Genomic DNA, 137188 nt, shown 5'->3' on the forward strand with positions numbered 1-137188 from the left:
CCTTACTACTGTTCAAGAAGGGAGACATCCATGACATTGGCAACTATCATCCGATCTGCCTATTGTCTGTCATCTACAAGTTGTTCACTCGAGTCATCCTAAATAGGATTGGCAGAACACTAGATGAAGGACAACCATGCGAGCAAGCCGGGTTTCGCAAAGGATTCAGCACCATCGACCATATCCACACAATAACCAAACTCATTGAGGTTTCTCGGGAGTTCAAGATGCCGCTCTGTTTAACGTTCATTGATTTAAAGAAGGCCTTTGATTCTGTTGAGACGGAAGTGGTCATTGAAGCCCTAGCCAATCAGGGCATTCAAGCCCAATACATCAAGATCCTTCGTGAGCTGTATTGCAGATTCGCTACCAGGATCTCACCATTCTACAAAGAAGTGATCGTTGATGTCAAGAGAGGGGTTCGGCAGGGTGATACCATTTCACCGAAACTCTTCAGTGCCACCCTCGAGAACATCATGCGACGACTGGAATGGGTAGGAATGGTAGTGAAGATAGATGGTCGGCAATTACACCACCTCCGCTTTGCTGATGACATTGTTTTAATAACACCAAACATCAGCCAAGCGGCACAAATGCTGGCCGACTTTGACCATGAGTGTGGAAAGGTAGGACTACAGCTGAATCTTACGAAGACAATGTTTATGAGAAACAGCCTCGTTCCTGATGCCCCATTCGCTCTCAATGGAACGACCATCTCCGAATGCAACAGCTATGTGTACCTAGGTCGAGAGGTCAACATGACAAATGACCTGGCACCCGAGCTGTGCAGGAGGAAGAGAGCAGCTTGGAGCGCCTTCAAGAACGTCAAAGAAATAGCTAAGAGGACGAAGAACCTCCGGCTCCGGGCACATCTCTTTAATTCCACTGTTCTTCCTGCATTAACATATACCTCAGAGACCTGGGCCCTATGCAAACAGGATGAGAATGCTATTCATGTCTCCCAAAGAAGAATAGAAAGAGCTATGCTTGGAATATCACGTTTCACTCAAATGAGAGAAAAAATCCGGAGTTCCGACATCCATTGATGATCAAGAATCAGGGATGTTGTCTCATTTGCCAAGGTGTCAAAAATCAGATGGGCTGGTCACATAATGAGATTTAAAGACGACCGTTGGACTAGAGCTGTTACTGACTGGATTCCACGGGATGTCAAAAGACCACGTGGCCACCCACCTACCAGATGGTCAGACTTCTTCGTGAAGATCATGAACGATCGGTTTGAGGATCTTCATGATCCCAGAGCAAACAGATGCCAATGGGCTACACTAGCACGCAACAGGGACAAATGGAGAAGTTACTGGCGCCCGCTCGAGCAAATTGCCGACTAACAGGAAGTTAAGTGATTAAGTGATTATTTTAGGGGGTTTGGACCCACACCTGGCAGTTCTCAGGAGCTATATCTGGCACTATACTCAGGGGTCATGCTTCATGGTGCTTTGAGGATTATATATGGCACCAAAATTTGAACCAGGATTGTGGTCATAGCCACATGCTTGATAAACACCTTAATATTTATGCTATCACTCCAATCTTTTATTTATGAATTTTAAATACTAATTTCAGATCAAAATCCCCATATTCACTATTCTTTAATTTTTGCAGAGTTAGCTACCTTACCTCACCTGGCTGTGGAAATAATTGGCTAAGCTGCCTAACCATAGAAATGAAGTTCAGTATCTTGGGTGTTCAAATAATAACAAAATTCTAGCATACAAGAAGACTAACTGGAATATTCATGGTTTGATCCCTACCTCTGTCTTCATTCTGGAGCCCAGGGAATGCCAGGGCTGAAAAGAAAGTCAATGGCAAATGTATTACCCCTGGCTTCTCTTTAGTAGATAAGACTGATGGCGTATGATTGTAGAATGATGACAAAGACAATGACCTGAATGAAGTTAAAACAATAGTAGAAAGAAGTGTTGGGTCCTCACATATTACCCACATTTCATATGACATATGACTTTTGGGAAGCTAGATTAGTTACATCAGATAAAAAAAATCATTCCTTCCTTTCCTCACTTCCCACCTCTGTACATTCTGAGCTGAAAAGAACAATGAAGAGACTTAGATGTTAATCATTTCCTGTGAAACTTTTTCTCAAAGTATATCAGAGCACAGTCTCAAAACTAAATTAGGGCTGGGGAGATAACTCAAATGAATAAGGTATATTATTTGCATGTTTGATGCTAGGAGTTTGATCCCAGTATTATAAGGCCTCTAAAACTATCCCCCCAAAACCACTGAATGTTGTTTTGGAGGCCTCAAGATTCCACACCAACAGTCCTGGCGGTGGATTCCAGGGAGCTTGAAAATGGTTAACAAACACCTTGCCCACTTATCCTAGTTATATATCGATTACTCTGATGTTACTATGCCATCAGAGAATAAATTAATCTGAATAAATAGTGATATATTTTTTAAAACCTATATAAAGAATAATTCTGATTTGTTACACAATTAAATTCAGATCTTTATATGATTATTCTTGTTTTTAAAGGGATGTCTATATATATAAAAAACAATTCCTGGAGTTCCAGATTTTCTATCTCTCTTCTGGTTTCTCCAGAAATACTGTATTTTGCCCACTACTACTTCATATATTCAAGTACACTGCTAGTAGTACTTCAGATCAGTTTACATACTTCACAGTATGGTTCCTAGTCCTTCAAAATGGTGTATATTATAATCTAATTTGGGATACTTGGAGAACAAGTGTGACATTGCTAATAATTTCACTGGAAGAATAAATAGAAATCTGGAATTTTGGGGGGTAAATCCAGATTTGCTCGAGCGGGCCCAGTAACGTCTCCATTGGAGACTTTGTTGTTACTGTGTCTGGCATATCCAATACTCTCGGTAGCTTGCCGGGCTCTCCGAGAGGGGCGGAGGAATCGAACTCGGGTCGGCCATGTTGGCCGCGTGTAAGGCAAACACCCTACCCGCTGTGCTATCGCTCCAGCCCAAGACATGAATTCTTCTGACCATTCTTACCAATTTTATCTTCAGTCACCACTTTCTTTCTCTAGATAGCAATTTAGTGCCTACTAGGAGATTTGATGTCCCTTCTTTGAAACTTGTACTAGATTATCATCCATGTACCTAAGACAGCTTTCATCCTTCTAAGTTTTCTTGGGAGTTGATATCTTTCAAACCTCAAAGATTTTAATGATTTCTTAAGTTTCTCACCAGAAAAAAAACATGTGTTCTGCTTACATGTACAGCTAGTAATCTCATTTTTAAAAAGATGATATTTTTATTCCCATTGCTTCTGAAAATTTACTGGATCTTCAACTGCTGGTTTTCTGGACTGATGTATGCTCAGCACCTGATTACATAATAAATATAATTAACTCTGGTTAGTGTCCAGAGTTATTAGAGAAGACTCGTTTGCTAGAAAACTAATTGTTAACACTGGTTTTAGTTTGAGGATTCCTTGAAATGACTGATTGCCCACTTCTCAGTCAATGAACTTTTTGATGATTTGCAAAAATCCACTGTAACTTTCTTCTTGGTAGTGTAGTGTGGAAAAATAAGTTGCACGATTTCAAATTTTATAACTTTTCTGTAATAATTATCATGTTTAAAAGTGATAGAGGATCTTTGTTTCCGGGTCCCATTGCATCTGGAGTCCAAGGTCACAAAGTTCTGTTTTGCCTGGTTCTGTGGGGCTTCACTCATATGTGAGGCTAGGCCCGAGCGGTCCGGAAAGCAGCCTGGACTGTGGTGACTGCTCTGCCTGCTTTTACCAATCTCCAGCAACCCAGAGATCACACCCAGAAGACTCACCCTGCCGAGTCCAATAAATGCCTCATCGACCAAACTCCACTACCTCCACTACCCAGCCACCGCCATGCTCCAGGCCACTTTCTGGACCGCACAGTCGCTTTGTGGCCACGTGACACATCATAAGACACTTAATACCCAATTTTCATTGTTACTGCACCATACTTGATGGGGTTCAAAAATGGTTTAAACCATGGGAACACCTGCAAGGTCGATTTGAGGCTGCCCAAAAGGCCTCTATCTCTCTCGGAGAGCCCAGCAACCTACCAAGAGTATCCCGGCTGCACAGCAGATCCTGGCAAGCTATCTGTGGTGTGTTTGATATGCCAAAAATAGTAAATACAATGGGTCTCATTTCACTGACTCTGAAAGAGTCCCCAATACAGCAGTGTTAAGAAGGATGAGCAAGGAGAGGCTGATAAAATCACAGGGCCTAACTAGGCTGCCAAAACAAAGAAGGACTAAAATGACTGTACTTTCAACACAATATGTGGGCATTGGAAGGATCCATCGAGGACCTGATGGTGCAAGCCAGAAGATCAACTACGACATCATTGGTCAGATTGAGATGAGAAGGCATCAACATCACTCCACTTTTGACACTGGAAAGAACTGCTTCTCAGAACATAAGACAAAAGAGATGTTGGTGGTCTTGTTGTCCTTGTAAACACTAACTTGGCCATTGATTTATTCGAATGCCTAACAACCCGAATTGGATAACTACACTTGAATAGATGTGGCTCACTACTGGCAGTTTCTGTCTTCATTGTCTACGCACCAACATCCAATTATAATGAAGAAGAAATTGAGAAGTTGTATAAGGAGCTAGAGAAGTTCTATAAAGAAGACCACACCTTCTACAAGATCATCGTCAGTTATTTTAATGCCAAGATAGGAATGAGACTATCAGCCAAAGAACTCCACGTCAGGATCCAGGGCCTAGAATGGAACAAACAAGGTGAGAGACTATCTGAGTTCATCATGTCGACCAAGACCATTCATGGTAACTCACAGTTTCAGAAGGTTGAATCTAAATGTTGGACATGGGAGTTTCCCGATGGACAGTTCCACAATGAAATTGACCATATCATATTCAATTGATGGTTTTGCTTGACCAATGTCGCTGTTATCCCAAAATTTCAAACAGGATTAGACCACCATTTCCGTTGTGCAAAATTCTTCATGAAGTAGGGAGAAAGGGCTGAAAAGTTTAAGAAGAGAACTCCCAGAACAACCATCAACAGGTAGCTCTTTGGCACTATTGTGGCAACATGGGAAGATGTCATTGTTGACAACACTGACAAAGAATATGGTTGACTGGTTCAGCACTCCATGATTGTGCAAGGAACAACAAAAGAGGGACAGCCACAAAAAGATGCCTGTCTTCAAAAACTCTCAAGCTCATTCACCAATACGGTTGGGTGCAAACCTCGGGCAACTGGAAGCGAACATCCAAGCTCGCAAAGCAGTGCAGAGAAGCAATAAAGGAAGACCTTAAAGAGAGAAGAGCAGCAGTGCTGGCAGATGCAGCAAAAGCCAGGAAAAGCATTTGCAATGCCCGCCTGTCCTTCACCAACTACAAGACCAAGATGACTGCCTTCCAACATCTTGATGGATCTATCGCATCATCCAGAAGGGCAATGGAGAAGATTATCCATGACTTCTACTTGGATCTTTTTGATAGCCACATCATTGACCACATCATTGACCACCACATACACCTACCTACATACCAAATTCCGCATGATGGATATGTTGTACCTAACGTTCTTCATTCCGAAATCTGACACACCATTTCATTGGTAAAGAAGCAAACAGCACCCAGCCCAGACAAGATCAAACCTGAACACCTGAAGAATCTGCCCCCAGTACTCATCAGTATACTGCCTCAGCTCTTCACACACTACCTGTCTGAATGCAAGATTCCATCTCAATGGAAAATCTCCAGGACCATTCCACTGTACAAGAAGGGAGACATTCATGACATTGGCAACTATCGCCCTATCTGCCTACTGTCTGTTATCTACAAGCTGTTCACTCAAGTCATCCTGAATAGGATTGGCAGAACACTAGATAAAGGACGTCCATGTGAGCAAGCCAGGTTCTGAAAAGGATTCAGCACGATGGACCATATCCATATGATTACCAAGCTCATTGGGGTGTCTCGGGAGTTCAAGATGCTGCTCTGTCTAACATTCATTGATTTAAAGAAGGCCTTTGACTCTGCTGAGACTGAAGTGGTCATCAAAGCCCTAGCCAAACAGGGCATTCAAATTCAATACATCAGGGTCCTCCATGAGCTATATTACAGATTCACAACCAGGATCTCACCAGTCTATGAGAAAGTGATCATCGATGTCAAGAGAGGGGTTCGGCAGGGTGATACCATTTCACCAAAACTCTTCAGTGCCATCCTTGAGAATGTCATGTGACGACTGGAATGGGAAGGAATGGGAGTGAAGATAGATAGTTGACAACTACACCACCTCTGCTTTACTGATGACATTGTTCTAATAACACCAAACAATAGCCAAGTCACACAAATGCTGGCCAACTTCGACCATGAGTGTGGAAAGGTCGAACTGCAACTGAATCTCAACGAAGACAATATTCATGAGAAACGCACTTGTTCCTGATGTTCCATTCACTCTCGATGAAATGACCATATCCAAATGCAACAGTTATGTGTACCTAGATCAAGGACTCAAAATGACAAATGACCTGGCACCTGATTGCACAGGAGGAAGAGAGCTGCATGGAACACTTTTAAGAGTGTCAAAGAAATATCTAAGAGGACAAAGAACCTCCTGCTCTGGGCATATCTCTTTGACTCATGGTTCTTCCTGCATTAACATATGCCTCAGAGACCTCGGCCCTATGAAAACAGGATGAAAATGCTATTTGGGTCTCCCAAAGAGGAATCGAAAGAGCTATGCTTGGAGTATTATGCTTCACTTAAATGAGAGAAGGAATCCAGAGTTCCAACCTCCATTGATGATCCGGAATCAGGGGCACTGTCTCATTTGCCAAGGCATCTAAAGTCAGTTGGGCTAGACACGTAATGCAATTTGGAGATGACATCTAGACTAGAGCCATTATCGACTGGATTCCACTGGACATCAAAAGATCACATGGCCGCCCACCTATGAGTTGATCAGACTTCTTTGTCAAGAACCTGAACGATCAGTTTGAGGTTCTTTGTGTTCCTGGAGCGAGCAGATGCCATTAGGCTACACTAGCACACGACAGGGACAAATGGAAACATTACTGGCACCCACTTGAGCAAATCAATGAGTAATGGGATGTCAAGTGATCAAGTGATCAAAAGTCATAAACTGGAAACATCCTGACAGGAATATAATGAACATTTTTGTTAATATCCTTTAGATTTGTTCCCTGTCTTACTATTATTTGACTGACACTAAGTCATAATCTTTGTGGATATGGAACAAAGGAATGAAAATGGCTCCAAGAATCTAGAGCGCTATGAGAGAAGCAATGTGGCTGACAAACTGGAGGTTACAGGACAGCAGTAGAAAAGTAAAAGCAATATGGGGACTGGAGAGATAGCACAGCGGGTAAGGCATTTGCCTTGCATGTAGCCGACCTGGGTTCAATTCTCAGCATCCCCTATGGTCCCTTGAGCACCGCCAGGAGCAATTCCTGAGTGTAGAGCCAGGAGTAACCCCTGTACATTGCCGGGTATGAACCAAAAAGCAAAAAAAAAAGCTAAATAATGTTAATTATATAAATTTATATCAACTTTTCAAAAATGTATATTTGCTACTTTTTGCTTACCTGAAAACTTTGAAGAATTTTAGAATTTGGAATGTTAATAGGGAGGCTATGGAGTAGAGAGCAGAAAGATTCTCATTCCTGAACTACTAGGACAAGGCATCTCAAGTGGGGAGGCATTTGGGCATTAACCTCCCATGCCCTTTTAACCACTCCCTTCCTGAGAAAAGGCCAACAACTTTGGGTAGTGTCTTGCTTTCCAAAGACCTTTATTTTTTAATGTTTATTTGCTTCCAGTGACATCATTTTCTCCATCATTTGCCTGCCCAATAAAGGATGGACAAGAGATGGCAAAAGAGTTGAAAGCCAGTCAAATCATTCTGGAGAAATTGTTAACAGACCTGGATTAAGATTAGCCAAGAAGCATTTAGCTAAAATGAGGTTTAGGGGGAACTTTGTGGGTTTCATTTAGATTGTGTTTACATGACAACAAAGCATCTGGTCAATTTAGTGGAAAGTAGGCAAATTGTCTATGCAGTTGTGTAGACAAAACAGCAAGTTGATCCAATAACTGTATTTTCAAATTTATGGATTCTGGCTTTCATATATACTGCCCTTCCCATATCATAATCATGAATATTTAATAGTTTTATAAGATAAATACAATTTTTTATATTAAAGTAATTAATGCCTGAATTTTCAAATGTTTTTCCTCACTTTTTAGGTTGTAATTTTTCACTATATATATAATATCTAAATATGTTTGGAAATGTTAGAAGAGAGAGTGAATGTTTACTTTTACTGAGATTCTTGAATCATATTCATGTATATGTTTGGGGGTCATAGCCAGCAGTGCACTCCTGGCAGTGTTCAGGGAACCACATTGGTGCCAGAGATCAAACCTGGGTCTGCTATAAGTTAGGCAAATACCCTACCTGCTATGATCTCTAGTTCTGCAATAATATATTTTTTTGTTTTTTGCTTTGGGAGGCCCACCCCCATTGGTGCTTAGCACTTACTCCTGGATCTGCACTCAGAGATCACTCCTGGAGATACACAGGGGACCATATCGGGTATCAGGGATTCAACCCAGGTTAGTCACGTGTGAGGCAAGTGCTCAGTTTACTGCATTATCTCTCTGGTATCCATGGATGATATTTAAAAAGTGTTTATAATTACATAATAAAGCCGGATTTCGAAAAGGATTCAGTACCATCGACCATATCCACACGATTACTAAGCTCATTGAGGTTTCTCAGGAGTTCAAGATGCCGCTCTGTCTAGCGTTCATTGATTTAAAGAAGGCCTTTGATTCTGTTGAGACGGAAGCGGTCATTGAAGCCCTAGCCAATCAAGGCATTCAAGCCCAATACATCAGGATCCTCCGTGAGCTGTATTGCGGATTCACTACCAGGATCTCACCATTCTACAAAGAAGTAATCATTAATGTCAAGAGAGGGGTTCAGCAGGGTGATACCATTTCACCAAAACTCTTCAGTGCCACCATCGAGAACATCATGCGACGACTGGAATGGGAAAACATGGGAGTGAAGATAGATGGTCGGCAACTACACCACCTCTGCTTTGCTGATGACATCGTTCTAATAACACCAAATATCAGCCAAGCGGCACAAATGCTGAACGACTTTGACCGTGAATGTGGAAAGATCGGACTACAGCTGAATCTTACAAAGACAATGTTCATGAGAAACAGCCTTGTTCCTGATGCTCCATTCGCTCTCAACGGAACCACCATCTCCAAATGCAACAGTTATATATACTTAGGTCGAGAAATCAACATGGTGAATGACCTGGCACCTGAGTTGCGCAGGAGGAAGAGAGCGGCTTGGAATGCCTTCAAGAGCGTTGAAGAAATAACTAAAAGGACAAAGAACCTCCAGCTACGAGCACATCTCTTTGATTCCACTGTTCTTCCTGCATTAACATATGCCTAAGAGACCTGGACCCTACGAAAACAGAATGAGAACGCTATTCGGGTCTCTCAAAGAGGAATCGAAAGAGCTATGCTTGGAATATCACGATTCACTCAAATGAGAGATAGAATCCGGAGTTCTGATCTTCATCAACGCTCAAAAATCAGGGACGCTGTCTCATTTGCCAAGACATCAAAAATCAGACGGGCTGGACATGTAATGAGGTTTACAGACAACCGCTGGACTAGGGCCATTACTGATTGGATTCCACGGGACATCAAAAGATCACGTGGACGCCCACCTACAAGATGGTCAGACTTCTTCGTCAAGACCCTGAATGATCGGTTTGAGGCTCTGCATGTTCCTAGAACGAACAGATACCATTGGGCTATGCTAGCACACAACCGGGATGAATGGAGACGTTACTGGCACCCGCTCGAGTAAATCGATGAATAACGGGGATTAAGTGATTAAGTGATTAAGTGAAGTTTATAATTGCTTTTTGAGGTCTTTTTTTAAAATCGCTGCTTCTAATGAGGATGTTTATAAGACTACATATACTAAATTGTTATTCATTCTCAAAAATTAGCACGTTAATTTATTAAAATAAAGTTGGTCACACCCACCAACTGGCCCTCTGGCGCCTTGTAATCCCATCAACGGTCAAGACTCAGAGACTCTAAAACCCAGCTCCCGGAAGGAACAGTGCAGTCTCCTGCCCCCGCGCCTGGCTGTCCTCACCGTGGCCCCTTGGAGGGGAGCGGGTTGAGCTTTCCTCCCCGCACCGACTAGGGCTCCGGCAGCCGAAGACCTCCAGGACTAGCCACCGCCATGCTGAGACCACTCTCCACACACCTGAAGGTACCGGCAGAGGAACAAAGGCAAGCGGGTCCCGGGGCTGAGATCTCCAAGCCTACTCGGATCGGGGCTGAGCATCCTCCACCCAGATCCTCCGAATTTCAGTAGGCAGGGGTCACACCCACTAACTGTCCCCTTGGCGCTGTGTAATCCCATCAACGGCCAAGACTCAGAGACTCTAAAACCCCGGAACCACGCGGCCGCATTTGCGGCCGTGCGACATCTTATTATGACATCTTATTATCTCATTCCTACTCTGGACAAACTGGCAGACTACCGAATGTAACCTGCTCACATGGCAGAGTCTGGCAAACTCCCCGTGGTGTACCCAATATGCCAAATACCAGTAACAATGATGGGTCTCATTCTCCTAAAAAGCCTTGAATATGGCACTTTCTTAAAAATCTCATGGCTAGGATGAAGGAGACATTACTGGGGCCTGCTCGAGGCAATCGACAAATAACAGGATGGTCATGATTCATGATTCGTGAATTTATTAAAATTTAATGTATAAAAACACTCAGAATAGCTGTGTGTGACCCCAAAAGATTAAAAAGTTATTATTTTATCTATAGGAGCTAGAGAGATTACTCAATGGATTGATGTTCCAGCTTTGCATAAGGAGGCCTGAATTTGATCTCCAGCAACTCATAGTATCCTGAGCATTATCAAGAATTACTGCCTCACCCCATGCCAATTAGAGTCAGAAGTAGTTCCTGGGTACTGTCAGGTATGGAAGAAAAAATGTGGGGTAGAGGTACTCAGAATATCAAGCAGTAGAGACTCAGCTACTCTTCCTTGTAATTTTCAGTCAACAAGACCAGCAATTAAATACAAGGGGCCAGGGTATCCTGCTTTCGGTATCTGCAGGGATGCGGATACCTGCAGTCTTCAGGGCTTCTAGGGTTTCAGTCCTCCATGTCTGGAAAAAAAACGTGAAATGCCAAGGACCAGAGCTAGATTGGGTATATGCAAGACATGTCCCCCACCTCTGTGCTATTTCTCCATACACACCCAACACATAAGTACTTGAACTAGATAGCATTGAGTATTAATTAATAATTAGATACCATGAATATACAACCAGTAAATTTTGGAATTAAAAATATTCTTAACTGGGGGGCTGGAGCAATAGCACACAGCGGGTAGGGCATTTGCCTTGCACAAGATGGACCCGGGTTCGATTCCCAGCATCCCATAAGGTCCCCTGAGCACCGCTAGGAGTAATTCCTGAGTGCGGAGCCAGGACTAACCCCTATGCATCGCTGGGTGTGACCCAAAATAATATAAATATTCTTGACTAGGACAAAGCTATTGTCTACTCTTAGTCATGAAATTTCAAAACCACATGCAAGATTCCTTTATATCAAAACCCAATAACATGTTATCAACAGTAAAAGGAAATTAAAAATCAAAACTGTATTCTTGACTTTGGCCTTTTATTGGCAATGCTGCTTATTCATATGGTAAAGAAATTTGTGCTTCTGGATCAAAAAGATGGCAAAATTTTTTACAAAAGTAGTCCTTACTGATGCCATTTGGCCATTGAAGATACCGCATTTTGTCTACAGGACATATTTCACTATGTCTAACAAACATAGCTCATTTTTTGGTGAATTCCCAAGATGTCAGTCATTATACTACATGCTATATATTTTTGTAATAAATTGCACATTTATCATTTCTTACAGTCAAAAGCACATTATACATTATAGCATCCTATTGATTAGTGATATTAGCATTACACTAGAGGAATGAATAATAATACTAAGGAATATTTTCTCAAAATGATGTGTTCAAGGTACTGGGTCATGAATTCAAGACTTTGGAAAAAAAGTCCAGGGAATCATAAATAAGAAAAAGAAACAAAAGTGAAGGATCATTGAAATATTTTTCTTCCCAAAAATGTGACATATTACATTTATTATTATAATTCATGTACCTCCCATACCAGTAAAAGGTGCTATAACATTTTTTTTCATTAGAAGGCTACATGAAAAGACTATGCAATTTAGCTCAGAAAAACTATGTAGAAAGTTTGGTCTTAAGTTATTAGATAAAGTTCTTTTTTTTTTGCTTTGACTAACAATTTAATAATAATACACACAGAAGCATTATTTTTTTAAAAAATTGCAAATAAAACTCTATGAGTTCGGGACAGATAGATTGCTCCATAGCTGGAATCCTGCCTCATGAGCAAAGGGGAGAAGGCAGCTGGAATAGAGAAGGGATCGCTAAGAAAAAGATGGCTGGAGGAATCGGTCGGGATGGGAGATGTGTGCAGAAAGTGAATAAAGGATCAAACATAGTAACCTCTCAGGTTCTGTATTGCAAACCATAATGCCCAAAAGTAGAGAGAGATTATGGGGAATCATGTCTGCCATGGAGGCAGGGGGAGAGTGGGAAAAGGGGGGTATACCTGGGATATTGGTGGTGGGGAATGTGCACTGGTGGAGGGATGGGTGTTTGATCATTGTGTGATTGTAACCCAAACATGAAAGCTTGTAACTATCTCACGGTGATTCAATAAATTCTTTAAGAAGTCAGAAAAAAATTTTAAAGTCAAATTAACTGTGAGTTAATGAGCTACTGTTCTCAAAAGTTTTTTTGATACCTATTTGTTCTAAATATCTAAGTCTGTGCTATCTAAAAATGTTACCAACTGATCACATATGACTACTTAAATAAATATTAAATAAAAGTCTTTCAATGCTTGGTACATTTCAAATGTAGCTGCTAAGTTGGAAACACAGATGTATCAAAATATTTAAATCATCACAATTAGCAATTGTCTAATTCATTTGTAAAAACAAATGCTTGTTTTAAAGGAACACATGTACAAAATGTTTGATAGCCGATGACAGTATCAATATCAAGACTGCTGTTAAGACTAATGTGAAAAATAAAGGGCAATGTTGCAGAAAATACATCTGTTCATAACTGATAAGAGAAATGTGCACATTAGGTTGTTATTTTATAGATTAGTTAAGAATAAAAGAACATGTTGAACAAAGTTCTATTTTTAAATCATGGATCATATGATCTGTATAATTTGTTAAACTGAAAGTATTAAAATTTAAACATAAAGAAATAATTTCTCACCAGAGAGACAGTACAAAGTTTAAAGCACTTGCCTTATAAGCCACTCACTCTGGTTTGGTGCTTGAAATCAAAGCATATATTCAAGAAAAGTGTTCTGCTGTCAAGAAACACATGGTTTCTTGAGCATCATGAGGAGTCACTCCTGAGCACAAAGCAGCACACAAAAAACTGCTGAGTGTGGCACAAAATCCCCAACAATAGGAATAATTGCTCTTGAAAAATAGTATTAGTTAACAACAAGAAGAGGAGATTAAGTTGACCTTTGTTTCCTCACATATAATGCCAGATGTTAAACAAAATATAGGAGAAAATGTAATACTCACCTCCCCCCCGCAAGTATACTCATCTTAGCTATCATTTAAATACAAAAGTTGATAACAGACCAAGTTGTAACACCACAGACTCAGAGAAAATAGCTGTTTTTAAAAAACACAATTGGAGCTGGAGCAATAGCACAGCAGGTAAGGCATTGGCCTTGCACACGGCCCACTGGGTTCGATTTCCAGCATCCCATATAGTTCCTCGAGCACCACCAGTAGTGATTCCTGAGTGCAAAGCCAGGAGTAACCCCTGAGCCTCGCCGGGTGTGACCCAAAAAACAAACAAACAAAAAAACCCCCACAATTTATCAAGAATGGAATTTGTCAGAGAAACAAGAAGAAACAAAGTTAGCAATCAGAGGATGGAGAGATAGAAAGATTACCTACTAAACCCATTTCAAGTAAATACTTTTGGGAAAATTATTGTAGAATAGAATGCTATAAAAATGTGATACAAGAGTCACTGATGTAATTTAATATAACCCAGAAGCAGAACATCTGTCTTGTATATATGCTTTGATGATGCTGATTTGATTGCAGGCTCCAATAATAATAATTATTATGAGCTGAAATGATGATATAACAGGATCACTGTCACTGTCACTGTCCTCCCATTGTTCGCCAGTTTGCTCCAGCGGGCCCAGTAACATTGTGATACTTGTTACTGTGTTTGGCATATCAAATACACCACGGGTAGCTTACCAGGCTTTGATGTGCGGGCGAGATACTCTCGGTAGCTTGCCAGTCTCTCCAAGAGGGGCAGAGGAATTGAACCCAGGTCAGCCGCATGCAAGGCAAATGCCTAACCCACTGTGCTATTGCTCCAGCCCATAGATTATTAATAAAAATACAATGTAATAATATTCCTTAAATAAAAATACAATTGTCTTTCTCTGTGTAAGACTTTGTAATTTTAATTTTTCTGTGTTGAATAGCTTGAAATTCTTTACAATATTTTATTTTCATTTTTAAAATTTTATTTTAATAATGTTGTTCACAATAATTTATTACATTCAATATTCTAACTCCAATTCCACCACCATAACAAAATTCTAGCACTACTATTACAAATTTTTCCCATCACCACCCAAGCCTGCAGTGAAAGCAGATCCTAAATAACTTATTTTGTATGGCTTGTTATGAATAATGAATTAAAAATAATCCAAAAGTTTTCCTCAGAAGAAAATGTGTGAAGATTGTTGTATCTCACCTTAGAGTCATTAAACCTTTATATAAGAGATTACTGACATGATGTTACATGTTGAGCCTTGTATGCTAATATTTATTTATTTATTTATTTTTGAATCAAAATGCATTGCCTTCTACATAACCTATTGAATGTGGTATGCTACTCTTGGTATATCAGGGGAGTACTGTATGAAATCTCACACAGCCACTAATGAAGCCACATGTTTCAGCGATTTGAAAATTTTAAACAGTGTGATACAAATGGAAATGACTTTGGGATTCACTTCTGAGGCATCTTAGAAGGGGGGGGGGGGGTGGATGAGCCCAGAATTCGCCCCAATCGAGCCCTGACAGCTGAAAATCTCCAGAACCCAATCACTCCCATGCTCATACTAGATATTTACCATATTTAAAGCATTGTTTTTGAAGTTAAAAACTATTCAATACTAATACTAAGATAAATACCTCATTGGCAGACTTCCACTACCTCCACTACTCAGCTGCCACCACGCTCCAGGCCACTTTCCGGACATCATAAGACACTTAAATACCCAACTTCCAAGATTACCCTACCATATTTGATGGGGATCAAATATGATTTGAACCATGGGAACACCTGAAAGGGTGATTAGAAGCCGCCCTAAAAGCCTCTATTTCTCTCAGAGAGTCTAGCAAGCTACAGAGAGTATCCCGCCCGCACGGCAGAGCCTGGCAAGCTATCCATGGTGTTTTCGATATGCCAAAAACAGTAAATGAAATGGGTCTTATTACCCTGACCCTGAAAGAGCCACCAATACAACAGAGTTAAGAAGAATGAGGAAGGAGAGGCTGATAAAAATCTCAGGGCTGAACAGGGTGCCAAAATGAGAAGGGCAAAAATGACTGTCTGTACTTTCAATGCACTTACGCTGGCATCAGATGCATCCATCAAGGATCTGATGGTGCAAGCACAAAAGATCAAGTACAACATCATTGGTCTGACCAAGACGAGAAGGCATCAATCACATCACGCCATTTTCAACACTGGAGAAGAACTATTCCTCAGAACATGAGACAAAAGAGGCATTGGTGGTGTCATTGCCCTTGTCAACACGAACTTGGCCATGAGCATTGATTCAGTCGAATACCTAACAATCTGAATCGGATAACTACACTTGAATAGATGTGGCTCACTGCAGGCATTTTCCATCTTCATTGTCTACACACCAACATCCAATTATAATGAAGAAGAAATTGAGAAGTTGTACATGGAGCTGAAGAAGTTCTATAAAGAAGACCACACCTTCTACATGATCATTGTCAGTGATTTTAATGCCAAGATAGGACCGAGAAGATCAGCCAAAGAACTCCACATCGGGGCCATGGCCTAGAATGGAATGAACAGGGTGAGAGACTGAGTTCTTCATTTCGACCAAGACAATCCATGGTAATTCAGTTCCAGAAGGCCGAATTGAAACATTGCACATGGGAGTCTCCCAGTGGACAGTTTCACAATGAAATTGACCACATCATATTCAATTGACAGTTTTACTTGACCAATATTGCTGTTGTCCCAAAATTCCAAACGGTTTTGGACCACCATTTCCTTCCTGCAAAATTTTACTTCACAAAGTGGGGAGAAAGGGCTGCAAAGTTTAAAAAGAGAATTCCTAGAATAACCACCAACAGGAAGTTCTTTGGCACTATTGAGGCAACATGGGAAGATTCCTTCATTGGCAACATTGACAAAGAATACGATTGACTGGTTCAGCACCTCCACGATTGTGCAAGGAACACTGAGAGAGGGACAGCCACAAAAAGACGCCTGTCTTAAAAAAAATCTTGAACTCATTTGCCAACTTGACTTGGTACAAGCCTCAGGCAACCACAAGCAAACATCTGAACTCGCAAAGCAGTGCAGAGAAACAATAAAGGAAGACCTCAAAAAGAGAAGAGCAGCAGTGCTGGGAGATGCAGCAGAAGCCGGGGAAAGCATTTGCAATGCCCGGCTGTCCTTCGCCAACTACAAGACCAAGATGACTGCCCTCTGACATCCTGATGGATCTATCACATCTTCCAGAAGGGCAATGGAGAAGATTATCCATGACTTCTACTTGGATCTCTTTGATAGCCACGTCCATCTGCTCTTCACACACTACCTGTCTGAATGCAAGGTTCCATCCTAATGGAAAACCAACAGGACTGTACTATTATCCAAGAAGGGAGACATTGGCAACTATCACCCAAACTGCCTGCTGTCTGTCGTCTACAAGCTGTTCACTCAAGTCATCCTGAATAGGACTAGCAGAACACTAGATGAAGGACGTCCATGAGAGCAAGCCAGGTTCCGAAAAGGATTCAGCATGATGGATCATATCCACATGATAACCAAGCTAATTGAGATTTCTAGGGAGTTCAAGACGCCGCTCTGTCTAACGTTCATTGATTTAAAGAAGGCCTTTGATTCTGCTGAGACTGAAGTGGTCATCAAAGCTCTAGCTAAACAAGGCATTCAAACTCAATACATCAGGATCCTCCATGAGCTGTATTACAGATTCACTACTAGGATCTCACCATTCTACAAGGAAGTGATCATTGACGTTAAGAGAGGGGTTTGGCAGTGTGATACCATTTCGCCGAAACTCTTCAGTGCCACCCTCGAAAATGTCATGTGATGACTGGAATGGGAAGGAATGGGAGTAAAGATAGATGGTTGGCAACTACACCACCTCCTCTTCGCTGATGACATCGTTCTAATAACATCAAACATTAGCCAAGCCACACAAACGCTGGCCAACTTCGACCATGAGTGTGGAAAGGTTGGACTACAGCTGAATCTCATGAAGACAATGTTTGTGAGAAACTGTCTCATTACTGACATTCCATTCACTCTCAACAGGATGAACATCTCTGAATGCAACAGTTATGTGTACCTAGGTCGAGAAGTCGACATGATGAATGACCTGGCACCTGAGTTAATGTAGGATGAAGAGAGCGGCTTGGAATGCCCTCAAAAGCATCAAAGAAATAGCTAAGAACACAAGGAACCTCTGGCTCAGAGCACATCTCTTCGATTCAACTGTTCTTCCTGCATTAACATATGCCTCAGAGATCTGGGCCCTACAAAAACAGGATGAGAATGCTATTCAGGTCTCCCAAAGAGTAATCAAAAGAGCTATGCTTGGAGTATCACACTTCACTCAAGTGAGAGAAAGAATCCGGAGTTCTGACCTCCATAGACGATCAAGAAGACAGGATCGAATGGAGATGTTACTGGCACCCACTCGAGCAAATCGATGATGATTTCAAATGACCAAGTGATCAAGTTTTTTAAGTCAACAATATACAATGTAAATTGGAATTTGTTACATTTTCCTCCTTGGTGAGGATTGTGTTTGGCAGTGCTTTGAATATTGACTTATAACTGTCCTTACAGTCTCACATAGTTCACCATGCTGTGTCCTTGTTTCATAGCTAAGTTTCTGAGGCTACTCAGGTTGAGCAAAGTTTGATGTAGCTAGTCACTTGGGCATTCTGGATCCAGAAGCAGGGAGGCAGGTGAGGGTGGGATGACAATGAGTTGTCAGCAATTAATAAAACCAAGATGTGAACTAAAGACGCTACTCTGGCACTAGCCCAAAAGTAGCCGCCAAATCATAAAAGTTGGTACCCATTTGTAGGTGCAGGAGCTGAGGTAAGTAAGACTCTAACTGATGCTAACATCTGCCCAGAGAAGTCTGGATCCCTGCCAGAAATAAGAAACTCCAGAATGAACAAAAGGCTGTGCTAAGAACCTGAAGATGGACCACCAAGAGTTCAAAGCTTTTCTTCCATAGCAACACCCTAGCAACAAATATTATCTACATAGAAATCCACAAATGAGGGCAGTATTGGGGAAAAATCAATATAATTCACTTTGCAAAGGCAAGAGGTATAATTCCCCATTCTGCAGCACGTGCCCCCCACCACCCACCATTTCAACTTGGGATTTGTAATTCATTTCTTTTCTTTCATGTAATTCTCAGCTCTCTAACCCTGGAGAAGATCACCTTCTCTCTTAAATACATTACTCTTTCTTTTTCTTCTCACCATAATATCCAACTAAAAATTCATCTCTTCCTTTCTTCCTTAAATCCTTTTTAGGAAGGGCAGAATGCAGACCGGGGAACCTGATCATAGGTCAAGACTGACTTTCTTTTTCCCACAATGAGCAATTCCTTTCTCAACCTGAAGACCATGGCTCCCCCAACAACTCAGTTAATGGAGACTCCTTCCTCAGTCATGAAGATCAAATGATCTCAGGTATAGCTTGGTGGCGAGCCAGTGGACTAGTGGGATGCTATAATCTATGTCTTGTAGGTGTTGGTGTTTGGGACAGTCTTTATCAGTCCTAATACCCCTCCATGCTCTTCCCCAGGGTGACAGATGTAGGTTATGATGGTATCACTGATTCTTATGTTGTTCCTTTTGAAACATGATAACCTCTCAGTAGATGTATTGCAAATCATAAAGCCCAAATGGAGAGAGAGAGAGAGAGAGAGAGAGAGAGAGAGAGAGAGAGAATAAAAGAAAAGTGCCTGCCATAGAGACAGGCCAGGGGAGGAGAGATAGGGGAGGGAAACAGGGGTCATTGGAGTGGAATATATACACTGGTGGAGGAATGGGTGATGTAACATTGAATGACTGAAATCCAACCACAAATAGCTTTCAAATTGTATCTCTCATAGTGATTCAATAAAATTAAATAAAATAATTATTTAATTAAAAGATGGTATGTCTTCGTCTAGACACTATTACCACTATTACTTTCTGTGTTAACTTCTCCCACCTGCCACCATCACTTAATCACTTAACTTCCCGTTAATCGTTGATTTCCTCGAGCGGGCGCCAGTAACGTCTCCATTTGTCCCTGTCGCGTGCTAGTGTAGCCCAATGGCATCTGTTCTCTCCAGGAACATGAAGGGCCTCAAACCGATCGTTCATGATCTTGACGAAGAAGTCTGACCATCTGGTAGGTGGGCGGCCACGCGGTCTTTTGACATCCCGTGGAATCCAGTCAGTAACAGCTCTAGTCCAACGGTCGTCTTTAAATCTCATTACGTGACCAGCCCATCTGATTTTCGACACCTTGGCAAATGAGACAGCGTCCCTGATTCTTGATCATCAACGGATGTCAGAACTCCGGATTCTTTCTCTCATTTGAGTGAAACGTGATATTCCAAGCATAGCTCTTTCTATTCTTCTTTCGGAGACCTGAATAGCGTTCTCATCTTGTTTGCGTAGGGCCCAGGTCTCTGAGGCATATGTTAATGCAGGAAGAACAGTGGAATCAAAGAGATGTGCCCGGAGCCGGAGGTTCTTCGTCCTCTTAGCTATTTCTTCGACGTTCTTGAAGGCGCTCCAAGACGCTCTCTTCCTCCTGCGCAGTTTGGGTGCCAGGTCATTTGTCATGTTGACCTCTTGACCTAGGTACACATAGCTGTTGCATTCGGAGATGGTCGTTCCATTGAGAGCAAATGGTGCGTCAGGAACAAGGCTGTTTCTCAGAAACATTGTCTTCGTAAGATTCAGCTGTAGTCCTACCTTTCCACACTCACGGTCAAAGTCGGCCAGCATTTGTGCCACTTGGCTGATGTTTGGTGTTATTAAAACAATGTCATCAGCAAAGCGGAGGTGGTGTAGTCCCCGACCATCTATCTTCACTCCCATTCCTTCCCATTCCAGTCGTCACATGATGTTCTCGAGGGTGGCACTGAAGAGTTTCGGTGAAATGGTATCACCCTGCCGAACCCCTCTCTTGACATCAACGATCACTTCTTTGTAGAATGGTGAGATCCTGGTAGTGAATCTGCAATACAGCTCATGGAGGATCCTGATGTATTGGGCTTGAATGCCCTGATTGGCTAGGGCTTCAATGACCGCTTCCGTCTCAACAGAATCAAAGGCCTTCTTTAAATCAATGAACGTTAAACAGAGTGGCATCTTGAACTCCCGAGAAACCTCAATGAGCTTGGTTATTGTGTGGATATGGTCGATGGTGCTGAATCCTTTGCGGAACCCTGCTTGCTAGCATGGTTGTCCTTCATCTAGTGTTCTGCCAATACTATTTAGGATGACTTGAGTGAACAACTTGTAGATGACAGACAACAGGCAGATCTGGCGATAGTTGCCAATGTCATGGATGTCTCCCTTCTTGAACAGTAGTACAGTCCTGCTGGTTTTCCACTGGGACGGAACCTTGCATTCAGACAGGTAGCGAGTGAAGAGCCGAGCCAGTCTATTGATGAGTACTGACGACAGGTTCTTCAGGTGTTCAGGCCTGACCTTGTCTGGGCCGGGTGCTGTTTGTTTCTTTACCGAAAAAATGGCGTGTCGGATTTCAGAAGGGAGAACATTGGGAACAACATATCCATCCTGTGGAATTTGGTATGTTGGCAAGTGGACATGGCTATCGAAGAGATTTGAGTAGAAGTCATGGATAATCTTCTCCATTACCGTTCTGGAGGATGTGATGGATCCATCAGGATGTTGGAGCGCAGTCATCTTGGTCTTATAGTTGGCGAAGGACAGGCGGGCATTACGAATACTTTTCCCGGCTTCTGCCGCATCTACCAGTACTTCTGCTCTTCTCTCTTTGAGGTCTTCCTTGATCGCATCTCTGCACTGCTTTGCGAGCTCGGATGTTAGCTTGCGGCTGCCTGAGGCATGCACCAAACCACGCTGGTGAATTAGCTCAAGAGTTTTCGAAGATAGGCGATTTTTTGTGGCTATCTCTCTCTTGGCGTTCCTCGCACAATCATGGAGGTGCTGAACCAGTCGATCATATTCCTCGTCAATGTTGTCAACAATGGCATCTTCCCATGTTGCCGCAATAGTACCAAAGAGTTCCCAGTTGGTGGTCATTCTGGGAGTTCTCTTTTTGAACTTTGCAGCCCTTCCTCCCCGCTCTGTGAAGTAGAATTTTGCACGAAGGAGACGGCGGTCTGATCCCGTTCAAAATTTTGGGACAACAGTGACATCAGTCAGGCAAAACCGTGGAGTGAATATGATGTGGTCTATTTCGTTGTGGAATCGTCCACTGGGAGACTCCCATGTCCATCGTTTAGATTCTGCCTTCTGGAACTGTGAGTTACCATGAATGGTCTTGGTCGACATGATGAACTCTGACAGTCTCTCACCCTGTTCGTTCTATTCTAGGCCATGGGTCCCGATGTGAAGCTCTTCAGCTGATCTTCTCGGTCCTTTCTTGGCAATAAAATCACCCACAATGATCTTGTAGAAGGTGTGGTCTTCTTTATAGAACTTCTCTAGCTCCATGTAGAACTTCTCGATTTCTCGTTAATCATAATGAGATGTTGGTGCGTAGACAACGAAGATAGAAACTGCAGGCAGTGAGTCACATCTATTCAAATGTAAACGTCCGATTCGGGTTGTTAGGCATTCGAATGAATCAATGCTCTTGGCCAAGTTTGTGTTGACAAGGACACCGACGCCTCCAACACCTCTTTTATCGCATGTTCCGAGGAACAATTCTTCTCCAGTGTCGAAAACGGCATGGTGAGATTCGTGCCTTCTTGTCTCGGTCAGACCAATGATGTCATACTTGATCATTCGCGCTTGTACCATCAGGTCCTCGATGGATGCATCTGATGCTAGCATACGTGCATTGAAAGTACAGACGATCATTTTTGTCTTCCTTCGTTGTGGCAGCCTAGGTCGGCCTTGAGATTTTGTCGGCCTCTCCTTTCTCATCCTTCTCAGTGCTGCCATGTTGGTGAAGCCTTCAGGGTCAGGTGAATGAGACCAGTTGTAGTTACTGGTTTTGGCATATCGAATACACAGCAGATAGCTTGCCAGGCTCTTCCGTGCGGGCGGAATACTCTCGGTAGCTTGCCCGTTTTTCCGAGAGGGATAGAGGCTTTTGGGGCGACCTCTAATCATCCTTGTAGGTGTTACCATATTTGAACCCTATCAAATATGGTACGACAATTCCGGAAGATGGGTATTTAGTGTCTTATGATGTGTCGCCACCATCGTATTGTAGAACTTTTAAGATTATTGATAATTGTAATGGAGTTCTAATAAAAAATGTGAGACATTATCATAAATTATTCATATCAGAAACAAGATCTGACTATTTAAATGGACTGAAGAATTTGACTGTAATGGAAAACAAATCAGCTTTAAAGAAAGATGCTCAAACCAGAGGACACAGGTAGGAAACCAAGCCAAGTTCTTTCCTCAAGGAGGTTAAATCAAATGAAGAAGCAAAATATTATTTATTGTTCACTTGAATCTCAGCCTTTGTTCTGACCTCATTCAGGATATCACAATCCTTTTTTCATAAGATCTTGAGCACTTTTTTGTCAATTCTATGGTCATTATATAAAATGATATTCTGGGTAATATCAGTAGGAAAATAGAAACCATGATAAAAACATACTCATTCCCCCACAACTAATTATGGGCAAGCACATGAGGGAGGAAAGATGATACCTATTACTCAAGTAAGATTTGGATAAAGACAGGAAATTGCATCTTTTAAAATACATAAGATTTCCCATCATATAAACATAGAATAACCTTCTGTTATTTGAGTTACTGTTTATGTTACCTAAAGTAAACTCCATCCTGATGTTCTCTAATTGGCATTTGACAGTGTACATATTAAAACAAATACGAAATCATCTTCTATCTTTTTAAGAAACTTTCAGACTTTCCCAAACAGGGAAACTTTATTTTGTTGCTATGCAACTGACATGTAACATAGTACATCAGACAGTAAATAAATTATGAATTTTACAATGAAAAGTATTTTCTCCCTCCTTGAGGACAAGCCACAACTTCCTTTCATGCTATACTAATCCTCCACAGCCTTCTAAATCTGTTTCACAAACACCAATGTTTGTGAAAGATAAACAAATGAATGAATAGCATAGCAAGGACACAGAACAGCCTGCAAACTGCACGCTGAGAAGCATCAACACCATTTGATTCATTCTGAGAGGACTGTGCACTTGGGCTCCCCAAACCTAGGTGGGGAGAAAGATGTTTCCTTCACATACACGTTTTTCCAAGTATCAGAGTATAAGCAAACTTAAGAGATTCCGGCCATCTCTTTTGGCAAGTGTCCATCACTGCTATGTATCTCAGGCATGATTCTATGTCAAGGCTTAAAAATGATTTTTAGCCATGAGGGAGACATTTGTGAGGAGAGTATGCTACTGACTTTAAAATGTTTTGATTCATGGATCTCAGTCAAATTCAGCAGGTCCTGTTCAATGTTTGCAAGTTAAAAAATTGCAATGTTAAATATCCACCAACATTTAAAATCATTACATAGCAATATGATGCCTTACATTTTTGAAAATTCTGAAAATAAAATATCAGTTGGAATCTGCCTCCAGCAGAAAAGCTGGAAGCAATCTAAACACTTAATAATAGGAGAACAGGTACATAAAAAGTGGTATATTCCTTCCATGAGTCACTTTAGATCAACAGAATTCAACACTGATATACTCAACAACATGAATGAATTTCACATATGTTATGCAAAAGAAACAACATAGAATAGCCCAAACCATAGGGTTTCACTTATATGAAATTCAAGATGTGACCAAATTAATCAATTTGCTCGAGGCCCTCCCGTTGATCGTCGATTTGCTCGAGCGGGCCCAATAACGTCTCCACTGGAGACTTTGTTGTTACTGTGTTTGGCATATCGAATATGTCACGGGGAGCTTGCCAGGCTCTGCCATGCGGGCGAGATACTCTCAGTAGCTTGCCGGGCTCTCCGAGAGGGGCGGAGGAATCAAACTCGGGTCGGCCATGTTGGCTGCATGCAAAGCAAACACCCTACTGCTGTGCTATCGCTCCAGCCCTTGCTATCGCTCCAGCCCTCCAATCTTCCTATCATTGTGAAGCAGAAAACTAATCAATAGCAAAAGAAATATAGTGCAAATTTATTTCTGGTAGAGGGTCTATGGCAAATTTATTTTTGGTAGAGGGTCATTGTCACCCAATCTTAGTGGCATTGGTTAAACCAGATGTAAATACTTAGATCAACGTAAAATGTTTCTACCCATGTGATTATGTTTGAGTACTTTTAGATCTCACCAATAGTATAAAATACCTGAATAAGAACTACAACTCAACAAAAAGAATACACTGGCTAAAGAAAAGTTGACTATTGTAGATGGAACTGTAAACTGACTCTTTACCTATTATGCCAATCAAGTCTTATTTGATTCTCCTTGCTTAATAAACGAGTGGTTCTCAGAGTGTCATGCTCAGATAAGTGTGTTTGTCTCATCCAGAAGCATATAGAAATGCATCTTCCCAGGCCCCATCTCAGACCTTATCAAGCAGAATCTATGAAATTGGGGTCCAGGAATATGTGTTAATAAATTGTCCAGGTTATCTTCTACTGCAGTGCCAGCTACTGGTATGCAGGTACCAAAAGGTTGAACATCACTGTTTTATAATTTGAGAGATGCTACTCTAGGGAAGTTTCTTAAATGTTTTCTAGTCCCACGGCTTTTGCTCTTAAGAAATGAAACACGGTCAAGTGCTGTCAGAAACATCTCAGATTTATTATGTGGCCAGTTTTGAATATTTTGTCGATGCATGTTCAGGAATATTTTACTCTTGCCAATATTTTTCACAATCCTCACTTTTGGTTACATTACCCCATAAGAGATTAAGACTCACTGTTTAAGGAACTAGGATTTAGAGTACTATAAGCATTAAGTAATAGGCAAGAAAAGCAGCACTGACCTCTATTAAACTATCCAGTCCCTATTAGCTGATTTCCTAACATATTTGAAGAAACTCAGGAACAGGAAAGTCCGTTGACTTCCTCACAGAACTTCTATTATGTTCAAGAAACAAAATCCCTAGAAATAGATTCCCAAACCTCCTTCCCAGCTTGATAATCAAATAGCTTTGAGTTTAGTATTATTGTAACTGAACTTGAAACATCCTATAAAAATAGTAAAAAAAAGCTTTATAGCTTTTTGATTAAGGAAGAAATATAAATTTTTCAGGTCTACTACAATTGTGAAGGGAAAAGTTCAAGTCTATGTTCAAGGAGGAACATAAATTTGAGCATAAAAAAATATAGAGATTCACAAATTTAGGCCACTAATCCCCATTCTCATGTAATTTGAATGAAAATTACTTAAAGACCATCTTTGATCTTGTTTTGTGTTGTGTTGTTTTGGGCCAGACCTTGTGGGTTAAGGAGTAACACCTGGCTCTGTGCTCTGGGAACACTCCTGGTGGGCTCAGAATACTACATGGAGTTTCAGCAATCAAACACAGATTGTCCACTTCAAGGCAAGCACCCTACATGCTTTAATTACTGCTCAAGTCATAAACTCTAGTTTTGAATGTCCACTTGCAGGAAGAAGTTCAATTCTTTATCAAGTTCAGTACAAGCACGTACTATTATGAAGGCAATGGATAGTCTTTACCAACAGAACTGAATCCATTGGAGAATCTAAAAAGTGCTCATTATATTATCTATCAATTAATTTAATTAAAAACATTAACATCTATAAGCTAATATTATAATAGTTCTTTATATTTGGAAAAATAAGGAGTATAAAATTAAATTCGTTTGCATACTATTAGATGATTGTTTTCATCACACTTTTATAAAATTTCAGGAAGAATTATGTTTGTTTCCAATATAAAGGAAGAGAGAGAAGAAAGGGGAAGGGATGGGAAGGAATAACAGAGATAAAAGAATGGTATAGAGAGAAATATCTGAAAACAATAAAATATTGTTTCATTCCACTTACCGTAATTAAATCATCATGAATATGTTTGAAAATCGTCTTCAGTGTTATTTTGACTAACATATGCCAATCTGTCAAATGTCTTGCTTAGAAAGGCATGAGACCAGATATTTGTGGGCCTATAAGACATGCAATTGCAAGAGACTCTATACCCACAATGGAGTCTCACATTTGGATTTAACGCTGTTATTGCCTACTTGAAATTTTTGAAAATTGTATCTTTTAGTGTGTATTATGTTGGTAAAGGCTTATAAAACAATGGAACATGTGCTGGAGCTTAGAGCAGAAAATCATACAAACATCATTGTCCCTTCTCCTACCATGTCTAACCCTCCCAGAAAGAAGTCCTCTGCACCTGGCTCACCCACTGACCAGTGCTGATCCTACATCCCAGTTTCTGGGCCTTTGTATGTAAAAGTCAAGGGAAAGGGAGGGTAGTATTCCAAGCACAAGTGAGAGTGTCACTCTGTCCTGTGCATATCCCAATTTCAAGCATATTTACATTAAATGGAAACTAAAATATATAATGACTGTTTCAAAGAAAAACTGTAGAATAAGGACAAAGGACTTTTTGAATTTTTATTTTATTTATTTTTTAAATAAATCACCGTGAGATAAACAGTTACAAAGTTTTCCATGATTGGGTTTCAGTCATACAATGTTCCAACTGTCCCTTAACCAATGTACATTTCCCAGCCCCAGTGTGCGCAGTTTTTTTTTTTTAACAAAAGGGATTCATGTTTTCATTAAATGTAATGATCACATAACTTTGTGCTGGTTCTGTATACCACTGCAAGTGAGGATAGAGCAAATGAATAAAGAGGAATTTTAAAAGGGAAGAGAATAAATGAGATATATATATATATATATAAGATGAATAGAAAGCAGTGTTTAGAGATTTGTATGATTGCATTTCATATTTTTACAGATGGATCGGATGTCTAATTTTTTAATTATTTTTTCTTATTAAGTAGAAATACCAATGAAGTATTGATTGATTGATTGATTCAAACATAGAAATCATGTTAAAAATATTAAATAGAAGATACTAAAAACTATCCAGAATATTAAAAATGATAGCAAACTCATTCTAATTCTTTTAAGTGTTACTTTCTCATTGTATTGAATCCAAATTCCTCATATTTCCAGATAAGTTCAACTTTGAACTTAAGCTTGCAATTTAAGAAGATCATTCTAAGGCTTTCTAAACACAATGCAGGTTAATATTATAGTTAGATCATTATCTTTTTACCTCCCTATTAGCTACTTCCCATTTTACCAAAGAACATCTTTTGTTTTTTCATCCCTTTCCCCTGCCAGGGAGTGACGTTGTCTAAACACATTTTCAATGTTTTCTTTTTAACAGTTAATATATTTCCAGGATGCAAGTCCATTTCTTTCTAAAAAGGTTCCTAGGACACCCATTGAAAAGTCAAAAGCAATGGGCTAAAAGGGATTGCTATTTTGTTGGAGAAGAACGACACCCTTTGTATCAAAGTGGGGAATTACAGGCTGTGGTCACCCTCTGCACAGTGTCTCTTTGTCAAGTAATACATGCCGGGAAAAAAAAAATAATACAGATGGGAAAATATTGTGCACTGTTAGATCTTGGAAACAGCCAAAGGATTTTTCCTCACCAATGTCTTGTCGATGACTTTCACATTCTGGCACCCTGAAAAAATAATGCATACATTTAATATGAAATGAATGCAATAATAATCAGGCAGGTAATCGTTTTCCCAAGGAATGTAAAACTTGACAAATGTAAGGTTTATGATTCAAGGTAGGCTTGCCAAATCTTATGTGGCATGAGACCATTTTTATTACCTAAACAGTCCTTAACACAAAATGACTGGCACATATTTTTATTAACACAAAGAGTATATTCTTTCTGCCACGTTTAATAGTCAGTGGCTGAAAGCTCTCTTTTAGGATATGTCTGTAGCAAATTAAAATGCATAGTAAGGATTCGCAGAATTGCATTCTTCTCACTGACACCCTGTCCACATGGCTGAGCACAGCCCTGAGTGTTCTGGGGAATTCTCTCCATATGCCAATCTGGGTGACAGGAGAGGAATCTCACACTGCCTTCAAAAGTGGGAAGTCAACAATAAACTCAAGATAATTCTTTACATCTAAAAGTCTACTGTGAGTCAAATTTAGAGCAGATACAGCTTAATCACTGTATCACTGTCATCCCCATTATTCATTTATTTACTCAAGCAGGCACCAGTAACGTCTCCATTCGTCCCAGCCCTGAGATTTTAGCAGCCTCTCTTTATTCGTCTTTCCCAATGCTGCCATATTGGAGGCTCTTTCAGGGTCAGTGGAATGAGACCTATTATTGTTACTGTTTTTTTCATACCAAATACGCCTTGGGTTACTAATGACATTTATTTACTTATTACTTAGGGAAAAAATTCATTATTTACATAGCAGGCATGATTCTAGGCACTGGTATTACCAAAAAAGATTCCTGTCTTGTGCTTCTTACATTGTAGAAAAGAAATTTACATTACCTAATAAATGTGATTTTAAAATCATTCATGTAGTGAGCGATCTAGAAAATATGATAGGTCTTGTGGAAAAAAATTAATAGGAACATAAAACTGGAAGTTAAGTGGATGGGTAGAGAATAGAGTGCCATTTTAAGAGGATGGCTATGCTGGTAAATTTTGAGAAAGCACATATAAATGAAGACTTGAAGGACATTAAAAATTAGTCATGTAGATATCTAAGGAAAAAGTATCCATGTAGGAAAGATCATTAGTGCAAAAACCTTAAGGATAAACTATATATATATATATATATATATATATATATATATATATATATATAAAACACAGTCAAGTAACAGCAAGGGGGCTAATGTAGACCCGGAGAATAAGTGAAGGTGACCATTAGGACTTGGAGTTAATTTCCAGCCCCAGGAGTCAAACTCAGAAAGGTTATAGTGGACAAGGCACAGCATATTTTGAAGAGCATTGTAAACACTTTGGCATTTACTCAGCAAATCAAGGGTCATTGGAGGTTCTCTGATCAAAAGAATGGTATTATTCAAATGATCCTTTAAAAAGGATCATTCTAGCTGACTAGAGTTGATAAGAGGAGAAAGGAAAGGGTAGAAAGGTATGCTGCAGTAACCAAATAAAGCGAGTTAATGGAAAGGATCCGAAAGGAGATGATCACAATATCCAAGAAACAGAGAAGTGCTGATGGATCCTGCCAGTTGAGGTAATGTTTGAGGTCAAATTCTGATGAAATGTAGATAGAAATCAATAAACACATGGGTATGAGAGAAAATAGTCAAGAATGATTCAAGATTATTGTTCTAAATAGAAACAATTGTACTGACATGAACTGAAATTGGAGAATCTATAAATCTATAAACAGGCTAAATGGGAAAAAAAACAGTTAGGCATTCAAGTAGATTAATTAGCATGCAAAATTATATATTCATGTACTGTGAGGTAGGTGGATATTGCCAATTTCATCTTTAAGATACCCATTTCAAAATATCCCTAAAAGATTGTCAACTATAAATGCTGCAAGGTGCCTCAGTTTAAAGTACCCTTACACTATGAATTTAAATATTCTATTTCAAATTTTGTTATATCCCAAAATGATGCCATTTCTGCCCTCATCCAGTCCATTTCTCTCCAACAAGGAGCTCAGTTCAAAGACCACTGTACAAAAGAAAGTTGTAAAGGAGGATGACAAGTCTTACCACTCAGCGCCATGGCCAATCGGAACTCTTCTTTTAATATCTCAAGGACATCTTGCACCCCTTTCTCTCCCTAAATAGTAAAACAAAGAGATCTCTTACACACACCTGACATATGTCATATATTTATTTCACTGTCCAGTCATCCTATTTTACATGCTTATAGACAGTACAATTACCTGGGAAGCCAATCCCCAAATGACAGGTCTCCCCACAAAAACTGCCTTGGCTCCCAGGGCAAGAGCTTTTAGAACGTCAGTTCCTCTGCGCACACCTCCATCAAGGAAGACTTCTACCTTTCCTTCCACAGCCTCCACAATCTCTGGCAGAACATCAATCTGTGAAGAAAAGAGGTCAATCATGTGACTGGACATATAGTGATTTGTCACCCAGTTGGAAGTCCATCCAACACTGACCCTGGACTAAAGATGAGAGTGAAAGAAGATAAGTTGGTCTGGAATTAACAGTAACATTTTCCCTCCAAAAAAGAGTAAAGGTGAAATGCTAGTATCTGGGTAACTACATGAATCCAGATTGAGCGACAATTCTTTTATAGTGTAATGCATATTTTTGCTCCTAACATGAAAGTTTAAACAAAGATACTGATGAAAATAATTTTAAGAGCACTTACCTATCTTTATAGCAATTACCTGTACAATAAAGTATACAAAGTGTCCTCAAATAAATTAGTTAATTATCTAAAAATCATCATTAAAATACATATTCAGCCTGATAGTATGAAGCAGTAGTCTCCAAAAATTCTCACAGTTCATAATGAAAAGCTTATGAACAATTTTTTCTCTTTAAAGTATTTTATGTTCATTCATCTGGGGAACATAAAGTAACAAAATAGGAAACTAACACCCAAGTATGGCAGAGATTAGTACCAGGAATTTTACTCAATGACCTGGAGGACAACCACACATGTTAGGGGAAGAGGGAGCTCAGAAAGAGAAGGGAACACCAAATAAAGGGTGTTGGGAGGATCTGCCCACGATGGGAGAGCATGCTGAGGGTAGACTGTCGACCAGCATGATTGCCACTCAATGCCTCTTTTGCAGACCATGGCACTCAAAAGGAGAGAGAGGGAAATTCCCTGCCACAGAGGCAGGGTGGGATGGGGGCGGGGGGGAGGGGATGCTGGGATCCATGGTGGTGGGAAATGCGCATTGGTGGAGGGATGGATGTTTGATCATTGTACGATCAAAACCCAAGCACAAAAATGTGTAAGTCTACAACTGAACTTCATGGTGCCTCACTATTAAAAAATAAATAAATATAATTAAAAAATAAATAAATTTAAAAAAATAAAATAAAAAATAACCTGAAAATAAAATAAAATAAAATAAAAAATAAAGTATTTTATGTTAAGATGTGCATTCAAGTTTTCTCTCTTTTTTGCTTTTAAAGTAGTATAAACACATAATCTTGAAATTCTTATCTTCACTGGCAATTGATATTCGACTTTTCTTACAATACAATATTCTCACATGCAACTGTTAGGAAAGATGAAGTCATGAAATTTGCTGATAAGTGGATTGACATAGAGAGTATCATGCTAATGAAATGAGTCAGAAAGAGAGGGACAGACATAGAATGACTGCACTCATTTGTGGAATATAAAATATCATAACATGAGACTAACACCCAAGGACAGTAGAGAAAAGTGTCAGGAAGATTGCTCTATGATTGGAAACCTGCCTTATGAGCTGAGGGAGAAGGTAGTTGGGATATTAAGAAATAGCTGAGAGAGTAAGAGGGAAATTGTCTGCCATAGAGGCACAGGGAGGGGTGAGATGGGATTGGGGGGGGGGGGGCGGGGGGCAGGGGAGGGATACTGGGAACATTGGTAATGGAATGGGTGTTTGATCATTGTATGACTGAAACTCAAACATGAAAGCTTTGTAACTGTAGCTCAAGGTGATTCAATTAAAAAAAAATTAAAGAAAACAATATTCTCAATGAGGCCTATTTGTGGAGGCTGCTGGACTGCCTTACTGTTACTATCCTTCATGTCACACTGTCACCACTCATTTTGTAAGGAAGCAGCTTCCCACTGTTTGATGTTGAATGAAACAGTGTTCTTGCCCTTTTCTTGATATCAGCCAGGGCCTTGAAACCTACTTTGACTGAAAATGCATGAGCCAAGGACACATAGAGTCACAGGTGAAAGGTTTATAAACAATCTCACACATTTGTTTTCTTTTGTATATGCTTAATTTCTATGAGAAGACCATCACCCAGGCAATGCTTTTTTTTTCTCTACAGGACTCCAGAATAAACATGCAGGAAGTAGAGCTGACCTTGCCAAGCTTAGCTGGATCTGAAACTGGAACCGCATCACTCAACAAATTAACAAGTCTAGATCATTAGACCCTCAACTGACTCAAAGAATCACTGAATTGGATGATTGCTGACTCAAAATACGGAATTAATAAACTTTTGTTAGAATATATGGCAGTAGTTATTAATTTGCTAAATACTAACACAGGTAATGCCTAATCATGAATATTGGTGGTTAATTTTATTTAAATATTTGCACTTCAAAACGGAAAACAAAATTATTTCCTGGATGACTTCTAGGTAAGAGTCTGTAGAAATTACTCAATTTTATCCTTAAATACGAAATTTAATTCAATTCACATTTAAGATGCATGATTAAGAAGCTGTCATATATTTGAAAGCAGTTTTTCTAGAAATAATTGTGCTGTAATCACTCAAATCCTTTTCCACTTCTTCTTTAAAACATTAGAGGTTAAACTTTAAGAGAGTTTTATGTAAAAGACTGAAGCCCAAACATGGCTACAGATTTGCAGGAAGTGAAGGCAACATTTGGCATACAGCCGCTTAAATGTTTGGCAGGTAATGTGATTTTCCCCTTTTCCTTTTGACTTTTCTGCCTTGCCAAACATGCTTTGGATCCCTTTACATATGTCCCTTTACCTATACATAGTCCTTCTTTTACAGGCAGGCATGTTACATCAACATTTAAATGCTACAATTTCCAAGCGATGATGCAAGCTATAATTAAGCATATTTCTCCATTTGAAATCAGAACCAAAGAAAAATATCTGCTAACTTGGGTTCAATACACATTTTCAAAGTCACGAAAATCAAGTCTGTTTAGGTATTTCAATGCCCAGCTTGGTCTAAAAGTAAACTGGTAAAGATACTTAAGTTATGAATGCTAGGCTATAAAACAGACCAGAGTGCTGTTTCTTTTATCTGTAGACAAGGATGTTCTATCTATTGCTAAATATTTCTATCTATCCTTTCTTTTTTCTTTCTGTAACTGATGTTTTACTGGGCATAAATTACATAAAATAATTCTGATCAGGGCAGATTACTTAAATAAATAGTATAGACAAATCCACTATTTTATGACTGTTATGTTTCCTCATTTGCAGCTTGCTGCACAGTCTAAGAGACCATTCATTTCAACTTTACTTTTTTTAAGATAACTAATTGTGGGCTTAACTCAAATGGAGTTAATCTATAGGAAAACATGGTAGGATCGCAATATAAAATTTCTCACTCATTCATCCATTTACTAGTTTATCAAACACTTTATTCAGCCCCCAATATATTTAAGGCACTATGTCAAGCAGTTTAAGAGATCTGAAAAGAGTCCCACAGAAACGTGAGAAGGATCCCAAGGGATTGGAATTGCAAAAATATTACCCTTTCCCTGTTACACTCAATCCACACTTCTCCAGGATGCTTCCTGTGCTCCAAACTCACAAGGCGCTTTCACCTTTCTACCATCCATTATTATTCTCTTTATTCCTGAGATTGAAGCAGTAAAGCCTTTAAACAAATCATTTAAATGAAAGTCATTGATTTTCTAGTAAAATGAGGAGGACAGACAAAAAAAAAAAGCTTCCCGCCTCACATGCTGGGGGAAAAGGCAGCTAAGATAGAGAAGGGGCCACCAAATAAAGGTTTCTTGGAGAGCCCACTTAGGATGGGAGATGCATGCTGAAAGTAGACTATAGACCGAACATTAAGACCACTCAATATCTCTATTGCAAACCACAACACCCAAAAGGGGAATGAGAAAAAGGGAATGCCCTCCCACAAAGGTGGGATGGGGTGGGGTGGGGGAGGGGTGGGGGTGGTGGGAGGGATACTGGGATCACTGGGGGCGGATAATGGATACTGGTGGAGAAATAGGTACTCTATCATTCTATGACTAAAATGTAAGCACTGAAGTTTGTAAGTCCGTAACTGTACCTCATGTTGATTCAATAAAAAAAATGAAGGAGGAGAAGGAGAAGGAGAAGGAGAAGGAGAAGGAGAAGGAGAAGGAGGAGAAGGAGAAGGAGAAGGAGAAGGAGAAGGAGAAGGAGAAGGAGAAGGAGAAGGAGAAGGAGAAGGAGAAGAAGAAGAAGAAGAAGAAGAAGAAGAAGAAGAAGAAGAAGAAGAAGAAGAAGAAGAAGAAGAAGAAGAAGAAGAAGAAGAAGAAGAAGAAGAAACAGCAGCAGCAGCAGCAGCCCAGATTTTCCCACAGCTAGACACTCCCTCCCATCATATTTCACCAGGTTGGCCTGCAGGTGAGGCTGGGGTGGAGACATCACTAAGTAGAAGATCAATTTTTCGTAAAGAGTTTGTTGGGCTAGTTTCTTGCAATTGCAAAATAGCTGTAATTCTCCCTTTCATGTTTTTGTTCTGTTGTAACATTCAGTTCCTTCCATCATGAAAGAGAAACGAGGTCAGAAGAGCCTATTTGAATCTGAACTAGCCTTGAGATTGCTTTCACCAAGAGAGTAGGAGAGAGTGGCAGCAAGAATTTCTAAGTGTGTTTCTCAAGAGACCTGGCTGGCATATGGGCACTTACTCTCAAGGAAACCTACAACCACATGAAAACCTGCCCCGAGATGTTCTTGATAGGATAATGTAGAGAAACCCTGATGAGCCTGTCCTGATAGGCCCAGGTAACCCCAGAGGCACATAATGGGGTTCAGACAAGACATCAAAAACTCTCAGCAGTTCTTAATTCACATTGACATCTCAAAAATTTGAAATAAATAGATACTGAATTTTAGCCAGTACATTTCTAAGTGGTTGTTACACAGCAAAAGTTTACCAATTCATTTATCTGTATTGGTAGTATTGCTGAATCTCTTTTAGAGGAAATACAAAGATCCACAGAACACATCCAAAGACTCAATTTTGGAAACACTTAAAAACCCAAAGTTGTGGTTATGAAAACATTTTACATTGGAGGATTTTTTACCCAATCATTTCATATATTTAACTGAGGATAATGTGGGTCTAGTTAGCATTTAAAAAAGAAGTGGAGTTTTTTTAAGTGTTGCTAAGATTCAAAGACTTCAAAGAATATGACTTTTTTTAATATACAGTTTTCAGAGTTTACTTGCACATAGAACTGATCAATTCAACACATCAAATCCCAAAGGTTTGGCTGTGACATTGGTATTGGGCCAGGGAATTGCCTGGCAATCTCATGCCTACAACTTGCAATTGGATATTCAAGAAGCAGGAAGCAGCTTCCTGCTATCACTGGATTGACTTGGTTCTAATGACAGGTGGGTGTGGGTGGCTCAGCAAACGGGGACCTCTGGACTGCAACGCTCAGGCCACGCTAATGGATGTCTCACCTGGAAAAGAATATGACTTTTGAACCCAGTTTGAAATATTCTAGTTTTAAGGATTTGGGAAATTGATCTGATTTTGTCATCCTGTTCCAAAATTACTTCACAAATCCAATTCAATCTGAACCCTATTAGTATCTGGAAGGTAAAAAAATCTTTAACATGAATTCAATTTTAACTCCTTTTTGATAAAACAGAAGTCTATAAATTGACCTCAGTAGCAGGCTATTAGGATCAATTGAAATTAAACAATTGTTTTAGGATTATTGGTCATAAGTATTTCTCCATTCAAACTATGCAGTACAATTACGGATATAGAAATGATATAATCTAGCTTGGGCTGGAGCGATAGCACAGCGGGTAGGGCGTTCGCCTTACAAGCGGCCAACATGGCCGACCCGAGTTCGATTCCTCCGCCCCTCTTGGAGAGTCCGGCAAGCTACCGAGAGTATTCGATATGCCAGACACAGTAACAACAAAGTCTCCAATGGAGACGTTACTGGGCCTGCTCGAGCAAATCGACGATCAACGGGAGGGCCTTTACCTTTACCTTTACCTTAATCTAGCTTATTCTCATAATCACTACAGCACTTTGCAGAGATTCACACCTAAACTTTGGATAACTTGGTAGCCTGATGTTCAGTTCTTTGAACAAAACAAGGCCAGGACTTAAACCTAAGACTGGGCTCCAGTTTACTGTTTTTTCCATGTCATCATTCTGTCTCTTGCACTCTTATTGATGATGTCACAAAATCTGAAGTAGTACAAGCTATTCTGTGACTCTACTGAAAAGGTTTATTAATACCTTCTCCTTGTAGACCTTGGCTGCTCTCCTCAAAACCTCACACATGAGGGGAAGTCACCTTCACCCTAAACCTAATTCCTTCACTTATTTTCTCTCATCTTCATGAACTTTAAATTTGCTCTACAGTATGAAGCAAAACTCAGGCAAGCACCTTTTCTCATGCCCGCAACTTGCAATTGGATATTCATTATTTTTTTAAACCATCTTAGAGACCACAACTCAAAAAGCCCTTTTAGATAAATTTCCATATTCCCTCTGCTAGAGGGAAATAAACCACACCATTTAGATATTTTCCCCTTAAACTCTAGTTAGATTTGATTCTAGTAGATTTAGATTTTATTTTTGAAAACAAACTTAATTTGGTCTGCACACTAAGTCTATGTCTTCAGATACACAAGAGAGGCATAAATCTGCAAAAAAAAAAAAAAAATTGAGCTATTCTCAATTTCTCCTCCTCCTCCCACCCACAGAAAGTCTTCACTCCCCACCTATGTTTACCTATAGGCAATATTTATCACTAAAAATAATGCCTCTCTACAAGTAAGGATAATGGAAAAGGACTCCAGTTTTATAATCAAAATTTTCCCTTTTTTTTATTCCCTTCCTTCCTTCCCTCCTTCCTTTCTTCCTTCCTTCCCTTCTTCCTTTATCTCCTTTGTCTTCCTTCCTTCCTTCCTTCTTTCTTTCTTTCTTTCTTTCTTTCTTTCTTTCTTTCTTTCTTTCTTACCTCATTAGTTTGCAACATTATAGAATCTGAGTTTAAAAGCTCCACAAATTTACCCTTCATATCACCAGTTTCTATGCCATCCACTGTCACTCTTCCCCATTTTCCTCTAGTAATAACCATAGCACTCAATGAGAATAAAAATTAGATTTAAGTCATTCATTTACTTTAGTGATTTATATTCCATATATAAGTAAAACCATCTTTCCTTTCCTTACTTATTTCATTCACCTCAAGTTCCATTCAGTCTATTCTGATGACCAGGACTATGGCCAAAATGACAACTACAACTGTGCCATAAAAAGAGAGATCAGAGGACGCTGGGGAGGGAAGAGAAAAAATGACTACTGACCCACCCAGGGCCCCGTTCCTGTTTTGCCATTTCCCTGGCCCATCCTTTGCCCCTTGATCGGCCTGGGGAGGCGGCTCTCAGTCCCCCAAACACCATCGCTGTGTCCTGCCTGCTTGGGACCTTCACAACCTCGTCTTATCTTTTATGGAAACTTACACTTGCATGCTGTGATGAATCCTATTTGGTCATGGTGCATGATCTTTCTGAGGAGTTGTTGAATTCTATTTGCTAGTATTTTTTTAAGGGTCTTTGCATCTATGTTCACCAGGATATTGGTCTGTAATTCTTTTTTGTGCTCTCTCTCTCTCTCTCTCTCTCTCTCTCTCTCTCTCTCTCTGCTTTTGGTATCAGAATAATGTTTGCTTCATAGAAACTGCTTGGGAATATTTCTGTTTCTTCTATTTTCTAAAAAGGATTGGCAGTAGATCTTTTTTAAAGGTTTGGAAGAACTCACTAGTGAATCCGTCTGGGCCTGGTATTTTTTGGAGGGGAGGGGGGTTTTGTTTTTACCATTTCAATTTTCTCAATAGTATAGGCCTGTTCAGTTATTCCAGATCATCTTGGTTTAGTCTTGAGGGTTATAGGAGACCAGAAATTTATCAATTTATTTTAGGCTCTCTCATCTGGGACATAAAGACTTTTTTTTAAGTAAAATAAAAAGTCAACTCTTTTTTAAATCCAGAGTAGTGTTCAATGAATATAGATACCATCTTTATTCAACATTTCTATTCAGGCATGTGTTGATGAGCATTGAGGTTTGTTGTATGTTTTGACAATTGTGAATAATGATGCTATGAAAATAATCTTTTGAATCAATGTTTGTTTTCATTCTTGAGTATGTTGTCCCACAAAGACTTGATCCATCCCTACCATTACTATTTTAGTAAATACTATGGTACAAATATATAAATCCAACATTGCTCTGTAACCTTTTTTTACACTAATATTTGCAGAACTAGATGTGTGTTTAGTCCAATTAACCTGCTAGTTCAATGAAACAATAGTCAATATTATTTAAATAAATTATTTGTTCTACTATATTTCCAGTTGTTTAAATAAATTCAACTATACATCTCAATTAATCCCAGTTTTTTAAATAAATTCAACTAAATATCCCAGTTCTAATATCATTATTACTAGTTTTGATAAAAGGGGATAATGTATATGATGACCAATTTCAGAGTTGCATATCTAAAAACTTTCATTAGTTTGTATAAATATTTATACTTTAAATTTCTGTTATGTTATCTACCGTATGTTATCTACCTTTGCCTATAGCAATCAACGTATAGCATTTTTAAGTCAAGTCTATAAGCAAACCAATATATAAACTTCATAAATTGAGGGAAGTAAGCTCTGTAGAGGAAATCAATTCCTTACACTCATGATTGTTCAAACCCATTTCTTTGTCCTTAGTTATCATAATTAAGCCACCTAATTCCTGCCTCCTATCATGCTTAAATACAATTTATGTGGTATATTACTTTTAAATCAAAAGTTTTCTATTAAAAATCCAAAAAGTATAATGCTCAAAAATCTTCTCCTTTATCTGCCCAGTAGGTATATTTCCCAGTTTTCAACTCCATGAGATATTATAAACACATTTTCCCAAAACACATTTTCCTATTCTATATTTTGGATCATACTGTGAATAAAGTGTGTGTGTGAGGGAGTTCCTTAGTATGACATGTTCAGTCACTGAGAGCCACCTAGCTGGAGGAACAAAGAGACTAGGACCAAGATAACTGCTGGTCAATGCACAGTGGACAATGGAAGTTTAATTCAGAACAGAGTGTTATACTTACAGAACACCTGAGGGGGTTCACAGTATAGGATTGCACATAAATGTGATTGATCATTTACAGTGGTAAAGTGTTTCAATGGAGGCAATTCTTTAGTTTTGCATCAACTTAAGGAGATGCTCTGTCTGAGAAATTCGCTAAGGGGTAAAAAGCATCTATATTGCTTTTCTCCTTCCCTTGCTGCTAGTACATATTAAACAATTAAGTTCACTTTGTATTAATATTTGCAATTATTTGGAAAAACACAGTAAAAAATATAGTTTTCAAAACTTGGTTCTCTGGGCTCAGGGCTAAGCTGGGCTTTTAACATAAATCCCAGACTAAATCCTCAGGTTGGTTTAGCTTTTCCTACTTCGTGGAAGTCCTCTCTTTTAGGTGGCTATGGCTTGTATCAAGACTGTGCTTTATGATTTCTAGACTGTCCCATATTGAAGCTAAGGTAGCTTTGCTGCTTGCTCTGGGTCCATCCAGAGATCTCTCAGTGGGACCCAACTCTTTAGGGTGTTAGGAACTTGAGCGGGCCCAGTAACATCTCCATTTTGAAACTTGTTGTTACTGTGTTTGGCATATTCAATACATCACGAGTAGCTTTCCAGGCTTTGCCGTACGGGCGAGATACTCTTGGTAACTTTCCAGGCTCTCCAAGAGGGGCGGAGGAATCAAACCTGGCTCAGCCAGGCTGGCTGCGCACAAGGCAAACACCCTACCGCTGTGCTATCACTCCAGCCCAGCTCTGAAATCTGAGCCAAGTAACTATGATGGAACCCAGGAATAAATATATTTCAGATTCAATTAACTACCAAATATTAGGAGCATAGCATTATGTGTTTAAGATCTTTCTATGTTTAAGCAGAGAGCATTGTATAGTAAAATATAAAATGTTTGCAGGGAAAGAGAAAAGCAAGAAATTCACTACTAACACAAAGTCAACAGCCAATGAAAGGTTTGACTTTGTAAGTAACGAAGCCTGACTTGGGGAATTTAGTAACTAACAATAAGAGGTAAAGCACAGAGAAAAAGTTAAAGATAAACTTGGGGGACTGGGGATGCTTGTAAGAGAACTGTAAGCTTGTCTGGGAGGGGGAAAGGGGCAATAAACTGACAAAACCTAAAACATTTAAGGTTAATATCCATCATATACCTCTTAAAACCCTGTATCCCTTTTGTAGGGGTATAGGTACAGAACAGAAGTGGACAGCAATTGGTAACATCATTGTCTATCTCAAGAAAACTTGGCTGAATCCGCATAAGTGAACAGCATGCAAGAGAATTACTTTTAACATAATACAACTTGCCCACCTATAGCTCCTATAGCTTTTGCTCTTTTATGCTGTCTCCTCCACCTGAGTCCCAGACTGTAATCTTAAATTATGTGCAGTGTTTCATTTGGTCTCCTAGGCTATCAGATCATTGTTCTTAACCTTTCTAATTCAGTCCTACATTTTACTGACCAGTTCAGTTTACTTTCATTTCTATATCCTTTAGCTTATTTTTACTTCCATATTCTGGATTCTAGTTTGCCAATCACAGTGTGTAAAGAGTATATAAGCCATTCCAATCAACAGTGAATGAAGGGCCCTTTTTCACTGCTTTACAAATATCACTGGTTGTTTTCATATTTTGTTGATACAAACAATTCTCTGGTGTTAGGTGATAGCGCACTGTCATTTTGATTTGCACTTAGATGATAATTAGTGATGCCATATATTTATGTTAAGAAAAATAAGTCAGAGGAAGAACAGATTCAAGATTATCTCTGTCATATGTGGACATAAAGAAACAATGAGATGGACAATATCCAATGATAACAAATCTTTAGGTTTTGACTACAGAAATGATGTTACTTAGCAATGGTAGGAAAAAGGCTGGTGGGGAAGGAAGAAAGACATGAACTAAACGTGACAAAGAAAAAGACAAAGACACTTCTTTGGCCCTTTGATGGTGGTGGAAGTGCAGAAACTTTGCATACCATAAACATTAGCACTATTGTAAACATGTTACCTAAAACCACAAAGTAAATATTGAAATTAAAACTAAACATAGATACACATTGAAATATCCTCTAAAAGGTTTCTAAAATATTGGTACTTCCACACCCTTCCCCAAAACTTCCAAAGAATTGATCTAGGAAGCAAACTAGGCATAATGAATCTTCAAAGTTGTTGACATAATTCTAATGTACAGTCAATGAGATTTGTTTGAGACTCAACAGTCTCCTCATCAGAGTGTCCTCAACTGTCTCCTTTATATGCCAACCAGTCCTTCCTCTGAAGTTTTCAGCCTCAAACTACAGAAAATACTGGCTTATTACTATTCTAATGTTTCACAATTATGTCAATAATCAAACTTCATGTAAGCTGTGTGTAATTCTCATTCTATATTTATTCTTCTTTAGATACTCATGGCATAAACATTTTTATATCCCAATTTATATTATACCTATTGGGAATACTGTAAGTATAAGAATAATTCCTAAGTCAGAGAAATAATACAGCTGTTGAGGCACTTACTTTGCATTCAGCCAGCCTGGTTGAATCTCTGGTACTGCATGTGAACCCCCAACTACCATTAGTAGTGATCCCTGAGTACAGAGCTAGTAGTAAATGCTGAGAAGTTCCAGGTGTAGCCCATAAATAAGCAAAGAGATAAAAATAATATTCCCCACCATTAAATTATTTCTTTAACAGGGTCTTTTATAAGCTTACCAGTAAATTTATCGTGCTAATCAAAGTTTGAATTGATATAGTTGCATGCCATAAACTTAAAATCTAAAGTCTCATACATGTTCTTATTTTACCTAAGTGCTCCCTAAAATATCTAAATTCCCAAAAAGGAAAGACATAAAGAGAGTCAAAGGTGTAATGTAAATGAGAGTTACAACAAGAAATTTCAGCTTTTTTTTTTTTCGCAACTCACAGTGGCTGGCACCCCATCCAGTTGTCGAGCCCCATGATTTGACACTAAGATTCCATTCAAACCGTGTTTCACTGCCTCCCTGGCATCATCACCTAGAGAAAGCAAGACAGCCATTGTATGGAAATAACAATTTGGCAGAAGGTCTGACTTTAGAAGTAGCAGCATCAATCAATGGAACATGCATAGATACATTGCTTGGAATCATTTGGCATAATGACACATCCAAAGGTTAAATCTACAATAACAGGGACCAGAGAGATAATACAGTGGGTAGCGCATTTGCCTTGCACATGGCTGACCTGAATTTGATCCCCAGCATTCCATATAATCCCCTGAGCCCTACCAGGAGTAATTCCTGCACACAGAAACAGGAGTAACTCCTGAATATTTCTGGGTGAAGTCCAAAACTAAAAACAAAAACAAAAAAATCTATAGTAATAATGATAGTTTCATCAACCAAAAAGTAAAAGTGTTAGCACTTACAATAAATCATAAAATAAAATTATTAGTAGGAAAACTTACAAGCAATTTAAGTATTCTCATAAGGACATATTTTGCTGAGCATTTTTATCATTAATAAGATACATTTCATATCTAGCAGGATTGTTACTCTAAGATTTTAAGAATTTTAACAGGTTAAAAAAGCATTTTAGAGGCTGGACTAATAATATAACAGTGAGTAGGCCACTTACTTCCTGGTACCACATATGATCCTCCCAAATCCTACCAGTAATAATAACTGAGCATAGAGCCACAAGTAAAACTTGAGTACCACCAGATGTGATCCCCCCAAAAAAGAAAAAAAGACAAAAGCATTTCAAAAATTCTTTATAACAAAATTGTTATTGTAGATTTTTTCTTTGAAAATTATTTTGTCATATATTTACAAGTAAATGTATTTTTTCTCACTCAAGTATATAAAATGAAAATTAAGATGATTGCCACACTTCTAAACATGCTTCAAATACATTGATTTCTGAAAATTATTTTAAAATATTTTCTAATAAGTCAATTTCAAACTTTAGAAAATAACTTTATATTGTAGTTATTGTCTTACTAAAGATCCCACTAACAACCTATTTACAAATGAATAATGGAAACTACATTACTTCTCAAGTTTAACAGTCAAGAATAGTTGGGTTAGTCCTAGGTTACAATCAAAATTAGAATTTGGAAAGGTAATTAAAATAATATAGAACATTGAATATATCAATACATTCAATGTGGAGTAATAAATGATCCAAAATTAGTATTTATAAAAAAAATCTATATATTTTTAATATTGTGTTAAAGCACTTGCTGCTGTTGTTTCATAAAAACGGTCCTCCCATTGTTCATTGATTTGCTCGAGCGGGCCCAGTAACATCTCCATCATGAAACTTGTTGTTACTGTGTTTGGCATATCGAATACGTCACGGGTAGCTTGCCAGGATCTTCCGTGCGGGTGAGATACTCTCGGTAGCTTGCTGGTCTCTCCGAGAGGGGCGGAGGAATAGAACTTGGGTCGGCCATGTTGGCCACTTGTAAGGCAAACGCCCTACCGCTGTGCTATCACTCCAGCCCTTCATGAAAACACTAGTTTTAAATTATTGCCATTTAACTGTGGCCTCATGGGATGGGGGAAGGAACTGGCATGTCCTTCCCACCCCACCGAGGCCGAGAATTGCCCCCCGACAAGCAGCTCTCCAGCACAGCCATGGCCCCAGAGGCACACAAATGAATCTCGTAACTATACAGCTTTTGGCAGAAGTCCCTCCAGACTTAATTAGTAAAATATCAGAAATCCAAAATAGTGCAGCCACAATTGCCACAGCCGCGCAACATCAAATGGTCTTCATAACCAGCAATAGAAAACAAATCATTTCATAATGCCTTTTCAGCAGGTCTGATTGTTGGGGGGAAATTCCAAATAATAATGGTGCATCTTTTGTTGAAAAGATGAATGTAATCAAAGTAAAGAGAGAGTTAAGTGGAAATCATCTGCCTCACAGGCATCAGGAGGGGTGAGATGGGGGGTATATTGGGGTTCTCGGTGGTGGAAAATATGCAATGGTTGAAGGGATGGGTGTTTGATCATTGCACGCCCAAGACTTAAACCTGAAAGCTTTGTAACTTTTCTCATGGTGATTCAAGAAATAAATTAATTTAAAAAATAAATAAAATAAAAATAAATAAATAAAATATTACCATTTGAAATTATATTTATCAATACTTTACTGAAACTATTGCTCCTCCACCCCTCTCGGAGAGCCCAGCAAGCTACCAAGAGTATCTTGCCCGCACGGCAAAACCTGGCAAGCTCCCCGTGACGTATTCGATATGCCAAACACAGGAACAACAAGTCTCACAATGGAGATGTTACTGGGCCTGCTTGAGCAAATCGATGAACAATCGGAGGACAGTGCTACTGAAACTATTGGTAATGAAAATACTAGGAAATATGTAAGAAGTTCAGTGCTTGTGTCTCTCTAATGTTTATATTTTTTAAACTCTAGACCCCAATATGAGAGCCTTTGTAGATGAAGTCTTTAGAAGATAATTGGGTTAGATGACATCATGAGCATGGTGGTCTCAGGATGGATTAGTTCCTTTATCAGATCAAGAAATTGCAGCATATGCACACAATGGAATACTATGCAACTCTAAGAAATAATAAAAACATGCAATTTGCAGAAACAAGGATGGAATGAGAGGATTTTGTGCTGAATAAAGGCACTCAGAAGGAAAGAGATAGATAGGGATGATCTCTTATGTGGGACTACGTAGCAAGGTAGCAACAAAATTCCAAAGCCAACTAATCCACACAACTGATTTAGTGGGTATAGAGAGAGAGGAGTGTAGAGGTCCTTGGGAGAGAGGTAGGTGGGTACACTGTGTTGTAATTATGAGCATGAGAGACCAATATTAATAGATTTTAAACCACAGAATATCAATTAAAAATAAATTAATTAAAAAGTACAAAAATAAGATTAAAAAGGTATGTCTGTCTCTGTTTCTCTCTTTCTCTCCTCTCTCTCTCTTTTACACACACTCACACACACACAAACCATTTCTCCATAGTCATACAAAGAAGAGGTCATATATGAGCATGCTGGAAAAAAATACTCATCCATAATCTATGGTGAAATCCCTTGGAATGGAATTCTTATCTGAGGCTTCCAGATTATAGAGAAAATACTTGGCTGTTGCTTAAGTCTCCCAGTTTATGGTGTTATGTCAGAGTAGCACAAATTACATTCTTGTGTGTTGTTGTCACTGTTCCTGCTTTTGCTGCTTTAGATTCCAGACTCCATCTTTAAGAGATGGTATAACCAACTCAAGAATGAAATTGCATGAAAGGTCATTTGATTTTTATGTAGCCAGTGTTTACACCAGCTATTTGATATGCTCTCTATTCACTTTTAAGCCTACACCGTGCATGCATTTTTTTCTATATACTCAAGATATGATTGATATGCTATGCTTATTTTATGCTAAATAGATAATTTATGTTTCTATGAAACTGTTTTGGGCTATCTGGTTTAACCAACAAGTTTTACACATCCAGTGGGATTTCACCAGCAATTTTCGAGTCACTCATGAAGAAAGAATTCAAGGTTGAAACTAAAGTTTCCCCACCCCATTATTCATATATACTCATATATTACACTTTAATATTGCTTTATACTTGGACCACACATGATCTATAATATAGCTTTATTTTCTTAGAATTTCTGATTGTTTTTTTTCTTTTCTTTTGTCCCTACCTTTCATGAGATTATGTTCTTCACAACTTTCTGTTGATTGTTTGTTTGTTTATTAAACTTAAATCACATTATTTCTCCTCTAGAAACAAATGCCTGGAGACTGTTAATCATTCTAGCCCACTCTGATTACACTTCAGGACTACGATGGACCTGCAGTACATAGGATTGCTTCTGTTTTCAGAGGATTGACTACTGTTTTCTAGTTTGGCCTTCACTCAATTTACATTCTCTCTTTTTCATAGTACACTGTATGGTAACTTCTCACAAAAGGATCCAGAATTTAGTATTATTATATTTACTATTTCTAGTTTTAAAAATTATTTCTTAATAGCTAAAATGAAAATACAAATTCTTTTACTTGTTTTCTCTCTTTCTTTTGGAATTAACTTTTCCTAGATTTTTCTTCAACTTTTATGGTTCGGGTTTTTGGAGATAACTTGTGATGCAAAATTTTCTATTTATAGCACAGCGGGTAGGGCGTTCGCCTTACAAGCGGCCAACATGGCCGACCCGAGTTCGATTCCTCCGCCCCTCTCGGAGAGCCCGGCAAGCTACCGAGAGTATTCGATATGCCAGACACAGTAACAACAAAGTCTCCAATGGAGACGTTACTGGGCCCGCTCGAGCAAATTTATAGTTAAAGAAGAAAAATTGGAGAGCTGCTGTAGATGCCCTGATTGTTTTGTAAATGAACTTCATTTCTGATAGGTATTTGCCTTGAATAGAATTTTTATGGGCTGGAGTGATAGCTCGAGCGGGCCCAGTAACGTCTCCATTGGAGACTTTGTTGTTACTGTGTCTGGCATGTCGAATACGTCACGGGGAGCTTGCCAGGCTCTGCCGTGCGGGCGCGATACTCTCGGTAGCTTGCCGGGCTCTCCGAGAGGGGCGGAGGAATCGAACTCGGGTCGGCCATGTTGGCTGCGTGCAAGGCAAACGCCCTACCACTGTGCTATCGCTCCAGCCCTGAGGGTAAGGCATTTGCCTTGCATGCGTTTACCTTGCATGCGGCCTACCCAGCTGACCCAGGTTCGATTCCTCCACCCCTCTCAGAGATCCTGGCAAGCTACCGAGAGTATTTTGCCCACACAGCGAGATACCTAGCAATCTACCCATGATGTATTCGATATGCCAAACACAGTAACAAGAAGTCTCATATCGGAGACGTTACGGGGCCCACTCAAGCAAATTGAGGAACAACAGGAGGACAGGACAGGATAGGACAGGACAGAATTTTTATGTGTGTGAATAAATAAGGAATATAAACCAAATGACATTAGATTAAGTATCAGATTAAGACTAAGCATCATTTATGATTGCCCAGAGGTTGACACAATCATGGACTTATTTCTCTAGAAAAGATCAAGCTACTATGCCACACTTCCTGGCTGAATATTAAATAAGAGGTGAAGGAGAGGGCTAGGATTACATATTGGTCCTATAACCCATAATTAATACACAATTAGCTCCAAATGACCCTCTTGTTTTCAGTTTCCACTTCTTATCTCTCTTTTCCATCACACTGCAGGACTAGAATCATTCAGAAATTTCACTATATTATTTGGCTGTTTCCTCCATTCTTCCCTCCCAGACAATTCTGAGAAATTTTTACCATTCATCAGTTTATCTGCTTTCATTTTTCTTCTTTCATAACTTTTTTGAAGTTTCTTTATTATTTCTACCACTCAATTTTTTCCCTTCTCACTTTATTCTGCTCATTTTTGACATTGCTTGTCTTATACTTTTCAGTTACTTTAAATGTTTAGCTTTATAAGGTTTATGTGTATTCAATATACCATTTAAACCAAAAGTCCAATATACTGTCTTTAAAAATATGTTTTGGAATTGGTTCTTTAAACATGTGTGCTTAAAACTGTTGTCCAATAGAACATCTCTGCTGATGGAAATATTTTAGATCTGCAGTTCCATACTGTAAGTGCTAGCCACACACACACACACACACACACACACACACACACACACACACACACACAGCCAGTCCATGTAGAGAAGGAAATGTGATTGAGGAGCTGCAATTTGACTCTTATTCCATTTTGATTAGTTTAAAGAGGTACATTTGTCATTTAGTTGGCATATTATAGTTCTTTTTTTTTTTTTTTGCTTATCTGACCTAATCGAACTCGAGTAGGCCGTGTTGACTGCGTGCAAGGCAAACGCCCTACCACTACCGAGAGTATCGAGCCCGCACGGCAGAGCCTGGCAAGCTACCCATGACGTATTCAATATGCCAAACACAGTAACAACAAAGTCTCACAATGGAGACGTTACTGGGCCCGCTTGAGAAAATCAATAAACAACGGGAGGACAGACCTAATATTTTCTAGTAATGATATGCAGCATGCTATTTTTTTTAATTACAGATGCATTCCAATCAAATAATCTTAAGAAAAAAAGGTAAAAGGTAAAGGCCCTCCCGTTGATCGTCGATTTGCTCGAGCGGGCCCAGTAACGTCTCCATTGGAGACTTTGTTGTTACTGTGTTTGGCATATCAAATACTCTCGGTAGCTTGCCGGGCTATCCGAGAGGGGCGGAGGAATTGAACTCGGGTCGGCCATGTTGGCCGCTTGTAAGGCGAACGCCCTACCGCTGTGCTATGGTAATCTAGTTATGTGGTGGATACCAATTATCAAATCAAAAGTTTAAAGAAATAAAAATATACAGGACTAGAGACACAGTAGAGAAGTTCAGGCACTTGCCTTGTACATGGTAGATACTCCGGGTTGAGTCCCTGGCATCAAAGATTTTCCCCGAGCACTAATTCCCAGCACAGAGGTTAGGAATTAGTCCTGTGTGCTGCTGGACGTAGTCCAAAAAACAAACAAAAATTAAAATATACAATAGAAATGAGATCTCAGGATGCCAGGGGTGAGAACAAAGATCTTGGGATAATTGTAGAAGGATTCTGGTACTCTGTTGATGTGCATGGTGTAGCAGTACCACATATATAAAGCAATTGTATTAGTACCTTATTAAAAATGAACTAAAACCTACAGGCTGGACAAAGAGTACAGGAGGTAGGGTACTTGCCTTTCATATGGCCAACCCATGTTCAATCCCTGGCATTACATATGGTCTCCTATGATCTCTGAGGACTGCACCAGGAATAAGTCCTGAGATCCACTGAGTGGGGGGGGACAAAAAATAGATTAATTAAAAAATAAAAATATATGCACTATTATATTTTATAAACTTTCTGATTAAAGATGCATGCAGCTGACACGGCTGACCCGAGTTCGATTCCTCCACCCCTCTCAGAGAACCCGGCAAGCTACCGAGATTATCCTGCCCACACGGCAAAGTCTGGCAAGCTACCCGTGACGTATTCCATATGCCAAACACAGTAACAAGTCTCACAATGTTACTGGGCCCGCTAGAGCAAATTGATGAACAACGGGAGGAGAGGGCTACAATGCTACAGTCTATCACCATATAGTTAAACATGTATTTTTAGAAAGTGAATATTATCTATCAATAAATTTACCTTATACAGTGTGAAAGTGACTAATACATTAATACTTAAGCTCAGTAATTGGACTACTTGGATATGAATCCCACATCTGCTGTTTTCTTGCTATGTAAGTGGAAAATTACTTAACTTCTCTGCATATCAGTGATCTACAACATAAATTGGGGATAATAATTCACAGAAGATTGACATGTGAATTAAATGAGTTGAATGGGTATTTAGAAAGCATCCAACACAGGCTGAACACTCAGATAAATATGAACTAATATTATTTCTTTCATTTGATGATGCAGGAGGAGATGAATAGGTGGAAGATTTGTTTGTTGCTTGATTTTGGCAATTCTGCTTTAATTTTGTTTATAGCAAAGGATTTCATCCTAGTCAGGATCACAATTACAAAGAGCTTTTTATTTTAAATGAATGTTGCTTATGTAACAGTTTATCTTGCGTCACTTCAAGTGATCTTCGTTGTTTCTTTAGAGAGCTTAAACTATAGGAGAAATGACAAAATAGTGTGTTAAGAAATTAGTATGATAAGAATCTGGATAGACCAAAAAAAAACCTAAAAAAAAATTATGAACACCTTTCCCTAACTGCTCGTGAAAACTTTTTTACAGTTTACATTTTATTTTTAAAAAGAGAGAAAAATAATTTTGCTTAGTGACAGGGTCAAAACGTTCCCACTTAACCAAATAATCACAACCCTTTGGTATTTTCATTAGCTCTTGGAGAACCATGGTATAGAATTTCAGATTTGATACTTCCCTCGTTAAAACATTAATGGAAAAATGATAGTAGAGAATGGCACCATTTGATTTCTTACTAGTAAATTTTTCTCATAATTAATCAATTCCAAAGTAAAATGGAAATATTTAAGACTTACCCTTGGAGCTTTTGACCCAAGAGTCTGTACTATTTCCAGAAATTTATAAAAATAAATATCGAACTCGGGTCAGCCATGTTGGCTGCATGCAAGGCAAACGCCCTACCGCTGTGTGATATGCCAGACACAGTAACAACAAAGTCTCCAATGGAGACGTTACTGGGCCCGCTCGAGCAAATCGATGATCAACGGGAGGGCCTTTACTTACTTCTTTATAAAAATAAAAAAATAAAAATAATTTAAAAAAATTTTAAATAAAAAAATTTTAAATAACAAAAAATTTTTTAAAAATTTTTAAAGAAATTTATAGTAACTAAATCCTAGCTAGATAATAATAGTTTTGAACACAACCTAGAATGCATAGTGAATAATTTTTTGTATTTGAGGAGTGGGGGGGGATAGTATTTAACTGTCTTCCTATCTAGCTATATCTATAAATAACACACCTACACCCACAAATTTGAGAAGTTTCTGAAAAACAAAACCAAAAATTAAAAATGCTCTGTAGGTGAGACAAACTAGTTCTGTGGTAAAGGTTTTTTTTTTTTAATTTTTAAAAGAAAATCAAAAAACATTATGTCTTTGCTTATAAAGCCATTTGTTTGCTAGCGTGAGTTCTGGCAGAAACCAAATCCTGTCTCATGTATATGTTTGGAGTTTGTGTTGAAGTTTTCCAAGAAAAGAGTTTAACCACAACAAGAGATTACATCTTGCAGTCCAATTTGCATTCATTAAAATGTAATCCTTAAAGTGGTGGTAAAGTGGGGGATGTTTCAAGGAGATCTTTCCCATGAGTTTATGTTCCTGCAAACATAATCTGTACCTCTCTGGTAAAAAAAAAAAAAATGATTCTCAATCAATCCATGTGACTTCTGGATGAAGATCTGTGAAATAATAAGAACTGGGTTTCCCAGAACTGGCTTGAACCACCCCACCCCCATATCCAGATTGAGCATATGTCCTACTTGATGCTGTTGTCATAGTGATGATTCTTGTTTGTTAAATAAATGAAACAAATAGTTACAGGGAAACTAGACAATGTAAACTATACATGCATAAATAAGTTATTTCTGTTCAAAAGCCAAATACACCAACCTCTCTTTCTGTTGCTTTTGAGCTTTCTCTAATTATATAGACAGATATAGTTTTCAGGGAGGACTTTACTCAGTAAATATTTGGGCTATCTACTGTGTGAAAAAATATTATGAAAAAATATGTAGAAACGGGTCACGTAATATATATGGATAAAAGAAAAGAGAGATTATTGTCATCTTAGATGAGATGACTACATAAAGTTCTTGAGACATAGTATTTTTCAATAAAGTGGATGATTTAGTGAAGTCTAATTCAATAGATTTGTATTACCTAGACCAGAAGACAAAGTCCTGAAGAATAATATATACTGGGAATACGAAATTAAAATTTTGCTTTTCAAATTAAATAAACATGTTCTTATATTTGTTTCCTATTTGACTCAAACAAATATTGGACTACTATAGTGAAATTTGGTTTTCAAATCAGCTTCCCCAGCCCCCCTTGTTGTAAAAGTGAATTAAATGCTTGAACCTGCCTTTTAATTGTTTTGTATCTTACTAGTCCCCTCGTACAGACACATACATATTTTGTTAGGCCACAAGTTTCCTAAATATCATATCTAACTAAAATTTTGCCACTTCTATCTAAAATATCCTTTGTTTAAGATGTTTTTAATGCAAACTAATGAAGTTACTTCTTTGATCAGGATTCTAAAATGTAGGATTTACACACCTACTTTCTCTAACATGATTAGCATATTTTATAAATTGTTTCTCATACTGCTTGAGTTAATATAACAAACCCAGCAGCAATTTACATGTTGAAATGTCATCTTTGCTACCCTACTTGCTATTGTTCATATTTTATTTCAAGCCCAACTTGCGTAGTTCACAGATTCTACGTCAGCCCCTGGAACATTTTATTGTACCTAAGTTCTTATTTATTTGTCTGACAAGAAAGCATTTTCATATGGTTCCAAAGACCTCATGACACTAATTTTGGAACACGGTATACATAATAATTGTTCATAAAATGAATGACTGGGGAGTAAATAATGGATCAATAAATAAATGTTACAGAACCTTCAAATTAATATTCTTTAGCGTCTATATCTGAATCTAGATTCTAAAGGAAGGACAGTTGTAAACCTCAAGACAATATGAGGATAAATAGTTATTAAAACTATTCTTTAAGGATGTCTTCAAAAGGAGGCTATATTAGTTGAAGCATAATTCACAGAAATTTTGAACTAGTTTTCTTGGATCAATATTTAGTATATGTATTTAGTAAAATAATTGGGTTTAATTAAGAATATCTAAATCATAAGTTTTTTAAATTTCCTTATTTTTATACCTTATTAACCTAATACCCTTGATGTATCCCTTACAGAAAGATTCCTAATTGTGTCCACTTTTCTTGCTTAAAGTTCTATTTTATGGGTTGTATATGGAGCTCAGTAGACTGATACAAATGCATTGTGTGCGGGAGGTGAAGATTGATCCCTGGAACTACATGATTTCCTGAGCACTAAGCCAGGATTGACCCTTAAGTACTGGCCCTTAAGTATTATTTTATGTGGTCCAAATAATAAACAGTGCCCTAATTTATTTTGAGAATATATAATTTTTACCTTTCCTGTTGAGCCAGAGCAATAACAAAGCAGGTAGGGATTTGCCTTGCATGTGGTCGACCCAGGTTTGATTCCTCTGCCCCTCTCAAAGAGCCTGGCAAGCTACCGAGAGTATTCCACCCACATGGCAAAGCCTGGCAAGCTCCCCATGGCATATTCAATATGCCAAAAACAGTAACAACAAGTCTCACAATGGAGACATGACTGGTGCCAGCTCAAGCAAATCGATGAACAATGGGAGGACAGTCCTACAGTGCTGCAATAATCAACAAGTAAGTGTGTATAATATTTTGAGATGCATTAGAATAAATCTGAAATCAGGCATATGCTTACAAAAGCTTTTGCTGGACAAATTTTATTTTCATTGTTTTATATATTTACTTTTCACACTTATTGGCTTCACATTTGTGTCAGAGAATTAAATAAAGTCAGGAACTTTCCTAGAGTTCCCTATAGGCCATGTGAATCCCACATGCTCAGGTAAAGCCTATAAACTTTTAAGTCATTGTTAACAAGTTCAAATTTACAACATTTCTCATCCCAGAGCCACTTTTTTAAACATTTCCAGAAAACTAATGTGTTCTTGTTATTATCTACGTAACTGTACTTTAAAAAAAAATCTTCTAATCAGGACAAGTACTGAGTGTTGAAAGTGGGTAAAGGGATATACATGATGACCTTTCATATCTGTAATGTAAACCATAATGCCCAAAGGAAAGGAGAGAGAGAGAAAGAGAGAGAGAGAAAGAGAGGGAGGTGTCTGCCACAGAAGTGGGCGAGGAGAAATACACTGGCGAAGGGATAGGTGCTAGATTATTTTATGACTGAAACCCAATCCCGAACAACCGTGTAATTGTGTATCTCACTGTAATATTTTTAAAAAAATTAAACCTCTTCTAGAACATAAAAGTATTTTTGTGGATGGCAGTGCTCAGAGGACCATATGGGATGCTGGAAATCGAACCTGGGTTGGTCACATGCAAGGCAAATGCCCTACCCAGCCCCCACAACACTTTTCTTTACTGGAAGATGATGTGGGATTTCTCACATTCAAAAATCAATCAAGCTATTGGAACTTGGAGGAAACAAGTTGAAAAGGTTCATAGAACAGGTTGGTTGGCACAATATTATCCTTGGGGTTTCTTGCATGTATGAGAGCAATTGCTATAGGTTTCAGCAAAGAAATGAACTAAAACCTTCTACCTAGATCATGCCAAGCTCTGTGATTCAATGACAGATACTTATTATGAAAGGCAATGCCATCGCAGTATTTTGATAAAGTTAACTTCTTAAGTCAGGTGAGCTCTGTCCTTTTTAGAATATTGCATAACACCATGACTCTAACCATGCACCTCCAAAAGAAAATTGAAAGATGGAATTTGTCTTTTCCTCATGACTTTTTCTTTAAAATATCAATATCTTGTCTGGAAAATATCATAAAATTAGCTTGACGTGAAATGGAGAAATAAACTAACCTCTCAATATGCCTTTCGCAACAATCGGCAGAGAAGTCAGTCCTCTCAGCCATTTAATATCTTCCCAGCTGATAGATGGATCTATTGCTTTTGCTACATATGTGGCAAGTCCACTGTTGTCTCCAAAATTTTCCTTAGGAGAGAATGCCAAATCACTGGCTTCAAAATTTTTCATTCTGAAATAAAGAGATACATAACATGAGAAATGTCTCAAAGATAATCAGACTGTTACAACGGTTGGCTTAATTAAAAAAAATCCTTTCAAAATCATTTAGTTGTTAGCTTTTTCACCATAAACTATTGTGTATCTAATATCTGTGTTCTGTTAGAACATTTCCAGGTAAATGTGACAATCTAATTGACTCAACTGATGACTTAAATTTTATACTGTGCTTATATAATTAAATTCATTTCAAAGTAGAATATGTAGTCAAGTTCAAACATCCCTCTTTTATTTTATTTGAGTTAAGAGGTTGAACCGCACTCAATTATGTTTAGAGCTTACCCTTCATCCTGTGCTAAGAGACCTCTCCTGTGGTGCTGAAGAGAACATATGATACAGGGGATTCAACCAGGTTGGCTACATGCAAAGTAATCATCTTCACTACTGTGCTATCTCTCTGGCCTTGTATTTCTGACCTTCAAGTCCAAGTTTATGAATATAGACAATGGATTTTATAATTTCATTCAGCAATTCATATTATCATTAATGGTGAAAATTTGAATGTTGCATCACAATTAAAAATAGTCTTGCAGGGGCCGGAGCGATAGCCTAGAGGGTAGGGCATTTGCCTTGTACAAGGCCGACCTGGGTTTGATCCCTGGCATCCCATATGGTCCCCCAAGCACCGCCAGGAGTAATTCCTGAGGGCAGAGCCAGGAATAATCCCTGAGCATTGCTGGATGTGACCCAAAAAAAAGCCAAAAAAAATAGTCTTACCTACCAATATTTTAACAATCAAAAGAAAAAACCTTAAGGAAGTAAAATTTATGTCCTGTGATTTCTATTTTACATAGAAAACAATGTTTAGGATAAGTTGACTGCATGTATAAAAATAGTTAATGACACATTTTAACTCCAAACTAGGTCTCTTGGCTCCTAATTACATTTGTTTCTTCAGCCATCTTTTTCATCCTGGCAACATCATTTCATTTCAGGAAATCTTCAAATGGTCTAGTAGACAACTTTAGAGATGAGTGGCAATCATGTTTGGTCTATAGTCTACTTTCAACATGCTTCTCCCATCCTGGGAGGATCCTCCCAACACCCTTTATTTGGTGCTCCCTTCTCTATCTGAGCTTCCTTTTCCCCTAGCATGTGTAGCTGGCCTCCAAGCCATGGAGCAAACCTCCTGATATTAATCTCGGCCACTCTTGGGTTTTAGTCTGCTATTTTGTTACTCTATGTTCCCCAGATGAGGGATATTGGGACCTGTGGTGGTGGAAAATGGGCACTGGTGGAGGGATGGGTACTTGATCTGTATAACTGAAACCCAAGCACAAAAAACTGTGAGTCTACAACTGTACCTCATGGTGTTTCACTAATAAAAATTTTAAAAAAAGAAAAAGAAAACTTTAGAGATGAATGGAACTGCAATAGTAAAGCCCTCTGTTGTTATGGAGATATTTTTATGCCCTATTACTAAACTGGATATGGAAGGCAGAGGTAAAATTAAAGGTGTTCTGAGAATAACTGTCAAGTCTTACTTGTCTGTTTTCCATTCAGTTATTCTCTGTGAGGCTCTCTGCCTGTTTGTACTAACTTCCCAATATCCAGATGACCCTGATGATGGAATGAGCTTTCAAGCTACAAAGACAGTTTTTTTCTTTCTCTGTGGTGTGATGGGTTAATTTTGCATGCCAACTTGGCAAAGAGATGATTGGATATGGACCTCAGGTAAAAATTATTTCTGACTGGACAATTACCTGCAAAAAAAATTAAACTGTCTAATGCCAGGCACAAAAGTTAGATCAAAATAGATTAAAGACCTCAATATCAGGCCTGAATCCATAAGGTGCATGGAGGAAAATGTAAGCAGAACCCTCCATGACATTGAAGCTAAAGGCATCTTTAAGGGTGAAACACCACTGACCAAGCAAGTGGAAACAAACATAAACAAATGGAACTACATTAAACTAAGAAGTTTTTGCACCTCAAAAGATACAGTGACCAAAATACAGAGAGAACCTATGGAATGGGGAAAAAAATATTTACCTAACATTGAAGACAAAGTTGGCAAAACCCTCCATGACATTGAGGCTAATGGTACTTTCAAAGATGCCACGCCACTGGCCGAGCAAGTAAAAACAGAGATAGATAAATAGGACTATCTTAAACTAAGAAGCTTCTGCACCTCCAAAGAAACAGTGACCAAAATACAAAGACAGTCTACAGAATGGGAAAGGATATTCACTGAATACACATCTGACAAGGGGTTGATAACAAGGATATACAAAATACTGGTGGAACTCCACAAGAAGAAAACATCCAACCCCTTCAAAATATGGGGCAATGAAATGAACAGAAACTTTCTCAAGGAAGAAATCCGAATGGCAAAAAAGCACATGAGAAAATGCGCTACATCATTAATCATCAGGGAGATGCAGATCAAAACCACAATTAGATACCATCTCACACCTCAGAGACTGGCCCACATTCAAAAGAACAAAAGCAACCGATGCTGGCGTGGATGTGGCGAGAAAGGGACACTCCTTCACTGTTGGTGGGAATGTCGACTAGTTCAGGCCTTTTGGAAAACAGTATGGACGTTTCTCAAAAAATTAGAAATTGAACTCCCATTTGACCCAGCGATACCACTCCTGGGAATATACCCCAGAGAGGCAAAAATGTGTAGTCGAAGTGACATCTGCACTTGTTTGTTCATTGCAGCACTGTTTACAATAGCCAGAAACTGGAAGAAACCTGAGTGCCCAAGAACAGATGACTGGTTAAAGAAACTCTGGTACATCTACACAATGGAGTACTACGTAGCTCTTAGAAAAGATGAAGTCATGAAATTTACATACAAGTGGTACAATATGGAAAGTATCATGCTAAGCGAAATGAGTCAGAAAGAGAGGGATAGACATAGAAAAATTGCATTCATCTGGGGGATATAAAGCAACAAAATATGAGATCAATACCTAAGAATAGCTGAGATCAACACCAGGAGGATTACTCCATAACTTAGAGGCCAGCCGGATATTCTAGGGGAAAGGGCAGTTCAGATAGAGAAGGGAACACCAAATGAAAGGTGTTTGGAGGATCCTCCCAGGAGGGGAAATGCATGTTGAAAGTAGACTATGAACTGAACATGATTGCCACTCAATGCCTCTTTTGCAGACCACAACACCCAAAAGGAGAGAGAGAACAAAGGGGAATGTCCTGCCACAGAGGCAGGGTAGGAGGGGGGGTGGGGGGAAATGGGCACTGGTGGAGGGATGGGTATTTGATCATTGTATGACCGAAACTCAGGCACAAAGATTTGTAAATCTACAACTGTACCTCATGGTGCTTCACTAATAAAAAAAAAAAAAGATTCTTAATAAAAAAAAAATTTACCTAATAACCATCAAATAAGGGGTTAATATCCAGGATATACAAAACATTAGTAGAATTGTACAGAAAAAAACCTCCAACCCCATAAAAAAAATTGGGAGAAGAAATGAACCGAAACTTCATCAAAAAAAATTCAAATCATCAAAAGGCACATAAAAAATGCTATACACACTAATCATCAGGGAAGTGCAAATCAAGTAACAATAAGATATCAACTCACATCACAGAGACTGACACATATAAAAAAGAATAAAAACAACCAGTGCTGGTGGGAATGTGGAGAAAAACGGACTCCCTTTCATTGTTGGTGGGAATGCCCACTAGTCCAGCATTTCTGGAAAACAATATGGGCATTTCTTCAAAAACTAGAAATTGAGCTTTCATATGACTCAGCAATACCATTTCTTGGAATATATTCCGGGGGTGCAAAAAAGCATAGTAGAAAGAACATCTGCACCTGTATGTTCATTGCAGAACTATTCATAAAAGCCAGAATCTGGAAACAATCCGAGTGCCCAAGAACAGACAACTGGTTAAAGAAACTTTGGTACATCTATACAATGGAATAATATGCAGCTGTTAGGAAAGACGAAGTCATAAAATTTGCTTGTAAGTGGATGTAAATGAAGAGTATCATGCTAAGTGAAATGAGTCAGAAAGAAAGGGACAAACATAAAATGATTGCACTCATTTCTGAAATATAAAATACATAATATGAGACTAATACCCAAGGACAGTAGAGACAAGGGCCAGGAAGATTGCTCCATGGTTGAAAGTTGGCCTTATGAACTGGGGGAGAAGGCAGCTGGGATAGAGAAGGGATCAGTAAGTCAATGATGGTTGGAGGGATTGTTCGGGATGGAAGATGTGTCTGAAAGTAGATAAAGGACCAAATATGATGGCCTGTCAGTATCCGTATTGCAAATCATAATGCCCAAAAGTAGAGACGGCATAGAAGTAAAGTGTCTGCCTCCAACAGGCAGTTGGAGGGATGGGATGTGGGGGAGGGATTCTGAGGACATTGCTGGTGGAAAATGTACACTAGTGGAGGGACGGGTATTTAATCGTTGTGTGACTGAAACTCTAACATGAAGCTTTGTAAATGTATCTCATGGCGATTCAATAAAAAAAAAATGTTATTTCTAGGTGTGGCTATAATTTGCAGATGCACCTGATCACTTGATCACTTGACTTCCCGTTAATCATCGATTTGCTTGAGCAGGCGCCAGTAACGTCTCCATTCGTCCTGTCTCATGCTAGTGTAGCCCAGTGGCATCTGTTCATTCTAGGAACACGAAGAGCCTCAAACCGATCGTTCAGGGTCTTGACAAAGAAGTCTGACCATATTGTAAGTGGGCGGCCACACGGTCTTTTGATGTCCTGTGGAATCCAGTCGGTAATGGCTCTAGTCCAGCGGTCATCTCCAAATCTCATTATGTGTTCAGCCCATCTGGTTTTCGACGCCTTGGCAAACCTCCAACCCCATCAAAAAATTGGGAGAAGAAATGAACAGAAACTTGGCAAAGGAGGCAGTGTCCCTGATTCTTGACCGTCGACAAAGGTCAGAACTCTGAATTCTTTCTCTCATTTGAGTGAAACGTGATACTCCAAGCAAAACTCTTTTGATTCCTCTTTGGGAGACCTGAATAGCATTTGCATCCTATTCTCAGCACTGGACTAAAGCCATTACCAACTAGATTCCACCGAACGTCAAAAGATTGTGTGGCCGCCCACCTATGAGATGGTCAGACTTCTTCGTCAAGACCCTGAAAGAACGGTTTGAGGCGCTTCGTGTTCCTGGAGCGAGCAGATGCCATTGGGCTACACTAGCACATGACAGGGACAAATGGAGACATTACTGGTGCCCGCTCAAGCAAATCGATGAGTAACGGGATGTCAAATGATCAAGTAATCAAGTGATTCCTCTAGCTCTGTTCCTCTACCAGTTCCCTCATACGTGAGGCTTGTCTGAGTGTGTGGAGAGTGGCCTTCAGCATGACTGTGCCTGGGTTCTGCAGGTTTTAGGCTGCTGGGGTTCTGCTTGGAGCAGAGGGGGAGACTCAACCTGCCCCCCTCCAAGGGACCTCGATGAAGACAGTCTGATGCGGGGACAGGAAATCCTGTCAGAGAAAACCAGGTGTGCGGGACCCATGGCTGAGATCTCTAAGCCTGCTCAGATCAGGGCTTGGCCTCCTCCACCCAGACCCTCAGTTTTCCAGTTGTTTGGCAGCCAAACCCACAAACTGCCACCACCTCCCCTCTGCCCCCGTGCCATGTAATGTCATCAACAGACAAGATCCAGAGACTATAAAACAAAGCTCCAGGAAGAGAGTGACACAGTATTTCCTGAAGCACCCAAAAACCTCCGACCCTCTTGGAGAGCCCACAAGCTACCAAAGGTATCCTGCCTGCACAGCAGAGCCTGGCAAGCTACCCATGGCGTATTTGATGTGCCAAAAACAGTAACAATAACGGGCCTCATTCCCCTGACCCTGAAAGAGCCTCCAATACAGCAGCATTGGCAAAGACAAGTAAGAAGAGGCTGCTAAAATCTCAGGGCTGGGATGAGTGGAGATGTTACTGGCGCCTGCTTGAGCAAGTCGATGAACAATGGAATGACAGTGACAGTGACAGTGATTCCTCTAGCTAACCTGTAAGACTCTACTACTGGCTTACTCTAAAATATTTTCTCTTGGTTTAATGTTAAGATACCCTGACTAGAGTTTTGGCATTTCTGCAGACTCAGAACGAAGGTCTTTCTGCCCAGAAGCCGCACAGCGGACATCCACTATACAATGTATAACCATCTCTGTGACTTGGAATAATACAACTCCAAATACAATTGCAAATTTTATTTTTCTTAAAGGTTGTCTTTGAATGATGATTCAAAAAAAAATCACCTAAGTTCACCTTGCTCTTCTGCATATAACAAATTACCTGCTAAAAGTAAAAAAGTAAAGACCCTCCCGTTGATCGTCGATTTGCTCGAGCGGGCCCAGTAACGTCTCCATTGGAGACTTTGTTGTTACTGTGTCTGGCATATCAAATACTCTCGGTAGCTTGCCGGGCTCTCCGAGAGGGGCAGAGGAATCGAACTTGGGTCGGCCATGTTGGCCGCTTGTAAGGCGAACGCCCTACCCACTGTGCTATCGCTCCAGCCCGCTCGAGCAAATTACCTGCTAACCAATATCAATATCCTCTTAGAGAAAAACTACAGAAACATACTGATGTTTGATCTCTAACTTCACTGTCACTATCCCTGTCCTCCTGTTGTTCATCAATTTGCTCGAGTGGGCCCAGTAACATCTCCATTGTGACAATTGTTACTGTGTTTGGCATATCGAATATGTCATGGGTACCTTGCCAGGCTTTGCTGTGCAGGCAAGATACTCTCGGTAGCTTGCCAGGCTCTCCCAGAGGGGTGGAGGAATTGAACTCGGGTCGGCCATGTTGGCCGCTTGCAAGGCAAACGCCCTACCCACTGTGCTATCACTCCAGTCCATCTCTAGCTTAATCAGTAAAGTAAAAAGTAAAGTAAAGGCCCTCCCGTTTATCATCGATTTGCTCGAGCAGGCCAGTAACGTCTCCACTGGAGACTTTGTTGTTACTGTGTCTGGCATATCGAATACTCTCGGTAGCTTGCCGGGCTCTCCGAGAGGGGCGGAGGAATCGAACTCGGGTCGGCCATGTTGGCTGCGTGCAAGGCAGACGCCCTACCTGCTGTGCTATTCCTGCCAAATAGCTTTGCCACTAAGCATAGAAAGGATCTTGGAGTTATGACTCTAACAATTTTCATATAAACCTATAAGGACTTAGACATAGTATGTAAAAGTGATTTTTAAAAGAACCACAAGATTTTTTTAAACTAAGTTTGGCTTAACATTCTTGACACTTGAAGATACTTTTGGTTATAATAGCTGGTTGTGTAACTTGGATGACACATTAACATAAGAACTTGAACATTAATATCTCACAGAATCCTATATATGCTATTGGCAATGTTTTTCTAGTAAGGATTGAAGAGTTGGTCATATCATTCCATTGATTCAGGTGACCATTAATGATCATAGAAATATGTCAGTTCTTTGAGAATCATACTGGCTCCTAAACCTTAACTGGTTTGTTAAGATTTAGTTGGGATTTTAGCTGAAATGCTTGGGGCATCTCTTTTGATCAAATTACCAAGGCTTCTAGATTTTGTCACAGACTTTGATATTTGTCATCCAAATGTGAATTAAGTCAATCTTCTGGTTTTGAATTCCAAACTTTTAAATAATGTTGTTAATCAGTGAAGGTCTAGTCTGTCTCCCCCATACCAAGGCCAGAGGATTAAAAACAGAGCGAAAATGAAAAAATCTGCATGTGTATATATGCTGCATAGCACCCCACCCCCATCCCAAACAAACTACAGTGTTTTAGCAAGGGTGGGGTGAAAGGGTGAAATGGATAGGAAAAAACAGAAACATGGATAAAATTATATAAATAACTGTTGTTATTCTTGGACGGTGAAATGCAGATCAACACTTGAATGAATGTTGCCTTACAGAAATTTCAGTGCACAATGAAGCCTTGTTGTTACTCTAAAACGTTGTTCAAAGCCAGAAGCCAAGAAAAAGTTTTCAGATATCTTGACAGAGACCCACGATGGAGTGTTTTACCAATGGCTCTGAAAGAAACCTCCATGAATGCTATTTTTATTCGAATTATGACATACAGAAAAAAACCCACTTAAAGCAGTTTCTGATAACCAGAGTATTCCATTTCGTAAGGAAGGAAAAAGGGCAACATCAAAATAATAACATGATTACTTAGAACTTAATTCTTTGAATCCCAATCTATTTAATGACCCAAAGGCAAAGGATAGAATTTCTTCTTTGTAAGGGACTCATTGTGCATTGAATACTCCTCAAATATACTTTTTAATTTAATATAGAAATTATTTTAGCTTTTAGTAAGTTGGCATCAATAAATAGGAACAATTACTAAAGAAAGTTCAGCATTATTTTATAGCCAATAGTAATACTAATAATAATAAAGTATTGAGAGCTACATTTATTGTTTAGAGGGGCCTCTCCAGTGATGCTAGGGGACAAGGGCCACTCTAATAGTACCTGGTGAAGCATTGCAGGCCTGCTATTCCATGCTTGGGCTCAGGGGATATGGTGCGAATCAGGCCCAGAGGTTTTGGTGAACTGGCCACGTGGTGGTAAGAGTTGAGTCTGAGGTTTTGTGTAGCACCACTTTAAGCTATATCCCTAGACCCCATATACATTTATACACATTTTATAATGTCAGATATTTATTGTGATATAAAAATTGTTATACAAAATGAGATTTAAAATATGATAGCAAAGATAAAGCTACATAACTCCACAGTTGGATGCAAAATATAAAATAGCAATCAGTATAAATTATAATATCATCCCAATCTGAGAGAGAGGCAGAATTTTAAAGCTATAAATCTGTAGGCATTGATATATATGCTATCTTTGGTTTTGTGGTTAGGAGAAAAGAAATCCAAATTTAGAACATGTCATTTCTATCCTCAAGGGGAATCAATAGATAAATAATTCAGGACATTAGTTTCATTTATGGTCTCAAATCCTTAATTTGTCAGATACAAATATTTTTAGATATATTTTATATTTTTTACCTCATGTACTTTTATATATGATTTAATCTTTCTAGGAAACTTGTAAGTGCCATTATTTTCAATAACTAAGATTGAACAGTAAATAAAACAATTAATAGAAAAACAAATAAATAAACTCCTGGCCACGTAAATTTGACATTTTAAAGAAGAAACCAAAAGTAAGGAAAAAATTTAATATAGTGAATAAGTAAGGTATGGAAGCATGTTAAAATGCAGTCTACAAAATAAAGAAAAAATGCCCAACAGACTAACAGGAATGTGAGCTGGTAAAGGCTTAACCTGAATTTTCTTGTTTATCTTATTTTGTTTTGTTTTGAGACTACACCCCGAAGTGCTCTGGGGGTATTCCTGGTTCTGTACTCAGGAATCACTTTTCGTGAACTCCGGAGACCATCTGTGATACTGGGGATCAAACCCACCTTGGCCACATGCAAAGCCAGCACCCGACATGCTGTACTACCTCTCTGGCCCCTTAACCTGAAATTTCAAACCTGGTCATCAGAGTTGACCTAATAGAGACGTAACTTGTAAAGGACATTGGCAGAAAAGTTTTTATATTTGTTTTCTGTTACTGCTATAGTAAATCATTGTCAGTATAGCTTAAAGTTGACACAAATTCTTTATATTACACTTTTGAAAGTCAGAAGCAAAATAAGTAAGTTTCTCACGAGAATAAACTCAAGGTATCCAGACAGCTACTTTAAAAGGCTTCCAGTGAGGATGTATTTTTTTTTCCAACAAATGAGAACACATACATACTATGACTTCTAGCATAATCTTGTAATCTCTGCTTCTACCATCATCTCTCTTTCTCAGTCCGACACTCACACCTCTTTTTGCTAAAGGCTTGCTAATTGCATTGAGCCTATTGGGATAATCTAGCGTAACTTCATCTCCATATCCTTAACTTCATCACATCTGCAAAATTAATTTTGCCTATAAAGTAACATGTATTTTCAGTTTCGGACAGGGACCACTTTCAGAGGACTTTACTCTACCATCAGTTCTTTTTTGCGTGCTTTTCCCATTTAAAGAATTTAAAGCTACTGTGCTCTGACTCAAGTTCTCCTTCATAAATATTTCCTCACCATCCCTCTCCCATCATGATCCTCCATACATATTGGGTCTTTATTCTGACCTTTACTGATTATTCTTCTCTTCAGCTTTCCACAATAAAGCCAATTAAATCTTCCCCTGATGTCAAAATCTAAAGAAAGTGAGGAAGTGACCCATCATTGATTTGAGGAAGGACTAGGAGACAGGTTGAAGGCACAGTCAGTGATGAGACACCAAAGATGCAAGGATGCTTGAAATGTTGAAACAATAGCTGGGAATAGTGTTTATCTGGAGAAAAGAATGAATAAGGATGACAGTACTGAGTAATGAGATCAGAGAAGTAATGGGTGTGGGTTGGGAGTGGGAGGGCTTGAATGACCAAGTGGTCTCACAGGCTACTTTCATTGTGAGAGGGATGGAAAGACAAAGGCAGCTGAGCTCTGTGGTGCGTGTGCGTGTGTGTGTGTGTGTGTGTGTGTGTGTGTGTGTGTGACAGAGAAAGAGAGAGACAGAGACAGAGACACAGAGAGAGAGACAGAGAGAGAGCTGTCTTGGCTGCTGTAATTAATAAATCAGTTCAGGGCTTAAGAAAAAATGTCACTTATCAAGGAGACAGGTTGAATGGGAAAGGAGGGAACCTGAGGACACTGATGGAGGGAAGTTGACACAGGTGGTGGGATTGCTTCTGGAACACTAAGCCTAAAACTCAACTCTGAATAACTTTGTAAATCATGGTATCTTAAACAGTATTTTAATTAAGATGGTTAATTTTTTTAAAAAAGAAAAGAAAAAGGTCACTGGGCAATTAACGGAAAGCGTAGTGTACTTATTTGCCTTGATCTTATTAGCTAACTAAAAGAAATAAATTTTCTTCCTTGTCAGCCACTGTGACACTGTATTGTATAGCCAAATCTTTACCCCAAGCAAATGCTCCCTGAGTTAAGTCTGATCCACAGGATCTAGTGACCTGTTGTCATTCTTTGTTGCTCCCAAGTGCAGATGAGAATTCTTAGTTCCCTCTGTTTCAGGAAGCTTCATTCATTCATTGAGTACACGCATACATTTGTTTTACATAGAGATCAAGCAGAGACTCTCAAACGGCTGAACTCTTGCTGTTCCCAGATGCCAAGAGTCAGGACCCTCCCCCCCCCCCCCCCCCCCCCCCCGACCCAGGCAGAGGAAGTAGCAAGGGCTGGAAAGAGCCACTGCTTTAAACTCATTCTCCTCTGGATTTCCTGCCTCCCTCGCTTGCCAAACCTCACTTCTGAAAAGCCAGGCTTCACCTTCTATGAGTCAGGTCAGTGGCGGAAAGAAACCTGATTTCATATCAGGCTGTTACAGACGAGGGTTTTTTTTTTTTTTGGTTGGGTTTCTTTTTCTTTCTTCTTTTTTTGGTTGAATGTGGCCTCCAGCGGAAGCCTGCGCCTCCCATTAATGTCTCTGCCTTCGATAGTTCAATGCAGGCTGCGGAGGAACTGACCAGAAGGTCCTGGCTTGCCCTGAAGTCCACTGGGACAAACAGGGGCAGTGTGCGCTCTAGGGGGCCAGGCCCCCAGGCTACGGGGTGTTTCCTGTGTTCCCCATGACCTGGAGGTGTTGCTCATGATGTGATCATCTTCAGACAGGAGATGTGACCAACTGGGAACTGTGGTCACCCTGGGCACACCGACAGCTAAAAAGGGAGCCTCTGTCTCAAGGTCCTTACATCATCCGGGCAGGAGTGCAGGCAAAGGGGATAAGCCGGTCAACCTAACCAAGCGGGCTGGCACGAAAGGAGTGACAGATACCAGCCAGAATGAACAACTATGTCATTGCCCTCATCTAAGTAGATACAGCTGTGAAACATGTTTGCTATCCAGAGCAAGGATGTGATTTTTAAAGTTAAAAAAAGAAAAGAAAGTTGTTTCTCCTGTGTGAATTTGTATTTTTACAGCAGTAGTAGGAAGAGTAGTAGCAGCTGCAGTAACATTAGTAGGGCATAAGTAATAGCAGTGGTGGTACTAGTAGTAGAAGTAGTAGTTGTAAAAGCAGAGCAGTAACACAAGTAGTATTGTGGGAGTAGTAACGGTCCCAGCAGCAGCAGTAATAGTAGTAAAAGTAAATAAAAGAAGACAAGGATTTTTTTTTCAAGTAGTCAATGGAAAATAATGAGGAATATTTCCTTGCAGAAGCCTTAATATAGGAAACTATTTCAGAAAATCTATCAAATAAGGTACTTAGAATAGAGAAACAATGTAAATACAGAGTTCACAATAGGGATATTTAAAATTGTCTGCTTTCTGATGAATTGTTAAAGACATGGGATTTTTTTTTCTAGTTTTGTTCCCCTAGAAAAGAGTGATGGTATAGTCTGTTTGGGAACCACAAGTAGATATGCTGGCAGGTCTATTAGCAAGAGTATTTTTCTTTTTGTCTTTGGCTCACTGAAGAAATAATATCCCTAATGTGTCTGGCATCATCACAGAGATAACACCACACAGCTTATTTACACATGGTTCAACAGCAATAGTTTTTACTCATATAAGTATATACAACTGATTTTTATAGTACAAGATTGCTTATTGATTTATATGGGGTTGACATATATCCTGATTGAGATATTTCCCACTATACTTGATTATATATGTACATCTGTGTATATATATAAATATATATGTATTCCTGGTTTGCAACAGTAGCCTTGTCCTTATGTGAAATGTTGATTTGATTTTAAATCATTTATATTTTTTAAAGGAGGGTTTATTTATATACAGAGTAAGCAACGTACATAAAATAAAATGAAAACTCTGATCCAAGAAAGGATGCCTCATCATTAGATATATTCTAATAAATACTTTGAAATTCCATCACCAATATGTCACCTATTAATGCAAATATTATGATATCTATTCAAATACTTACATTTCTCATGGCTACCAGCCAATCAACATGGTTAAGATTCTAATATATTTTAGTGAGAATTGGGAAAGAAAAAATTCACACCTGATAAGAAGTCAGGAAACTTAGTCTTTCTGAGAAAACTGAACTGAATTCCCAATATTTGTTCAATGTGATTCTAATCCTAAAATATTATGAAAAGGGAACAATAATTTCTTGTTAATTAACGAGAAGAATTACCTGACAAATCCATGATAGTTCAATTTAACATTATTGTATGTAACATTATCTAAAGTGAATGAGTAGATGAATAAATGGCTAGATTTTTATCCATAAGTGAAGAAAAAAATAGAAATATTTTGACTAAAGAAGTAGATGCAAAGTAAAGCATATGCCCATTTTTGTCTCCTTCATTAATTCTAATCATAGTTACTCTAAACATAACTAAAATGAAGTTAAAATGCGGTTCTTTGATTTCAGTAACAAACTAGGGTATTGAGATTAAAAATAAAACTATTTCCTAGCAACTTTAATACTTGGTGAAGCTCTATTTTCCCAGGATGTCACCTGAAAGCTCTATCACCTTGAAACTGGAGAAATCCTCTGTTGTTGCAAAACTAACAACAAAAATATACAGAAAACCAGGTCAAGAGGATTAGAGCCCCATGTTACCTGAGTTGGGGTGGCAGCTTAAACCTGTTACGCACGTCATCAAAGCGATTCCCCAGGTAAGGGGTGTCCACAGTCACAAAGATGGCCTTGTAACCCATCCTCTCTGCCCGCAGCACTAACTGCTTGGTGACTTCCCGATCCTTGTAGATGTACAATTGTAGCCAGCGAAGGGCCTCAGGACCAGCCTCTGCCACTTCTTCAATTGAGGAGGTGGCCCAGGAACTCAACATCATGCCTGTTCCCAGTGTCCTGCAGGCTGAAAAAAAAGGAAATCAAGCAAATCTGCCATTGTGTAGCACCTAGGTTGTGGTATAAATAATAACAAGATCTATATGGGCAATTTTGGTCAAAAGAAGCCCACATGTATTAGGCATATGCATTCCGTTCCACACTGAAAATTGACCTTGAAGACAAAAGTAAGCCAAAGATGTTATATATAAGGGGAAAAAACATATAAAAGTTTATATTTAGGTAACTGAATGTGTATAAAACAAAATGTACATACTCATTAAAGATGATATGTTTGTAGTAGTTAATTTTATGTACTGAGTTGGTCAAGTAATGCTACCCAGAGATTTGTTCATATACATCTGGATATGGTTATGAATTTTTTTTCAAAGGCAACAAAAATTTGATTCAGTACATGTTGAATAACACAGATTGTTCCATATATGAGGATCATCCTATAAATTAAAGATCTTTTTAAAAGATTTATTTTTCTCTGAGGAAGAGAGGGTTCCATAGCAATATTCAATCTCATCCCTCCATTGGCTACTTCATCTGAAGAGTTTAGATTCCCTCTACTCTTTTTTTTTCATTTTTTTTTCTTTTTATTAGTGAAACACCATGAAGCACAGTTGTAGATTTACAATTTTTTGTGCTTGGGTTTCGATTATACAATGATCAAATACCCATCCCTCCATCAGTGCCCACTTTCCACCACCATGGATAATATCCCTCCCCCCCCCCCATCCCACCCTGCCTCTGTGGCAGAGCATTCCCTTTTGTTCTCTCTCTCCTTTTGGGTGTTGTGGTCTGCAAAAGAGGCATTGAGTGGCAAACATGTTCAGTCCATAGTCTACTTTCAACATGCATCTCCCCTCCTGGGAGGATCCTCCAAACACACTTTATTTGGTGCTCCCTTCTCTATCTGAGCTGCCCTTTCCCCTAGAATGCCCGGCTGGCCTCTAAGCTATGGAGTAATCCTCCTGGTGCTGATCTCAGCTATTCTTGGGTATTAATCTCATATTTTGTTACTTTATATCCCCCAGATGAATGCAATCTTTCTATGTCTATCCCTGTCTTTCTGACTCATTTAGCTTAGCATGATACTTTCCATGTTGTACCACTTGTATGTAAATTTTATGACTTCATCTTTTCTAACAGCTACATAGTACTCCATTGTGTAGATGTACCAAAGTTTCCTTAACCAATCATCTGTTCTTGGACATTCAGGTTTCTTCCAGTTTCTGGCTATTGTAAAGAGTGCTGCAATGAACAAACAAGTGCAGATGACACTTTGACTATACATTTTTGCCTCTCTGGGATATATTCCCAGGAGTGCTATTGCTGGGTCAATTGGGAGCTCAATTTCTAATTTTTTTGAGAATCATCCATACTGTTTTCCAGAAGGGCTGAACCAGTCGATATTCCCACCAACAGTGAAGGAGTGTCCCTTTCTCGCCACATCCGTGCCAAGATCGGTTGCTTTTGTTCTTTTGAATGTGGGCCAGTCTCTGAGGTGTGAGATGGTATCTCATTGTGGTTTTGATCTGCATCTCCCTGATGATTAACCAGAAACCATAAGGTACATTGAAGACAAAGTTGGCAAAATCCTCCATGACATTGAAGCTAATGGTATCTTCAAAGATGCCACGTCACTGGCTGAGCAAGTGAAAATAGAGATAGATAAATGGGACTATCTTAAACTAAGAAGCTTCTGCACCTCAAAAGAAACAGTGACCAAAATACAAAGACAGTCTACAGAATGGGAAAGTATATTTGCCGAATACACATCTGACAAGGGGTTGATATCAAGGATATACAAATTACTGATTAAACTCCACAAGAAGAAAACATCCAACCCCATCCAAAAATGGGGCAATGAAATGAACAGAAACTTTCTCAAAGAAGAAATCCAAATGGCAAAAAAGCACATGAGGAAATGCTCTACATCAGATTCCCTCTACTCTTTTCTGTTCTCTTTTTCCTCCATTTCTCTCTTACACCAATTCATCCTTTTGTGAAAGATTTACAAATAGCAAATAAATGATAAATGAATGTGAGCCATGTAACTAAATGTCTTAGAACATCTGGGCCAACTTGTGTGATAGGCTTTCCTCAAAAATTTGGTAGTAAAATTGGAGTCATGTCCCAGGTCTTTGATTTATGTGAAAACCCCACCACATACGTACCCATGTATCAGATGGAAGCGTGAGTGGTTACTCAAGTAACAATGATGAAAATTAAGTGCTATTACATTGATAAATCTGTGTTGAAAGATTAAGTTTCTTCCATCCTTCTCAAACCATAATAAGTGTCCAAATCCCTTGGTGTATGTCTGAAAACACTCTTCTGAATCTCCCATTCAGTGTGTCCTAGAGGAGCCCCAAGATTTGCCATTCTGGCCAGGTAATTCTGATGTTGCTAGGTCTAGGACACATTTTGCATTCAACTAGATAGTAGAGTTATTGTTTGATAGCAAAACTCTATGTCCACATAGAAATAAAATGATTTTTGTTCTTGAGAATGTTACCTTTCCCTATCTTTCCTCTGCTTTTTGAAGATGTTTTGTTGTTGTCTGTGTTTACTTGTGTTTTTTTTTGGGGGGGGGAGTAGTTCAGACCACACATGGTGGCACTTAGAGACTCCTCTTGATTCTGTGTTCAGGGATCACTCTTAACAGTGCTCAAAGAAACATTTGGAGGAAAGAAATTTGTGACCCATTGACAAGACTAAACAGATCTAAGCTGGAAATTATCTTGTCGATGGGTCACAAATTTGTTCCCTCCAAATGTCCCTTTGAGAATTTCTCTCACAGGGACTCATGACTTGCAAAAATATTGTCCAACAAACCACATTTTATTAAGTAATAACATATAAACATCTGGACTATTGTCTGATTTTCATTAAGATTCGTAAATATGGAAAATAGCTTCAGGCTATCCACTGCTGTTTGGAAGAAATACCATGGGACATTGGTTGTTTGGGTCCGAATCCCCTAACCATTAATTTACCACAAAGAAAATATGTCCTGAAGAGGATGTGACCCAATTAAGGTCACACAAATACTAGCAGTGGGGTGGAATGAGAATCCAACATGTTTGACCACTCACCCAGAGAAATGATTTATGAGTTCTGCAAGAACTCTCAGATGCCCCCCTAAACTCCCAACTACCAAGCATAAAGAAAGCATACTCCCACAATACTCTAAGCCCATGACACCCAAGGGAACAAATTGGCTGTCCCTGAAGGATTCTACCACATCAACAGCTCCAGGAAGTATGGGGATTTGGAAATTAATGTGTAAGGTCTGTCACATTGCCTTGTGGTTACACAAAGGAATCTAGTTAGGAGGGACACCCATCTGGTGTTGAGTGATAAAGACTTTTAAAAAATGTTTCCCTTTGATTTACATAAGAACATCCTGTAAGAAAGCAACAGCTCTTCTAATAAGGATCATAATCCTCCAAAAGAGTGCCATAAATTTGAGAAATATCAATAGACATTTGCACAGTGTACTTAAATGATACAAAACAACTCATGGGATAATATCTAATTCATTTAAACCATCAGACTTGTGGGAGGTGTCAACTCTCACAACCATTTTGGCCCTGGTCACTTTGATGTGCCTGTCCAGAGGGAAACAAGGGCAGGCCACATTTATTTCCTTAATCTACTCATTCTCTCACTAATAACTCCTGGTGTTATTAGTGCTCAAAGTTCATTTTCCAAAGATAAAAATCAGACAAGTCTGTAAATTTGAATGGCGACTCCTAACTTCTAAGTCACCATTGCCTCCAATTATTTAATTCATATTTGGTGATTTAATGAATCTTTGTCCAGTGAGTCTCTGGGATCTGGGGGGGGGAGTATCAAATTCTCTCCTCACATATCATGAGCTGAAGATGATTTGCAAGACAGAACGGGATAAACATTTAAGAGGCTCATACTTCTTAAAGCACACACTTCTCATCACTGTGATTTCAATTTATTTATTATATTCTGCTGTGACCATGGAAGTTTATTTATGAATTACAGACATTATTTTCAATACAGTTTTGTGTTTAAAAAACATAGAAACAGAAAGGAGCCTGGAATTTTGTATGGACCATTCAGAGAGAGAGAGTCACAAATCTTCCAGATTCCATTAAGGACAGAGCTTTGATTAAGTTACTATACAGTAAGATGGCAGTTCTTCAGGTTAAAATACTGTAATACTTCCTGATCAATTGATAAATGATCATATATCTAAAGTATAACATCCCCTAAGTGCCTTTAATATGCTATCACTACCTACTCTCCCCCAACAAAAAAACACTAGATGTCCCACAATTCAGTATTTTGAAGGTGTGTGCCTTACAAGAGTTAGGGGCATCCAGATTCAATCAGAATACTAAAGCAAATTGGAAACAGGGTTTCCAAGCATTTAAATAACTTTTTTAGATAGCCAAAGTCCACTGTTGTGCTGCTTACTAAATATTTGCTATATCACCTTTGCTGAAAGAGAAAGATATCCCCTTCTCTGTTGCATTACTTTTCGGGGACAAAAATTATACAGTATTTTTTGCTTGTTTGGGGGCAATATCCAACAGTGTCAAAAGACTACTCTCTCTTCATTGCTAGAGGTCACTTCCAGCAGTGCTCAAGGAGCATGTGTTACCAAGAATAGAAACTGGTCCTCATATGTGCAAACTATAAACTCATCCCATTGAGCTGTGTCTAGCCCCAAGGACATGAATTTTATCAGCAATCTAACAAAGTCCAACTTCATTAATTAATTATTAGAGATATCCTAGACTATGGATTGAAAAATAGTTTTGTAAGTTTGCTCATTTCCCTTTTTGAGTTTCCATAGTAAAATACTAACCTGCTGTTTCTTAAAAGCAGAAACAGCCAAATTTCATTTAACAAAGACCAAGGTCAATTTGCACAAAACCCTGACTCCAATTTGCTCTATAAAACTTAATGAGGGGATGGAGAATGGGCACTGGTGGAGGGATGGGTACTTGATCATTGTATAACTGAAACCCAAGCACAAAAATTTGTAAGTCTACAACTGTGCCTCATGGTGTTTCACTAATAAAAATTAAAAAATAAAAACTTAATGAAGCCTACATGAGTTGCATCTCTCCGCACACATGAAGGTACTGGCAGAGGGACAAAGCCACGCGGGTTCCGGGGCCGAGACCTCCAAGCCTACTCGATTTGGAGTCTAGCATCTTCCACCCAGATCCTCCAAATTCCAGTAGGCGGGGGTCACACCCACCACCTGGCCCCCTGGCGCCGTGTAATCCCATCAGCGGCCAAGACTCAGAGACTATAAAATCCAGATCCCGGACGAGAGCAGTGCAGTCTCTGCCCCCGCGCCTGGGTGTTCCTTCCCGGAGTCCCTTGGAGGGGAGCGGGTTGAGCTTTCCTCCCCGCCCCGACCAGGGCTACGGCAGCCGAAGACCTCCAGGACCAGCCACCACCATGCTGAGACCACTCTCCGCACACATGAAGGTACTGGCAGAGGGACAAAGCCACGCGGGTTCCGGGGCCGAGACCTCCAAGCCTACTCGAATTGGAGTTGAGCATCTTCCACCCAGATCCTCCAAATTCCAGTAGGCGGGGGTCACACCCACCACCTGGCCCCCTGGCGCCGTGTAATCCCATCAGCGGCCAAGACTCAGAGACTATAAAATCCAGATCCCGGACGAGAGCAGTGCAGTCTCTGCCCCCGCGCCTGGGTGTTCCTTCCCGGAGTCCCTTGGAGGGGAGCGGGTTGAGCTTTCCTCCCCGCCCCGACCAGGGCTACGGCAGCCGAAGACCTCCAGGACCAGCCACCACCATGCTGAGACCACTCTCCGCACACATGAAGGTACTGGCAGAGGGACAAAGCCACGCGGGTTCCGGGGCCGAGACCTCCAAGCCTACTCGATTTGGAGTTGAGCATCTTCCACCCAGATCCTCCAAATTCCAGTAGGCGGGGGTCACACCCACCACCTGGCCCCCTGGCGCCGTGTAATCCCATCAGCGGCCAAGACTCAGAGACTATAAAATCCAGATCCCGGAACCGCGCGGCCGCGGTTATCTTATTATCTCATTCCTACTTTGGACAAACTTGCAGGCTATCGAATGTAGCCTGCCCACAGGGCAGAGTCTGGCAAACTCCCCGTGGCCTACCAAATATGCCAAATACCAGTAACAATGATGGGTCTCATTCTCCTAAAGAGCCGTGAATATAATCTCAGGGCTAGGATGAAAGAGACGTTACTGGGGCCTGCTCGAGGCAATCGACGATTAACAGGATGATGAAATGAAAAAAAAATGAAATGAAATGAAATGAAGCCTACATGAGTTGCATCTTTGTAACTCCTGGCAAAATAGGATCATATTTGAGGATATACAGTAAAGATAAAACTGTCTTCTACCTACAATGAAAGTCCTTAATGTTGATTCAAGTCTAAAAATCTTGCTATAATTATAATCAACATATCATAAGATAATATCTCTAGAACATTACACTATTAAGTTAATACTGATCTCATGGGGTATCCCAAGACTCTATTTCCTTACTTCCTTACTCTACCTCTTCTTTTTTCCTTCCTAAGATGAAATTTCAAAGATAAACATGTAAAAAATAAGGGATGTGTGTGTGAGAGAGAGTGTGTGTGTGCTGCCAGGACTCAAACCAAGGGCCTCACACATGCAAGGCAAGGGCTCTACTACAGAGAAAAATCCTCAGTCCTTAGACACTTGAAGGTTTAGTGCTCTAGATACTCATGCTTTGTTTCTAGTTAACATTTCCTTATCTCATTTATTTAAGGTACCACACCTTTGTTAGAAAAAGAAATTCATATGTCATACAGGTATGCACTGATATAATATAATGGTCGTAGATGTTCAAATATCAAGGATGGATCATTTAAATTATGTGGGAAATAATGCCTGTATTTTAGACATCAGGATATAGTGGGTTGAGTCAGAAGGTCTGGGTTGCAATCCCATTTAATTTTGTGATCCATGAGTCACAGCTTATCTTCAAAGAAACTCTAGCCACAGCTGCTGGTTAGAGCGACAGAGACCAGTTCACAGCAACTCAGAACCCATACACATCATGTCTGTCAACATTTGTTTACACTGGAAGCTCTGAAGCTACCCAACGCAAAGCATTAAGGAAAACAATATATAACACTATGTTGGTGGGGAGGGTAGGGGGAGAGATAAAGTCCTAGAGAGATTTCTTAAATTTCACGATTTGGACTTCTTAATATCATTTTCTTAAAATCTCATTTGACTTTCCTTTGCAAGGGTATTTATACTCAAGATACCTTGCTTTTTTTCCTTTGAAAATCATGTCAAGTGCTCACTATAGGAAGAAATCTTCCAAATGGGAAAGAATAAGGAGCTGGAGAGTTAATAAAGCAGGCAGGGCACTTGCATTGAATGCCGCCAACTTGGGTTCAATCCCCTATATAGTTCCCTAAGCATACCATGAGTGATCACTAAGCAAAGAGCTTGAGTAAGGCCTGATAGAGGGAGGAAGAGTGAGAGGAAAGATGGAAGTGAGGGAGGGAGGGAGGGAGGGAGGGAGGAAGAAAGAGAGAAGGGGAGAAAGGGAGAAAGAGAGAAGAAAGGAAGGAAGAAGGAGGAGAAGGAGGAGGAGGAGGAGGAGGAGAAGGAGAAGGAGAAGGAGAAGAAGAAGAAGAAGAAGAAGAAGAAGAAGAAGAAGAAGAAGAAGAAGAAGAAGAAGAAGAAGAAGAAGAAGAAGAAGAAGAAGAAGAAGAAGAAAGGAAGGAAGGAAGGAGGCAGGCAGGCAGGCAGGCAGGCAGGCAGGCAGGCAGGCAGGCAGGCAGGCAGGCAGGCAAGGCAGGCAGGCAGGCAGGCAGGCAGGCAGGCAGGCAGGAAGGAAGGAAGGAAGGAAGGAAGGAAGGAAGGAAGGAAGGAAGGAAGGAAGGAAGGAAGGAAGGAAGGAAGGAAGGAAGGAAGGAAGGAGAGAAAGAAGAGAAAGAAAGAAAAAGAGAAAGAAAACATTTCATTTTAAGAAATTCAACCTCAAAATGTTGAATTTCTCTTTCTGTTCTTTCTCTATTCTTTCCTTTGAAACACTAGAGCTATGTATAAAAATATGTCAACACTGGAGATTGGAAACCTTGTTCACCCATCACTCTCCTCCCTCCTCAAATTCACAGTGAGTTAATAGAAAACTTTAGTGAATGTTGTTTAAGGAATCAAAATTATCTTCAAAACAAGCCATAATAAAGTTTCTATTAGAGTTAAATTGCATGCCCTAGGGTAAGGAAATGTTACCAGGGTCTGAAATAATCTGGTATAAATCAAGTTCTACATCCCCCAAACCCCTATTCGATAGAGTTAACTAAATTTTCTAGACTATAATCAACTACTGTGGCTTGCTTGAACTTATGCTAGATAGATATGAGTGCAGCCACCATTCAGTTGACACAAACACTAAACTCAAATGAACTGAGATGAATGGGCTAAAACAGGTAAATAAATACCTTTGCAAAACAGCATGCATTTGCAAAGTCCTCCCTATGGCGATTGTCCTTCTAGATTTGGGGCAGGATTTACCTTTACTCCTACCCTTAACAACAACAACGAAACGTTTATTCCAGATCTAGGTAATCTGCACATGGAGGAGAGAAGATAAGAAACTTTCGTAGACTTCAATTTTAGAGGATTGCATGGACACCATGCCTGCCTGTCCCAGTCATTTGTTTAGCTGTAGCACATTTCTCTCAATTATCTGAAATCTGCACAGTATCTCCGATCACCTAAGGAAGTTGTCCTTGAAATACGCAACTCTCAAAAGATCTCAGTTGGTCTTTAAAAGAAAGGATGGTCATATTGTAGTCAGTATTGTTTCATCCTTGAGGGTTTAAACTATGCCTGAGGCTGAAAACCACCAGGAATTTGTTTCCAGGGTCAATCTGTTCATTACTTCCCAAGCTCTATGTGTATAGGATTCACATGGGTTGTTAGTAAAATTCAGACTCTGACCAGGTCATGGTTGAGACCTGAAATTCTGCATTTTTAACACAATGCTGGTTGTTGCTAATACTTTTGTTTAATGGACAACTACTTTGACAACAATAAAGTAAAAAAAAAAAATTCTGACAAGGACTCCTGCAGATTACTTGGATATTTCCAGTGTCCTGAATAAAGAGAAGTTTTAAAGAAAACAGGAGGTAGAAAGAATCGTGATGAGTGCGTGACTTGCAACTTCTACCACAATTTGCAGTTGAATCTTTCTCCTCCATTGCTGTCCCTCTGGAGAAGTATATTTGCTTCATTTTCTTTTACTTTCATCTCTTCCTAGTTTTTAAATCAAGGTACTAAGCTGCACTTAGTAACAGCCTCTCAGCACAGTTTCCCGTCAACAGACATATTTTAGAAGATTATTTACCCAGGATCTGCAGGCTTCATGTATTTTTGCACTAAAAGTAAAATAATTTACAACATAAAATAAAGTGGCAAAAATGAGGAAAGAGAGAAAATGAGAAGGTAAAATTTACAATAACAAAATAGCTTCCAAATGTCTGATGTCAGATCAAACAATGTTACACATAGAGAAACAGAGGTTGAATCATCCAGTCAAATTAAAGTTCATTATTCTAGACTTCATAAAGAAAGGAATTACAAAACAGTGAGAATGATGTTCACCCATACCCACAAAAACAATCACAACAAAAAAACATATAAAATACTAGCTAGCAAGGAGAATAAATGTCTACTATTTGGAACATCAGTTCTCATGGGACAAATTATATACACACATGAGAGCAGAATAATTAATAAATGTGCTAGTTTGGATCATAACTGTTTATTTAAAAACATCTTGCCTTTATCAGAAAGGTGAATTAAGTTGCCAAAAGTAGTCTTACAAAGAAAATAATACAATATGTTCAAAGAACCTAAAGATTGTGTTTTGGGTTTGTCTTCTTTTTTTTAGGTGCATTTGATTTAAAAACTTCTGGAAAACTTAGTCACCAAAACAGCTGTGCTGAAAATTTGTTAAGAAAATGCATTTTGTCATCTGCACAGGAAGTCATTGTGTAACGTGGAAAATATGCAATGACAAAGTACCAAATAGTGGTGGGGTTCTAAACCCAGGGTCTGACATACTGAAGTGTTTGCACAAATGTGTACTCACACAGCCATTGAGTGTATCAGCCTTTTTTGTTTTTCTTACAGCATGGGAACTATCATTATGTGGTCCTTAAAAAACAATTGATATTATTACATGAATACATAAAGTTATGACTGAGGTTTCAGAGGAAAAAGATATTCTGACGTTAGTAATCTAAGAGAAAAATCAATCTTTACCTAATTCTACTCTTGAAATGCTCAGAAGTGGTCAAACAAGTCTTAATTTATGATTGAAGGATGTTACCCAATTTAAACACTTCTATAAGGGCAAGTTAAACAGAATTAACCTTTCTCTATGCCCTTGCGATAGTTCATTGTCTGATCTGGGAGCAGAACATTTTTCAACAATCACAGTCACTATACCTCTAGGATCATTTTTTTTTACTGTATGGAAATACTTTCAAGAAATGATTAGTTCCAGTGACATCTGAGCCCTCATTTCCTTGCCTCCACTTTATTTCTGGGGCCAAAGTCTGAAATAGACTAACACATTTGTTTTACTATAATTATTTCCAGGCTATTATTCTGTCATTTCACTGAGTTGTCAGGTACTGTCATAACCAGTAGATTGCATAGAGACCACAACATAGTGAGATGCCTTTTAAAGACCCTTGAGAGGAATATCGAGTTTGCACACCATGCCTTCAATCAACCACCCTCTGTTAAATAACCTCAGTGTCAAGATTCCCATGAGAGCCTCTAACTTCTCTCTGTCACACTTTAATGTCATCAAGCACACTAATAACTCAAGAAGAGGTCATTTAACATTTTTCAGGAAAGCTGGTCAATAGCTTAGATGCTGAAGCAAATTCCTAAAGATCATATGATTTGATACTGACCTTAAATATAACTCAAGTCTGATTTGTTTGGAGCTTCCTCTCATGCAGTGCTCCCTGGACACAGGGCCCACTCAGGTGATTCTCTAACAGCTATGTGAACAGATAGCTGTGTGGAGACCAGCAAGGCAGGGTTACTCAATCTAAGGAGGTCCAGAGCCACCTGGACTACATCCAGAATGGCCTAGATGTGAGGGAAACAAGCAATATTAGGTAGGAAATCTGGTCTTATGAGCTACTTTCTCAGCCCCTAGACTAATGTTCAATAGCTGCTTTTGATTAATACAATTGTCTCGTTGCAAAGTGCTGAATACATTATTTTAAGGAAATAATTTTGGTAGTGAATGATATATTATGTTTGTATGCTTATATATGTTTATATGAAGGTGGCTCATTATCTTTAAGTGTATGTATATATGTGAATAGAGATATAAGTTTGTGACTACAAAGCAGAAAGAGCAAATCCACTCACCTTTGATTATTGGAAAATAAAGTCCAAAACATAAAATTCGACTGAAATAGGTTGAAAAAAATGAGAAGTGTGAATTGAAGTGTTGCTGCTGTTTTGAGAATTGTGCCTGACAATGCAGTGGCCCTTTGGGTATCGAGTATCACTTGAGCCACATTCCCAGATCCCGATATTTTTTACTGAGATGATGAAAAGAGATATTTTATTCAACATGTTTAACTGATAAAAGCTAGACAAAGTTTTATTGCACCCTTGTCTTTACTACTGGATCCTTTTGCTTCTTCTTCCTAAAAATAGATAATGACCATGGTTCCCCCGAATAGTGCAGAAGTTAAGGTCTTTTCTTTGCATGCAACCAACTCAGTTGGGAAACCCAGTACATCTATGTTTCCCCTAACACTGCCAGGGCTCCCTCCTAAGCACAAAGCCATAAATTGCTCTCGAGCACTGACAGTGAGGCCCAAACCCCTTCCATCCCTTAATAGATAATGGCTAGAGGACTGAGTCAAACTTTCCAATAAGATAGATCTGAGGCTCATTCTCAGCCACTGACCAGTATTAGACCTTGGTCAAGGCCTCCCTTTTGTGCCACTGTTAAATGAAGAATGATAAATGATAATTTCCTCTGAGGTTGATTGTACAGATGAGAATTAATGATAGCGATGTGATATCCAAGCACCTGGCACATGAAAGTTACTCATTTCAAGAAAATAAAAAGAAAAACAAAACAAAGTCTCATTTAAAGCCAGTCTCTGCTTTTCCTGGATTTAAGTAAAATTGAAAATAATGAGGATATTTTCCTCATCAGTGTGTTAAAGCATATATCTACTGGGTCACCGAGCACAACACATTAACATATAAATCAATAAAGCTTTCAAAATAGTTCATTTGGTTTGGGAGCAAAGGAAATGACAATTTTTCTTGCTGAATGGTCTTTCATTCAACGTTCAGGTTGATCACTTAATCTCGGAAAATCCAGAAAATTCAACAGCTAAAGCTCTCACCTCCATCCGAAGTCGGTTCTTTGGGGTCTGTATGGCTCTTTGTGTCCTCCGCAATCTGTTCCACCTGCAGCTTAATAGGTGGTCAAGTCGGAGCCGAGTTCCAAAACTTCACTTTGGAATGTTCTGGCCTTTCAGGCTCAAAAAGAAGTGTTTAGATTTAATGGTTTTATGTCCCATCAAATCCTGTGTGGTAGCCTCTAATTGCATCCAGGGGTAAGAATTTCTTTTAAAATCTATTTTTTGACAGTTTAATAAGAATTCTCTAATATGCTGAGCATTCCTGGAATGCATTAGGTGGGTTCTTGATTTTTTTCTTATTTGAGGTCCCAGCACTCCCTCATGTGGCACTTGTCCACATAACAAGTCAAAAGCAAAAGGATAACTGCATGGGGTTTTTTTTCACTCTCTTTTATCATTTTAATTTCTTGTGTTTGAATGGAGATGAGGTGGAGAGAAAGCTCCAAGGAGAGTAATAAAAGTTATTACAGCTACTATGCAAAAAAGCAGAGGTTTCCATAATAATGTTCTAAAAGTGTCTGATACTTAGTTGTTTCTTTGAGACATTAAGGATGCACTCCTTACCTTTTAATACGGAAATTTAGCCTGATGATACCACCTATTTTATATGCTGGTAGCATTGATATTTACTATTGATATTTTCTTCAACATGTTAATTCCTCAGGAAGGAAGAGCAAGCCCACATAATTTTTAAAATTATGAGTATTCTGAGGCCAGGGCAATAGTATAGTGTGTAGGGTGTTTGTCTTGTATACAGCCGAACCTGTTCGCATCGCATATGTTCTCCTGAGGAGCACCACCAGGAGTAATTCCTGAGTGTAGAGCCAGGAGTAACCCCTGTGTATCGCTGGGTATGGCCAAAAAATAAAAATAAAATAAAATAAATTATAGAGAGAAAGATAAAATTGCAGGTATTCTTTTCTGAAGTTCATGAAAATAAGATATTTTTTGTTAATCTAGTAGAATTTCAACTGGATAGGACAATAAAAGTGGAGGCACTTTTAGGTTTACTTGGTTATTACAACAGTCCTCTTCTTGACATATCTACCGCAAAGGTCCCAACACTCTATTTAGAAAAGATATTGTGCTCCAATGTTCATTGCAACAGTACTCACAATGGCCAAAACTTTGCAACAACTCCAGTATCCAAAAAGAGATGACTGAATAAAAGAACTCTGATACATATACACAATGAAATACTACTCAACTTTAAGGAAAGATGAAATGCAATTTGCTGGCACATGGAGGATCAGGAGAATATCATGGTGGGTAAAGTTTGTCAGAGGGAGAGGAGCAAACACAAAATGATCTATCTCATATACAGGATATAAAGACAGTAAAGATAAATCTGTTGCCTTCTGATGCCCAAAGGCAACAGAAACTAAGAACTAGTATCCAGTAGGAATCTTGCCACCTGTGGGGAGAGACACTGGAACAATGGCAGAGAAGAACAGAAAGCTGACACCCTGGGAGAGGTTATGGTGCTAAAATGTTTTATGTATAAAACCATACCAATAACAGTTCTGTAAAACACAGTATTTATAATAAAATTTAAATAAATTAAATAAAGAAAAATAAAATAAATAAAGCAAGCAACAATTGTAAATGATTAAAATGTTGACCACATCCTCTGCTGCAATAGATCCCTTATAACAGAATGCACAAAGTGTTCAGCACACAGCATTTTCTCATATGTTTGCTTTTCTCTAAAAACACTTTCAGAAGTTTTAATGTTAGTCTATTTAAATTCAAGGCAGCTGGAGAGATGGCAGAAGGGCTAAGGTGCTTGCCTGGCTCACAGCCCTTTTGGTACCCAGCACCATGTATGGCTCCCCAAGCACTGCACGGAATGACTCCTGCGAACATAGCCAGGAGAAAGTTGGAGTCAGAGTGATAGAACAGTGGTTACGGCATTTGCCTTGCAATGCTGCTATAATCCCTGGCACCCCACATGGCCTCAGAACCCAGATGGAAGTGACCTCTTATATTGTCATGATGGGGTTGAGGTCGGGAAAACTGTACACATGGAATTTGATCATGGCTGGTTGGAAAGTTGGGTGCTATGAATAACTTTGTAAATTACAGTACATTAATAAAAAATATTTTTTAAAAAAAAGAAAGTCTTGAGCCATCGTGTTTTGGAATGGCCCCCAAACAAACGAACAAAAAGCAAGTATAGAGGGTTGGGCATTTGCCTTGCAAGAGGTCAGTCTGGGTATGATCCTCGACACCCTATATGGTTCCCATGAGCAGCATCTGGAGTGATAGCTGAACATGGAGTCAGGACAAAACCCTAAGCATGCCTGAGTGTGGCCCAAATAAACAAACGAAAATAATTCATTATTTAAAAGAATCGCCCAAGGCCCTTTGCCTATCATTCTTAATTTTATATAAGACTCATTTCCTAAGGAATTTCATATTTTGTGGTTTCTTCCACTCTCTCAAATAATAGAGATTAAAAATTACAAAAACACACAATGTCACAGCTAATATTGTAATGCCATATAATAGGGTTTATCTAGAGTTTGTGATATTAATGATATTTAATATAAAATGAAAATATCAGTACCTGGCCAGGGGTTCACAGAGTTACATAAGTAACCTCTATCAGGCCCAGTTTCCACACCCACAGAAATTGGTGAAAGATTCTGAGGGCTTAGGACTCACCTATTTTAAGATGAAAGTAAAAGATACATGAACTTTAGCATTTATTAAAACCCTAATTGCCTGGTACACATTAATTACTAACCAAAAGTTGGCTATTAGCATTTTTTCACAACACTTTAAAGTATCTTTTCTTTATGTAGAATTTATTAAACCTCTATTCGTATTTTCAGCCAGATCCAGATGTAAATAAATTTGGGTATTCCAACTAAATCCCAAGTATGCAGCTATAAGAAATGAATATTAAATGCACATGAATGCTCATCACCTAAATTCCTTAGGTAGGGCTGGCAAAGAAAGAGAAAGGAAAAGGATGAGGCTTTCCAATATGGAATAAAAGGAAGTCCTCTGCTTCGAATATTCTTCTGTTTGATAACATTTTAGATAGAGCTCAAACTATATATTTACATACTGAAAATAAAATGCAAAATTTGTCTACTCCTGTTGGGAATTTTTAAGGGCTTTTATTTCTTTGTTGTTTTGTTTAGTTGACTCATTGTGGAGGTTTGGGGTTTGACTAGCACTTGATCTCTTTTTTAAAGAACTGTTCTTTTGAACCCTGATTTATAAGACACAGCTGTATGCTGTGTAATACACCTAAGATCATAAGAACCAACTTTAGCCTCCTTAGCTCACAGTAAGCGAACCTCTTCTCCTGCTGAAGTAATTCACAAGCAATGAAAAAGGTGGTACAGAGTAAAAATGGCCTGCCCCCCAAAGTATAACTAGGTAGTGGCAAATTTCCACATAAATGAGATGTCCCAGACGTACAGCCCAGAGGCAGTAGTTAGCCCACAAAAAGTATTTGCTTTGGCCCACACATCGTTGCCCCAAAGTGTGTTTTAGAGAATTTTGATATATTTGCCAACATTTTAAAACCAGAAGATTGCACATAAAAATCAAGGTTTCTGGCTTCTTAGGATTTTGAAGATTTGGCAGCTCTGCATCCTTACTCCCTTGGGGCACTAGCTAATGCTAAGATGTGGCTGCCCCCTTTCCATTCAACCTGAAATCTCAGGGTTGCTACAGCACTCAACATTGATCTTGCATTATTGTTTTCTTAAAATGTCACTCCTCATAGCATTGAAACATGCATGCTACAGGCTTGCCCCTTAAAAGCATTCTTGGGCTAGGGAGGTAGATCTGGTGGCAGCATACGTGTCTTGCATGGACAAGGTTGTGAGTTTGATCCCTGGTACTGTATAACCCCCAGGCAATGACCCAGGTAGCCCTTGTAGGTCCTGTAGCTTGTCTCTGGTGGTCTCCAGGGCCATCCAGCTAGAATATCATCATATATCTAGGCTCAGCACCAATATATATACTAGGAGTGACACTGAACATTGCTGATGGGGCTTATTAAAATAATAATAATGAGGGCTGGAGTGATAGCACAGTGCCCCTCTCCAAGAGCCCTGCAAACTACCAAGAGTATCTCGCCCACGTGGCAAAGCCGGGCAAGCTTCCCGTGACTATTCAACATGCCAAACACAGTAACAACAAGTCTCAAAATGAAGACGTTACTGGGCCCACTTGAGCAAATCGATGAACAACGGGAGGACAGTGCTACGGTGCTAATAATAATAATAATAATAATAAATATATATATATATAGTTTACAGTTCCTGAATAATGCTGTAACTAAGCATCTTTAGCAAAGCAAAAAAATGAATGTTCATTTATATTCCTACTAAGGTTTAAAATTAGTGTGCCTTCACCAGGGGTAATTCCTGAGTGCAGAGCCAGGAGTAACCCCTGTGCATCACTCGGTGTAACAAAAAAGCTAATAAATAATAAATAAAAAATAAATAAATAAAAATAAAATAAGTGTGCCTTTTCTACAGTGAGTGTTTAATGTGTGTAAGAGAAATATTTTGGGCATTTTACATTCTGAGGGAAAAAAACTGTTTTTCACCCAAATTAAGGAAACTTTTTCCTAGCCTTCATTGCATGTGATTCTTTTAAGATCACCTAGAGATTAGACCTGTCAACTAAATTTGTCAGGGAAGCAAATCAGTACACACAATGACAACTGCAGTTTGCGCTGTGTATGTATCCTAAATTCTGGTAAAGCTGGATCCCTTCACTATGTAATCGGTCTAAGTATACTGCCATCTCACACAAAAAGAAAGAGGAGGGGCTGATGGTCACTCCTATGCAGCTATTTTGAAAAAGTTAAACTCTGTTTTTGTACCTGTACTTATGGAAGTGAGATGAAAGGGCAAAAGAGCCTTGTAGAACTACTCTTACGAAGAGATCTGGAGACTGAGCTGGCCAGATGAGCCTGCGGCAACCTCCAGAACTTTGAGGATACCCATCTGAATTCTTCAAACAAGCTCTAGGGATTTGAGTGACTGTTAGCTATGATAACTGACCAGTTGGATGTGAATGATTTCTCCAGTGAGAAGAGTTAACTAATCTATGTCCTCTGAACTGGGCTTCTCTAAATTACTTCTTGAAGCTCAAGGTCCAACAACCTATTAACAGAAATCCTTGGGGCCAGAGATAAAGTACTGTGCTTTAAGCAACGGCCTTACATGAGGTCTGTTTGGACTACTGTTAAAAGAGAAAATTTCAAGCCAAAAAAGAAAAAATGTTTCAAGTTTTGATATAAAAAGAAAAGCTAAAAAGGGAATTTATTTTAGGTGTCAATAACATGTACTCCAGACACACATCCTTTTCTTCCATGAAACCTAGCAATCCCACAACCAAAACATAGCTACAAGGAATTTATTTTGCTATGAACTGATAACCATCACCTTGGGGGCATTAATCTAACTATTAAACAATAAAACCATAGGTGGGTAATTGAAATCTTGAAGGAAAACCTTAAAAATGCTGAAGTGTAGGGCCAGAGAGATAGTAGAGCAGGGTAAAGTACATGCTTTGACTGTATGAGGCCCATGTTCAATCCCAAGCATCACACAGACCCTATCTCCACCCAACCCCCAGCAGCAACTGACATATTAAGCTGGGAGTAACCCCCCAAAATCTGCTGGATGTGCCTTCCCCCCCTACCGAACATAACATCTTGGAGGTTAAGATCTACTATAAATTTAGGAGCGAGGTGTGAAGTCTTTCCCCGACTTGACCTCAGATCTTATTTTTTCATGGGTACTGTGCATAACCTTCATTGCCAATTTCTCTGTAGCCTCCGTGTCATTTCAATTTCTCCAGTCTGCCTGTTCCAACTTATCCATGTCCATCAAGTGTTTTACTCTACTCCGTGTCCAGCTTTGCAAGAACCTAATACATCCACAACTTTGGAAAAACTGTCATTGACAAATAAAAGGGTTCTCTTCTTGACCTTTATTAGGAATTTCTAGAAATTAAAAGCATCACCAGGTTGTTAAGAGCCAAAACCTCAGGGCCAAACTCTTCAGGTGCGAAGCCAATACTCAGTTAACAATTGTGTAACTCTGGGGCTATATTCATCTGCCTAATGCCTCCATCTCTTATGTATAAAATGGGCTTAATCACAGTGCCCGCTTCTTTGAGCTATTCTGAGGATTCAACGCTTCAGTTCTTGCACCTAGGCTTATGAAGCAACGTGATACTTTGCTTTAAAATATTTGATAAATAAGTCCAAAGAAATAATATTGCAGGAAGTAATTAATAATGCCTCATTAATAGTACTGTAAGGAAATAATGATGAATGAAATAGTCCCACCTGGAACATCAAATGGTACTTTTACATAAGCTTTCTTCAGGTTTTCTCCCTCTCACCCATGCCCACTGAAAACAGGAACTACTGATGCTGTGGAAGTGAATTGAGAGTAAATCTTAATTTTATTAACTACAAACACCTACTTCCTTTGAAATTCTGGTTCTTTACCCATGAAACTGACAGTCAGTTATCAAATACATATATATGCATATATATGTGTGTGTTTGTGTGCGCATGCATATATTTGTGTGTATGTATGTAGATAGCACAGCGGTAGGGCGTTTGCCTTGCACGCAGGCAACATGGCCGACCCAAGTTCGATTCCTCCGCCCCTCTCGAAGAGCCCGGCAAGCTGCCGAGAGTATCTCGCCCGCATGGCAGAGCCTGGCAAGCCACCCGTGATGTATTCGATATGTCAAACACAGTAACAACAAAATCTCCAATGGAGACGTTACTGGGCCTGCTTGAGCAAATGTATGTAAGGTATGCATAAGTAATTAAAATAATCCAGGATTGTTTACCAGGTGAATTCTGCTGATTGCCTTCCCCACTGTTGCCTTTCACTTCATTCTCTCTGTAATTTTTTTCCTTTTTTTTTTTTTTGGCCTTTGTTAATTGAGTGCTTACAGCTCTTTTCTTACAAAATGATGCAAAGGGCCTGAAAGATAGCACAGCAGGTATGCTTTCTTTGTATGTGGTAGACCCTGGTTCTACCCTTGACATAATACATGTTCCCAGCACCACCAGAAATTATCCCTGAGCAAAACCAAGAAAAGGCACTTAGTACTGCTGGCTGTGATCCAAAACAATACTACACTAATAAAAATAATACAATGAAAATTGTATAAGAATGAATTCCAAACAAAATATAAAGTCATGAATGATTCCATCATTTATAAGCAAACATTTATAAAATATAGTCTTCACTTTAAAATATATATATTTTGAATATAAAAGTAGCTTGTATATGCTTTAATAAAATTATTACATAGTATGTTCTTTCCAAGTCAGTATACTCTATTATATAAGCTTTAAAAAGGCATCACATTTTTTAATGATATCTATGTTTAGTCATTAGTCTCTGTATATGTAACATTTGACTATATTTTTCTAATTTCTTTTTCTACTATTAAAAATAACAAAGGAATAGAAACTTTTGCATAAAACTATCATCATCATAATTACTTTTTGGATTCCTGAAAGAGAATGTATAGCATCACAAGGTTCACGTATTTAAGCTTGCTAATTTTTTGTTTTGAGGTCATACTGTCGGATGGCCTGAAAACAAAGGGCTGCTCCTAACTAGGAGTCACTCCCAACAGTGCTCAGTGGACCACATGGTGTTAGGAATAAACCAGGACAACCCCCATGCAAATCATATAGTGCTGGGGATTGAATTCCAGACCCACATGGAAGGCAAGCATGCAACAGTCATACTATTTCTCCTGCCCAAAAATCTTTTAAAAAAGAGTTTGATATTCAGAAAATAAAACACTGATATAATTTATATAAATTAGATGATTGTGTAAAGTAATTCATTTTATTTATTGGCCATTTCTATGTTTTTATTTTTTAATCTCCTGTTTATAGAGATTTTCTTTTACACATTTTCATCTTGGTTATTATTTTATTTTTCCAAATAAGAACTTCCTCTTCAAATCAAATGACATACCCTCGTGTATTTTCAATTTTTTTAGAGTTTTATTTTCCAATTTTTTAGACATTTGAGTGCATGGAAGTGCTGTGTGTGTGTTTTCTGTGTGAGTGTGTGTTTATTGATTATTTGTTTATTTGCTTCTTGTCTATGGATGCTTGGGACCACCTCTCTTAATCCAATTTTATTTTATTTCTTATTTTTATTTTTTGCTTTTTGGGTCATACCCAGAGATGCACAGGGGTTCCTCCTGGCTCTGCACTCAGGAACTACTCCTGGCAGTGCTCAGGGGACCATATGGGATACTGGGAATTGAACCCGGGTCGGCCACGTGCAAGGCAAACGCCCTACCCACTGTGCTATTGCTCCAGCGCCTCTTCAGCCAGTTTTAAATAGAGACCCCAAAACTTTACCATTTCCTCCACCTCTCTTCCCATATTTCAGAACTGCCATACGTCAGTGACTGGAGCCTCAAAACCACTCTATCAACGCACAGCCTAAAAATTAAGAATATTCAGCACCACCCCACTGGGTCATGCTGACGCCACAGCAGAATTGTGTGGAGGTCAATCTGAGGACAGAGCGAAGGGTCTTAATCCCTTGAAAAAGACAGTTTAATGTAGATTTTCAATCCTGTTCTTTGGGCCTGGATTTCCTGCCCTATTTAGTTTCAAGAACCTCAAGTAAAATTATTTTCTAACTTTTGTATCTACATTTCTAATTAAGATAAGGGGAATCATAACTCTATTTGCCCAATGTTTACCCTCTGAAATGTTCATAGCTTCTAGAAAGAAAGTTAATAGTTATCCCTAACAAGAACACTCTCTGTATCACATTAATATTTCTCATCACCTCCTTCTATGCTCTAATATGGATATAACCCATCTGCAAAAAAAGAATACAAAAGTGTCGTAGCCCAAAACCATGACAGAAAATAGTCAACCAGGCCACTGTCTAATTCTATCACTGCAATTGTCACCTATGTTTGTGGAAGCAAGAAGGTTTACAAATGAGATTGAATATCATTTTACTATCACCCAACTGTGTAGCCTTGAGTGAGTATACTTCTCAGGCCTCCACTGCCGGTGATGTTGATAGTAACACTCACAATATGGGTGATTTCTACACTACTGTGTGTCAGGCACTGTTTAAACACTTAAATGTGTGAATTCATTTATTATTTTTTTCCAGCAGTCCAAAAAAAGGAAGATAGGCTCTTTATTCCTTTTTGACCACTGGTGACAGAGAATGAACAAGTCTCTTACTCAACCTTATAAAACCAGAAAGTAAAAGGCAAACATTTTGACAGCAAAGTCAAATATCTTAATGGTAGGGAGGGATGTGGGGATGAGAGTTTAGATCTGGAATCTGTTGACACTTACATGGTATATGCATTTGCATATACCAATTGGAGTGAATGGATGCTGAAATGAGCCACACCCAGTGGTGCTCAGGGCTGACTCCTGGCTCTTTACTCAGAGATCACGACTTACGAAGTTCAGGGGACCTAACGGGTGACCGGAGAATGAACATAGGTCAGCCTCATGCAAGGCAAGCAGCGGAGCCACTGTACTAACGCTCCAGTCCCAAGGGTCTTGATTTTTAGAAGTGTCAAGTTATTGAGGGAAACGTTTGCCTGAGAGAAGTTTGTCGCTCCCTCTAACTCCTTTTCTGCCCTTTGGGTGAGACTTCCTTACCTCTCACAGTTGCCAGTTCCCCGTCCACGTGAGCCATGCACTGCATGGCAGTGGCTGCTACACATATTGGCATGCTGATCCTCTGCCCTAAGACGGAAGTCGACAGGTCAATTTCAGCCACGTTCTGCAATATCCGTGGATACAGCTTCCACCTAGGATTTTGAAAAAAAAAAAAAGCCAAAATTTTAGATTTTCAAAATTGGGGCTTTTGACATGACAGTTTAGTTCACAAGAGAAGATATTCTTATGTTTTCTCCATCAAGGAAATTACTTGGCAACACTAAAGGAAGCAAGGAAATTTTATATGGAAAGTTAGCACTGCGATAATAATGGATTTTTCGAGCCATTTGTTCTCAGCAGGGTATAATTAAGATAGAACAGAATTTGCCCACTTGAGTGTTTAGTTTTGTGAGCTGTGGCAAATGTATATACAATGGAAGTGTGAATATATACCAGATCTGAACAGTAACCATCCTGAAAAAAAACACCCCATTTCCTCTTCTATGGAGATTCCCTATACTACCTCACTATCTCCTTATACATATTGATATTTTCTCCCAATGACTTCATTTTGCAAATAACATTTAAATGGACTTAATATAGAATGTAACCATTTGAGTTTAGCTTCTTTCGTTGACCTTAATTCATTTGAAAATAATCCACATAACTGCATCAATTTATAGGTATAAATCACTGTACTAAGGTGCCATTGTTTGTTTATTCACCCCCCAGCTAAACTATGTGGAGTTTTTACAGTTCGGGTAAATTATAAATAAAGTCACCATAAACATGTGTGGAGAAGTTTTCGTATGAACTATACCTTTAATTTCAGTTTCCTTACATCAGTTTGAAGATGGCATATAAAACCATGGAGATTAAAATATAGTCAGTAAGATGACACATCTACTTTGTCATTGGTTTGCTCTGTAACATATGTCAATTATTTTTAAAATATTGTTTTCTTCTAAATAGCTTGTATCCTTTGAAATATAAAAACGTGGATTATAGGAATTTTTTTTCTTAACATTTTCCTCAAAATGTTGTTTTATAGAAACTGAAGTTTGGGGCTTAAAATATTTGAATCTTCATCATTATCTGTAATGACTGCATCTGCAATTTTTCTCTTAGAATAACATTTGCCAATAAACAAAATCCAAAAATTCACTAGTAATAGTTATAGGAGAACTAGCTTTTTTTCTTCCCAGCAAAATTTATGTCTCCATTTTCTTAGGATATTTTCCCTTTTCATTAGTTGATGATTAAAACTGAAGAAACTACAGTCCAGTTTTCTAAAAAGAAGCAAGACGGTCAGTGTATACCGGCACTTTAGCTTAGGTACCCAGTCAACACTCCCCTTTCATTAGATTTAGCTCTGCTTCCAGAAGCTCCAGAAGTTAATAATATAGTGAAGTGAGATTTAGTAATGGACTTAGCAAAATAAATCGAACCTCCACATCTTAATTGAAGCCCACTTCCTGCAGCGGAAGGAGAAATCCTGCCTTCACATTGCTTTGTGGGAAAGCTAGGTAGGGGTCTATAATCTAAAACCTTCCATGAATAACAACATATAAACTGCCAGTCCCTGAAAAGCATAATAAAGAAGTTTTACTGTGTGATTTCTTGGCAATTCCTTTGAACATCATTATTGTCATTATTTTATGTCACACCACATGCTCTGCTGTGGGAGTCTTTTCTTCTCGACTGACCCTCACAGCGTGACTCTTTGATCTCCATTTGGAGGAGGCAGAAGCAGAAGCCTTGAAGAGAGTTTTTATTACCAATCATCTCTGAGGGTGTTATTAGAATGAGAGAAAAGATTTTAATAGCAGCTGTTGGCATTCTGGCCTTGAAAGCATTAATATTGACTTAGGGCTGAGAAAACAATGAAAGCTTTTGTGAAGAGCGCATACAAGGTTGAAGGGGAAATCAAGGATGTGGGGCGTGTGTGTGTGTGTGTGTGTGTGTGTGTACTTTGAGAGAGAGAGAAGGAGAAAAGGGACTTCTTTTGGAGCCAGGAATCAAATCCGGGACTTCAGCATGCGAGGTATAAGGGATATTTTTAAATGTCCAATTTCCAATTATAAAGCAAAGACTAATATGCGTTTATCTCCAGACGGTAGTTTTATCCTTGTCCACGTGGTGGCGCAATCACTTTAATAACCATGAGTTCTTGCTTCCGTGTCCTTTTTCTTTTGTGTTCAGAGGTTAGCATTGCAGTCACTCACCCAGTACACAACTTGCAATTCTTAGCAAAATTAGATAAAAGTAATGGAGTGGGGAATGTTATTTTCTTTCCAATTCATGCTCTCCTCATATTTGATATTTTCCAGAGAGCAATTACACACAGCAATTACTTGCCAGATAGTTCCAAGCGCCACCGAACCCCATGCCTAATTGAGGTAATTTTTCCACAATTTTAGTTAAAATAATAGCCAACTCTAACCTTGGACTGTGTTCCTAGGGGACTTCCACTTTGTAAAAGGATATGAAGATTGACAAAACCAGGGAACCATCAGGAAAAAAAAATAATCCCTTTTCTTCAAAGGATATAAAAAAATGGAAGGGGAGACTGAGAATAGAAAGTAGGGAAGTAAAGGTAGGATTGCCAAAGTATGAGACCCACACACTTCACACCCAACAAGGTCTCAGGTCTGATTTACTGGAAATCTCTCTCTCTCTGTCTCTGTCTCTCTCTCTCTCTCTTTCTCTCTCTCTCACACCACACGTATACATGCATCTGCATGTGCGCACATACACACACACACACACACACACACTAAGCACACACACACTAAGCACACACTAAGCACATTCTATGAGAACAAGCTGTACATTTAAGGAAGACCCTTAACCATCAACTGTTAAGCCAGTACTGTTATTGAATCCTTTCTGTACATACAGGATCCATGTTTCCTTTGTTCTTGTAAATGAGTATATCACGTACCCAAGCATCCACATTGCTTCTCCCTAAGCATTTTAAACAATTTTGATTGTTTAAAATGGATATTGTACATATCTTTAGGCCAAAATTTTGTAAATGTATGGTAAACATGATGACAATTTGGGGGTCAGGAACATGACTTTTTGGGAGAGCACACATCTCACGTGCATGAGGCCATCGACTCCTTGGCATCTAGCACCAATACTCATTTTCTATTATGGTGGTTGTTTTGCTTTCTTGATTTGAATATATACATATAATAAAAACATCACTATTTAACTGTATCATCACCAACCACCATATATACCATAGTATAGGCATAAAGAGGGAAATAAATTTTTGCAGTAAACATTGTATTGCAAATGTATTAAAACAGTGAAACCATTTTTTAAAAATAGCATAAGGCACATCGCTTTGCTAAAACCTCACTGGGTAAGGAAGCCAGGGCTTTGAAGAGGAATGGGAGATAGTGGGGGAAAGCAGGAAGAAAGGATAAGAGGTATATAGAACTGGGGTATAGGACTTTTCCTTGTGACTATTCAAAAACAAGGAAAAAACAGTGATTTTTTTAAACATCAGAACAAAAAGTAGCTTATTAATCTAGTGGACACTAGCCAAATGATTCTGTGACATTTACAGCTATAAGAAGAATACTGAAAATATCACTGGTGAGTTTATAATGCTCTAAAATATTAAAGTGAGTGATTGATAGCACTTTAACCATTGTTATTTAAAAGAAAACCACATTAAGTTAGGCAATAAGAGCCTATCTTTCTTTTTAAAAATGATTTTTTAATTGCGATTCTGTAATTTACAATATGATTACTTCTCATGCATATAATTCCAAGATCACACCCATCACCAGTGTATGCTCTCCCTCTCCCAAGGACTTCAGACCCTTCTCTCCCACCCACTCCTACCCAACTCAATTGTGTGGATCAGTTCTCCCATTATGTTGCCTTTGGACTTTTGTTGTTACCTTTCTATGTATCTTTAAGTCCCACATAGGAGAGACATCATTTTGTATCTATTCTTTTCTTTCTGACTAACTTTACTCAGCAGGAAACCCTCTAGTTCCGTATTCGTTGCTGCAAATTGCACGATTTTGTTCTGTCTTAGAGTGACTCAGTATTACGTTGTTATATAGACAACAATTACTCAATCCATTTATGTGAAGATGGGCATTTGGGTTGTTTCTATATCTTGGCTATTCTACTAAGCACAACAATAAACATAGGTTCACATATGTTCCTTAAAATTAATGATATTGTTTTGGGGATAGATACCAATAGTGGTATCATTGGGTTGAATAACAGTTCTCTCCCTTTTTAATAAATCTCCATATTGTTTTTCATAAAGGCTGAACCAGGTGACATTTGCCACTGACATCAAATGAGGGTTCCTTTGTCATTACAACCCAGCCAACTCTGGTTATTTCCAGACTTCTGGAAATGTATCATTCTCACTGGTGTGAGGTGATATCCCTCACTTTTCTAATATCACCATTTCTAAACCCTAACCATTACCTTATTTTGCATTGATGATAATCTCACAGAAAGTCACAAAAAATATGCAGGCCAAGGTTGAAGAGTATGCTCTGTCTTTATGTGTAAAAGAAACAAAGTTCTGTGCATTGTCAAATTCACTCCAATAGGCCAGGGCTTGCGAATTGTAGCAAGCTCATATTTTCTTCCTTCATGTCATGCTTTCAACAGAAAACTATTTTTCTTTTTGGTTACATCCATTTGACTTTATTTATGGATGTATTTGTGTGAGTATATGTATGGGTTTTGTACCATAATGTGCTAACTCTTATCAAGAGAGATCACTTCCAACCATGTGGTTGAAAGACCTCAGAGTTGAGATAGAAATGCAGTCACTGTTAATGGTCTTTAGTTCCACATATGAGGAGGGGGAGGGGAATCATTGTCACAAATGTCTTTAAAATATTCTGTGAATAGCAACTTCTGTGGGGCTTGGTTGCCTTGCAAACTTGATTTGAATCAGAATGAGATTTCAGATTGATTTCCTTCATCTACCTTTATCAAGCCAAAGCCACCAAATGGTACTAGGATTCCAGGTGCTCAACTCCATGAGACAGTGGGAGAAATGGAGAGTCACCCAGCAAGTTGCATAGTAAAAGAGGGATTGAAATGTTAAATAGGCAACAACAACCTTCGACAAATTTGTTGCAATAAAAACTTTCAAGTCGATGGACAATTAAATAGCATTGATAGGTCTTGGGGGTGAAGGGGGTTCAGTGACAGAGCCTATGCCTTTCATGTACGAGGCCCTGGGTTTTTATGCCTGGTACTACAAGAAGAAAAGAAAGGAAGTGAAAATTAGCAATAGTTAACCTCCAGATATGGTTGGTACATTTTACCTTTTAAAAATGGGGGGAAACTAGAGTGACCAAGATTCACAGAAAAGGTCACAACGTTGGGATTGAAGACATAGGTCAACAGATAATTGCTTAGTACACAGCGACCTGAATTAAATCCCCAACATCCTCCATGGTCCCCAGAACTTGCCAGGATTGATCCCTGTGTGCACAGCTAGGGGTTTGATCCCCAGCACCTTCCATGGTCCACTGAGCACCACCAAGTGTGGCCCAAAAGCAAAAAAAAAAAAAAGAAAGAAAAGAAAAGAAAGAAGAAAGAAGGAGGAGGAGGAGGAGGAGGAGGAGGAGGAGGAGGAGGAGGAGGAGGGGAAAGAGGAGGAGGAAGAAAAGGAAGGAGAAGAAGACGAAGACGAAGACGAAGACGAAGACGAAGAAGAAGAAGAAGAAGAAGAAGAAGAAGAAGAAGAAGAAGAAGAAGAGGAAGAGGAAGAGGAAGAGGAGGAAGAAGAGGAAGAAGAGGAAGAAGAAGAAGAAGGAGGAGGAGGAGGAGGAGGAGGAGGAGGAAGACGAGGAGGAAGAGAAGGAGGAGGAGGAGGAAGACGAGGAGGAAGAGAAGGAGGAGGAGGAGGAAGACGAGGAAAAGGAGGACGAACAAGAAAAAGAACAACAACGACAACAACAAGAAATATTGCAAACTAATTCTCATTATGCATATCTGTCCCTAAATCTAAATCACACAATACACACACAAGCTGGAATTTAGCACTGGCACACCACATCATTCACACAAGTCACAAAGCAGTTTTGCAGGTGTTAACTTGGAAGAATCCACAGCATCCAAGGCCTCATAAAGCTTTTGAAATTTAGGAGTTGCAGAGGTTGTGTTTCTGCCTTGCTCCCCCCTACCCCCATGATCTCCCTCTGAGAAAACACCAGGGCCAATTTCATTAGGGATGTTTTGCATCAACTCCATCGATCAGCATGATGAAAGCCAAAGTTCACTGCTCCTCCACTGAAATTGGACTTTTCTCCTCAGCATGTCATACAGAGTCCAACCAATAAAGGTTCTTAACAAATGTGATTTAATTAATTAACTTGCAAGAGGTGGCAGTGGCAAAGAGGCTGAGGAAAACTGAAGATGGATGAAGCCACAGGCTACTTGAGCACTGTGAACTTGGGAAATCTTAGAAGCACCAAGTCCATAAGCCTGACAAGTTTCCTTGATGGAAATGAGTTCTTTGGGACAAGAGATATGGTTCAAGTGTTAGTGCTTGCATGTGTAAGGCCTAGGAATGGATCCCCTTCCCCTGTACTACATTTGCCTGAGCATCTTGAGCGTGTTCCTCTAAAAAAATAAAATGAAATGACCGATTTCAATGCAGGTATCATCTTCAGGAGGCTATTTTTAGACAAACTGCAATTCTTGTTAAACTCATTTGATAAGGACCATGGGTGCTTCTTCCTGGATCAAAACAATGTTGAAAGGACCAACATATTAAATGATGCCTGGAAAAGATCAGGTAAAATTTACAGTCCTCTATTCTAGCCAACTTTTTCCTTTCCACGGTCATTCTAGCAATTTTTATTTGCTCCTATTCCCAGGAAAGATATGAAACAAAGTCAATATTTGAAGGTGTTTGGAAGAAGCCCTAACCTTTTCCTGCATTCCTGAGCTTCTGTACTGATTTACAAATAAATCAGGGCTGTTTTTCAGGAACCACCTTGGAAAGAACTATTTCATGTATCCTAATTTACCTACAGAAAACTCATTTTGAATGATTTCACTGTAGACTAAGAAAGAAATCAGGAAAGATGGCAAACACTTTCCCCTGGACATTTTCTGCTTTTTTCTCTTTAATTTATCACCATCAGTGAGAACATTCATTGGCTTTATTAAAGCCTATGACATAAGGTGGATGAGTTTGAAAGAGCTGATTGTCTTAAAGACTCTCCTCCCCTAGTCTAGCATATAAAACCCTTTTTTACAAAAAGTAACCACTATTTTTGGTAGCTGCCGAAACACACTCCTGGAAAGTTATTTTGTGTCTTGTTTTTATTATAAACAGAAAACATAAACCATGTTGCCTTCCAACTTGAGCTTTGAAATATGGGAGTCAAGGGAAACATTAATTGGTGAAGAGAGATGAAGCATTTTGGGTGAGAGATGGAGGAGCAAAGTTGAAAGATTAATGCTCTATAGACAAATGGAATTCTTAAGCAAAAGAAAGTTTAGACAAGAGTCATCAAAATGAATGATAATGGAAATCCAACCAGATGGAAACTGTCTGAAGCAACAGTTTGATGCGTTTCCACCAGAGAAGATGACTACTCTACTTTTAAGACCATTCCCCTTGCCGTGAACATAGGCCATCCTTGTCATTCTCAGAGAAAAAAACAAATGAAGTCATCAGAATTTATCACTATTTTCATATGCACTGACTAGAATTAACCCACATATCTCTAAGTGGGGGCTCTTAGGGTTTGCTCTTTCAGTCCATTTTACAACATTTCCAGTCGTGAAATATTTTAAAGCAATGTAAAATCCTAATTTTTCTCCAAGTTGCAAGAAACATTTTCTACCCACTAAGTTTGTCTCTGGACAAAGAGATTCAGACCATCAATATTAGAACCAGGAAACCTTATTTTAACAAAAGGTCTTTGCATGATTAAAAAGCATCACTTCTCTTTTAGTTGTCCTTTTTCTTACTGAAGTAAAAAAAATTATTGAAAAACATTCTCTTTCTTACCTGGAAAATGCTGCAATGTTATCAGCTAAAGTTTCCTGATCATTTGCTCCAGATCTGTAGTAGTCGTATATTGACTTCTGAAGTACTGATTTAGCATGCTGTTCATAATCATTGATACAAACCAGACGGTTGAACATTTTTGCCACTTACTGCCACTACAGGCTCTGGGGGATACCTTTTTCCTTGTGTTGTCTCCTATGTCCTTCCTAACAATTCCGTTATTTGTCAATTATTAATAGACTTTTTCCAAAGTTCAGATTTAGTTTCCTGTTGTGTACATTTCACGAGTAAACATACACTAGACTTTGAAATTTCATTTGCTGCTATCTGCAAAAAAAAAGCATACCTAAGTCATAGGAAATTTCGGTTAAGGAGGCAACTGGTAGAATTTGTTGTTTGCCTTTAAAAAGCAGAGGAATGACTCCGACTTTTAAGGACTTAGAGCACTTAGATGAAACTGGTCGCTCTTCTGCCCAAGGCTGCTTGTCCCACTGAGAATGTGCCCTTGCAGCATCCCTGGTTCCCACAATGGGCCACTCACTTAATTTCCTTCCACATTTGGATCATACACGGATCGTGCAGGAAAGAGCTTATGAAATGAACAAAGTGATCAATAAATAATGGGAGGCCTACACAATAGGAAACTTAGCCAGTTAAGGTCACATTTCCAGCTAATAGGGTGGAAAGGCCTCCCAAGCAATGCTCAGGCCAGTGGAGCAGGGGATTCCGTGCCTGGATCCCACCATACATACTGGCCTGGTCTGCAGTACTAGAGAACTCCAAGGCTGCTCTTGACAGTACTCATGGGCTTCTAGTGCTACAGCAAGTGATGTTGGAGAGAACCATGTTGTACCTATGATTGAATTCAAGTCCCTCGCTGGCACTTCTAACCACTAAGATATTTTCTGTTCCTTAAAATAATTCACATAGAGATTTATCTCCTTCTGGAGAGGAGGTGCCATTCTAAGAAAACTGTGATCACAATGTAAAACTTTGCTCAGTCATGGTAGACCTCAGGAAGATTCAAATGAGTATGATGAGCAGTAATTTAGAGAGTCTCCAACTTACTTTTTAATCTAGGTCTCCTTTGAAAGTTGTGCAGGAGCTAAATTCTAGTTGCCTATGCCTGTACAAAATCTTTCCCTCCTCCCCCCCAATCTTATTGAGATATAATGGACATTTAACATTTCATACTTTTAAGATGAATGATTTACTCTTTTGAAATATGTATATATAGAAAAATTACTACCATACTAAATTTTAACATCAATCACATGCATCATTACAATTTTTTCCTTCTAGTGAGAATTTTCAGGACCTACTCTCTTACACTTGGTACCTTTCTTCAATCACTCACAACAAATAACTCTAAATGGACTAAAGAGTTATATTTTTATATTTATTTTATAAATTTTTATTGAATCACCATGAAACATACAGTAAATTCTGTTAATGATCAGTTTCAATCATACACTGTTTCAACACCCATTCCTGCACCCGTGTGCTTTTCCCACCACCAATGTCCTCAGTATCCCTCTCTCTGCTTGATTATCACTTTTGTCTGAGAAAAAGTTTTCTTTAACTTAAAGCCTACTTTTCCATTCACATGGCACACTGAAGCACAAGAAAATAGGTATTACCTCTCTATTTTATAAGTGTATAGAAAAATGGTGTAAAACGGTCCCAATACCCTTACTCCTTGAGTGGTTAGCTCCTGGATGTCGACACTGTGGGTTTCAGTTGTCCATAATGTTGTGTAATAATCCACATTGTGTTGACTAGTTCTCCTTCCAATCTCACGTTTTACCACTTAATTTCATCAAATATTTCCCTCACTTGACATTGAATTCCAAGCATGAAGTGTTTTTAAGGTTCACAAATGCATTTTCACATCAGTGTAGTGCTAGATAAAATGACATTAAAATTGCAATACAAAAATTTGTTAATGATGAAGAGATGAAGAGAGTCATAAAAAATTCAATTTTATACTTAACAAAATCACTGTGAAAGTTGATCTATGACTCTTAATTGCTATGGAAATTGATTCAAAATGTGCAGATTAATAATGAAACCTCCTTTATTAACATATTCATTTGTAATGTTAATAATTATTAAAACTATCAGCATGCTGTAACTCATATTTTTGATGCAGATGCAATTTAGTAATTTTGTATCCACCTTAAGGTCCAGTTCTGATAAAATTAAAGAAAATGTAGGCCAGAACTTCTCAAAATATGATCCTGGTCCAGTAGCATCAACCTCCCCTGGGAACTTGTTAAAAACACACATTCTTGGGACTAGAGAGATGGGTTGGAGAGCAGCAGTGAAGAGGCATCTGCCTTGCATGCAGCTGACCCAGGTTAAATCTCCAGCGCTCCATGTGGCCCCAGAGTCCCACCAGGAGTGATCCCTGATTGCAGAGCCAAGAGTAAGCTCTGAGAACTGCCAGGTGTGCCCCTTAAGCCCACCCAAAAAAGAAAAAAAAACAAGAATAAAAAAAATTAAAATATGACAAAATAAAAGAAATACACATTCTCAGACCCTGTAAAATTCTCTGAGGCAGTCACTCTGGGAGCCATTTGTGTTGGAAAAGCCAACCAGATAATGCTGATGAGTGGTATTGTCTGAAGGCCACTGCTTTTTCACGCCTCAGAGTAAAGAAGAACAGTCATGCTCTGAGCCCACAGGTCACTCTGAATCGGTGCAGAGACCATCCGCAGAGATGAGGCTGGATGGACTGGATGTGTAATGAGATGCCCTGGCTGGAACTTGGGCCTTTATTTTATTTTATTTATTTATTTATTTATTTATTTATTTATTTGCTTTTTGGGTCATAGATGGCAATGCACAGGGGTTACTCCTGGCTCATGCACTCAGGAATTACTCTTGGCAGTGCTCGGGGAACCATATGGGATGCTGGGAATCAAACCCAGGTTGGCTGGCGAATGCCATACCTGCTGTGCTGTTCCTCCAACCCCTGAAACTTGGGCCTTCTAACAGCCAAAGCATACCCTCCTGAAGGAGATTTTTTTTTTATTTAAAAATATCCATTCTCACAATGTACTTTGGTGGCCCAACAGTTGATCTGGTCTACCATCTTTGTGGATAAGCTGAAATATAGTGCCCTGTCTCCTCTGTTCAAATTATCTTTTCATGAAGACTAGGAAGTGGCTGAAGTTTTTAAAAAGCTTTGTTAATGTATCATAACTGCCTCGTTAAAATGTCCCATATTCTTCCAAAGACATTACATTTTGTGAATCTCTGTTCAAGACCTTTGTAGAGAGATGCTAATGGCATAACAAGGTCATATTCTATTCGAGTTTCTAAAGGCTGCCCTACTTGCCCTCTTGGCTTTAGATTGAGAATCAGACTGAGAACCTGGACTGGAGAGATAGTACAAGGACATCTTATTTGCCTTGAAGGCAGTCAACCTGGGTTTAATTCCTGGCACCTCATTTGATCCCCTGAGCATGGCCAGGAGTGGTCCCTGAGTGCAGAGACAGTGGCATTCTCTGAGCACAGATGATATGGCCCAACCCTCTCCATCCCCACCTGCCAACAAAACGAAACAAAGTACTAATGCCTTGGCAAAGTGTTGGTGTCTGCTGAGTTTAAGCATTCTCACTCACAGTAGTTGAATAGGGAGGGTTTTATTTTTTCTTCCACCAGTATTAATAAAAATTTAGTTCCTTAGTTTACTTCCAATCCTCCCTTGCAGCAAAATAAAATGCCTTACCAAGTGTCCAACCCTTGGATATTTTCCAAACCATCGGTAACTCCTTTGTTGGCTACATCTCAAGGGAGACTCAAGCTTGAGCTATAAAGAAGCAAAGAGCATCCCACATTCGTGGTAAAATGTTCACCATTACTTTTCTTGAGACTTAACTTGTGCCAGGAAACTCACATGCTGTTTTACTCCTTCCCAGAAAGTATGCCCTTTCAGTAAGGTGTGGGGTGGGTGAATTCTTGGTTTTCACCATCTAGTGTTTACACTAGACAGGGCTTTATCTTCAATGCCCAGTAAACACTGGGGTGTAATGGACAGCTGAAGAGGGTACTTCCTATAAGGATAAAACTATTTTATCGTGATTTCACTTTATATTTCCATGATTAATGATGCTTAATAATATTTTAAATATTTATTTAATAACTTTACTTGCCATTATCACAACACAATGTAAACAATGCTTTTAATGTTCCATCAATAGATGTTTTGTGATTTTTCCTGTAAGCCAAGTCCATAATATTTTCAAAGCCTGATGCTTGGATTTTTTTTGTTAATGGGTCATATCCTACAGAAATTTAAATTTTATAATGCAATTATGTTTTTCCATCAGATTTCTTGTGTTTTGGCTTTTGACATTTAAAGTTTTCTTTTTTATCTCTAGTAATCATAAAAAACATTTTCCTACAAGTTTTCTCAGTGGAGTTAATATTTCTACACTATGGTTGACATTACTGTGCTTCAGCGAATAGGTCTTACTTGACTTCTTCTTGGCACATTTTCAGATTGTCTGTTCTGATGTGCTTGTAAGTTAGGCCCTAAGAACTGCTCTATCTGGGTTGAAGTATAGTAGTACTGACAGGGACAGAGAATATAATTGCCAATGGATACCTGCAGGGCATTCTTTTCCTTTGCTACTGTTACTACCAAGATTCCAAATAGTGGCTACTCTATCAACCAGAGTTCCTTATGGAGCAGAACCTTCAGTCAGTCCACTGTGCCCACGTATTATAAACAATAATAAATTTTATAAAATATGATTAAATCACTGTCACTGTCCTCCTGTTGTTCATTGATTTTCCCCACGGACCCAGTAATGTCTCCATTTTTTGAGACTATTGTTACTGTGTTTGGCATATCGAACACATCACAGCTTATGTCTTGCGGGCAAGATACTCTCAGTAGCTTTCTGGGCTCTCCGAGAGGGGCGGAGGAATCGAACTCGGGTCAGCCATGTTGGCTGCTTGCAAGGCAAACGCCCTACCCACTGCGCTATGGCTCCAGTCCATGATCAAATAATAAAAATAAATGTGCCATTTTTAAGATACCAAACATTAACAGTTATTATTAACACACAGTATTCCAACCTTCCTTAATTTAAATAATAGTATTACAGAAAGAGGAATAAAATGAAAAATATAATGACTAATCACTGGATTGGGGGCAGGTGGTAGGGAAACTTTATTGAAATAAAAATTAAAAAGTACACACTTTTGTGATAAAATCATTACTATTCATGTCTATTGCATTAACTTAGCAGGCAGATGATACTTGTTAAAATGGACCCTTAAGGAAATAAATTAGAAAGAGGAGTGTATAGGGTGAAGTGGCTATTATTGGCTGAATTTAATAAATTACTACCAAAAAAAATAGCCAAGCTCACAAAAGCACGACTAGTTATCAAGCAGAGAGGTATACACGATTCTTCAATGGGGAATCCAACATATTCTCCAAAGAAGAGGTCCAGAAATTTGAGGATCTAAGGGTCTTAAAGATATTACTAATTCCTGGGACTGGAGCTATAGCACAGAGGGTAGGGCATTTGCCTTGCATGCAGCTGACCCAGGTTCAATTCCCAGCATCCCATATGGTCCCCTGAGAACCCCCAGGATTAATTTCTGAGTGCAGAGCCAGGAGTAACCCCTGTGCATTGCCAGATGTGACCCAAAAGGGAAAAAAAGACATTACTATTTCCTAAACCTAGTCAGGAAAATACAAATTTTCAATGGTGTTTGTGGGACCAAAAGTGTACAATGGCTCTATCCGGCACTATCTGGACTCCCAAACATCTTTGCATGCAGCCTGGAGATTCCCAAGCACTTCAGAGGTGGGCCTAGAAGACTGAGAGCCCAAGCAGACTGCATCCTTGGGCCTGGCATTGAATTGCCCTTCTGTAGGACACTACCTCTGGGACTGTCATCCAGACCAGAGAGCACTAATTAGGAGACCCCAAAATTCTAAAATCACACAAAAATATAAGCTGTTTGAGTCATAAGGACCATTTCAAATTTAGTTCTTTGCAAAGACTGAAACTTGGGTTTAGCCTTCACACTTTTCATTAATTAAAGGGAAGTATGTGAAGAGCAAGAATGACACTGAAATAATCTTGAACTGGATAAGTCGACTGGTGAAAGGAGTACAAACATGTGGTAGATACACCCAAAATATGCTACTTCAGATTTTCAGTTCTGTGTATCCAGCAATCCCAAACTTACCAACAAAAGGACACCATGTTACATTACGTTCATGGATTCCATAGGCAAAGAATTTAAACAAAGCACACATAAGCCTTGCTATTACTTGAAATAAGATTTCAAATTATCTGACATGAATAAATGAAGGTCTGGAATAATTTAGAAGTTGAACGAATATCACTTGGGCGCTTCTGAATTTCTCAATGGTGAGAGTAGCGGAGATTGTCGACCAGAGCATGTCTACTCATGAACCATTTTCATGTTACTATGACTTTTTGCCACAGCATGCCAACTACAAGTGTGAGCTTCTTATATGATATATATATATATTTAACCTCCAGAAGTCAATATCCTAGCAAACAGTGCAGAAGCTATATGGATTCTATGACCACCTTAGAAGTCATGTTGCAGCACATCCTCTGCTATTGCTTAAAGCAGTCCCAGATCCACCTAGACTCAAAGAGGAGACAAAGGTTCACTCAAACTCTGAATGAAGTGTAAGAATTTTGTAGCTTCATTCTAAAACCAACATATATTCCACTTTCCACTTTTTTCCCCCTTTATTTTATTTTTTTTAAAGTTGTAGATTAACAATTTGTTGTGCTTTGGTTTCAATTATACAATGATCAGATACCCATCCCTCCACCAGTGCCATTTTCCACCACCATGGATAATATCCCTCCCACCCCCATCCCCCCATCCCCCCGTCTCTGTGGCAGGGCAATCCCCTGTGTTCTCTCTCTCCTTTTGGGTGTTGTGGTCTGCAAAAGAGGCATTGAGTGGCAAACATGTTCAGTCCATAGTCTACTTTCGACATGCATCTCCCCTCCTGGGAGGATCCTCCAAACATCCTTTATTTGGTGCTCCCTTCTCTATCTGAACAGCCCTTTCCTCTAGGATACCCGGCTGGCCTCTAAGTTATGGAGTAATCCTCCTGGTGCTGATCTCAGCTATTCTTGGGTATTAATCTCATACTTTGTTACTTTATATCCCCCAGATGAATGCAATCTTTCTATGTCTATCCCTCTCTTTCTGACTCATTTCGCTTAGCATGATACTTTCCATATTGTACCACTTGTATGTAAATTTCATGACTTCATCTTTTCTAAGAGCTACATAGTACTCCATTGTGTAGATGTACCAAAGTTTCTTTAACCAGTCATCTGTTCTTGGGCATTCAGGTTTCTTCCAGTTTCTGGCTATTGTAAAGAGTACTGCAATGAACAAACAAGTGCAGATGTCACTTCGACTATACATTTTTGCCTCTCTGGGATATATTCCCAGGAGTGGTATTGCTGGGTCAAATGGGAGCTCAATTTCTAATTTTTGGAGAATCGTCCATACTGTTTTCCAGAAGGGCTGAACCAGTGGACATTCCCACCAACAGTGAAGGAGTGTCCCTTTCTCGCCACATCCACGCCAGCATCGGTTGCTTTTGTTCTTTTGAATGTGGGCCAGTCTCTGAGGTGTGAGATGGTATCTCATTGTGGTTTTGATCTGCATCTCCCTGATGATTAATGATGTAGAGCATTTTCTCATGTGCTTTTTTGCCATTCGGATTTCTTCTTTGAGAAAGTTTCTGTTCATTTCATTGCCCCATTTTTGGATGGGGTTGGATGTTTTCTTCTTGTGGAGTTTAACCAGTATTTTGTATATCCTGGATATCAACCCCTTGTCAGATGTGTATTCGGTGAATATCCTTTCCCATTCTGTAGACTGTCTTTGTATTTTGGTCACTGTTTCTTTGGAGGTGCAGAAGCTTCTTAGTTTAAGATAGTCCCATTTATCTATCTCTGTTTTCACTTGCTCGGCCAGTGGCGTGGCATCTTTGAAGATACCATTAGCTTCAATGTCATGGAGGGTTTTGCCAACTTTATCTTCAATGTACCTTATGGTTTCTGGTCTGATGTTGAGGTCTTTAATCCATTTTGATCTTACTTTTGTACATGGTGTTAGGCAGAGTTCTGAGCCTATTTTTTTGCATGTAGCCATCCAGTGATGCCAACACAATTTATTAAAGAGGCTTTCCTTACTCCACTTCACATTACTTGCACCTTTATCAAAGATTAGATGAGCATATGATTGAGGAGAGATGTCAGTGTATTCAACCCTGTTCCATTGGTCTGCAGTTCTGCCTTTGTTCCAGTACCATGCTGTTTTAATTATTACTGCTTTGTAGTACAGTTTGAAGTTCGGGAGGTTGATTCCTCCCATTTTCTTTTTCCCAAGAATTGCTTTAGCTATTCGTGGGGGCTTATTGTTCCATATAAATTTCAGGAGTGTTTGCTCCATTTCTTTGAAGAATGTCATGGGTATCCTTATAGGGATTGCATTGAATTTATACAATGCTTTCGGGAGTATTGCCATTTTGACAATGTTAAGTCTCCCGACCCATGAGCAGGGGATATCTTTCCATTTCCTCATGTCCTCTTTTATTTCCTGAAGTAGCGTTTTGTAGTTTTCTTTGTACAGGTCCTTTACTTCCTTAGTTAAGCTGATTCCTAGGTACTTGATTTTCTGGGGCACAATTGTGAACGGGATTGTTTTTTTCATGTTGCTTTCTTCTCTCTCACTGTTTGCGTATAGGAAAGCCATAGACTTTTGGGTATTGATTTTATAACCTGCAAGTTTACTATACGAGTCTATTGTTTCTAGGAGTTTTTTGGTGGAAGTTATTGGGTTCTCTAAGTAGAGTATCATATCATCTGCGAATAGTGAGAGCTTGATTTCTTCCTTTCCTACCTGAATGCCCTTAATATCTTTTTCCTGCCTAATCGCTATTGCAAGTACTTCCAGTACTATATTGAACAGCAGTGGAGAGAGTGGGCATCCCTGTCTCGTCCCTGATCTTAGAGGGCCACTTTCCACTTAAGAGGATATAAGAAACAGAGAGAAAGTAAGAAAGAGAGAGAAAGCAAAAGAGAGATAAAAAAGAGTGAGAAAGGGAGACATAGTACTCTAGAAGGTCAAGAAAGGGCCAGAGAGATAATATAGGGCAGAACTCTTACCTTTCATTCAGTTGATCCAGTACCGTCTATGGTCCCCAGAGCCCTGCCAAGAGTGATCCATGAAGCACAGAGCCAAGAGTAATCCCGGAGCACTGGAGGGTATAGCCAAAATAAATAAATAAATAAATAAATAAAGGTAAAGAAAAACAAACATCTTCCCTCAATAAATCATTAATTCATTCTTGAAAATCAGAAATTATGCATGAAAATAAAAATTGAAAAACTTACTTTATTATTTAAATGGGAGGAAAATGCACTAAATATAAGCATTTAAACATTGATTTGTCAAAAAATCAAATTTAAGTGGTTATGGTGCTGCCAGCAGGTCAATCTGTACCTGTGAGGCGAGTGCATCAGCAGCCCGATGGCACCGTCAGGCCTTCAGATACCCCAAAATTGCTGCTGTGCATTTGGCCAGACCCCAAAAACTTGGGGCAAAGTTTACCAAGAAAGTAAACGGCCAAAAGTTAGGTATGTGGGAGACACACCCACAAACCACCTCCGGCTCAGCTATATAAGTGGAGGCATGGCCTCTCTGGTTCCTGATCAGACTGCTTAACGGCCATGATCTCAGAGTCTCAGAAATGAATCTCGGAACCCAAAGGCTTTTGGCAGAAATGCATCCTGTTCCTGCAGTAGGTTACTGGGGCTGGGCCACTCCAGGTGGGAATAGGTTTCGTGCCTTGGCCTGTTCCCCTTGGCGGCCCGGTGACCGCCATCCTCCAGAGGCCACTGGACAGTCAGGTTTGGGCCTGTAGTGACGAGACACGCGGGGCCTCACCAGATGGGGGTGGAACCGGCCCTTTCCTCCCCATCCCAGTGAGACCCCAAGTCGCTGGCTACAAACGGCCTCTCTGGCTCCTGATCAAGCTGATTGATGGCCATGATCCCAGAGACTCAGAAACAAATATCGAAACCCAGCAGCTTTTGGCAGAAATGTATCTGGATCGCATACACAGCCTTGGATCCAGAGGCAAAAGGACTTAATGCAGAGCCCGAAAGCTTGCAGCAGAAAAGTGAATGGACCATGCGTTAAACTATGGCACCATGCCTCCCCAGGAGAGAAGGGATGTTTCTCCTTTCCGCCTTTCTCCCCCTGGCAGCAAGGTGGCCGCCCCGCCTCAGAGCTTATTGGAAAGCCAGGTATGAGCCGGTGGTGACGCGGCAACTTCAGTCTCATGGGAAAGAGGATGGTACCAGCTCGTCCTTCATGCCCTACCAAGGTCACAAGTTGCCCCCCACAAGCGGCTCTCTGGCACGGCCATGGCTCCAGAGGCAAAAAAACTTAATCCAGAGCCCAGCAACCTGTGGCAGAAAAATGAATGAACCATGCGTTAAACTATGGCACTGTGCCTCCCCAGGAGAGAAAGGGTGTTGCTCCCTTCCGCCTTTTCTCCCCCCTGGCAGCAAGGTGACCGCCTCCTCAGAGCTTATAGGAAATCCAGGTATGAGCCGGCAGTGATGGGGCAACTGCAGTCTCATGGGAAGGGGGGGTGGTACCAGCTCGTCCTTCACGCCCTACCGAGGTCCTGAGTTACCCCCGACGTGCGGCTCTCTGGCACAGAAACCAATCTCTAAATTATCTGGCTCTTTGCAGAAATCCAAAATTGCATGGCCACATTAGCGGCCATGCAACATTATGATTCTCATAACCAGCTATAGAAAACAAAGTATTTCACAATGCCCTTTCAGCAATTCTGATTGTTGGGGGGGAAATTCTAAACAATAATGGTACATCTTTTGTCGAAATGATGAATGTAATCAATGTAGAGAAGAATTAAGTAGAAATCATCCTCCTTACAGGCATTGGGTGGGGTGGGAGGGAGGTATATTGGTGTTCTTGGTGGTAAAACGTGAGTACTGGTGAAGGGAAAGGTGTTTGACCATTGTATAACTGAGACTTAAACCTGAAAGTTTAGTAACTTTTCCCACAGTGATTCAAAAAATAAATATAAGATGAAAAATAAATAAAACTGTGAAAAAAAAGTAAGGTGGAGTTCATGCCCAATTCAATCAGCTCATTAGTGACTGAATAAATGGCAGTACTCCTACATAAAAAAAAAAATCAAACTTAAAAGTGTTAGCGAGATATTACAGCAGGTTAGGCACTTGGTTTTCACAGGGCCAACCAGGGTTTAATTTCTGGCACTGAATATGGTTCCCTTAGCATGTGACGAGTGATCCCTGAACAGAGTCAAGAGCAAGCCATGAACATGTTGGAGTGTGGCAAACTGTCCACCCTCATCCCCCAAATAATAGAAAATCAAAACTAAAACAAAGGAAGGCTCGAGCGGGCCCAGTAACGTCTCCATTGGAGACTTTGTTGTTACTGTGTCTGGCATATCGAATACTCTCAGAAGCTTGCCGGGCTCTCCGAGAGGGGCAGAGGAATCGAACTCGGGTCGGCCATGTTGGCCGCTTGTAAGGCGAACGCCCTACCCGCTGTGCTGAAACAAAGGAAAACCTCTGCAAATAATTTCTAAACTCTTAGGTAAGGATATAAAATGCTTAAAGTATCCTTTCTGGATGCTCAGTGGAAAAGGTTAATATACCATTTACTCTTCTTACTGCAGTCTCTCAGCTTACATCTGCATGTGTATCTGGCCCTGTTCAGAATGTAATTAGAATGTGTGATGCAAGATTTTTCATTCAAATTGTTTTTGCTTGAAACATGCAATTACATTTGTGGGTTATACATACATTATTGTGTTTATGAGTATTATCCAAATAAGTAATTACATTATGTAAATATGCAATTATGTGTCTGTTTTCGGTGTAATTCAGGAGCAAAGATGTGTTTTATTACATAAACAAGTACCTTCTACATTAGGTCTGTGTGGGACAGTGTTCACTAAACTTTTATCAAAATCACCTGGGAATTCAGCAAGGCAATCTAGACACATTTCTGGCTCTTGTGATTTAACTGGTCTGAACTGGGATTTGACAATTTCCATTTTGAACATTTGATGTTACTGGTTCACAGTATAGTAGTTCCATTATAGGTGGTGTTCCTTCCCCCCCCCCAAAAAAAATAACCTCCAGATAAAAAGATGGTTCATTCCAATCCACTGCTGAGACCTCCATATAGAGCTTCTAATCTCAAAACTGCCACATAGTTCATGAACTGAAAGTCACCTAAATGCATTTCAATATACCTTGTTTGAGAAAGGAATGAATTTGTTTTGCTTCAGGAGGGAAGTAGGCTGAATTTTGGTTCAACCAATATATATAGTTCCCACAAGACACATGGTGTTAATGCATGTTCAAACTTCCTTGTGGGTGGGTCCATGATAGGTCCTACTCCCTGTAACTAGTCGATGTAGAATTAGTGGGAGTTATGTTAGTTGGGCTTTTGCATCACTGAATCCCTAGTGTGAGACACTTCCTATGTTTCATTTCAGACACAGCAGTAAGCTCTGTTCAGACCATGAGTCCTTTTTCAGCCTTGGTCCTGAGTGAGTATGATGAAGAATAGAATTCCAGTCACAAAACACATGACAGGTACATAACATGATCACAAATAATGGCTTTTTTTGTTCTTAGTCACATATTATATACAGTCGTATTGGTACATATGAATAAGGTACTTTTATATTAGAAATTTTTAAAATAACCTATTGCTTCAATTAATTATAAAGCAAACCTTCTGTCCTTTTCCAACATTTAAATTATTCTATTCATTATTGAATAATTCACCTTTCATTTCCCCATTCATTTAATAACATTAGCACAAAATATTTAATATTATTCACAAAAAAGAACAAAACAATATTTTCTGTGTAGATTAAAGATAGTCCCTAAATTAATGAGGAATAAAGATGAAAAATGCAAGGTAGGATTTACACTCTTTATAAGCAGTATACAGAAAGGTAAACCAGTCATCTCCCAAGGACTTATTCATAAAGCAAAGTACTTGTAACCTGTGAGTGAGGCAGACTAATGAAGAAATGACACTCTTTGGTTTTAGAGATTGAGGTTCAGAATTTAAATTATTTCAAACAGTGAAGATTTATTCAAACTACAGTTTTCCATTCGGAAGAAAAGCTCTCAATATGTAAAACAAGATATAATTTTTGGGTAGATAACTTGAAGCTAGACAGAAAAGATAAGCTTTACCTAGCCGCTGATATTGAAAGGAAATTGCTGCATGCATGCACATCCTCAAAGAGAGTCTCATTATGCAGACACCTTATCTTCAAAAGTAATAAAGAGATTCATGTTGCCTCCTTCTTGTGTAATGACACTCTCTCTTATCAATGCCATAGATAAATATTAATGACCCATTCCTTATTAATCATTACAATCACTAAAGGTTGAAAGTCAAATATTCATGAGCATGTTAAAAGGGAAACTTATATTAGCAAATATGGAAAAAATGGAAAATTGTTAGGGTATGTATCTTTTGGAAATTCCTAAGGTAAGATGTGATTTTAATAAGAAGTCTGTGTCTGTCAGCACTGTGAAAATTCACTAGAACCAGATAGACTTGGGTAAAGGAGTATGTTGAGTAAAGTTCTCTCCTATCCCTTCTCTCCCATTTTGTTGATAGTGGAAAGGTTGAAAAGTAATAATAAAAATTCCTTTTGGTAGGAGAGAGAGAACAGAGGAGAATGCCCTGCCACAAGGACAGGGTGGGATGGGGGGATGGGGGGTGGGAGGGATACTGGGATCCGTGGTGGTGGGAAATGGGCACTGGTGGAGGGATGGGTGTTTGATCATTATATAATTGAAACCCAAGCACAAAAATGTGTAAGTCTGCAACTGTACCTCATGATGTCTCACTATTAAAAATTTTTATAATAAAAAATATATATATAAAATAATTATGTTTTTTAAAGTAAAAAAATAAAAATAAAAAAGGAAAAGAAAACAATCCTTTTGGTGAAGTAATTGCATTGTTTTAAATATTCTTATACTCAAGGTATAAGTACAAGGTATATGAGACTGGGCCTTCTCCACCTAGACCCTCCATCTTCCAGTAGGTAGGTGTCACACCCACCAGCTGCCACCAGCGCCAGGTTGGTCCCATCAACAGCCAAGATGCAGAGACTATAAAACCCAGCTCCCGGAAGTGCGCAACCACATTGGTGGCCACACGACATCTTATTATCTTATTTTTCCTTTGGAGAACCTGGCAGGCTACCAAAAGTATCCTGCCCGCACGGCAGAGTCTGGCAAACTTCCCGTGTCGTATTCAATATGCCAAATACCAGTAACAATGATGGGTCTCATTCTCCTAATCCTGAAAGAGCATTGAAATGGCTCTTTTAAAATCTCAGGTCTAGGAAGAAGGAGACGTTACTGGTGCCTGCTCGAGGAAATCGACGAACAACAGGATGATCGTGATCATGATACTCAAGGTATTTATTTGAGTAAATATTTCTGGAAACATTCCATGTGGCAAACAGAGGTATTTGCACACCCATAGAGGATAGCAGAAGGATAAAAGGTGACTTCTATCTTATTCCTAGCAATAGACATTTAAGCATAAATGACATTTTTTCTTTATCTGCTTTAACACCCAGGGTAACAAACAGTTCCGTAATAGTTTCACATCAACATTAGTGAGTTATGTGAGATAGAGTCTTAAGTTTATTACAACTCTAAAGGAGGAGCCAGAGAGGCAGCACAATGGTTAAGTTGCTTGCCTTACATGTGATAGAAACAGGTTCAATCCCTGACACCTCCAAGCTCCGCCAGCAGTGATCCCTGAATTCAGAACAGGAGTAAGTCCTGAGCATTGCTAGTGTTTGGTATGCCCACAATAAAAGACACTATCCATAAAACTCTGGGCTGGAGCGATAGCACAGCAGGTAGGGCGTTTACCTTGCATGCAGCCAACATGGCTGACCTGAGTTTGATTCCTCCACCCCTCTCAGAGAGCCCGGCAAGCTACTGGGAGTATCTCGCCCTCACAGCAAAGCCTGACAAGCTACGTGCGATGTATTTGATATGCCAAACACAGTAACAAGTCTCACGATGGAGATGTTACTGGGCCCACTCGAGAAAATCGATGAACAACAGGAGGACCGTGACCATGACCGTGACCATAAAACTCTAAATGAAATTTTGCATTTTCCCAATCACTGTATCACTGTATCACTGTCATCCTATTGTTCATCAATGCCCCAAGCAGGCCCCAGTAATGACTCCTTTGTCCTAGCCCTGAGATTTTAAAAGGTGCCACATTCAAGGCCCTTTCAGGGTCAGGAGAATGAGACCCATCATTGTTACTGGTTTTTGGCATATTGAATATACCACGGGGAGTTTGCCAGACTCGGCCTTGTGGGCAGAACACTTTTGGTAGTCTGCCAGGTTCTCCAGAGTAACAACTAGATAATAAAATGTCATGCAGTCGCAAATGCAGCCGCGCACTTCCGGGAGCAGGATTTTATAGTCTCTGGGTTTTGGCCGTTGATGGGATTGCACAGCTCCTTGGGGCCATTGGTGGGTGTGATGCCTACATACTGGAAGGTGGGGGATCTGGGTGGAGGAGGCCCAAGTCCAAGTCTGCGCATGCTCGGAGATCTACTCCCCAGGTCCCGCACACTGGGTTCCTCTGCCAGTTTCTTCATGTGTGAGACTCATTTGAACATGTGGAGAGTGATCTTAAGCATGACTGTGGCTGGAACTGGAGGTCTTCAGCTGCTGGGGCTCTGCTCGGGGTGGGAAGGGAAACTCAACCCACCCTCCTCCAAGAGGCCCCGGTGAGGATAGCTAGGTGTGGAGGTAGGAGACTCTGCGCTGTTGTCTTCCAGGAGCAGGGTTTTATAGTCTCTGGGTCTTGGCCATTGATGGGATTGCACAGCGCTGGGGGCAGTTGGTGGGTGTGATGCCTACATACTGGAAGGAGAGGGATCTGGGTGGAGGAGGCCCCAGTCGCAACTTGAGCAGTGCTGTTTTAAGACAGATTTTCTCCTGCCATCATACCCTGGGCTCCAGAAAACTGTGTGCGTGCGTGTGTGTGTGTGTGTGTGTGTGTGTGTGTGTGTGTGTGTGTGTGTTGGGGGGACCAGGTGGAGAAGAACCAAGACAATGCACAAAGTGAATCAAATAGAGAGATATGCCTGAGCTTGAATCCACGCATTCACTGTCCAGCACCAAATCAGACTCGGCCTAAAGGCTAGTGAACACAAGTCAGTCACTCCAATAGGAGGTCCTGGAATCTCCCGAAGTCTCTACCAAAGTAAAACTCCCATAGATGGGTGAAAGATGAATACTAGGTGTCTTCCCCGAGAGAGCCTTACTTAACAAATCTCTGACAAAGGTGCCCTTACATTTTCCCAATAGTAAGATTTATAAGCTACAGTAGCATGATCTGTTTCCCACTGTAAATATATTTGGTCACCTCTTACTATTGATATGTACTATATCTCATATATGTTATTATGCACAACATAATTTTACATATAGTATTGTACATATTACAAATGTACAAAGAACAATACATTCTTTGATAAAAATTATATAGCTCTTAGGCTAAGGAAAAATGGAAAATATGAATTACTTGTGTAAGGAAATTATTTTGGGGAGCTCACTTATTTAGAAATATTGTATCTAAGTAGAATGATGTGAGGCAGAAATAATAAATAAGGTCCCCTTTCTTTTGTAGTGCAAAACTGGAATTCCCACACTGGTCTGTATAGCTGGTATTATATCCATGCCTTCCACTGGGAATTCTAATATTTTTATTTTACCAAGTGTTATTTTAAAGTAAAGATTAAGGGGGATTGAGCGATAATACAGTGGTTAGGGTGTTTGCCTTGCATGTAGCCGGCCCAGGTTTGATCCCCATATCCCATATGATTCCCGAGCACCACCAGGAGTGATTCCTGAGTGCAGAGCCAGGAGTAACCGCTGAGCATCGCTGGGTGTGACCCCCCCAAAAAATAAAGATTAAATATAAATACAAGAAGCCTTTCAGCATTTATCTTTCTTATTATATTCTCTATTGCCATACTCTAAGAAAGAGAATCAGTGGATGGCTTTTGTATTAGTGAAGCCTTTCAGCATTTATCTTTCTTATTATATTTTCTATTGCCATACTCTAAGAAAGAGAATCAGTGGGTGGCTTTTGTATTTCTGTTCCACATCAGTGGAACAGAAGTGCCTGACCCTCTCTGTCTTATCCCCTGGAATTAGGTCTTTACGGAGGCTGACTCAGTCAGCGGGTCAACATTTACCCTTCCCACTTTTTGTCCCCCTTCTGCCTGAAACACAGAGAGCTCCAACAGAAATCTTGTGGAATTAATGTAAACAAGCATGGAAATTAGAGCTACAGGTGGCAGGACAAAAAGAGACAAACACCTTAGGTGCCCAGATCCATGGAATATCCATGCCAACCGCAAATCAAGTATCTTCTGAGTTTAGTAATACAGTAGAACATAACCCTGTGTTTTATTTAAGTTCTTTATATTTGAAATGATTTTGCTATCGTACAAATCTCACTCAAAACAGAATGATCAGAAAAGGATAAAATAAGGTTATTATAGCACTGTAGCACTGTCCTCCCGTTGTTTATTGATTTTGCTCGAGTGGGCACCAGTAATGTCTCCACTATGAGACATGTTACTGTTTTGGGCATATGGAATAGGTCACAGGTAGCTTGCCAGGTTTTGCTGTGCGGGCGCAATACTCTTGGTAGCTTGTTGGGCTCTCCAAGATGGGCGGAGGAATCGAACCTGGGTCCCCAGGTTCCCAGGTCGGCCGCGTGCAAGGCAAATGTCTTACCCGCTGTGCTATCGTTCCAACCCAAGGTTATCATAAGATACATAATATATACACATACAGATGTACAAATATGTGCATTATTAGATGTGTACTTAGGCACAATATTTGTATATGTACACATATATATGTGCAATTCACCTAAAATATTGTATAATGTTTTATTGACTAATGATAAAACAAAGATAATTTTAATATCTATAGGTCTAGATATTTAGAAGCCATTGTAGTCTCACTGAGTACAATTCCATAAACATTCATTAAACTGTGTCTTTCGATGATTGACGTTAACATGCATGTGCATGCTGTGTTGTGTGATTTTGATAATATTCAAAAAATTCTTGATTTGAAGATTCTTTGTTTTTTTTTGTTTTTCACAATTGAAAATTTCCTCTACTATGGCTTTTGATGTTCCAAGAGTAGTATGACTGATTGCTCACCAGTTTTTTATGAACTGTTGATTCAACATTGCATGTTCCTAAACTTGGGAAGGGGGGTCTCATCGTTTCTTTGGGTGAAATAGTCAATCAGCCACTAATCCCAGATCAGTTAAAAAACATCCTAATAGAAGAAATTCTCTGTTTGCATACAAATACAGACAAAATGCATTCAGACCCCAAAATCCAAAAGCCCTAATGGACAATAAGCCACACAGCTGAAACTGAGTAGTGCTAGTGTGACTTTTGTTTTGTTTTGTTTTTCTTAATGAATCCATCGAGCAGTTGTCAATTTCAAAGAAAGATTCTTTCAATCTATTGATGAGGACTTACCATCCTAGCACTTTCTACTATAATAAGCAACAACATTATTTCCCCAAGCTTCAATAGATTATTATAAAATTTTCTTTAGCCTCGTTATAATTAGGCAAATAAATGTAACTTTTCAACTTCTTTAACTCAATGATGTCTACCATTCACCTTATTATAGAATGTAAAAAGTAGGCAGATTTCCAGGTGTTCAATTCTTCACAAATATTTAAAGAGCAAGTGATAGGCAGCCTCTTAAATGAAAAAAAATTTTTTTTTGTTGGCTTTCTTTTCCAGCTAAAATGAGATTATGGTATAATGGGATCATGTAGCTCTTTTATTTTCTAAGCCAGACTTTGCTTAGTGTGTAATCGCTCCTGAAAGTTTAATACATGTGTGTTTAAGAATCCTATTGTGCATTTCATCTGACAGAAAATAAAATGCAAAAAAGAAATAGACACATAGAGGGAGGGAAATACAGAGAGCAGTAAAGAGAAACAGACACATCACTGTATGGTGAGTTTGCAGCCAAATAATAATAGAGAAACATGTATTTTAACCTTCTCTACATAAAATAACTTTCAAAAATTGTTTACTCTTGTGTCATTTATGAAATCAAAAATAATAAATTAATGTCTGGTGTTTTCCGAACAAGTCCTACACTAATATATAATTTTCTCCTTAGCATTCACGTTCATTTTCTCAATTCAGTTAGAGAATGTTGGGAACCAGTCCAGCTCCATAATTCTAAGTCCTTTTATCTTAATGGAATTTTCCAGAAGTCTTGTGGAAAGGGATCATACAAATTACTCTGCACCTCTGTGCTCAGTAACAGGAAAGTGTCTGCTAATGAGATTTCAGTATTGACAGAAATCAACATTTTCCAGAAATAAGATGGCATCATTTACAATGTGCAGGAAATAGTTTTTCAAAGAATAGTCAAGTTCCAAAAAAGATTTTTAAAAAATAGCAAATTACTGGGTTAGCATTACAGTAATAAGGAAAGGTTGTTTCTTTTTGACAAAAATTTATGTCAAAACATGCTTTTTTTTTATTCTTCCAGTCTGGAGTCACAATATGCTATTGAACAAAAAAGTCAATCTTTGATGATGTTAATTCCTTCCACAGAGCTACCTAAGTTCTCAGGATGTTTGGATACATTCATGCAAAGTGCATAATACCAAGAGTTCAATTTCAATGAATAAGACATAAAATCTAATTTGTATTCACTTTTCTTTTTCTATTTCCCATAATTGGCACATATAAAAAGACAGCAACTGCTTAGTCATTTCCCAAATGATCCAGAGGTCCCTAATAGATATCTTTGACAAAGACATATATATGTTGGAAAATAAGTGTCCGTGAAAATTTGGTTATGATGATCTTCTGCTTTATCTTATTTCAGTGTCTCACAACCTTTCATATATTATGGTTTTATACATTTTAGAAATATGAAAAAATGCAAAAATAGTTTTTTCTATAGACACACAAGTGGAAACTGAGACTTGCCCTATGGAAAATCAATGGCCATTTCTTTCCCTCTTGTGACAGCATCCATGTGACTTCCCTTGGTGCACTGATTTTAATGTTTCCTATCTAGAAGTGTACTTTGTTTAACCATTTATTCCTGATATTCTCATTGTGAATTGAGAAAAATCTTAAACATATATATACATGTATATATTACATATACTTGAAATATTTTACTCCTTTATGGAAACTATTTTAGTTGGTGTATATATTTTTAAAAAGATAATACAACTATACAGTTATTAGAAAAGATGAAGTCATGAAATTTGCATATAAGTGGATCAACATGGAGAGTATCATGTTAAGTGAAATGAGTCAGAAAGAGAGGGACAGATATAGAAAGATTGCACTCATTTGTGGAATATAAAGTAACAGAATGGGAGACTACCACCCAAGGATAGTAGAGATAAGGACCAGGAGGATTACTCCACGACTTAGAAGCCAGACTCACATGCTGGAAAGGCAGCTGAGAGAGAAGGAACCACCGAGTAAAGGATGCTTAGAGAGCCTGCTTGGGATGGGACATGTGTGCTGAAAGTAGACTATAGACCAAACATGATGGCCACTTAATACCTGTATTGCAAACCACAACATCCAAAAGGAGAGAGAGAGAGAGAGAGAGAGAGAGAGAGAGAGAGAGAGAGAGAGAGAGCGCAAAAGGGAATATGCCTGCCACAGAGGCGGCAGGGGGGTAGAGATGGGGTGGGGGTGGTGGGAGGAATACTGGGATACTGGAATCATTGGTGGTGGAGGATGGGCACTGGTGGAGGGATGGGTACTTGATCATTGTATGAATGAGATATAAGCACAGAAGTTTGTAAATCTGTAACTGTACCTCACGGTGATGCATTAAAATTAATTAATTAATTAAAAGATAATACAAATCTAGGGAAAGTCACTAAAGAGAGTAGTGAGCTACACTGATACACTAAGATCTGATTTATTTCCCGAACTGCTGTTAACAATAGAATGACTTTAATTTTCTCTATTATGAAATATATGAAACTAGTAATGTTCTTTTCCCAGGGTATCCACTAACAAAAATAATTGCCAAATCATGGTCAAGCTGTATCCTCTATACTCTTACCAAAGCTTCAACATTCACAGACAGTATTATGAAATAAATTTTGGCTTATCTATAAACTATAATGGCTATTTTTCTTTAAAATCCATAGTCACAATTTTTAATTTATGTAAATCAAGATCTTTCTTCATGAAAGATCTTGAAGAAAGAGCCTGGTAAGCTACCTGTGACCTATTCGATATGCCAAAAACAGTTACAATAACGGGTCTCTTTCCCCTGACCATGCAAGATCCTCCAATACAGCAGCATTGGGAAAGACAAGTAAGGAGAGGCTGCTAAAATCTCAGGGCTGGGACGAATGGAGACGTTACTGGTGCCCGCTCGAGTAAATTGAAGAACAAAGGGATGACAGTTATACAGTGATACAGTGAAATCAAGATCATACAGTAATCACAAATTGGCTCTGATCATTCTACTAGTCATTTCTTAAAGTTTTGTTGAAATAAATAATATAAATTTAATTTGTTATGTGTCTAAGGCTAAGGGGCCAATTTTGGATTGGGAGAGAAATGGGATATTTGTGGACAGAAGGTCACACTGGAGGTGTTGGGACACTAAATGACTGAAATAATTGTATAATGCACAACTTTGTTAATTAAGGTGTTTTTAATAAAAATTAATTTAAATACAATAAAATGTATTTAATTATATTACTCTGCCCCAGGCTGTTTTCACTCAGGGAGCCTCAGAGTGAGGCGGGTTAGAGCTGTCCCCACCCCAAGGGACCCAGTCCCGGCAGCCAATCTCCACTACCCAACCGCCGCCATGCTCCAGGCCACTTTCCGGACACATCATAAGACACTTCCTACCCAATTTTCATAATTACCACACCATATTTGATGTGGTTCAGACATTAGACAACAAATCATAGAGAGAAATATATATTTCTCTCTATAATATATATATATATATATATATATATATTATCCAAGAGCTCGGCAAACTACCAAGAGTATCCCGCTCACACGGGTAGAGCCTGCCAAGCTCCCCTTGGCGTATTCCATATGCCAAAACAGTAACATAACAGATGTCATTCCCTTGACCCTGAAAGAGCCTCCAATCGTTGGGAAAGACGAGTAAGGAGAGGCTTCTAAAATCTCAGGGATGTGAGGAATAGAGACTTTACTGCTGCCCACTCAAGTAAATCGATGAACAACGGGATGACAGTGATACAGTGATAAAATAAAGTCATGATAATAATACAATTATCGCAATTAACATTCAGCCAATTTCCCTCTAATCATCAATTGTTCAGCTATTATTCAAACTGCAACTTCTTTACATGTCATTTTCTTCACCTGGATATGAACAGTTTTCATTTGCCAAAGAAAAACAATGTCTAAGACACTTTAACAGTTGACGTTTTGTTTGTTTGAATGGTTGGTTGGTTTGGGGGACACACTCAGCAATGCTCAGGGCTTTTGGGCTCTACACTCAGGAATAAACCCTGGTGGTGCTTGAGAGATTAGTTGGGCTGCCAGGAATTGAGCACAGGTCAGCCATGTGCAAAGCAACACCTGTACTATATCTTCAGCCCTGATTTGAAGCTATAATATTTGAAGATGTTTGATGTCTCACCTATGTACCATGTTAGCAAAATAATCTTGGTCTGATATTTTAGAAAGAAAACCTGTGTACAATGTGTCATGATTAATTATAATCAGTAATTAAATAAATCAGTAGTAAATTTTATTTTGAATGAGTATCTCCCATTAACATAGATCTAGATTTTTCAAGTACCAGTTTTCTCAAAATGAGCCAGTCCTTCACTATTGACCCACTTCAAGAAATTATATGACTACACTTTAAAAGCCCAAGCAATTACTTAGTGTCTCTAAATTACACTACAAGGTCATGAACATAAGAGACATTCATTTTATATTTTTTGATTTGCCTCTAAAACATAAGCTAAGAGAGAGAAATGTATTCAGACACCTTAATTTTATCCCTCGTGAGTCTTATTTTGTAATTAAAACAAATAGAACTAAGAAATAATAGGGAGCTGGAGTGATAGCATAGCGAGTAGGGCATTTGCCTTGCATGCGGCTAACCTAGGTTCGATTCCCAGCATCCCATATGGTCCCCTGAGCACTGCCAGGGGTAATTCCTGAGTGCAGAGCCAGGAGTAACCCCTGTGCATCACCAGGTGTGACCAAAAAAATAAATAAACAATAAAGCTGTATTATCTTAATCAGATGAATTTATGATAATTTGTTATAGTTTATAGGATAGAATAAACAGATATATACTTAATAGGTATTTCTTAATCACTTCCTCAAAGTGAAAATAAAATAATGATTGAGAGCAAAGCCACAAATAACACTTCTTGGATTCAAATATAAACAATGAGATAATGCATCTCAAGTACTTAATACACTAATTACTATTTTTGTGTTTTTAATACAAGAAGTCCTAGTAGTTTTTTAACCTAAGGAAACATCTTTCACCTTTAGTGGCACAATAAAATCACTTAACAAGATCTGAAATATTCATGTCTATTCCCAAAAAGATAAAAGCTACATAGTTTTAAGACTCACTGTTGACAATTTATTAGGAATTTTTACAGAATAGACTGTAGTATGTAACACATGTCTGGGTTCTTCTAACTAAGAACTGCTGTAGAATTGTACAACTCCAATGAGTCTACTGAGTTCCAAAGAATTCTGAAAATAAATATCTAAGATAGTATTCTGATAACTATAATATTTAAAAGTTAAGTTTTTCTGGTATAGAGCTATACTTGAGAACCATTGATGTAGTCCAACAATATCATTTAATACATCAGAAATACAACATCTCTTATGTTCAATATTGGTTGCCCTGGAATATCATTAAAATGACTTGTTGGTAAGACGAAAGTTACACTTAATGTTATGGCAAAGCAAACTATGATCCCAACAAATTCTTAGAAATATCTCAGATGTCCAAATAACTTGTACAGTATCACCCAGATGCTGACTGAGCCAAAATGGAATGCAAAATAAGTTATGTTTCTGAAGTCAGTCCTCATGCCACTGCAGAGACTGCTACTGTGACAGTCCAGAAAGACTCTATTACCAAATCAAACCTGAGCAACTGACATGCAGACCTTCACACAAAATTTTTTTCAAAGACACTATCCTCAATACATATTAAGCTTTAGAAAACTGAAGTCGTAATTTCCAATTGGATTTTACAACAGAAAAGCTCAAATGATCAATTTTTGTTAACAAAAATTTACTTTTCATATCTAAGGGTAAGTTGTCAGAGTAATTTTGAGAATTTCTGAATTGGTATGCCACCAATGTAAGAGAATCTTCTGCTTGCAATTTCACTATCCCAGGTAAGGCTTGACTCTGGCTGTTATCACGGGGTCCATTCTGCTATCCTGGAAATGGGAGGCAGATCCCCTCCTCTCAAGTGTGTCCCAGCAATCTCCACACCCAGCCTGTACCATTTTAAGGGCCCACACCACAGAAGGAACAGATCTACTCAACAAATTACATTTTGCTTAGACTTATTCTTCCTGTAATTCTGTGAGGAGAGACGGAGAAGAGAGGGCAATCTCCACCTTAATTCCTCAGCATCTTCTGAGGTGGGGTTAACTGCAAAGACTCACTCCCAGCACAGAAAAAAAAAAAAGAAAAAAAGAAAACCAATGGGAAAAACACAAAAGCTCACCAGGCTCAATGAACAGAAACAGTGCCACAGAAGACATAAGTAATAGCAGTAAATCCTCGGTATCTTTTAGTTACACTATAATGAATTAGAATGCTCAGTGAGTTCAAAAAAATAATAGCATTGGTAATCAGCAAAGAATAAGACAGTATCAGCATCTAAATGAAAAATTTACTGCAGTCAGAAATGAAGGACATGGTAGGGGACATTTAAAAATTAAAAGAAACTCTGAGTAGCAGAATAACAGAAGTTGAGCAAAAGATTGAGAAGAGCCAAAATGCAAAGGAGGAAAGAGGAGAGGGTGTAAAATACTCTGAAAAGAAATGAACAGCATATTAAAGAACTATGAGATGAGTTTAAGGAGAACAATATAAGAATCATCAGAGCCTCTGAAGAGAAGGGAAGAAAATATTATGAAGAAACACAATAGTTAAAAGAAATCATCAATAAATATTTCCCAGAGGTGAGGATTATAGGCATCAACATCGAAGAGGACTAAAGGATCCCAGTGAAAATAGACACAACAAGGAAAGCTCCAAGATACATTATACTTAAAATGACCAATCCAAAGAGAAAGACAGAATATTAAAAGCAGGAAGATTAGAAAAGCAACTTGTATCCCAAGGAAAGCCCAAAATATATACAGCAGATAATATGAGACTAGGAACTGGAGTGATATGGAAAGATACAGTAAAAGAAAAAAAACTCATTGAACACTTCATCTAGAATACTCTGTCCTGCTAGATTTGAAGGAACAATATAGAGCTTAATGGACAGGAAACAGCTTAGGGAATCCATAGTTTGTTTCCACCAGTTGTGCAAAAAGCCTTAATCTTTTGAGGACAGGAGAAAATTCCCATCATGTGGCATTGAGTATGGCACTCACTAATGGTACATATGGTTATCCTCTATTAGATTAAGTAAATCAAAAAATATATAGCAATTAATTGGCACAAATTGACTTTCATTGATTTATTTTTGATGAATTCATTTGCTATTCCTTTAAGTTTTATTGGAACAAGTATTATAAAGTAAATTTTTCATTTTCCTGCAAGGGAGGAAGGCTAGGGGGTGGGAGGGAATCTAGGGATATTGGTGGAAGGAAGGGGACATTGGTGGTAGGATTAGTGTTCAAACACCATATGCCTCAGACTCTATTAAGAAAATCTTTGTAAATCACAGTGTCTCGATAAACATTCCTGACTAAAAAAAGATATGTCATCTTACAATTTGTGCCAGAGCCTACTGAGTTCGTTTAGGAAACAGATTTAAGAAGGTATCACACATTATTGGTTCAGAGCTATTACTGTAAATTGAAACATATATATCATCTTTGAATTTGTATTTTCTTACATTCTTAGATGTTATAACAATGCTCAGTTCAATTTTTTTCAAAAAATCCCTTATTTCCATGTTCACTGAGTTACATCAAGAATAGAAGTCTTTGTTGAATTGTATCAGCCATTCTTCTTCAGACTATAACAATAAATTCTAATTTCATGTTGGCATCATATAGTTTTCCTTAACATTTTTGTAAAAGCTAATTATTAATGTTTTCTTTGATGGAGGGACTCTTCCTTTAAATTAGCAATGTTCTACTGCTGAGAAGAAAGTAGTTCTCTGGGGAAAATTTTGCATATAAAATTAAATTGTATGCAGAAAGCTAACTGACCAGGCAAACATCTATTGAACACCCTGTTGGGAACTTATGATGGAGGAAAGGGGAATGGCAGAGAAAAAATTCTTAACCTGTTGGAACAGAAAATCTAAAACTTTCCCTCAAGGCTAATTTATTTCTGAGCAAATAGAAGAAATTAAATGGAATTAATAGCTCTGACTTGAGGGCTCATTATAACATCTTTTTCTCCAATGTAAAACGTGATACATGTAAATTCTAAGGAAGAAAGAAGAACAATTATTTTATTTTATCTTGAGATTTAAGACTCAAAATGCCAAACTTAGAGAACAGGGCTGAGTAGGAAAGAAAATTCTGAAGGACAATATGGTTACGTAGGTAATATACCATAAGAACAACAAATTGAAAATTGTTTCACTCGAGAGGAAATATATTCATTTATGAAAATTTGATGAGTCACACATCCCCATGCATAACATTATCCCATTTTCTTGTCTTTTCTTCGATTTTATTTTACATACATTCAGAGTAGTGAGGTAAAGAAGGACAAAAGAAAATTAAACAGATTTATAACACGAAAGGGTAACATTTGTAAAAGAAGAAAGGAGATATTATAAGAGAAGTAAAGAGGACAGCAAAAGCAAAATTTATGCAAAATAGAAGAGATTTAAGAATTTAGAGGAAGAGGAATGAGAAACAATGTGGAAATTTAAGGTTATTCCATGTATCCATGCATGAGATAACAGAATAAGAAAAATAATGAGATGGCATAGGGCTAGTATTGGGACTCTCTTGAGTGTTTTTGCAGAAGTAAAACTGAGACTATACTTGTGCTTCTGATTTTTGGACTGAGCTGAATTGCCTGGAAAGACTGAGTCATGTAGAATCCTTGCCCTTAGATGGGTTCCATTTGAAGAGTGAATCTCCAGGACTTTGGATTCTTGATGTGAAATTCAAGTGCACTGTGAATTAACTTATCATCTGAGTCAGTAGTGCATATAGGGTAAGAAGTCTAGACTCCTCAAACAAAGAACCAAATAAATAGTAACTAGCGAATAGTTTGTTTTAGAAAGTAAGTCAGACAAAGATTATTGAGATGTTACTGACATGAAACTGTAAATGGGGATCTGAAACAAGAGGGAATTTTTTAAATTTTAAACTCATATTTAAAAAGTATATTTAATGAATTAGAGATTATCTTTTAGTGAGACTTGTGAAACTGCCAACTGGATGCGAGTTTGAAGACAAATATTTAATGACTATCCAATTCTTTAGAAACTACACTTCTTTCTGAACTGGAAAAAGCCATTATTGTCGATCTTGCTTAGTATAGTTGAAAACTGCTGTCCTGTTCTACTGCCATGAACAGATTCATCCAGAGGGATCTGGCAGTTGCTGTGCTATGGAAGTCAACTTTACTTAGACTTTGAAACCACCGGAATTACTGGACTAGCTCCCCAAACTTGAGAAATCTACAGATAGGTCATGCCAAAAATGTGACAAGTGAGAAACTTAAAATTGTGATTTGAGCATTCCACCAAAATGATATAAGGTACATACACACACAGACACAGAAACACACACAGAAACACACACACAAAATTCAATCAATGAACATACTGCAATAAGGGTGACATAAAATTTAAACTAGAAAATCTACCATTAATGATTTTGAGAGAATGTTTTTATAAAAAATAAGTGTAGACTATCTGCCAAGGGTGATGGAACAAGGCCTGAAAAAATTTACCAGTTGGAGCAAATAGGTGGTTGAGTGTCATATGATCTGATGGATTTTTTTTCTCACTTTTTGGGTCACACCCAGCAATGTACAGGGGTTACTACTGGCTCCTGCACTCAGGAATTACCCCTGGCAGTGCCTGGGGGGCCCATATGGGATGCTGGGAGTCAGTCGTGTGCAAGGCAAACACCCTATCCGCTGTGCTATCACTCCAGCCCCAATCTGCTGGGTTTTAATCCTAAAGATCCTCATGAATTCTCACTATTGATGAAACAGACCTAGGATGAGGAGGAAAAGGAATGGATTGTAATGGCCTCCTGAAGACTCACGAGTAGTTTTGAGAAGATTTAAGGAAATGAAAGCAGGGATAAGTTATCTTACTTGAAGCCCTCTCAAGTAAGCATAAGTTAGATCCAAATCACCATCACAGACCTAAAGAGGTCTTTAGGTCTTTCTTTCTGGGGCACACATTTCTTTCCACTGCAAGTAGGTTTTGTGTGATAAAAGGAGATGTAAAAGAATATAGCATAATGAGTCTATGTTAAGAACGTCCCAATCCTGCTGGCCAAGACTACAGAACTGGACTTGCTCAGTGGGGAAGAGATTTCATGTGGGGAAGAGAAGCAGCACATCTAGAAGTAGGCTCCATTGGTATGTGCTCATTAAATGAATCACTTTTTTTAATTGCAGAATGGAGATTGAAGCAAAGGAGTAAAAATTCTCTAGGGGATGAAGAGGGATTAAATGTTAAATTTGACCAATCAGGGAATTTTCCATTTTTCTGCCTCCAATATTTGGCACTTGGGAAAATGATGAATTATGACAGACACAGTTGAACCCGGCAGTTCTTCAGTTCATTGAAACCTAAGTCTTTGATAAAAAGTAAGTAAAGGCCCTCCCGTTGTTCATCGATTTGCTCAAGCGGGCCCAGTAACGTCTCCATTGGAGATTTTGTTGTTACTGTGTTTGGCATATCGAATACATCACGGGTGGCTTGCCGGGCTCTCCGAGAGGGGTGGAGGAATTGAACTCGGGTCAGCCATGTTGGCTGCGTGCAAGGTAAACGCCCTACCGCTGTGCTATCACTCCAGCCCTTGATATGCCAAAATTAACTAGATAGGATGAGAGGCAGCAGATAAAAAGTGTACCAGGCACAAAGGCACAATTTCTTCTCATCAGTGGATATTCATGGCCTCTTTCACACTTCTTCCAATCAGAAAAAAATCTGGCAATGTAATCTTGGCTTTTACTAATTTCTCCTCTCCTGGAACTGACTGGCTTTTTTATGCAGTGAGAAGAGCCTTTCAAGCTGAGATGGAATATCTGTATCAGTCAAGATCTGTGAAGAAAGGATTTTACTTCAAAAGAGTAAAAATAGAGTAATTGGGAAAAAGGAAACTAGAGCAAGAACATGATCATAACTTGGATATACAATAGAGAACTTTGCAAAGATCAAAAATATAATAAATATAGTGAAATTGGAATAAGGTTGACTTGGAGTACTACTTTGTGACTAAAAGAGGCAGTGTGTGAAAAAATCACTTTTAAGAAATCAGTTCTACATTTGATTGCTATGTTATTATTGCTATCTTTTATGAAAGCAATAATCAACAAAAGACAAGGTCACATGAGCCCCAAGATTATTTAGGCCATGAAGTCCTATCTCATCACTATCACTATCACCCCGTTGTTCTTCAATTCACTCGAGTGGGCCTAATAACGTCTCCATTCGTCCTTGTCACATGCAAGTGTAGCCTGATGACATATTGGGGGCTCCTTCAGGGTCAGGGGAATGAGGACCATTCATTGTTACTGTTTTTTTTCTTTTTTTTTTAATGTAGGAGTACTGCTATTTATTCAACCACTGATTAGCTGATTGAATTGGGCATGAGCTCCACCAATTGTTACTGTTTTTGATATATCTAGTACGCCACGGGTAGCTTGTCAGGCTCTCCCGTGCGGGCGGGATACTCTCGGTAGCTTGCTGGGCTCTCCGTGACGGAGGGAGGCTTTTGGGGCAGCCTCTAATCACCTTTACAAGTGTTCCTAGTCAGGCACATAGGCGGGTATGATACTCTCAGTAGCCTGCTGTGTTCTCTGAGAGTGAGAACTAGAGAATATGAGGTCGCACAGCTGCATTTTCGGCCGCGCTTCTGGGAGCTTGGTTGTATAGTCTCTGGATGGCCATTGATGGGGTTACACAGCTGTCGGGGCTCTGCTTGGGGCAGAGAAGGAAACTCAAACCGCCCTCCTCCAAGGGGCCCCAGTAAGAACAGCCAGGCACGGGGGCAGGAGACTCTGCCTTGTTCTCTTCCGGGAGCTTGGTTTTAGAGTCTCTAGATGGCCATTGATGGGGTTACACGGCAGTTGGTGGGTATAACTATCTAGCTACTGGAAGGTGGGGGAGCCGGATGGAGGAGGCCCAGTCCCAAACCCAACAGGCTTGGAGATCTCAGCCCCGGGTCCCTCACACCTGGGTTCCTTTGCCGGTTCCTCGTCCAAGCGTGTGGAGAGTGGTCTCACGATGACTTTGGCTGGGTCCCGGGGGTCTTCAGCTGTCGGTGCTCTGCTCGAGGCAGAGAGGGAAACTCAACCCACCCTCCTCCAAGGGGCCCCGGTGAGGACAGCCAGGTGTAGGGGCAAGAGACTCATCTATCTCATAGTAAAGGGAAAAAATAAGGGAATGAGAATTCACTACTCAATATAGAAGTTAAATGGAAAGGGTCTTCACAGTACACATACTTGCATCCTGGATCATCTTATTCTGATTCAGAAACTGCAAAGATTAAGACTTCACGCAAAGGATCTGCCTACTTTACTACAGTCCTAATTCCTAGTGTTAAGTCTTTCAGAGACCTAACAAGATACAAGGCAGATATAAGGATTTAGAGGCCCTCCCATGCTTATCCAATTCCTGTCCTATTCAGCCAAATTTTTGTTTGTTTGTTTAATGTAGGAGTACTGCTATTTATTCATCCATTAAGCTGATTGAATTGGGCATGAACTCCATGTTACTTTTTTTTTATTCAGAATGTTAACTTTATTTTATTATTATTTTTCCCCGTTTTAATTGATTCACCATGAGATACAGTTACAAAGCTTTCATGTTTGAGATTTGGTCACACAATCATCAAACACCCATCCCTTCATCAATGCACATTTTCCACCACCAAAAGTCCTAGTATTCCCCCCGCCCCACCCCCGTTCCAACCCTTCCCTTGCCTGTGTGGTGGACAATTTCCACCATACTCTCTCTCTACTTTGGTTACATCTGATATTTCTTTTTTTTTTTTCACATATTTATTTATTTATTTATTTTGTTGTTGAATACAGTTTTATTTTTTTTTCCTTTTTTTATTAGTGAAAAACCATGAGGCACAGTTATAGGCCCACAAATTCTGCGCTTGGGTTTCAGTTATACAATGATCAAGTGCCCATCCCTCCACCAGTGCCCGTCATCCATCCCCACTGGTCCCAGCACCCCCCCCCCCCATCCCTCCTCCCCCCGTCCCATCCTGCCTCTGTGGCAGGGTATTCCCCCTTGTTCTCTCTCTCTTCTTTTGGGTACTGTGTTTTGCAAGAGAGGCATTGAGTGGCAATCATGTTTGGTCTATAGACTACTTTCAGCGTGATTCTCCCACCCTGGGAGGGTTCTCACAACACCCTTTATTTGGTGCTCTCTTCTCTATCTGAGCTTCCTTTTCACCTAGAGCCTGTGGCTGGCCTTCCATTTATGGAGCAAAATTCCTGGTACTAATCTCAGCCATTCCTGGGTGTTACTCTCCCTTTTTGTTGCTTTATGTTCCCCAGATGAATGCAATCTTTCTGTGTCTATCCCGCTCTTTCTGACTCATTTCGCTTAACATGATACTTTCCATGTAGTACCACTTGTATGTAAATTTCATAACTTCATCTTTTCTAACAGCTACATAGTACTCCATTGTGTAAATGTACCAAAGTTTCTTTAACCAGTCATCTGTTCTTGGGCACTCAGGTTTTTTCCAGATTCTGGCTATTGTAAAGAGTGCTGCAATGAACAAACAATTGCAGATGTCACTTCGACTATACCTTTTTGCCTCTCTGGGATATATTCCCAGGAGTGCTATAGCTGGGTCAAATGGCAGATCAAATTCTAATTTTTTGAGAGTCGTCCATACTGTTTTCCAAAAGGGTTGGACCAGCCGGCATTCCCACCAGCAGTGAAGGAGGGTCCCTTTCTCGCCACATCCGCGCCAGCATTGGTTGCTTTTGTTCTTGTGGATGTGGGCCAGTCTCTGTGGTGTGAAATGATATCTCATTGTGGTTTTGATCTGCATCTCTCTGATGATTAGTGATGTAGAGCATTTTCTCATGTGCCTTTTTGCCATTCGAATTTCTTCTTTGCGAAAGTTTCTGTTCATTTCCTCACCCCATTTTTTGATGGGGTTGGGTGATTTCTTCTTGTGGAGTTTAACCAGCACCTTGTATATCCTTGATATCAATCCCTTGTCGGATGTGTACTTGGTGAATATCCTTTCCCATTTTGTAGGCTGTCTTTGTATTTTGGTCAATGTTTCTTTTGAGGTGCAGAAGCTTCTTAGTTTAAGATAGTCCCATTTGTCTATCTCTGTTTTCACTTGCTTGGCCAGTGGCGTGACATCTTTGAAGATACCATTAGCTTCAATATCATGGAGAGTTTTGCCGACTTTGTCTTCAATAAACATTATGGATTCTGGTCTGATGTTGAGGTCATAAATCCATTTTGATCTTACTTTTGTGCATGGTGTTAGGCAGAGATCTGAGCCCATTTTTTTGCAAGTAGCCGTCCAATTTTGCCAGCACAGTTTATTGAAGAGGCTTTCCCTGCTCCATTTCACTTTTCTTGCCCCCTTATCAAAAATTAGATGATTATATGTTTGGGAGGAAATGTCAGTATATTCAACTCTGTTCCATTGGTATGCAGCTCTGCTTTTGTTCCAGTACCATGCTGTTTTAATTATTACTGCCTTGTAGTAGAGTTTGAAGTTAGGGAGGTTGATTCCTCCCATTTTCTTTTCCCCAAGAATTGCTTTAGCTATTCGTGGGGGCTTATTGTTCCATATAAATTTCAAGAGTGTTTGCTCCATTTCTTTGAAGAATGTCATGGGTATCCTTATAGGGATTGCATTGAATTTGTACAATGCTTTGGGAAGTATTGCCATTTTGATGATGTTGATTCTCCCCATCCATGAACAGGGGATATTTTTCCATTTCCTTGTGTCCTCTTTTATTTCCTGAAGTAGCGTTTTGTAGTTTTCTTTGTACAGGTCCCTTACTTCCTTAGTTAAGCTGATTCCTAGATACTTGATTTTCTGGGGCACAATTGTGAATGGGATTGTTTTCTTGATGTCACTTGCTTCTCTTTCACTATTTGCGTATAGGAATGCCATGGATTTTTGGGTATTGATTTTATAGCCTGCCACTTTACTATACAAGCCTATTGTTTCTAGGAGTTTCTTGGTAGAGGTTTTAGGGTTCTCTAAGTATAGTATCATGTCATCTGCGAATAGTGAGAGCTTAATTTCTTCTTTCCCTATCTGGATGCCCTTAATATCTTTTTCTTGCCTAATCGCTATTGCAAGTACTTCCAGTACTATATTGAACAGTAGTGGAGAGAGTGGGCATCCTTGTCTCGTCCCTGACCTTAGGGGGAAGGGTCTCAGTTTTTCCCCATTGAGGATGATGTTTGCTGTAGGTTTGTGGTAGATGGCTTTAACTATATTGAGGAAAGTCCCCTCTATCCCCATTTTGGCAAGGGTTTTCATCATGAATGGGTACTGGATCTTGTCAAAAGCTTTCTCTGCGTCTATTGATATGATCATATGATTTTTATCTTTTCTTTTGTTGATATGATGGATTATGTTGATTTATTTCTGAATGTTGAACCATCCTTGCATCCCTGGGATGAATCCCACTTGGTCATGATGTATGATCTTTTTGATGAGTTGTTGTAATCTATTGGCTAGTATTTTGTTGAGAATCTTCGCATCTGTGTTCATCAGGGATATTGGCCTGTAGTTTTCTTTTCTTGTGGTGTCTTTGTTTCCTTTTGGTATTAGAGAGATATGGGCTTCATAGAAGCTGTTTGGGAGAGTTTCTGTTTTTTCAATTTCCTGGAAAAGCTTGAGAAGAATTGGCAATAGGTCCTCTTTAAATGTTTGGAAAAATTCGCTAGTAAATCCGTCTGGGCCTGGGCTTTTGTTTTTGGGAAGACTTTTGATTACAGTTTCAATTTCCTTGATGTGAATAGGTCTATTCAGGTACTCTATATCTTCTTGATTCAGCTTTGGAAGATGGTAGGAATCCAGGAATTTATCCATTTCTTCTAGGTTCTCGTGTTTCGTGGCATAGAGACTTTCAAAGTAGTCTCTGATGATCTCTTGAATTTCTTTAGTTTCTGTTGTGATATCCCCATTCTTATTTCTGATTCGATTTATTAGGGTTCTCTCTCTCTGTTTCTTTGTGAGTGTTGCTAGTGGTTTATCTATCTTATTTATTTTCTCGAAGAACCAGCTCTTGGTTTCATTGATCTTTCGGATTGTTTCTTTGTTTTCCATGTCGTTGATTTCTGCTCTAAGTTTTATGATCTCTTTCCTTCTGCCTGATTTAGGCTCTTTCTGCTGATCCTTTTCTAAGGTCTTGAGCTGTGAGTTCAAATTGTTTATGTGCATCGTTTCTATCGACTTAAGATAGGCTTGCAGAGCTATAAATTTTCCCCTTAATACAGCTTTCGCTGCATCCCACAAGTTCTGGTAGTTAGTGTCTTCATTCTCTTTTGTTTCCAGATATCTTTTGATTTCATCCTTGACTTCGTTCCTGACCCACTCATTGTTCAGCATCGAGTTGTTTAATTTCCAGGTGTTTGATTTGGTTCTCCGTGTCTGTGTGTGATTCACTTCTATCCTCAGTGCATCATGGTCTGAAAAGATGGCTGATACTATTTCTATCTTCTTGATTCTGTTGAGGTATGTTTTGTGTCCTAGCACATGGTCTATTTTGGAAAATGTTCCGTGCGCGCTGGAGAAGAATGTGTATTCTTTCTTTTTGGGGTGTAAAGCCCTGTATAAGTCCATAAGCCCTTTCTCTTCTATTACTTCTTTCAAAGCCAATAATTCCTTGCTGGGTTTTGTTCGTGTTGATCTATCCAGAGGTGATAAGGTGATGTTGAAGTCTCCAAGTACTATTGTGTTGGTAGTGATGTCCTCCTTAAAATCTGTTAGCAGTTGTTTTAAATATTTAGCTGTTCCCTCATTAGGTGCGTATACATTTAAGAGTGTGATTTCTTCCTGTTGTACGTATCCCTTAATGAAGAGAAAATAGCCTTCACTGTCCCTTCTAATCTTTTTCAAGGTGAAATTAATGTTGTCGGATACTAGTACGGCCATCCCAGCTTTTTTGAGGGAGTTGTGTGCTTGCAGGATTGTTTTCCATCCTTTGACTTTGAGTCTGTGTTTGCTCTGGCTGTTGAGGTGAGTTTCTTGTAGGCAGCAGAATGTTGGGTTCTGTCTCTGTATCCATTTTGCCACTCTGTGTCTCTTAACTGGTGAATTTAGACCGTTGACATTGAGAGAGAGAATGGTTATGGGGTTTTGTGTCATGTTTCTGTGCGGGTGTGTTGTGGTTGTAGGGTTTGTCTTTTCTTATAGTAGCCCCTTTAGGCCTTGCTTTAGGTTTGGTTTTGAGTCTATGAAGTTCCTGAGCTGCTGTTTATCTATAAAATAGTGTACTGTTCCTTCGATTTTGAGGGAGAGTTTAGCCGGGTAGAGTATTCTTGGGGAAGCATTCATTTCCGTGAGTTTCTTGACTATATCTCGCCACTGCCTTCGGGCTTGTAGGGTTTCCTCTGATAGGTCTGCTGTGAATCTAAGGGATGCTCCTTTGTATGTGATTTCCTTCTTTGCTCTTGCTGCTTGCAGTATTGTGTCTCTATCGGCAGTATCGATCATTCTAAGTATGATATGTCTTGGAGTGTTTTTGTTGGGGTCTCTTTTAGCTCGCACCCTTCGGGCTCCTTGAACCTGAATGGCTGCATTGTGCAGCTCTGGGAATTTTTCAGCAATGATTTGTTTGACGGTGTTTTTTTCGTTGGGATTGTTTCCCTGAGGTTCAGGTAGTCCCATGATTCTAATATTGTTCCTCTTGGAATCATCTGCTAGGACTCTGATTCTCTGTAGAGCCATTTTGAGGTCCCTTGCCACTGTTTGTTGTTGCGTGTTGGCTTGTTGCAGCTGATCTTCCAGGTCACTGATTCTCTCTTCAGCTGCGGTCATTCTATTTTTAAGAGAAGAAACTGAGTTTCTCATTTCATCTATGGAATCTTTTAATCGTGACATTTCTGCCCTCATTTCTTCTCGTAATTTGTCGATTTTTTTCTGTGGTGTTACTGGCTGTCTCTGACTGTTTCATTGAGTTGATTGAACATCTTGATGACTTCGTACCTGAATTCTATGTCAGAAAGGTCCCTTAGGTGAGCTGTATTGACAGAATGGTCTAGATTGTTTTCGTTGTTCTCCCCTTGTGTTGGAGATTTTCTTTGTTTCTTCATGTTGCTGAGTAGGTTGGGTTACTAGATTCCTTGGGGACTAGGTTAATTAGTGTGGGAAAGCAACCTGCGGCCGCGTCTGCGTTGGCCTGCTGGAAATTAAGCCACGCCCACTTTTGAGGCCACGCCCACTTTTGAGGAGGCCACGCCTCTACAGAACCCTGGGTTTGGGATGAGATGGGCGCCGCCGTCAGGTCAGGAGTGAAGAGGGCAGGGCAGACGCTCAAAGCTGCTTCTCTTCAGGCATCTCGGGGGACACCTGGGGTCCTGCAGGGAAAGATGGAGGTCCCTGGGTCGTGAGCCGGCAGCTGTGCTGACCTGGAAGTAAGATGAGATGGGCGCCGCCGTCAGGTCAGGAGTGAAGAGGGCAGGGCAGACGCTCAAAGCTGCTTCTCTTCAGGCATCTCGGGGGACACCTGGAGTCCTGCAGGGAAAGATGGAGTTCCCAGGGTCGCGAGCCGGCAGCTACATCTGATATTTCAACACCAGTTCCACCATCACTCATACCTGCCGAAAAGGCAATGCTAGACAATTTGTTTTGCATTGCTTGTTATGGATAGAATATAATGTTCAGGAAATTCTGTGTCATTCTCTTCTGGGAGTTTTAGTTTATAGTCTCTGGAACTTTGCTGTTGATGAGATTACATGGTGCCAAGGGCAGTTTGTGGGTATGACTGCCAAGCTACTGGAAAACTGGAGACCTGGGTGGAGGAAGCCCAGTCTCGATCCAAGCGGACTTAGAGATCTCAGTCATAGGTTCCTGCATACCTGGTTTTCCTGCTGGTCTGCTCTCAAATGAGGTCCATCTGTCTTGCGTGAAGCTCGTCCCTTCTTGGGTGAGGCTCATCGAACATTTGGAGAGGGGCCTTGTGCTTGGCAGTGGTCGAGTTCTGGAGGTTTTCAGCTGCCTGGGTTCTGCTTAGGGAGGGGAGGGAGACTCAACCTGCCCTCCTCTAAAGTGCCCTGGTGAAGACAGCCTGCACTTCGTACTGGGCTCTGGAAGCTGGTAGCCGCCGGGATTTTTAGGGGACAGGCGGAGGGACGACACCTGCCCCCATCTGAGGCACCCTGGTGAAGCCAGCCTGGCTTAAAATCCAGAGGCATCTCTGCAGCGAGCTGCTCGGTTCGAAGATTCTGGTTCTTTTTTTTTTTTTTTTGGTTT

General features: G+C 39.2%; 1 protein-coding gene across 1 annotated transcript; it reads right to left on the reverse strand.

The window, feature by feature from the left end:
- Positions 1-27391: 27391 nt before the first annotated feature.
- On the reverse strand, positions 27392-99332 carry HAO1 (hydroxyacid oxidase 1). Its single transcript, XM_056121812.1, has 8 exons — positions 99143-99332; positions 91114-91265; positions 68734-68989; positions 54917-55092; positions 42660-42751; positions 30625-30783; positions 30449-30518; positions 27392-28393 (listed from the first exon to the last, which is right to left on the reverse strand). Exons 1-8 carry the CDS (start codon positions 99277-99279, stop codon positions 28323-28325), a joined length of 1113 nt encoding a protein of 370 aa, XP_055977787.1. The 5' UTR covers positions 99280-99332; the 3' UTR covers positions 27392-28322.
- Between the last annotated feature and the right edge of the window lie 37856 nt (positions 99333-137188).

The sequence above is a fragment of the Sorex fumeus genome, unplaced genomic scaffold, assembly GCF_029834395.1.
Source record: "Sorex fumeus unplaced genomic scaffold, SorFum_2.1 ptg000044l, whole genome shotgun sequence".
NCBI classification, from domain to species: domain Eukaryota; kingdom Metazoa; phylum Chordata; class Mammalia; order Eulipotyphla; family Soricidae; genus Sorex; species Sorex fumeus.

Excerpts from the sequence above, each read along its gene's own strand:
- HAO1 (XM_056121812.1), bottom strand. The coding sequence starts at position 99,279 with ATGTTCAACCGTCTGGTTTGTATCAATGATTATGAACAGCATGCTAAA. Across the intron at positions 55,093-68,733 it reads AAGCTGCCACCCCAACTCAG|AATGAAAAATTTTGAAGCCA; the intron begins GTAACATGGGGC and ends TCTTTATTTCAG. Across the intron at positions 30,784-42,659 it reads TGGATGGGGTGCCAGCCACT|ATTGATGTTCTGCCAGAGAT; the intron begins GTGAGTTGCGAA and ends TTTTCTTCACAG.